This window comes from Cynocephalus volans, chromosome 3 (assembly GCF_027409185.1).
Source record: "Cynocephalus volans isolate mCynVol1 chromosome 3, mCynVol1.pri, whole genome shotgun sequence".
Classification (NCBI taxonomy): domain Eukaryota; kingdom Metazoa; phylum Chordata; class Mammalia; order Dermoptera; family Cynocephalidae; genus Cynocephalus; species Cynocephalus volans.
Genome location: NC_084462.1, coordinates 92984760 through 93111881, shown reverse-complemented (window position 1 = coordinate 93111881; position 127122 = coordinate 92984760). Strand labels below are relative to the sequence as shown.

The 127122-nt window shown below is 39.7% G+C and overlaps 3 protein-coding genes across 7 annotated transcripts in view; 1 reads left to right on the top strand and 2 right to left on the bottom strand.

The window, feature by feature from the left end:
• Positions 1-10300: 10300 nt before the first annotated feature.
• On the top strand, positions 10301-32024 carry EIF3J (eukaryotic translation initiation factor 3 subunit J). Its single transcript, XM_063090228.1, has 8 exons — positions 10301-10440; positions 10527-10630; positions 19098-19152; positions 19686-19777; positions 24542-24656; positions 26693-26857; positions 28368-28441; positions 28796-32024. The coding sequence occupies exons 1-8, from the start codon at positions 10398-10400 to the stop codon at positions 28925-28927; spliced, it is 780 nt and encodes a 259-aa protein (XP_062946298.1). The 5' UTR covers positions 10301-10397; the 3' UTR covers positions 28928-32024.
• SPG11 (SPG11 vesicle trafficking associated, spatacsin) lies at positions 30479-99143 on the bottom strand. Of its 5 annotated transcripts, none has more exons than XM_063090223.1 (40): positions 98890-99143; positions 95753-95934; positions 94653-94877; positions 92778-92979; positions 88887-89024; positions 88013-88461; positions 86898-87043; positions 80108-80240; positions 78246-78401; positions 77388-77563; positions 75167-75343; positions 72068-72139; positions 71624-71751; positions 71166-71341; positions 70228-70441; positions 67237-67440; positions 65708-65814; positions 63591-63736; positions 61623-61784; positions 59343-59409; positions 55432-55597; positions 54257-54462; positions 53886-53994; positions 52749-52908; positions 52103-52375; positions 51276-51476; positions 50477-50584; positions 47459-47621; positions 45205-45419; positions 43890-44634; positions 39768-39907; positions 38535-38733; positions 37994-38131; positions 35977-36110; positions 35150-35257; positions 33459-33627; positions 32869-32957; positions 32496-32651; positions 31572-31723; positions 30479-31093 (listed from the first exon to the last, which is right to left on the bottom strand). In XM_063090223.1, the coding sequence occupies exons 1-40, from the start codon at positions 99141-99143 to the stop codon at positions 30913-30915; spliced, it is 7326 nt and encodes a 2441-aa protein (XP_062946293.1). In that variant the 3' UTR covers positions 30479-30912. The 5 variants fall into 5 exon arrangements, with proteins under 5 accessions (XP_062946293.1, XP_062946294.1, XP_062946296.1 ...); XM_063090224.1 differs by having other exon boundaries at positions 94653-94725; positions 99039-99127; XM_063090226.1 differs by having other exon boundaries at positions 99039-99121.
• Positions 99144-117745: 18602 nt separating this feature from the next.
• The window catches only part of PATL2 (PAT1 homolog 2), an 11210-nt gene continuing 1833 nt past the window's right edge, over positions 117746-127122 (bottom strand). Inside the window, exons 4-15 of the mRNA XM_063091842.1 lie at positions 126505-126647; positions 125929-126009; positions 125553-125694; positions 121799-121919; positions 121614-121711; positions 121339-121392; positions 121101-121234; positions 120808-120967; positions 120170-120310; positions 119243-119340; positions 118367-118516; positions 117746-117960 (exon numbers count right to left, since the gene is read on the bottom strand). Coding sequence (XP_062947912.1) covers positions 117945-117960; positions 118367-118516; positions 119243-119340; positions 120170-120310; positions 120808-120967; positions 121101-121234; positions 121339-121392; positions 121614-121711; positions 121799-121919; positions 125553-125694; positions 125929-126009; positions 126505-126647 — 1338 coding nt within the window. The 3' untranslated portion in view covers positions 117746-117944. The remainder of the gene's footprint in view (positions 117961-118366; positions 118517-119242; positions 119341-120169; positions 120311-120807; positions 120968-121100; positions 121235-121338; positions 121393-121613; positions 121712-121798; positions 121920-125552; positions 125695-125928; positions 126010-126504; positions 126648-127122) is intronic.

The window sequence follows — 127122 nt, the reverse complement described above, 5'->3', positions numbered from 1 at the left end:
TCAGTCAACTTGCCTGAAAAAGAGACTTCATCTCATCAGTGAAGAAAGCATTTCATTACTTCTACAGATCTTTCCAGCGAGCACAGAATTCTTCAGAAGGACCAGATTTCTTCCACGTCTGTGTCTATCACATAAAGCTGAAATGTAAAGGACACTGAAGCCTTCATTTAATTGTACTAATATGATGGTGTTATATACTACATCATTAGCTAGTTAAGGTTTTCTGACCTGACTTCTCTTTGTCTTCCTAGGTATTTATTTGTTATCTCTTTTAATCTTGTGTATCTAAATTTAGTTGATAGTTACACACCAAATAACTATGCCAAGCAACTAGGAAAGAATGTTTATTTTATTTCCCCTTATAGGGGAAGAGTGGACTGGGAACAAAAATGTATGGGCCAAAAGGCCTTAGGTTGTCATTCATTCACTTTCTTATTCCTCTCATGAGCTGTATTTGAGTATAGTATTTTTTCAGTGCTGATGTGCTTGATATGTCATTACTTTTCATGTCTTCCCCTGAGTTGAAAGCCTGCTAGGAACCTGTATAAAATACATTTAAAATTTTCAGAATAGGAACCACAAAACTTAGTATCTTATATTTAAATGCTACTTAAATTATTATTGGAATCCAAGTCTCACTAACTAGGATACATTTTTATAAAATGTTTCTCTGTATCTTGAACTGAAATTTCTTGCCCAGAGGCAAGAGTTCTGGGGATATAACACATTTTGAGGTCTTTTTAAAAAGGGGATAAGAACAACAAGTTTATACTCATTAATTTATGGTTTTGATATTAGTATTTTTAAGATACATCAGTGGTTCCCAAAACTGACTATTCATTAGAATTACTCTGAGGAGCTTTCAAATACAGATTCCTCAGGCCTACCCCTTGAAAATTATCTCATGGGACATAGAACAGGGCCTGAGAGTTCTGTATTTTTTTAAAGCTCTCCTGGTAATTCTAATAGCCAGGTGTGGGAAATCGCTGTCTTAAATCATGTGACAGCGGTTTGAGAATAGGCAACAAAATAAAAGTTTACCAGACATCTCTTTGATAGTTTTCTTTTTCTTTTTCTAAACTGGGACCAGATTTCACAGAACTTATTCAAGATACATGGAGGAATAATAATGAAGATTGAGGCTACTGCTCATTATCACTCTTGTCTTTGATACTTTTTTTTAAGAGTTTGCCTTTCTAGGACTTGGAATAGTTGATCATATACACAGCTGAAGGACATGTCCCTGAATGAGACCGTTGTGTGTATATATATATATATATATATATAAACTGTAAAATATTTCACTATTTTTTTATTTTATAAATCTTTGTAGAAATAAGCAATGAAATACTACTTTCATCTTTTGAAATGGGATTTTTCAAGGCAGTGTCCTTTTGGCATTAAGGTAGGCGGAAGTTAATATTCTCTCTACCAGTTTCCACATGAATCAATACAAAGTCATGGACATTTAAAAATCTCAATTTAATTTCTACTTACTTACTATGCAGTATAGCCGTGAACAAGTAATGTAGATTTAGTTTTCTCATCTTCAAATGCCCTGATCACCCTACCTCACAGGGTTGTTGTGGGGATAAATAAAACTTTTATGGAAGCATTTTTCTTTGAAGATACTTTATCAGCTATCAGAGACAATATAGTTTCTAACAACTTATGTTTGTATAGTGCTTTTTTTTGTTTGTTTACATATGCACTATTTTTTCACATTACTTTTCCTTTTGATGTTAATCTTCAAGACAAACCTGTGAGGATCAGAGAGGGTTACAGATAAGGAAACAGGCTCAGAGAGGGCCACACAGCTATTCTGGGAGACTTGAATTCAGTCATCACTGTAACATGCTGTTTCCCTTGGCATTCTTGTATGATTACATTTGTACACAAATACAAAGCTTTCTCCAGTTTATAAATCAGTTTAGACAACAAAATGTTCTTACAAGGGCTGGCCCGTGGCTCACTCGGGAGAGAGTGGTGCTGATAACACCAAGGCCATGGGTTTATATCGATGGCTGGTTAGCTCGCTGGTTGAGTGTCATGCTTACACCACCAAGCCAAGGGTTAAGATCCCCTTACTGGTCATCTTAAAAAAAAAGTTCTTAGAAAATATAAGGAATAGAGAATGGTACAAACTAGGCCTACAGATGATAATCCAGTTTTTAAACTGGAAGGAAAATTCCAACTTCTAAGTATGCCTTTTTATTTTGCAGATAAGGAAATGCATCTAGAAAAGTGACTTCCCAAAATCAGAGCTGGGACTAGAATCTACGTCTGATAACCATTACTTGAAGTAATGATTTTAGAAGGGAAAGCATTAATTTCTGGAACTACTGTAACCTGGGGTGAAATAAAACACTTGAGTATACCAAGCTTATTAAGAAGGGGTTGCTTTTGAAAAATAGAGGTGAGATGGCAAGGAAGAACCAGATTATAATGAACTAAGATGAGGGATTCATATTTATATGGGCTAAACAACTTGAGCCAATATAACTAAAATAGCACTCTAGTCCCACCCTAATCTGTGATGAGATTTGATAAGTATTTTCCCTAAACTCCAAAGGAGTTTGCATAGACAGGTTTGAGAGTCACTGCAGTAATCCTTAAATGATTACACTTCAGGTGAATAGTTGATTTAGGAGCATGGTTAATGACAGCATGATGTTCAGAGTCAAAAGACCTGAATTAAAGTCCCTAAGAACTCTAGACGAGGCAGTTATCTGAGCCAAAATTTGTTCAGTAAAGTGGGTGCACTAGGACCTGCCTTTCAGAATTATAAAGATCAAATGAAACATCAAAGCATGTTATAAACTGTAAAGCAATATCCAAGAAATGTAACAGAATGGAGGTGTTAAAGCAGCTAGTTCTTTGAAGGAGAGCATGCAAGAGAGATGAGAAGAACTATACAGAGGGGTTTGGGAGTTGTCTGAAGCCAGAAGGCAGGATTGAGCAGTAGGATCAGGGTATTGTAGTAGGATAGTGGAGACATCACCCATACCCGTTGAGAACGTGTTTGATGAGAATATGTTGAAGACTAAGTATTGATTTAAGAAGTCTGGTAAATACGGTAGGAGGCTCACATAAAGGACTTGTGAAGTTAGAAGTGCATTAGTAATGGATGAACCAAATGAATTAGAGCTTTTGGTGGCTACCACATAGTAAGCTTTAATATTGTATTTGATGTATGACTATTTGTTGAAGGTAGCTATGAGCAGCTCTCCCAATGACAGTAAAAAGTCATTTAAAAAATAACACTACTATGTGTTAGGCACTATGCCAGGTTCAATGGCAGAAGAAAGCAAAACTGACACTGCCCTTAAGCTAACAATCTAGCAGTGGAGATTGACATTTATTGTTGAGAAAGTGGTCATAAAGGAGAAGAATGATTTCGAGAGTGCTAACAACAGTCATTTAAATTGAGATCCTTAGAATATTGAAGGACTAAAGCCAGGCTTGACTGTGGGGAGGGGAGGTTCAAGCAGGGGTATAAATGATCAGATCTGTCTGTCTTAAAAAGATTATGTTGGCTGCTATATAGGGAATAGAATAGGTGTGTGGGAGACTAGTTAGAAGTTACATAATTCCATGCAAAGCACTGTATTCTCCAAGACAACAGTGGTTAATGCATGGATGCTAGCGTTATAGTGGACAATCTGAGGTCAGGAGATTGGTAAGGTTCTGGGGAGAGTATGGCTTGTCTGGTTTACTGAGAGCTTACTAACCGTGTAGATTTGGGGCATTCCCTGAAGAAAGGCATGTTTTTTTTCCACTGGCCAGACAGGAATGGGAAGGTACTCTAGGATTTTATGGCACCCTACAAAATATAGAAAAATGTATGGGCGTTGAATAGAGATAGTGTCATTTTATGTCTTACCAGATTCTTGGGTAGGTTTTTTCTTGTTTTTAGGTTTTGGTTTAAAATGAAAAAGTCAATTTGCTGTTTCTGTATCAAATCACATAAGTCAAAATCTTTTATAAAAATATAATGACTCAGTAATTTTGAAATTTTCCTGCTCTTCAGCCTTAACCTATTTCATCTCTGAGATTTTGAGTGGCGCTTAAAGCACTTCCCTTAAGAAGCCATGAGCAGCTCTGCTTCATTTCTGCTGTCATTTACTCTCCTATAGCTTTAATGATTAAACTTCTTGAGGACAGAGGGTTTAATGTTAATTTGTTCAACAAACATTTACTGATTACCTACTGTGCTCATCTGCAAAACAGGAATACTGTTATTTGTGATTAAAGGGCTTCCTTAGAGACTAGCTTGTGAATCACTGGTTGGTTTTAATGACTAAATGAAGTCCCTAGCATTCATTTCTAGACACTTATTTTCCTGCTTCCTCATCTGAAAAAGCAGCATGCATAATTTTCAATTTCTGCTTCTAAAACTTATCAATGATGCATACACATAGTCCATGTATTTTTCCACCTTCAACCTCCCCACCCCCTGACCTCACTTTCAATTGCATGTGGTTAAACACTTTGGAGTTAATATCCCCAGAACCTAGAATAGTATTTGGTACAGCGTAGGCACTCAATGATTATTTGATAAATTAAGGAACAAATGAGCCCATATTTCAAAGTTTGGACCTCAAAGTCCAGAAAATAGATTCATTCAGTACACGCAGAATTGATGAGACTCAAGGGATCTGGTTCACACTAATCAAACTCACAAGACACTAATTTTTAAGCCAGATTTCAATTTTATTTACTGTCAGCAAGTTTCTTCCTTAAGATACTAAAATCATAATCAGATGACTGCTTGGTAAAAGAACCAGAGTGAGTCTGTTGAAAAAGAACTGGGCAGGCCAGTTAGCTCAGTTGGTTAGAGCATAGTGTTGATAAGATCAAGGGCCAGGGTTTGATCACTGTACTGGCCAGTGGCAAAAAAATAGAGTGCGTGTGACCCTTAATGGCTAATATCAAGTCAACAGGATGTCCTCATTGCTACTGAATATATATCCTACAAAAGTCTGCAGATTAGCTTGCCCTTTTCTCTGGAGACTGTCAAAATCATGTTCTCTGGCTTTACCTTCCCAACATTTCACATTATTTTTGTTAACATTTTTGGAAAAGATACATTGTCTTAAAACATATTCAGCCAAGTTAATACACATAACTCAATTACCACTTCAGAAACATAGCTTTGCTTTCCTGAGACTCCACCTTGGGATAATTGCTTGGATCTGGCATCTTAGCCACTAATTTACTATTCCTAGTTCAGACTAGTGCTACAATGCTGTGGGCTTTCTAGTAACGAGACATATAAAACATATATAGCTTGCTTCCTTGGGACCCAGCTGTATTAATTTTTCTTTGAGACTACCTTTCATGAAGAGAAACAATGATCAGAGGGGCAGTTTTTTCTTGGAAAGAACACAGTTCTGCATAGAAATTTATTCATGCAGTCATTCAATGGTTATTAAGTGCCTACTAATACCAAACACAGACTTAAGTATAACACAGCATTGGCCTCTGTTAAGATTTCTTACTGCAATTAGACTGTACTAGGGTGTATATGTTTTTTAGCTGAGGCCAAGAGTGGAATTTACTGGAGAGAGATGGGTGTACCTCATGGCATTTAAGGAAGAGCTGGATAACTGGACATCAGGGAAGGCAGAAAGAAGTAACGTGGCTTTGGAAAATCATCAGTTCAGCAGGAGTTTGTGGCCCTCCCTTCAGAAAGCTGTCATCAGCCACCAGTAACTCCCAGGTTCTAGGAGTCTTGAGTTCCAAATTCTAAAATCCTAGAGAGAGAATCTTTCGGTTATCTATTACTTCATAACAAATTCATCCCAAAACTCAGATGCTTAAAATAAGTTCTCTCTCACAGATTGGTGGGTTGACTGGGCTCAGTTGGGCAACTCTCATGTGGGGTCTTCTGTGGTTGCATTCAAATGGTATTTGGGATGGAATCATCTGAAGACTCAACTAGGATGGATGTCCAAGATGCTTCTTCACTTCCATGTGTGGCACCTCTGCTGGGATAGCTGGAACAGCCACAGGCTGGCTAAGTATTTCTCTCTCCCTATGCAGCCTCGCCATGTGATTACTTTGAACTTCTTCACAGCATGGTAGTCTTCAGGTAGTAAGACTTCTTAATTGGTGGCTGGCTTCCACTAGAGTGAGCATTACAAAAGGTATACCTGGAAGCTGCAAGGCTTGTTAAGTGCTAGTAGTTAGATGTCACTTCTGCCCTACCTATTGGTCAAAAATGAATCACAGGGGTAACCCAGATTCAAGGGAAGGAGACCACTTAAGGGCTTGAATACTGGTTACTGAGGGGCTATTGCTGGAGACTAGTTACCACATAATTTGATGGTTCCACTGAGTTACTTCTATCTCACCTAGGGGCAGATCAAGATTTTATATGGCTTGAAGAACATACAATTTAGAGGGCTTTCTTGAAAAATGGGAGGGGTCCATGCAGCGAGGGGACCCGAAGCTAAAGCTTCATTAGCTTCACAATTAATCACAATCAGCTATGGTAAGGCAGCATACAAGGCTTTTGGGAGCCCATAAACTCTTCTGTACTAGGTCAATTTCCAGAAAAAGAGGAATCAGTGTGAATTCTCTCACCCTCATCAGAAGTGTCCAGTGTTCAATTCAATATAATCTGATCATTTCAATAACTAAAAACCAGGTCTCCTGACTTCCAAGCCATGGATTTTTTTTTTTTTTTTTTTTTAAAGATGACCGGTAAGGGGATCTTAACCCTTGACTTGGTGTTGTCAGCACCACGCTCTCCTAAGTGAGCTAACCAGCCATCCTTAAATAGGGATCCAAACCCGTGGCTTTGGTGTTATCAGCACCACACTCTCCCAAGTGAGCCATGGGCTGGCCCTATAAGCCATGGATTTTTGAATATGCCATATTTCATAGTACTTTAAAATTAAAGACACACACACACACACACACACACAGTAGAACTGGAAAGATAACGAAAATTTTTTAAAAACTTACTATCCTCCCTGTACCTTTTTCCTCTGACTGCTCCTTAAATGTTGATGTCTTTCAAGGATTTTTCTCATTCTATGCCACCTTCAGATGGCCTCTAGTTTCACGTGATTTCATCCACCACCATAATCAGACAACTCTTAATTCTCCATTTGTAGTCCAGACCTCTCTAGTTCCAAAGTCTATTACACATTTCCATTTGGATGTCCCACAGAGATCAAAATTTGGTGGTGAAACTTAATTTACCCTGTATTCCTTATTATGATGAGAGGCACCATTCAGTTTTCTTTTTTAAACATTCAGTTATTTTCAAAAACATTTATCAAGCATTTACTATGTGCCAGGCACTGGAATACAGTAGTAAGTAACGCAGACATAGTTTCTGTGCTTCAAACATGTTTAAAAAAGTAAACAAGATCACTACAAATGCTATGACAAAAACAGAATGATGAGAGTAACTGGGGAGGTTCCTTGCAGGAGGGAGATCAGGGAAGGGCTCTCTGCAAAGGGAGCATTTGAGCTTTAATGTGAAGGAGAAAGAGAAGTCAATCATGCAAAGTGTGGAAAGAGCACTGTAGGCAGAAAGAACAGTAAGTACAAAGTCCCCAAACAGAAAAAAGCTTAATATTAATAGTCTCAGAGAGCCAGTAACAATGAAGTTAATGGGGGGAGGGAGGGAGGCGGAGAGAGAGAGAGAATGGCATGGAGGGGTTAGTGGCAGGTAGGAGTCAGTTTCATACAGGGCCTTTTATAAGGAGTTGGACTTTATTCTAAAAACAAGAAGCTATTAAAGGGCTTTCAACTGGGGGGAAGCAATGTCACCATCTGATTTACATTTTTAAACAAGCAAATGGTCCGGTGTGTAATGAATGGATTGTAGAGGGAAAAGAGTAGAAGAAGGAAGACCAATTGGGAGGTTATTGTAGTAGTCAAGTCTAGAGATAGCTTGGAATAAGGTGGTAGCAAGAGACATGGGGTAATTCAATGGCTTAAAGATAATATTGGAAGTAGATCCACAGAACTTGGTGATGGACTGAATTTAGCAGTTGAGAGAAGGAAAGAAATCAAGGATGGCTCTCATGTTTTTCACTTGAGCACCTAGTGGGTATTACCACCACTCATCTCCAAAAGCATCATCTTCTGCTGCTCCCGTCCCCTCCTCCTCCATATCCACTCAGTCATAATATTTAGTCAGAGTTCTCCGGTAAAGCAGAAACAATAGGATGTGTATATATAGGAAGAGATTTATTTTAAGGAATTTCGGGAGCTCCCAAGTCTGAAATCTGCAAGGTAGGGAAGTAGCTAGAGACCAAAGTTAGATTTAATGCTGCAATGTGGAGGCAGAATTCCTTCTTCCTGAGGGTCTAGTCTTAATTTGGACAGACTGGATGAGGCCCATCTACATTATGGAGGGTAATCTGCTTTACTCAAAGTCTATTGAATTAATGTTAATCACATCTAACAAATACATTCACAGCAACAACTAGATGAGCTTTTAACCAAAAACTGGGTAACATGGGAACCATGGCCTAACCAAATCAATACATAAAATTAACTATTACAGTCACTAAATTCTATTGACCCTGACCTTTAAATATTTCTCAGATTGGTTCCTTCCTCCCCATTGCTGTTGTGTTCTTCTCATTTAATTAATTCATAAAATACTTATGTATTAGGTACTTTGCCAAATGTTGGGGATACAATCGTGAATATGGTGAAGATAGGCTGTGCTTTCAGGGACTTACATTCCAGACTTTGTCTTGCCTCCTTTGAAACCACCGTCATAAATGGATGCCTGTTGATCACTGCCTCTTACACTAACTTGGCTGCAGTTATCTCTTAAAAGACTATATTTAGGGCTGAGCCCGTGGCGCACTCGGTAGCGTGCTGCGCTAGCAGCGCGGCGACACTCCCGCCGCTGCGGGTTCAGATCCTATATAAGGATGAGCGGTGCACTCCCTGGCTGAGCGCCGGTCACGGAAAAAAAAAAAAAAAAAAAAAAAAAAGACTATATTTATAAAATGTTTATTTGCAGACTAACTGAAAAAATACACAAGAAAAGGGACACAATTGTTGCCACTATAAAGAACAGAGCGGCTGATCATTATATCAACCCTTTTATAACTTGAATGTTGTGCCAAGTACGTGTACTACATATTTGAAAATAAGAAAACAAAAAATTAAAACATCCGAAACGACTCGCCCCTGAAAACCCTGCAGCGGAGCCCAGTGGCCCAAGGGGCAGAGAGTTTAGCCCATCTTAAGCCATTTATGCCAGTTCACCTGTTCAGTTTCTCTCCGATTGCGCCACTCAGTCAGGTGAGGGACCACACGCGTTCTTTCTACCGGAAATGCACTTGAACAAATTTCATTTGGTCTCTCAAACTCCAGTTTCGGCAGCGCCTACCTCAGGAAGTCTTTCCGGCATTCTGCTGCAGCCCATCCCACTCCAACCCACTCCACCCCCGACCCCAACGCCGTTAGTTACCTTGTTACATATAACCTCATAACGCTTCTTTTTGTTGCAGTCATCACACTGTGTCGAGATCCGTTTACACGTCTATCTTTGCTACTTGATTGAGGACAACGCTAGAGCTTATGCCTAGCACAGACCAAGGAGCTGCGAAATTGTTCTGCGAAAAAATCAACGTGTCGGCCTCAAGGGGCGCACAGGAAGCGATAAAGCCTCGAGGACTGGGACTCTCTTCGATCCCTTCGTGACTAACTTTGGGCAAACGTGCCCGGAGCTGGCTCCGCGCACTCTGATAGAGAAGGCTGCCAGGAACGCGGCCCTTTCCACTTGCTCCTTCTTTGGCGCCTGGCCCACGCCGGCTTCCAGAGGGTCCCCTGTCCCCTAGCCTAGCGCCACGGCACCCTCCAGGGGCCGGGGAGGCCCATCCACCAACTCCTACAGGCAGGCGTGGGGTTTAGACCCCTCCTGTGAGCGAGGATGGGGGTTCCTTGGTATCCTCCAGCGGCCACTGGCGGAGATCATAGTGACCAGAGGGAGGGTTCACCCTCTGGTCAGGGCGGGGCTGCGGGTGGCAGGGAAGGGACAGCGAGGACTGACGAGGACCAAGCGCCAGGCAAGGGACCGCCCTACTAACTTCCCCGCACTTACGTTTCTTCCCCGAGCCCAGGCTGGGAGTGGCAGTCTCCCCGCCCCACGAGCTCCAGGGCTGTCCATTGCTGTGAGGAACTGGACGCTCGGCCTAGCCCTCCGCCCCGAACCCCGCTCCGCCCACGTTCCCTCCCCGCCCGCGTGCGTCGCTGCCACCGCCAGAGGGGGCGGGGCTTTGGACCAGGCGCTCAGTCAGCCACGGTCCCAGCCTGCCCCGCGCCGGCCAACGAGAGCAAACCCAGTGACTCACCTCCGCCGCGCTAACTCCTTGCTAGCTCTCCCCTTCACACACGCTCACACCCGGCTCGAGATGGCGGCGGCTGCGGCGGCGGCGGGGGACTCGGACTCCTGGGGTGAGGAGAAGTTCCGGGGGCAGGGTCCGGGCCGCCGCCGGCCCCACGCCGAGTCAGGCACTAACGCGACTCGCTCTCTTCCGTAGACGCGGACACGTTCTCAGTGGAAGACCCGGTGCGGAAGGTGGGGGGTGGCGGTACCGCCGGCGGGGACCGCTGGGAAGGCGAGGACGAGGACGAGGACGTCAAGGTGGGTGCGGGTCGGGGCGCGGGGCAGCGCGGGAGCGGGCTGGCGCTATCGCGGGCGGGGTTGCCCGCTGGCGGGAGGGCGGACGCACTCCTGGCCCAGGGGCGCCGCCCGGGCCTGCGGGCTGTGGGTCTAGGCGCGAGCGTGGGGCCCGGCGGTGGCCTCTTCCCCTCTGCTCGCCGGCCATGTGGGCCCGAGACGAGGAGCGTGGCCTCCCGGACTCCCTCGTCAAGGGCGGCGGCGGCCCGGACCCCAGCATTGCTTTGAGGGTCCGCGCTCTGGCCTCGATCCCACCCGCCAACTGACGACGAGAGGTGACAGCAGTAGCTGGACTGGCCCACGTGCAAGCCTTGCTGTCCGGAGCCTCTCACTGGAATGTGGCTAGGAAGTTGGGAGTTGAGCTCCATAGCTTATCCCATATGGAAAGCTTTTAAACCCTCCTGCCTTTTCGAGCTTAGGTTTGCTCAGGACCAGTAACTCATTTGGGACCCCGAAGGCCCATTTATGGTTTGTTCGAACGGTTAGATGAGTGAAATATTTCAACCCTTTTTTCCACAAGAGACAATCCGTAGAGTGAAGTTGCTTTTAGCTCTCCCTTCCCCATCCTGTGGTAAAAAGGATGAACTGAGCACTGAGACAGCCAGCAGTTAGTGGACAGAAACCTGGGTAGTCCACATAGCGACCTGAAAAATGGAGAGTTGACAGAGTTATTCATTTACACACGAACAACGCCTAAAGAAATATTGAAGATTTCGTGGTTGTAGTAGACAGGGGACTAATGTCTTTTTTTCCCCCTTTGCCATGTGGACCATGTTTACTTTCATGTTTGTTTTTGAAAACCCCCAGGGGCTCATCATATGGCTTTAGATGACATTGACTTCTGCGTGTTTTTAAAAAAGTAACTACAAAAGTATCAAGTCCAGAATGTTAAGACTTATTAACAATGTTGTCATAATCTTGTTATATTTGTGCAGATGAAGTGTTGTATGAAATGGAAAATGGTTTTTCGTGGTTGTAATTTAATGAATGTTTTACTTTCCTCACTTACACCCTTCAAAACAAACTGAGAACTCTTTTGCTTGGGTTGAAAATTTTAAGCTAGATAATCACTTATGAACTTAACAGTGCTGTTTGAATTTTCCCCTTTTCTCCTGAGTCTGATGAATTGGATATCCAATTTATCGAACAGCCTGAGGTGCAGGGATGATTTGATTGCACACATTGGAGTTGATAAATGGGTAATACTATTATTGACTGAAGATACTTAGATGCTTCATTTACATGTTGTGCAGACATGCGAATGGGTTGTATTATTAGCATCATTACAAGACTTTAGTTACTACCTACATTGTAGCAGATTTTCAGTTTTGAGCCATGAGTTCAGATTTGCCCTTTCACTTTTTCTGTGCATACTGGAAGTGGCAGTTAAGACATCTGTTATGAAAATTGGGAATAAGTTAACAAATGTAAAGAAAACGTTAGAGAAATCAGGAAAGAAGTCTCAGAAAATGAAGTTTAAATGGAGTGGTCTGGACTGATGACATGAAGTAGCCTGTTTGGGACTATGGAATCTAAATGGTGTCAATCCTGGTGAATATAACTATGATCACTCAACTAATTTTGAATATTTATAAGTTGTAAGGGACCATAAAGATCATCGTGTCCATTCACTCAGTGCAGAATTTCTTTTATATAAATAACCTATTTCTCATATGTAAACTTAGAAGTTGAACTTGGAGCTGGGAAGCTGAACTTGTACATTATATTTCTGTGTTGAAATGTTGATTTAATTCTGTTGGGTTTCTCCAAGATTCCCAAGATACGGTATCCATGGAGTAGTTTGATTCCTTGGTTTTGGAATGAGAAAGACCTGGGTTTATATTGTTGCCTTGACATTCCTAGGTTTGTGGTCATAAACAAGTTATAGTTTCCAGCCTGTAAAATGATCGTCATAGGACCTACCTCATATGGTTATTTTGTGTTTTAAATAAGATAATATATCAAATACTAAGCAAGGTTGCCTAGCACTTGGTAGGTACTCAATAAATGTTAATTCTCTCTCACTTCATGTTGTAGTCTTAATTTGGGGGGGCTAATGGAAAATATGTTTAAGCTATTTAGATCTAGTATCTGGAGTTTATTTTGTGCCAATTTTATGACTTCCTAAGGCCAGAAGGAAATGTAAGTGTTCTTCACAGTATCTGTATACTGTGGATTTTGTTTTGAATGGAGTGACCATAGTTATCAAGCAAGTTTTTGCGTGCTCAAATGTTACCAATCTATAGTGAATCGTGTAACTAAATTTCTGAATTCTAATGTTTTACTACTTAATCTTTTTGTGAGGAGATGCAAACAAGGCTTAGTTTCCATGAGGTCAAATAATCATAGTCCTTAAATAGCATAATATGTGAATTAGAAAAAAAAAGAAAGTCCTCAAAAGCAAAGTATGTAGAAACAGCATGAGTTCTTCAGTTTGCGTCAGCATCTAGTGCTTAACCTTTAAGAATATGAGCTTAATGTTATGCATGATGTTCTGGGAAATGAAAGGAAAACTGAAGTCTTTGTTATAGTAATTTTGCTCCAGTAGTTTACTGTCTTTCAGTAGACCTAGTATTTTGCTGTCCTTGACTTTTCAAATAGCTGCATGGCAGTGTAAGAAGTGGACTTAAGTGAAACTGTAGAGTTGTTAATATTCATGAGGAAAAAAGCCTATGCCTTTTTCTAGTTAAAAAGATGATAACTAGGGAGCATGCTTTCCTATCACTCTGGCTTTATTTTACCTGATGTTCTGTCCTGATGTTGTACAAAGGCAGTGGGGAGAATTTTTCACTTGGTGTATGTGACTGGAATGATGTGTGTAGGATGTGTTGACTGAGAAAGCAGTGTGTACTTATTGGAAACAGGGACAACACAACGTTCACTCCATTTTACTAGTTTCCCAGCATTTCAGTAGAACAAGTTAGAAGTTAAATTAATTCAAAGGGCGTAGAGTTTGAGGAAACTCCTAGCTTTGTTCAACCATCTCAGGCATTTGCTTCTTTGGCAGTATTATGGGATTTCTTAAAAAGAGATCCTAAAGAACTGACTTAGTTATAAACTGCCTGTCTCATCCTACTCTTTCACCTTCTTTTAGGATCCTATTTCAATTAATAGTTTAAATCCACCAGAGTAAGGACATTTTTTAAGCATTGGAAATAGCACTTCTGAAGAACAGGATCTGTATTTTAGAGAAATATAAGATTATTGGTAAATAATACTCAGAAGATGGGTGTTTTGCTAGAAAATGGGTATCTTGCAGAGAGAGAGTGTATGTGTATATGTAACTTTTTATGAAAAATTCTAAACAAACAGAAGTAGAAAGAAAAGTTAATAAACTCATGTGCAATCTTATTTCCTCTATGTCCCCACTTACTCTTTTCTTTCCTCAACCAGATTATTTTTTAATTTTTATTTATTTTATTTTTTTTCTTAAAGATGACTGGTAAGGGGATCTTAGCCCTGACTTGGTGTTGTCAGCACCACACTCCCCCAAGTGAGCTAACCAGCCATCTCTATATAGGGATTCGAACCTGTGGCCTTGGTGTTATCAGCACCACACTCTCTCCCAAGTGAGCCACCGGCCGGCCCTCAACCAGATTATTTTGAAGAAAATCCCAATCACACTGTTTCTTCACCCTAACAATTTTTATAAAGTGGCAGGTTTTGAATTAGGACATATGTTTTTTAATGAAAAATACCTACTGTATTTGTCGTGTTGGACCATTAAGAATAAATAAGCCACTTGTTGAGTGTTCAGTGTCTTGATCCTGCTTAGCCAGGAGTTTAAAGTAGAATTGATTGATAACCTTTCCAAGTCTGAGACAGGTAGGCATTGAGATGGAACTCAGTTGCGTGCTGAGCCATTGCAGGATGTTAAAAACTTAGTAAATTGAATTTAATGAAGTAGAATTTACTAAGGCAGGTACCTTGGCTTTCAGAGACCAGCATAGTTCTGAGATGGTGGAAGGGCATTTGGGCTTCTTTTAAACACTGAACTTTGCTGGGAAGTCTAGCCTTGCCTGAGATCTCATTGCCTCTCAGAGGAGAACTTCACAGCTTACAGAACACCAGTAAAAGACTTTTTTTTTCCAGCAAGAGATTATATTTTATTTGAACCAAATTATGTAAAGAAAAAAGGGAAGCTAGTATATGTTAATTCCTGGGCTATTGCTGTGGGCCAGAAGAATTTTACTGCTCTTTTGAAGTGATCTATAAATATATCTTGCTTAAGTTGGAAAGCATTTTCAGTCCTAAATGTGTTCTCTCAGTGCATGTGACATTCTGTAGTTGTATATTATAAAAGTGACAGACCAGCCAACTAGTGGACACATTGTTAGAAGTTTAAAAAGAAAGCTGGGCTTTAAAATTTTTCTGTTTTGTTTTTAATGCATAGTCACATTCAATTGGAAAGCAGATTTTAAACTTGAAAAGAAGCCATCTCTTTCAGAGAAATGGATCAAATGATGTTGGGTGTGTATCTGCAGGGCAAGAATATAGATAAAGTATTTTATAAAACAACCTCTATTCTAAGGAAGCTAACCATTTAAGGAGATTCTTTTGGAGATAAATTGGATATTATAGTTGGAAGATTTATTCGCTACCAAAAATAATTGGGTAAGGGATTTAATTGGATATTGATAGGTAGTCTCTTGAACCAAATAACCATTTAGGGCTCTTTGAAGTGAGTTATAGACTTACTCCCTATTTAAAGTGTTAATTTTATGTTTCCCTAGGAACCCTTTTTGCATTTTATCTGAATTTGTTGCCAGCATTTACAAAACCCTAGTGTTTACAGAAAATTGAGCAGAGTTTTCTTAAGCAGTGTGGCCAACATTCTACCTTACATTTACTTTTTGGGCACCTGTTATTTTATAACCAAGGAAACAAAAACTCTTTTAAGTTCCTGGGAAAAGCTACCTGGCCTTCTGTGGGATCATATCTGTTTGGAGGTGTAACCAGTCTCTTTTTGACTTTACCATAAAGTTCCCTTCTTTAGGATCTTGTTGTTGGTTTGGTATTAACTTCAGGGGAGACTTGTTGTGAGCACTTTGTTAGGAGGGTGACAGGCAACGCTTGCCTTTCATGGTCCTTTTATGAACTGAGGAGCAGGTGTCATAGCTCTTTCTAGGACTTGTTGATAGGAACCATTCTTTTTGCTACTAACATCATTCTGTGATGGAATGGAGAACTTCTAGGTAGCCATATTATATCTGCATTGATGGGTGTCTGGGATAAGGTTTATGTTTTGATGGAGAAACCAGAACAGGGATAGAGTTGGGGCATACAGTTTACGTGAATGAGATACTGAGAGAGCAGTGATATGAGTGTGGTGGGGGTGATGTTTTGCAGGGAAGGAAACTGAGGAGCATCAACATTGAACAAAATGCCCTTCTGATGCGTCTGTTTCTCTTTGTTGGGAGTATTGGGATGGAGCCACTTATTTTCAGCCATACTTCTCCCTTCTTAGCCTCTTAGTACCTGAGGCTTCTAGACCAGTTTCTTAAAGTTAGTAGAAAACCACCACAAGCAATTTGAGGTTTGAAGGTGGGTAACCAATATAGCTGTAGCTCAGCATATCTTCTTAGTATGTGCCATAACCCTTCTCTTTGATGAGATTTCCTGTGATCACAAGAGAGCGACCAGAACTAATGAAAATATGAATTTTGGTGAGGAGGGGACTTAGTTCCCAGACAGTTGTTTTATACTTCAGGACTCAGGGAAGAAGTCATGTTTACTATGACACTTAAAGGAACTTTGTCCGTTCAGAACAGGTTCCGTCATTGCTTTTCACTGAGATTGTGGGACGGTTGTGTCTGGGCCTTGATTTATCTGTAAAATGGAGATAATACCATCTTACTTACAGGACTAGTGAGGATTAACCACGCTGTTGCACAGTACCTGCTGCAAAGTAAGCACTCAGCAAATGCTATGTATTGTTATTACTATTATTAAAGGGTTGTAAATATGTACCCGCTGGAAGTAAGCAAATGATCCTCCTATCTGAAGCACTGCCTAAGCAGCATATTGCTCACAGACCCAGCTATCCTATGTTCTGTGAAGATTAAAACAATAATAACAAATGCCTGGTAGTTAACTTTTATTTTTAGCTCTCTGGTTCCTTTTGTACTATGATGTATATATAAACACTTAGGCAAACCAGTGAGGTAACATAAACATTTGATGTTTAATTTCTAACTCTAATATCTTAGATATCCAAATAATGACTAGCTGGTTTGCTTTTAATCTGTTAAAACTGGCTTAAGTTGCCAAGGTAGTATGATTATAAAAATACATTTACTTTTGTACAAAGTTCCTCCCCGGCTCTGCTTGCAGACCTCATGGAAGCCTTAATAGGATGGTGGATTTTTAATTTCTTTGGTGGACTTACAAATTTTTATTAGGAATCAAGGCTTGGTGAGTTTATATACCAAGACTGATTTAGATTTATGATCTGTCTTGTTATAAAACCAGACGCTTGGTTATGTAGTTGTGGCACATTAGTCAGCCTTTGCCTCCTTCCAGTAGCGTCAGGGCCTCCTGCTTTGCACCTGCTATCCTGTGGCTCATCTTCAAATGACATATCATAGTGTGCCTGTGGTTGTGGAGACGATGGCTACCTATGGATTAAATCCCTATTTAAGTGTAGGGATGTGTCTGTTCCTATAAACTTCAACCTTCTAAATTCAGTGGAGCCTTTAGTAAATTGTGTGTGATAATTGGTTTATTTTTAGCTCAGTGATTGAGTTAGGCATAGAAAAGACAGAGTATAATAAATCTATCTCAAAGTGCCCCACTCAAGTTAGGGAATGGGATTGATGAAGATGTTATCTCCCGACTCCTCTTTAATACTGGACTTAAGTGTTATATAGATTTAATTCATTAACCAGGGTTGTGTCGTATGGAATATTGCTTGAAATAAATGGGCCATTGGCTAGAGTCTGGGATGCTTTTTACATTTGGGAAAGTAAGAAATATAAAGTTTTCTCAATTTTTTATTTAAAACATCTGTGAATCACTTTGAGAGGCTACTAGTTTTGGCTTGGCTATCTTTTATTTTAATTGCTAATGAATAAGCTTTTTTATGGAGTTACATAAGTTGATATAAAGGTTCATATGGAAAAATAAACAGGTAAGAATGGCCAGGAAAACACTAAAAAACCTGAAAACCTACAAAGGGGTTTTCTGGTAAGCATCCTTCCATTCTAACTAGCCCTAGCAGACATTAAAACATACCAGAAAGCCTCTGTAATTAAAACAGTATGGTTCTGGTGCACGAAGAGACAGTAGACCAGTGGGATAAGATAGAAAGCCCAGAAATAGGCCTGTCCAGTTAGCTCAGTTTGTTAGAGCATGGTGCTGATAATACCAAAGTCCAGATGGAGTTCAATCTCTGTACTGGCCAGCTGCAAAAAAAAAAAAAAAAATCCCAGAAATAGATCAAGTACCTATGAAAATTTAGTATATGGTAAGTCCCAGGGCAAAGATCAAAGATGGACTTTTTAATAAATGATGCTGTGACAACCAGCTAGCCATTTGGAAAAAATAAAATTAGATCCATGTTTCATACCTTACACAAGAAAAAAAAAAAAAAAAAAAAACTCCAAATAGATCAGGAAACTAAATGAAATGATGAAACCCTACACATTCTAGAAGAAAATGTGGGTGAATTTTTTGGTGTAAGAAAAGACTTTCTAACTGACTTGAAATCCAGAAGCAACAAAAGAAAAGATTGATAAATTTTACTGCATAAATTTGGTGGAGTGCATAGCACTTCTTGGGGAAACACTAGAAGCATTTCCATTAAAAGAGGAGGAACAAGGCAAGGAGGCCCACTATCTCTGCTGCTGTTCACCACTGAACTAGAGGCTTAGCCAGTGCAATTAGGTAAGAGAAATCAATTATGAATGTTAAGAATTGGTAAAGAAGAAAAGCTATCATTTGTTTGCAGATGATATGGTAATATACCTGGAAAACCCTAGAGAATCAGTGATAAATCTAGCTTATGTGATAAATGAATTCAGTAAGGTAGCAGGATATAAAATTAACATACAAAAACCAAAAGCTTTTCTATACACAAATAGTAACCATTTAGAGGACATAATAATTCTTAATTCCATTCACAGTAGCAATATAGATTAAATACTTAGGAATAAACCTAAAGAGAACCATGCAGAACTCTAAGAGGGAAACTAAAACACCTCTCTGAAAGGTATAAAAGCAGACTTGAACAAATGGAAAGATAGCTCTTGTTCTTGGCTAGGGTGGCTCAGCGTAATAAAGATATCAAGTTCTCCCTACATTAATGTATAAATTAAATGCGGTATCCAAAAATTACCAACAGACTTGTTTGTATGAAGTTAGATAGTTGACAATAAAGTTCACATGGAAAAGCAAACTTGTAAGAATTATTAATGGAGGTCCTTTTCTTTAGGATAACTGGGATGACGATGATGACGAAAAAAAAGAGGAAGCAGAAGTAAAACCAGGTGAGCCACTGGGGCTCCTCCATTTTTGGTTTTATGTCTTGGTGAGCATTTGGTGCTATGTTAAGAAAAATAACAAAATGCTCACAAAATTGAAATTTTTGGTATTTAGAAACTAAGCATCCTTCCATTCCCACTTAATTCTCTTCTCCCTACATCTCTTCTCTATCCCCTCAAAACATAATCAGATTAGATACCTGCTGTTTTTCTGTTTGAGTGCTGGGTATTATTAGGAGGAGAAAGTAGCAGGTGCGGCATTATTGTTGAATGATCTCAGATCCGCCTAAAGGATGGTAGGGAAATATAAAACATGTTTGAATAATAAGGGTCAGATTAGAGAGGAGAAGAAGAGTCCCAGAACTTTCCCATTCTTATTTGCCAGGAAATCACTATATGTAAATAGAAGCTGGGAAAGGTTTGGTCTCTTAAAGTACATAAGTGTGGTCTCTTAAAGTATGTAAGTGTCATGTCCGTCTCATCCGTAAACTGGAGAATATTCACTGTAACTATGAATAAAATATTTTTTTACTTTTCAGAAGTAAAAATTTCAGAAAAGAAAAAAATAGTAGAGAAGATAAAAGAGAAAGAACGGCAACAGAAGAAAAGGCAAGAAGAAATTAAAAAGAGGGTAAGTACTATTCATTTTCTAAAATATAGAATTCTTACATCAATAATGGTACAGTGTCTAACAGGCTGCAGATATTACATAGCAATTTGTGGGGCTCTGTAAAGACTATAAATGCATACCATAAGATAGGTGAATCCCGAACACATTGATTTGTGGTTTTTGCAAAAACAGAACCCAGAAGCTTTATGTATTATAATGCATTTTAAGTTTTAACAAACATTCAGGAACAGTCATGATTGCACAGTGACCAGTCATTGATTTCTGCCAGTGCCTCCAGTTTTTTCTAGTCATGATTAGTCTTTATCTGCAGTGTACATATTGAGTGAAATACAAAAAGTGTCCATACCTGTGCCATGTACTATAAAAATGTTTTTGTTCTTGATTATTTGGAAGAGGATCAGGAATATTACATTAATTTATTTGCTTTTTGAATAGAAAATATGTTTACATTGTTCAAAAATCAAAATAATATTAAAAAGTATTTCCAACCCACTACTCATTTATCCTGCCTCTCTCCCTCCATCCTGCAAGTAAATATTGGTTTCTTATGTTCTCAAGGTGTCCTTTATGTATTTGGATATAACTATATATATCTTATTCCTCCTCTTCCTTGCACACAGTTTCCACCTTGCTTTTTATTTAACATATCATAGAGATCTTTCCATATCAGGTCATAGAAAGCTTTCTTATTTCTTGACTTTTATTTTTTGTCATTTTTGTGACCGGCCGCACCGCGCTCAGCCAGTGAGCGCACCAGCCATCCTTATATAGGATCCAAACCGCGGCGGGAGCGCTGCTGTGCTCCCAGCGCCGCACTCTCTCGAGTGTGCCACGGGGTCGGCCCTTTCTTGACTTTTTAATTAAGAAAATTTTCAAGCATAAAAGTGAGAAAATAGCATAATGAATAATACATATCACGTAAATGAGCTGTTAATGTTTTGTCATATTTGCTTCATCTATTCTTATTTTGCTAAAATATAATCAAGTAAATAACATTATGCATTTTACCTTTAAATACTTCATTATGCATCTCTGAAAAAGTAAGGATGTTTCTCACATGATTACAATAGTATTATCACACCCAATAAATGAACAATAATTTTTTTAACATAATCTAATATTCTGTTTATATGCATTTTTCTAGTTGTCCCAAAATCTCTTTTACGTGTAGTTTGTTCAAACAAGGACCATGCATTGCATTTGGTTGTTAATGTATCCTAAGTCTCCTAGAGTGAGTCTCCCCTCCCCTCATCCTTATTATCTAAACATCTTATTTTATATTTTCTCCCCTCCCCTCCCCTCCCCCTGACATTGACTTGTTGAATAGACCAGGCTACTTGTATTGTAGAACATCCCACCTTCTAGATTTTTCTGATTGCTTCCTCATAGTTGCAATTTCCCGTAATTTGACATTAAAGTCTAAAAGTTTGATTAGATTCAGGTTAAGCATTTTGGCTTGACTACTTTAGAAGTAATGCTGTGTGTTTCATATTGTATCACATCACATCAGGAATCATGTAATGTCAGTCCTATTGTTAATCATGCTGAAATTAATCACTGGGTTAAGGTGGTGACAGCCTGATCCTTCTGTTATAAAATTAACGTTTTTCCTCTTGCAGGTAATACAGTTGCACATCAACTTCTTACCCAATAGTTTTAGTATCGTTGATGATCATTGCCTAATTATTTTATTAGGAATTGCAGAATGGTGATGTTTCTTATTCTCTGACTTCTATTTATTGGCTAGCTCTTTTTTCTTATTTTTGCTGTTTGGTTACTTTGAATATGGTTTGTTCTGGAAAGGCAGAGTAAAAGCTTAATTCTTAAGCTTAATTCTCGAATTACCGATTTTCAGAGTAAGAAGAGGTTATAATAACTTCAGGTGGTGAAAAATTAAGGTTTTTCTTTTTTGAGCAAATTTATGGACTTACAGGTTTTTATAAATTTATGTGTTTTACTCAGATACAGTGATTGTTTTTTTGGTCAAATTGTCCCAACTTTGGCCAGTAGGAGTCCCTTTAAACAGATTCCTATATTCATCTGTTTGACAGAACCCAATTAGTTTTTGAAAGCTTCCTTGTTCTGGCACAGTAAGTGCTACCTTGCAAACTCTTTTCCTCAGGCCTGCAATCAGCCACTATGTTAAGGTTTTGTTTTGTTTTGTTTTTAGTATTTCTGGGGTGGCCTTGCCTTCAAGACCCCTTTTCATGGACAAAGCTAGGAAGTAAACAAGTGTGTGTGTGTGTGTGTGTGTGTGTGTGTGTGTGTGTGTGTGTGTGTGTGTGTGTGTGTGTGTGTGTGTGTGTGTAATTGTTAGGTCATATAATATTTTCTCTTATACTGAAAATCCTGGTTTCTAATAATGTTAACATAATTAATTGTTTACTTTTTTTCACAGTACCAATATTACTACTAAAAATGTAAAACTACTGAATGAAGTTTAGGATTTCCTTGCAGTTCTTTTTGGACTTAGAATATATCCTACTAAGGATGTATAATCAAGTCCTAGGTTTTAAAATCATTTGAATATTTTATTTTCCCTGTCATTTTATGTCTAGTTTGATATACATTTTAGTCATTTATTTCAGTTTGTTTTCAGTTTGAATTTCTTTTGTATTTAAATATTTTTAAACATGAAAAATGTTCAGAAATCAAAACTATATAAAAATAGTATACTCAGAAAAGTATCAATTGCTGAGAGAAAGATCTTAAATGTTCTCAACGCACAAAAAAATGAGATGATGGATATGTTAATTACTTGATTTAATCATTTCACACTGTATACATGTATCAAACATTACATTATATACTGTAAATATATAGTTTCTATTTTTCCTTAATAAAGTTGTGGGGGACAAAAGGTCTCAAATAGCCATTCCTATCCTCTACCCTGTTCCCTAGCACCACCTGTAAGAAACCATTTTCATTAGTTTCTGATTTATTCCTCCTCATTCTTTTCTTTGGCGGGGGGGGCAGGGGGGGAGTTAGCTATATAATAATATTCCATACCTAGATGTATCAAGATTTATTTCACTAGTTCCCCATTGATGGACAGTTGGATTTTCTTCTCAGTCCTTTTCTTGATAAACAGTACTTCAGTGAATAACCATACCTGTATGTTATTCCTAAGGTGTGTATCCATATTTGTAAGATAAATACCCAAACATGGGATTGCTGGGTAAAGGGTAAATCACATTTGTAGTCTTGATAAATGTTTTCAAATTGCCCTGCATGTAGGGCTGTCCAGATTTGCATTTACCAACAATGCATAAGAGTGCTTGTTTCCCCCAAGTCAGGAACATTTTGAATGCTTTTTAATAATTTATGTATTTGTATATCTAAAAATACATATGTGTGATTCTACGGTTAGAAAAAGCAGTAGAATTTTATAAATTAGTCTAAGGAGTTGTATTGATTGGACCTTTCTTGGTCATTGCGTTTGGATTATACATATGTTTTTATATTTTGATATTAGTCTCCAACATGAAGAAATCCAATTTTGTGTGTATTCAGTTCATCTTAGGCCAAGCATTGAGTAAAGATATTCTCAGTTTTGATGCAGGAAACACATAATGATGTCTAGGACTACTAAGACAGTTAAGTCAAAAAATTTCCCTTTTTCTTTCTAGAAAGTATTCTGAGATTTCTTACTTTGTCATAGTAGCCTTTCTTTCTCATTTCATCTTCTCTATAAGAAATAAAATGTAATTTATTTCAGAAGCAGATTTCTGAATCAAAATCTTCAAACTGCACAGGCATGTATAACCAGTAAAGAACATAAATTCTCTTCACTTCTTGCCCCCAGTAAACATTATCAGGATTTTCTTTCATAGTAAGCTTAATACATATTTGTTGTAGAAAATTCTATCACAGTATCTAAAAAAGATACACTAAACTGGTAACTACCATCTCAGAGGAGTGGGATTGGGAAACAAGTGAACCTTCTACTATTGTGTTTTAAATTCTTTTAAATAATTACTTTTATAATTGTGCAATGTAATATAAAAAGATAAGGGAAAATGTTTTTCTAGTTTTTTAAAAACCTGTTTCTTAATGTCTACATAGTATTGTCATATGGATGTGTCATACTTCATTTAACCATTCTGCTGTTGGACATTTAGGTTGTTAATGGGATATCCTTGTGCTTAAATATTTGTGTCCATGTTAGGTTTCTTAAGATAAATACCTAAAAGTGGAATTACTTGATTAAAGCATATAAAAATATTTTAGGACTTGATACATATTACCAAGTTGCCCTGAAAAGGTTGTTCCAATATGGTCTTTGTAGCAGTATATGAGAGTGCCATTTTCATCTTGTCCACAGTCTTAATTCCTTATTTGTAAAGAGCTTTAGAAATAACTGCAGTTTTCCTGCGTTCAAGTCTCAGCTCTGTCACATTACCAACTACACCTGTTATTGTGGGCAGGTTGTTTAACCTCTCTGGGTCTACATTTTTTATTTGTAAAATTGGGATAAGAGTATCTACAGTGTTTAGAGTGCCTGAAATACCGTAATCACTTTTATAAGTATTTGCTATTATTTATAAGTATATGTGCTTTTTAAAAAAAATTCATACAATACAGGCTGGTCAGTTAGGTCAGTTGGTTAGAGAGTGGTGTTATAACGACACCAAGGTCAAGGGTTTAGATCCCCATATTGGCCAGCTGCCTAAAAAAAAAAAAAATTCATACATACAATACAGAAATTTAATGGTTCCATCGTAATCCAAGCTCTTTTAAAACTTCTTTTCTGTCTCATTTTAGTTAGAAGAACCTGAAGAACCTAAAGTGCTAACACCAGAAGAACAATTAGCAGATAAACTGCGGCTAAAGAAATTACAGGAAGAGTCAGACCTTGAATTAGCAAAAGAAACTTTTGGTAAGATGGGGGGTGCGACTGCATTGCAATATTGAACTATTCCAGGTGAAAGCTCCAGAAAGCTTATTAGTTAGGGAAGTCCAGAAAACATCTATCTCCCTTTTAAAAAAGAAACACGATACTGGCTTATTTAGATGTTAGAAAGCAGTTTTTAATCTCTGCATATTTGAGATTTCATTACTTGAGAAGGTAGAGTAAGATACATGTTCAGATTTTTGAATAATTGTTTTGAGTATCAAATAAAAGATTATTAAGATAAAAAGTCACTGGACCCAAATAAACTATACTGCTGCCTAGAATATATTTATCAGCTGGATGAAATGTGAGGTCTGTAGCTTTGAAATTTAAATTTTGAACTGACTATAGGGCTGTCCTGTTGTCTTCAGTCCAGATAAGACTTAGATAGTAGGATGCTGGTCCAGGTGGGGCATTCAGCTTTGACTATGCCTTCTTGTGCTCAGGGTTGTTTCTTTCTGAGATCCTTCTTTGCCCTCACCAAGCCCTATCTTTAGAGATCCTCTATTTCTGGGTGCTGTACCTGCAGCTCTGGTTAGTGCATGAAATAAATGTGCAGGATCCTGTAAACAGATAAATTCATAGTGTTCTCGGGGGAGAGTTACATGGCATAGAGGGTAGAGTAAAAGACACAGCCAAATAAATGGTTAACACCCTTACTTCATTTAACCAAGTTTGTTGTTACCAATTGAGTACTTTTTAGAGTAGATCATGTTGAAACGTTGAATTACTTTGAAATTGAAATGTATAGCCTAGAAAGAATCTAGTTATTCTGATTCCCGCCCCCCTTCCTCTTCTCTAAAATGGATCAAGCAGGCTGACTAGTGATTGTTCCTTAGCAAAGTATGACCTTATCTTGCAGTGGGACTCTAGCAGTCTCAGGAGTTGCTGTGGATGTCTCTGTGCACCAGAGTATGTTTGGCAGATCTAAATAGCACTCATCTAATTATAGAGAGCACTTGGCTATTATTACGTGTCTTTATGGGATGGTTAAAAACTACCCATTTGTTTATTAAAGAGGTGTGTTTTTACCATGAAGTGGTTTTTAAAAAAAGGGTGGGTTTATGCCATGTGCATAAAGCCTAGGATGGGACATCAGTTACAGATTAAAAGGTGAAAACATTATGCATTTATACAGTCATTGTTTGGTTAATAGGATTTTACTGTTGTGTTTCTCATACTAAAATACTGAATACATGATACTGTTAACAAATAATTTACTTGACACTGAGGATACAGAAGCATACTTGTCTCTTAGCCTAGAAGAACTCTTTTAGGCCAAATTAATTTTTCTGCTGGGGTTTAACACATGGTTTACCCCTGCTTTTAGTTCCTGGAGTTAGCTGGATACTTTCACAGGATCCATCTTTGTTTCCTGTGGTTTTTTCCCTCTCTCCCCACTTTACTGTGGGCTGCTCTTGGACAAACCCTTTAAGAGCATCCCTTTTGTGCCATGGACTCCTTTGGCAGATGATGAAGCCTATGGGCCTTAATATATTGTTTTTAAATGAATAAAATACATAGATTTTATTTACAAAGGAAATCTATTATATTCAAATAGGTATCAAAATACTAAAATAACATTTGTGGTACAGAATTATGTGCTTCTTTATTAATGCATTAAATTAAATAAGATCTATTGGCAGGTCTAATAAGTAATGTAACTTGAAAGTAATGATGACTGAACAATAGCAAGATATCTGCAACAACTGTAATGTTATATGAAAGTATTTGTGGTCCTATCGGCAAGTCAGATTTTGCTAATATGTGATTTGTTGCCTTTAATAAAAACGGAAGGAAATGCTAAATTAGAGGTTAGTAAAAATAAACATGTAATTTTTTTTTCTCGTTCAAATTCACAGACCCCCTGAATTCTGTCCAAGGACTCCAGTGGATCCAGGTTAAGAACCTTTGCTTTAGAGTGAAATAACAGGGTTTTTCAGATAGCTACTTGGTTTATAAAATTAAAAAAAAAAAAAAATTAACTTCCTGATATTTTCAGTGCTGCTTTCCTCCAACAGGTGTTAATAATAATTCAGTTTTTGGAATAGATGCCATGAACCCATCTTCAAGAGATGACTTCACAGAGTTTGGAAGGTTACTAAAAGATAAAATTACGCAGTATGAAAAGTCACTATATTATGCCAGTTTTTTGGAAGCCTTAGTTCGAGATGTGTGTATTTCATGTAAGTAATTCTAATCTCTAGTCCCTTGGGTAGATTTCAATAAGGACACCATACTCAGGAGGATGGAGGTTGGTTGTTTTTTGCTTTTTAGCAATTACCTTGGGAATGTTGTTCTGCAAATATAGAAGTTTGAGTTTTGGGTTTTTTTGCAGGGGGAGGCTGCCTTCTTTCTTGTTTTGCAGTGGCTTCCCAAAGAAACATCTGGACTTGTCAGCAAGGTAGCCAGTAAAACACTGGCTAATATTTTTTTTATCTAATTATCCTTTGAAAGGGGCTAGAAAGTGTATTTTGGGGTAAGTGATCTCTGGGCTTATAGGATTTTAGAGTGGGGTGAGATTTCAGTGACTTTATTTTAAAATTAGAAAGCTTGAGACAAGGTATAAGCTGTTCAGCACAGCTGGCACCTATTCTCTGGGTCCATGGCTGTGGTGTCACACCCTGAGAGGAGTCATACATTTCAGGGGAGTGACAACCAGGGGTGGTGCAGCACTAATACGGAAGGGACTGGTTTTGCTGGTATTTGCTGTTTTTAAGATTGAGAAAAAGGAATCCTACACAGTGAATTTTAAATTGGGTTTTCTCTGAGAAATTATTACTAAGCTGGAGGATTCTAAATTTGATCAGTCATATACCCAGAGTTGGTATTTTATTCTGCATGTACTATTTTCCTGTATTTGGAGGTGCTTTCTAACCAAAACTGAACACTTTTTTTTAAAAAAGATGACCGGTAAGGGGATCTTAACCCTTGACTTGGTGTTATCAGCACCACACTCACCCAGTGACCTAACCGGCTATCCCCATATGGGATCCGAACCCATGGCCTTGGTGTTATCAGCACCACACTCTCCCGAGTGAGCCACAGGCCGGCCCAAAAAACTGAACACTTTCTGATAACTAAAAACTGGTGTCTCTTTCCAGCTCCATATTTTTATAAGAATGGGAGGATATATTGTCCACTAAACAGATCTTTCTCTTGGCAGGACAAGTGAGATAGTCACTGTTTTTATTCTAGTTCCTGTGCTAGAAAATGGAGACATCATGGGGTAGGGGCTTATCATCTGCAGGTTTAAGAACTGTCATTCCATTTTTGTTCACCTGTTCCACACTGAGCATCAAGGATGTGTTATTGAAAGGCATGGGTATCCTCCTCTGTGTGCTTAGACTTTGTAATAAGGAAAGATCTTTATATGAGCTCTAAAGATACTTAGTTTCTCTTTGGTGTAGCAATGGTGTGTTGGTGATTACAGGTCATTATAAAGCTAAATTTTTGTTGCTGAGTTTACCATTTTTTTTAGTGAGTTCTTATTTGTGAGCTTAGTCATAGACTGAATGATGCTTTACCACCTATGTTTTAAAAAGGAGAATTCATAGTCATTTCAAAGTTACTGAAGTTTAATGATGGACAAATTAGATTTCTCATAAAATACTTTTGGAAAGATGTATATTTTGCTTTTACTTATTTTTCAAAATGTTTAAAAATTAAAGTTTAGTGGTATGACTTTTTTTTTAGTGGAAATTGATGACTTGAAAAAGATTACCAATTCATTGACTGTGCTTTGCAGTGAAAAACAGAAGCAAGAAAAGGTAAGAGCAAGCTGTGCAGGGAAATATGTATTACATCAGGATGGGGTTGTAGGCAAAATATTCTCAACAAATGTACTAGGAGCCTATCCTAAGGAACTTAAAAGTCAAGCAGTTCACCAATACCATTTAAGTTGGAATAGAGTGTGGGTGCTATTACTGTCCTTTTGTTTACAGACACGTTCACGTTCCTCTTTTCTGAGTTAATAGAAATTGCTGTAGGTTAGGCTTGGGATCTCCCTTAGAGAACTACATTTTTTCTGGGATCAGGGGCTTTGGTGTCTATGAGGGTTGCTGGACCAGATAAGATGCCCACAGCAGATAAAGTCTCATGAATTAACTCTCTTTCATCTATAGCAAAGCAAAGCCAAAAAGAAGAAGAAAGGTGTGGTTCCTGGAGGGGGATTAAAGGCCACCATGAAAGACGATCTGGCAGATTATGGTGGTTATGATGGAGGATATGTACAAGACTATGAAGACTTCATGTGACATTTTATCTTCTCCTGGTGTCTTCTTTCTGTTGCCCACAATCCCTTCAACATGTAGCACAACTTCCTTTCCTTTCAGTTCTGCCAAATGCTACAATCAGAAGTGCAGTATCTTTTGTGCTGGTTATTTAACCCCTTGACACTTAGGTGCTAACGTGCAAATGAGGGAACTTGGATCTTGCTGCCAAGGGGTTAAAATCGGGAACCTCAGTTGCTACTAAATCATAGTTTAAAAAAAAAAAATGAAAAAGCCTAATAATGTTGTCATTGTTGCTATCTGATTCCATAGCAGCAGTCATTAAATTGGAAACAAAGGTTGCAACATGACAAAAAATTGTGTAGTATTTACCAGCACCATTCAGTAATACAGCCTTAACCATACCTCCTTGAACTACTTCATAACTTGTCGAGAAAAGCAGTTTGCAGCAGGGGCATGTGGTGTGCACCTAGTATTAAAATTGCTTTGTCTTAAAATTGAGTGTGAGGATATTAAAAAATACATTGTGAAGAAGACTGCTTATCTCAGAGTGAAGATACTGCAGCTGAAAAGCACTAGGTTTGATACTCAAAAATTAAATGACCAAAACTCTCCAACTGCGAAGCTGAAGAAGTTAAATCACTCCATTACTGCATTACAAGTTGTGGAATCTCTGGAGTGCATAGACTGTCTAGTTTTTATTTATCAGACTATTTCTACTAATGGAGTGCTTCAGATGGGGGAGGGAAACTCTTTACCTGTTTTTATTTGCCTGATTTGAATGTGTGAGAAACAAATCTCCTCTGTTCTCCTAGGCTGCAATGGAACAACTTTAACAGGGTTTTGGCATTTCCTTTCCTTTATAAAACATGCTCAGCAAACTGCACCAGTTAATTACAGTTTGGTAAATTGTTATGTTAACAATTATGACATCTGCAATGTTTTATAAAGTAACTAATTTAATAAAATCACTATTGTGAGGACTTAAATTTTGTGTTACCGCCCAAGAGATATTTTTGGAGAGTATAGAACACAGCTCTCTTGGGATAGAGATTTCTATATACTTATTAAAGCTTAATAAATGCTTGACGTAGTTACAGCATTAAAAATGAATGATTTGCCAGGTCCTTGATAGAGTCACCATAGAGCAACAAAAATGTATGGCTGCCTTCCTTCTCTTATTTATTTGGGGAAATTATTTTGTTGTTTAGATACTAAGGCCTTAAGTGAGTACCTAGAAGAACTATTTATTTGGAGTAACTGAGCCTATAACTTAGGGATCTTTGTTATTATATAGCTTCTCCTAAGTGATTTAACCAAATTTGTGGTTAGTCTTTTTTTTCTTAATTGTCACAACCAGAAGTAGGGGCAGAACAAAAAAATATTATTTTAAATTTCTCTTATATAGGAAATAAGAACATCAATGCTCTGTAGACTATTAAGTGGAAAACCATCTAAACAATTTTTGAGGGATTAACAGAAAGCAGTGACTACATAGCAATAACCACAGTAAATAAAGATTGTTTTAAGGCAGACAAGGGCTAAGATTTCCTTAGCAGTAATAATGACATACACTGAATTTAAAATCTATTTTATTATCAAAAGACCAGTTTCTAACAAGTTAAAATGTATCACCTGTTTCTTAATTGTGCAAATAATATTAAATTTCTTTGAAACTGGAATCTGCAGACACAGGTATTCTTTAATTGTTATTGTATCACCTCCTAATGTAGAAGCCATCCAGAGGAAGAGGAAGCTTTTGCTCTTAATACGAGTATCCACATAAAATGGTATAGAAGAACAATCACTTTTAAATAGGAATTTTCTTATGAAAAATCTCTCATTCTTTACCCACCACCCACAAAGGACTGATACAGTACAGTCTTGGGCTTTTTTTTTTTTTTTTTAACTTGGACAACATATATTCCCAATGCGTTGTTCTACTCTGACTGGGGACATCAGTCAGAATCTCATATTAGTACAAGAAAAGAGGCATCTATGAAAATCATCTAACCTGACAGCATGTCCTTTAGACAGCAACCTGTCTGAGGGTCCTTCAGAAGCACATTTACAATTTCATAAAATTTGTGTTCATATGCCAACTTGTAATATAGGTAGACATCTTCACAATATGTGAGTAACTTCTTCAGGTTTTCCGTGACCACGTCAGTAGGCTGATGTTGTTTATATCTAGGCAAAGAAACAAAAAATTATAGGTTAAGATATCTAGTGTGAGGGCTGTTAGGTCTGACAGCACTACCTACAGGGGAGATGGTGCTGGAGTCTGGGAAATTATCTCAGACTAGTATAGGGGGTGCTTGATAAATTATTTCATTAGAAACGAGTATGTTAATACTCACCTTAATTAGAATAAGTTTAGCATTCCAAAGGGAACCTCTTGATATTTAGGGTTTTGGGCACCTCACTCAAGCTGAGTAGCTATTTTCCCATTTTAAGTACAAAGCACCATAAGCAAACAGTTCTCGTTCATCTGTTTGCATAAATCTATTAAAAGCCCTCTTCCTTCTGGGGATTCCTGACATCTCTTTGCCATTTTAAACAGAGGGGTAGCTAAAAGTTTGTTGTACTTAGCCATAAAATTCTTGTTTCTGTCTCACCTCAAAGCAGAGGCAAGGAGAAATGCTTACAGTCAAATTTTAATACTTACTTTTTTGAAATCTCTTCAAATATGCTTGATCTTAATAACCTTTGCTGCTTAAATTCTTCTAAGTAATTAAAGTCACCTTTAAGAATCACTTGTTGGTATAGGATTTCAGCCCAATCTGGAACAAAGTCATAGGCCTCAGCGACAATAGAAGCCTTAAAAGGATGAAGTGTCCATACCGGCCAGCCGCCAAAACCAAAAAGGATGGAAGTGAAGGATACCATCAGAACCCATTTGATGTTAAACTGAAGGCAAAATCTTCTAGAAAACAATACTATATACACTCATATAATGAATATGATCATTACCAATTATGTTAAAAGGTTCTAGCTATCTGAATTGATGAAAAGCCTGGTGTTAAGTTTGGCATTTCCCGTCCCATAACCCCCAAATACCGTCCTTCAGTGTTTTTAATCTTCCTCACAGTGGATTAATAAAACTGCTGACCATGAATAACTGTATTCCCACTAACTCATCTGTATGAGAAGAGTGAAAGGGCTGATTCCCTGATAACAATCTCTGTTCATAAAAGGGGTAGAACCAATCTCCTAGCAACCCTAACTCCCCAAGATAACTTGGGTGCATCATTCTATAAATGCAGGGGCTAAGAGATTTGTGCAGGGGTATTACTCTGAACAGTCTAAGGGGCCAAAGGTGGCTGCCTCTCTGCTGACCTAATAGTATGGAGAAAATGAGACCATACTGTCTCACTATACTGTAACCTCTGCCCAAATATGCTAGTGAGAATTACACCAAATTGCCTCTCAGCATGGTAGTACCACACAGCTAACTCAGATGAACTGGACTGTCCTGATTCTTTCACAAGCTCTAAGACCTTAGGCAAATCACTGAACCTCTGGTTCCCATGAGTGAGACAGCAAGAGAGGATGCTGGTGACCATGCTGACTAGTTTCCTTTCTTGCTCACCTGGTAGAACCGAGATAAGGCCATGATGCAGTCCATCAGCCTGTGGCGGCCCAAGTTGATGAGCATTGTGTTCTGGCCAGTGTTTAGAAAGTGAATCTGTAGCGTTATCAACTTGGTGAGCCGGTGACAGTGCAGGGCCTGTCGCACACAGGAGTCCTAAAGGACAAGGTTAGAAGGAGACAGCACAGGCAGAGACTCTGCTGCCACCATCTCCTGTGTGAGCCCTCCAACAACCGTATTTACCCCTTCTGGCCCTGGCTGGCCGGCCCATGACGCCCTCCTCCTTCACTTGGAAGAGCCCAGGGGAAGAGATAAGTCCTACTGCAGACACCAAGTCCCAAGGCCAGTCTGGAGTACGACTCTCCATGGTTACCTTGGCATAACTCTCTGCTGCATCCAGCATTAGAGTCAGGGCCTTCAGCAGCAGCTGCTTCAGCTGGTGCCCATCCTTGAGGTTGTCCTCTGCAGGGGAATAAAGGAGACTTGCTGAGTTTCCTGACTCCCAAGGCAGGCTGTTCTCACCCCACTCATAGTGATTGGTGGGCTGGAATAGAAACATCCCAGCCATGTTCACAGTGAGACAGGTATCTCTCACTCAGGTGAAGGATTTGGGACCAGAAATGCACGCTTATTTTAACTTCACTCTGAAGTAGGATTCAGTGCACCCTCTAGTTCCTCATTTCCCTCTGAAACATCAAAGGCAGTTTACATGGCATAATCATGAACATTCATCCTGATGGATAATACGGTAGATGCTGGATGCACAGAATACAGGTCCCAAGAGTGCAATCCCAAGGTGCAAATGTCTTCCAAGTTCCCCTATCTCCTATCTGTTCAGCTGGGTCCCCCACTAAGTGACTAATAACTACCTAAGCTTTTAACAGCCAATCTCATGGGCTCTTGTCCTTAGCCCTAAGAACTTTCTCCAGCTAGCAGTACTGCTCTGGGGGTGACCTCACTCACCCCAAGGCTGAGACTCAATCAATTTCAACTGGATGCAGGCAGCTGCCTCATGGTTCTCTCCTATCTCCCGGCACATGCTGAAGCACAGGGCAATCATGTTGTGCTTCTCACTGTCTCCAGGATGGCAGCGTTTGATGTAGTCCAGCAGGGCTGTCTTCAGGGTACCACTCTGCTCAGGAAAAACGGGAATAATATCAGGGTCTCAACCAGGGACTGAAAGGAAGGACTGGCTGAGTCCCTTTGTTCTGGAAGTTCCTTAAAAACTCCCAAGAAAATGGTAAAGATTAGCAAAAACAAAAATGAATACAAAAGTTTATGCTATCCCAAGTATAAGGAAAGAGGCATGTCCTTTTTGCTGTTGGAAGTGTGAATGGTAAACCTTTCAGAAGGGAGAAGGCTTAAAAATATGCACATACACATTGATCTAACAATTTGATTTTTAAGAATCTGTCCACAAAGGCATAAACAGAAAAGTGCTAAGATGAATGTAACAAGGATAGTTAATAGCAAACAATACAGATGTCCAAAATAAGGGCTAAGAGAATACCATGTAGCCATTAAAACTGATGTAGATGACTATCTGTTGATTTGGAAAATAGTCATGACACACTTATTAAGTGAGAAAACTTGCTATTTCATATCTTCACAGCATAATATAAGTTTTGTTAAAATATAAAAGTATGTATATATGTTTTTGGGTACATGTGCAAAGAAAGGGCCTATACCAAATTGTTAGCAGTGGCTGTCACCAGATGGTGGATAAACACTGAAGGCTTTCTTCTGTGTTGTTCTGTTTTCCAAGTGTCTATCATGGAATGTGCATTAGTTTTGTAATCAGAAAAAAAAATTATTAAAAGACTATTTAAATGCAGAAGTAAAACTGCCTCAAAAACAATTTAAAAAACCCTCTGGGGGATCTTGAAAACACACCTATGTCTAGAACTTGCTCCTCTCCTGATGACTGGACTGGTCTGTCCTGAAACTGGCACAACATTAAAGAGACACTTTTTCTGCTTTGTCTCTTAACCCTGCTTGGCTGGGCCCAGGTTCCCAGAAGCCAAAAGTGCACTTCAGTTTTTAACTCTTCAGAGGTGAAATGAGCAGAAGCAATGAATCAGCCAAACAAATGATTTGGAAGCAGAGGCTCTGTGAGTGACATGCCAGGTGTCACAAAGCATGTTGAGGACAAAAAGGCTCCCAGAGCCCACAGACCTCAGCAGGTCAAGCCTTTGCTTCCAAGCCTCCATCCTGGTCATCACCATCAATGGCTCCACAGCTTTTCTGGCCCAGTCCCTTGCATTTACTCCCTAACTTGGCTCTTAGCAACCTACTTTTTATGGTTCTCTGAAAACTCTCCACTCTAAAAATCCTCAGACACAGCCTCAGCTGGACCACCCATTTCAGCATGGCTCTCAGGAAGGGCTTTTGTCCCTGCTGGAACAGGCATTTAAGAGAGGAGAAGCAGATGATGGAGGCTGAGGTGGGGAGGACAAACTCATTTTCTTAAATATTTAGTATCTGTATAATCACCACCTGGTCTGAACTCTATCATCTTAAGCCTCTGGTTATATATAGTATGTTTCCCAGAGAGGCCCCTAATTCCCTCCCTCCACATCCAGGGATCCACCCTGACTAAGATTCCTGAGTGTCAGTGGTACAGGTCATTCTGAAGCTCATTACTTTACACCTACCGGATCCAACTTCTTCCTCATCAGCACTTCAAAGTAGTGCTTTTTATACAGCAAATCAAATATGTATGTCATCTCGTTGTACCTTCCAATGCCAGTGAGGAGACGTACCTAAGGAGGGGAAGGGCAGCCTGCATCAGCATCACCTGGTGTTCTTTGGGCCAGACCACTACCCTCCAGCAATAGGGTTGCTTTCAGATGCTAAACTCCAGGGGGAGAAGGGCTAATGGCTAGGCTGCCATGCTTAGCGCCATCCTATGTACCCAAAAGTAGACCTCCTCTGGAGGATTCAGAAATGCCAGTCATTGGGACACCACTGACTGTTCCCCTCCTCTGTTGTCTGTAAATATGACTATCAAATGCTAAAGTGCCATTCTCTTGGGCAGGCCCACTTCTTCCCACCACTGCTATTACAGTGACCAATGGCTTGCTCAGCCACTCAGGTCAGCTTCAAGCTCAGAGAATTTGGGGAGGCACATGAGGCTTGAGCTATCAACTCATTTCAATTCAGAGGTAACAGGAAGGTCTGAACCTTGTTTTGGGGAGAAATGCAGCCGTTTTACCCCTCTAGAAAAGCTAACTGCCCTGGCAAGGGGATGTGATAGCCCTGGAACATGGCAGGGATTCTCTTCCTTCCTACTCCTTAGGAGCAGTCTCTGATTCTGACAGAAATTATAACCTGGAGCAGAGGGTTGGGTTGCCCAGCCAGCTATCAAGTAGGTAGTGGTATCTAGATGGGCAGCATTCCCTTAGCCCACATCAGCACTAAGCTGGCCCCCAGCATATTTGCTCCTTTCAGGATCAAGGGTGGGGATGAAGGGGCTACTTACCACCAATCCATACTCCTCACTGGGAGCCAAGTGGTTATCTGTGAGTATCCGGGCAGCCTGCAGGACTTGGATGATGCCCTCCATGTGGCATGTCAGGGTGAAGCAGTGATGGGCCAGGATCAAGAGCTCTGTGGCTGGGTGGGTAAGGCACTGGTTAAGACAGGGTTGTAAACCCTGGCTACCTACTGTCCACCTCTACCTGGCAGGAGGGTGAAGGGGCCTGGTAGAGAAGGTGACTATCTGGAGAGGGCTTTCCCACCAGTCATCTGAGGCCCCTGACCTCACCAGCTCTAGCTCTGGGAAAGCCCCCTGATGATATCTGAATACTCTCAGTGATAGCACAGGGATTAACTCTATCCTCAAATACAGTCATGTAGGAACCACCTTCTCCAAAAGGCCCAACAAATGAGAACAAGGGACATTTGCCTTCTAGAAATGGAAAAACTTTCTGCAGACAAACTGATGGAGTTCCTGCCAACATGAGTCCAAGGGCATTCTCTGCTTTTATCTCAGTGGAAGGTCTTAGGGCCTAATAAAGTGCCATTTGGTGTTCTGGCTTTCTAGATTGGTGAAAGAGCTGACTATATACAGATTTAAAACTACTACACAAATCACTGTAAGCACAATTAAAAGGCAAAGTGGGAAAAATATTTGCAATGTAGAGGATTGAAAAAGGTTTCCCCCAACCTTAATACATGCTGTGCCCTCTGGGCTTTTGCATCTGCAGGGTCCTCCCCAAATCTACTGACTACTGAGCACCCCTGACAATTAATCCTTCAGTCCTTAGCATGGGCATTTGCTTTAGAAATCCTTCTTGACCCCATCAATCTGTCTCTTAATGTGTACAAAGACTTTAGTCTGTGAGCTCCAGGGACTGCTATTAACTTGTTCCCCATATCCCAGGTGCTTAGAGTGCCCAGCCCACAGATAGTACTCAGTAAATATTATTGAACTGGACTAGAAAAAGATACAGAAGGCCATCTTAAAAATGAAACTTTTCCCTGTACCAGCCAGCTGCTGGGAAAAAAAATAGAAAAATAAAAAAGAAACTCTTCAACTTTTTAAAAATCTCCATTAATTTGTTCACTAACCATCAGTAAAATGCCTTTTGGGGGCCCATCAAATTTGCAAAGTGGAATGGGTTCCAGGAAATGATATTCACACAATTCTTAAATAGAAATAGGAAGTGATTTTTTTTTTTTCTAGAGTGAAACTTGGAGTTACATATCTTTAAGGCTTCTGACTTACTCAGAAGCCTTAAAAATGGGCCTATCCTTGAATCAGGAAATTAACTTGGGGAAATAATCATGGATGCCCCAGAGATTTGCCTATAAGGATGTTCATGAGAGTGTTTAAAACAGCAAAGATTGGAAGTAATCTAAAGGTCTCGCAAGAGCATAAAATTCTTAATTACATATAAGAGAAATACTGTGTAACCATTAAAAATTATATTGAAGAATATTCAATGTCATGAAAAATGTTGGCAGCATATTCATAAAATAAAAAATTATAAACAATATACACAGTATAATGCCATTTTTGAAAAAAGAAAACCATAGTCATGTATAGAAAAAGATCAGACACACTTACTACTGAATGCCTGTAACAAGCTAGACATGGAAAAAGAGCAGGCTTTGAAAGCACACAGACTAGGTTCAAATACCAACTGCCACTTAACAGCAATAAATCAATCAACTTCTCTAAGCTTCAGTTTCCTCCCTTCTAAAATGGGGACAATAATATCCACCTTGCAGGGTAATAAAAGAGTAAAATAAGATAAAGTATGTCAAGTGATTAAAGATTACCTCCTTTCTGTGTGATTTTAAATTTGGGGGTACTTTTCCATACTTTCCAAGCTTTCTTCAGTGAACTTAAGGCTTTCTACCAAGAATGTATAACCCATGCTGAGAGCTAGGTATCCAGAACAGGAACAAGGACCCAAATCAAGTTTTGGAGAGACTGACTGAAAGAGACTTGTTTAGGCCCAACACATGTAAGAAAAAGGCCAAGGACTTACTGCAAGACAATTCCCCATGGGGAACGGAGGAAATCTTATCCAACAACTTCATGCCTACCAACGTGCGGTCTTGACAGAGAGTGGTCAGCTGAAGAAATGTCTGGCTTTCTTCTGTTGGGCTGAACGTCTGCTTATGTCCTGTACAGAAAAATGTGGAGAGGGGCACTGGTTTTGCCATGAGGGAGAGGGGAGAAGGACAAAAACACTGTGCCAGGAGGTCCATTCTGCCCTGGTTTGGGCATCAGGAAGTAATGCTGATGAAGCCGCCTCTGCATCTCTCCCCTTGCTGAGCTTAGAAACTGACCTAGTAGTCATCTTACAGGACATAAGGAGTTCTTTAGCTCAGATAAAGGCACAGCTACACTAAGCATAATAATAAAATAAAGAGCAACAACAACAAAATAAATGCAATAAGTGTAATCTGGAAATGAGAGGGCAATATACAGGTGGTATATGAGCATAACATCCAAATCCTTAGCACTGGGAACCTGAGAATGCTGTCTGAGTGGCTGGAGATGCCTCGAGGGCAGGGGCAGGGCACCTGTTCCCTCTGATGGAGTCAGCAGCTCCCGTGTCACCTCTTCGGCCACGAGTTCGGCCACGGTGTCTGGCTTGAGGCCCTGTGTGCTGATGAAGGCCTGTGCTCGTTTGCATCGGTCAGGCTGCTGAGAGGCCAAGATTGCCCGGAGCATGGCCTCACCATCCTGGGCAGCAACATCTGTGTAGGAACAGCCTAACTCCTGAAAGGAAAGCAAAGCCAGTTAAAGCTATTTTTAGAAGCCAGGAAAAAGCAAAAGACAGCCCTTTCTGAAATCTGATGTGGACAGGCTCCATTGTCTTCTGAGCTTAAAGATTCCTCACCCTGAGCAGAAACCTTAGAAGAAGCAAGTACTATTTTTTAACCCTTTCTATCATTTCACCAAAGCCAAATCCAAGCAAAAGAAAGCCTTGTCTTCAGAAAGCATCAGGTGACTATCTCTTGTTGAACACTGATCTTTTCAAACATTATGAAATGTGAAGAAAGCTGAATAAAATGCAAGAGCCCCTTCTTTATTTTTCCCACAACAGCAACAAAACCCTCAGTTTCTAAAGAAGTTGCTCGGGCTGGCCCGTGGCTCACTTGGGAGAGTGTGGTGCTGATAACACCAAGGCCACGGGTTCGGATCCCATATAGGGATGGCTGGTTGCTCACTGGGTGGGTGTGGTGCTGACACACCAAGTCAAGAGTTAAGATCCCCTTACCAGTCATCTTCTAAAAAAAAAAAAGTTGCTGAATCTTCTCCAAGGCAAAGAGCTTTAACACTCAGCTTTATTTCTCTCATGCTCTTCCACTTCTAGTCTGTTTTTCTCTTTCAACCAGCACAAGGTCTGGCTGCTCTGACTCCTGTCTTTCTAGTCCTTTGCATTCCATATGGAATGCTCCAAACAATTAAGAAAATGAATCTAACATATTAGGTCTAGAAGGGACCCTCATAGTCAAATCATTAATAGATGAAGAACCAGGGGCCCAGAGAAGTGAAATGTCTGGCCCTAGCTTTCTGGTTGTCTGAGCTGCACCCAGGGATCAAGACATCCTGACACTTGGCCTGGTGTCCTCCCCCCTATTCCCCAAAGATGGACTTACAGGGGCCTACACCTGACAAGAGCTCTACTCCCAAGTCATGATTATTATCTGAAGGGCTGACTCTGCAATGTCCAAAATCTATCTCCAACTTCCCACTTCCCTCCCTCTTGAAGGAAGCTTCCTGTGGAGGCCCCACCCTTTGGCACATACCTTGGCAAGTTCATACAGACAGAGGACCTGCCGGCAATAGTTCTTTCCATGGAGGCATTTGCTTGTCAAAGTTTCCAGATTAGTCACCACATCATCACTGGGGGGCACCATCACAAACGACTGACTATCCAAACTTGAAGCTGGAAGCAAATACACGTCTGAGGGGGACTCTAAGCTAGCAGGTTAAGGCCTTTCCCTACCTCCCTATGACTCACTGCACTCTCATGACTACCCTTCTAACAGGTCTGGGCCCACTTCTAACAGGGCCTCACTTAAACTTCTTTCATTGCCTTCTTCCAGGAAATCCCAGCCCGGGATACTTCAAAGATCTTATATGCTACAAAAGACTCAAGCCATCTAATGAGTGCTCTAGAGATAGCGCCAAAGAGCCTGCCAGACTTATCTCCATACATACTCCCTCCTCCCAATTTCTTCACATATCAAATAAGTCACCAAAACACCTCTCCAGTCACTGCCTTAGTTCCAACCTTCCTCACCCTACATCTGAGAGGCTCTTATCTGTCTCCTGCTACCAGTCTCTCCTCTCCTCAATGTCAATCTTCCATATACTCATTTCTAAAATGCAAGTATTCTTTAAAGGTATAGTAAAATTAAAATCCATTCCTGATTTTTCTTTAAAAAAAGCTCTGAGCCTGAAATAGAAAACTTTCTTAATTTGATAAAGGGTTTCTATTAGGAAAAAAAGTAGAAAAGAATACTTACACATTTTGTAAAGGCAAAAGCAAAACAGAAAAATTTAAATGTATATCATTGAAGCACTGCTAAACTAATCATGGTACATTTTCATACATAGAATACTCTGCAGCCACATTGAAAAGGGTCAATCTGTATGTACTGACAGAAAACAATGTAGATCAATATGATATAATATCACTTTTGTAAAAAATAAATATCGTGTGTACAACTACACCTACATGTAGAAAATAATGCATGCCAACCAAGTAAAAGATAGTTATTCTGGGGAATTTGGTGGGGGTAATGTTGAATTCACTTTTTATTTTTGCATTCTGTATTATGTGGTTTGTTATACTAACATGTAATACTTTTGCATTTGAAATATTAAACCATTAAAAAATATGCTTTAAAGACAAAAAAATAAACTGCAACTCAGACCATGTTATTTGAGACCATGCTCAAAATCCTTCACTGCGGATTCCAGTTTTAGGTAAGATAGAATAAGCCCACTGCAGTCTGTCTCTCCCACTGAATTCTACATAAAACCCAGACACAATCATGTAGCAGCTATATGAGGACTCTGAAAAGTAAAAAGTAGCAGGCAAATTGAAGATGACAGGATTACCATTTCTCCCCTCTAGAAACCTCCAGCATAAATGTAGTGCTGCCTGAAACCTGGAACTGAGAACTGAGGCAAACAGCACAAGAGAGAATGCACTCATGAGTGCACTCCAGGAGAAGCCCTCTAGTACCAGTTCAAGGAGCAGGAGAGGGAACTCCTAATTCCCATTCTCCCTCTCCTGGGCTCCTAAGGAACCCCTTGGCAGAAGCTGTAGTGCAGCTGTCAAGAGCCAAAACTCTAAGGGAGGAAAACTCTACTCTTTTCTGAGTAGAGGTACACTTGTCTCAAAAGGGTGGAGAAACCTTTTGCTTTTTGTATCATCCTCCTGTCATTTGGCCCTGGATGTGCACAGTCAGGGAAGTGCGTGACAGCGTGGGGTAACTAAACCTTCAGCTTTGGGCCAGAGGACTGAAAAGGGAAGACTCAGAGAACCAGAAACTATCAGGGAAAGATTCAGGAAAGCAACCCAATGAAATTTTTATGAACTCCTAATGGATCTGATCCTAACTAGCATACAAAAAGCCTTCGAGAACTAAATTAACAGATTGCTACTCAGGTCACTGACTGACCAGCAGGTGATGTGTACACACAGGCTAGATCTGAATAGCACTACAAAGGAAACTGAACTGATGTTGGTATTACAGTTGAGAGAAAGTGGTTTGGAACTTTAACCTGAACCTAACCAGGTCAAATGTCTGCTAAAAAAAAACAAACCCCAAAACCTCCCAACATTCTTCATAGGATTTAGACAAAACCCAGAGTCTCAAATAGTATATTTAAATAATAAACTATTCAAAATGTCCACGATGCAACCCAAAATTACTCAGCATACAAAACAGCAGGAAAATCTAAATCTCAACTCACATGAGAAAAGACAATCAAGAAATGCCAGCCAGCATTAAAACAATACAAATACTAAAATTATTTTACAAAGACTTTAAAGCAGCTATTATACAAATGTTCCAACAAGCAATCATGTTTGCTCTTGAGATGAAAAGAAAAACAGAAAGTCTCAGCAAAGAAACAGAAGATATGAAGAAAAAAATGGAAATTTTAGAACTGAAAAATAACGGAAATTTAAAAATCATAGAAATAAAGAAAATTCAATAGCAGAATGAAAATGACAGAGGAAAGAGTCAGTAGTTGAAGACAGAACCATAAAAATTATCCAATTTGAAAAACAGAGAAAAAAGGTTGAAAAAAAACTGAAAAAAGCCTCAGGGACTTGTGAAATAGTAACAAAAGTCCTAAATTCATGTCACTGAAGTTCTAGAAGGAGAGGAAAAGAGTATGGTGCTGAAAAAACATTTGAAAAAATTATGGCTAAAAACTACTTAAGTTTGGTGAAACACATAAATGTATAGGGAGGAAAGTAAAACAACCTATGTATATGGTGGTAAGGTTCCTATATTGCAGTTGAGGTAGTGAAATATTGATTTGAAGTAGACTATGAGAAGTTAAGAATGTATATTGTAATCTTTAAAGCACCCAATTAAGCTATACAAAGATATATAGTCAAAAATCACAATATATTAAAAATGGAAGACTAAAAAAATGTTCAAATAACCCAAAAGAGGAAAAAGGTTTCCTTGAAAACTACAAGCAACCAAAGCTCACCCAGGATGAAAAAGATACCTCTAATAGTCCTATGAAAGAAATGGAATTCTTAGTTAAAAATCTTCCAAGAAACACTTCTCCAGGTTCAGATGGTTTTACTAGTCAATTCTACTAAACATTTAAATTAGAAATAACAGCAATTCTACATAGTGTTTTCCAGAAAATAAAAGAGGAAGGAATACTTTCCAACTCATGGAACCAGCATTTCCCTGATACAAAAAGATAAAACAGTACCAAAAAAAAAAATTATAGCTCAATAATCCTCATAAACATAAATGCAATAATCCTCATAAACATAAATGCAAAAATCCTCAACAAAATAGCAAATCAATTCCAGCAATATATCAAAAAGAATAATGCACCAGGACAAAGTGGGGTTTATCCTGGGAATGCAAAGCTGGTTCAACATTCAAAACTCAATCAATGTAATTTACCATAATAGTCTAAAGAAGATGAAAAAAAAAAAAACCCATATGATTAGATCAACACATGCAGAAAAAAACATATGACAAAATTCAACACTGATTCATGATTAAAAACTCTAAGCAAACTAGGAATAGAAGGGAACTTCCTCAACATGATGAAGCATATCTTCAAAAAACCTACAGCTAATATCAGACTTGATGAAAGACTGAATACTTTCCCCCTAAGATCAGTAACAAAGCAAGTATATCCACTCTCACCATTCCTATCCAACATATAGCACTGAAAGGCCTAGCCAGTGTAATAAAGCAAGAACAAGAAATATAAGGTATACGGATTGGAAAAGAAGAAACAAAATTGTCTCTATTTGCAGATGACATGATTGTCTATGCAGAAAATCCCAGGGAACCTACAAGAAAACTCCTAGAATAAGCAAGCTTAACAGGGTCATAGGATACAAGGTTAACATAAAAATCAACCATATTTCTATATACTATCAATGTCAAATTGGAAACATAATTATTTATATAGAATAAATTTCAGTGAACTAGCTACAAGTCAGAGTCCCTCTAATTTGGATAAACAGCTAGTTAAAAGACATAGGTGTTTCTACTTCATTGACTACCTAGTTTACAGATTACCTGGAAAAAGAGTGCTGTCCCCTTAACTTAGTGTAACTAGTATGTCACAAGGACCCCTCCTTCTTGGAGAGAGTGCTAACAGTGCCATTTAGGGCTCAGGGCAGTTGGAGCTCCTTCACTTACTGCTTTGGACTTTCCTTAGAGGAATGCCAGTCTCTTCTTCTGCTGGCATCTCAGCACTTTGTAGAAGAGCACGGATCTCCGGATGCAGGTCATCGACACTAGCTTCTCCTGAGGCCAGTGCTCTGCAGTGCAACACCAACGCAACATCTCGGTTATAGAAATGAAAATATCGACATACTCTACTTGCTTCATGCACACAGCCATCATCCAATAGGCGCCCAATCAAAAAGTTCAGTGTCTCTTGCTCCTTCCAATCCAGTCTATTCTCACATGTCTCTTGGGATGGAAGTCCATTAAGTTCTAAGTATTTTGATGTGTTCAGAGCAGCCAACTTCGAGAAGGAAAACTCACTGGCTAAGCTATCAAAGGAGAGTTCGCCACTAGCTGAGACCTGTCGAGAAAATATGGGCTCTGTTTCCTTCTGGTTTCCTCCAGTGGTGTGCTGGGTGATGCGGCAGAGCCATATCTCCTTCTCCAGCTCTTCCAGCTTATCCAAGGACACCAGATCCTCCTGGGAAAGCCAGTGCCCTGCCAGGGTGAGCAGAAGATGGCGCTCCTCAATGCTGCTCAGTCCAGTTGGGTGCTCACATCCCACAGAGGCTTGGGCTGAGAAAAAGGAAGAAGCTGCTTTGCTTGAAATGGAATTTTTCTTAAAATTCTCATGGCATTTTTTCCAGAAGTCAGCTCTTGCTTGTTTCAGGGACCACTGTTTAATGTGTTTTAGGGTCTGCATTTCCTGTGTTATCTGTGAAATTTAACAAAGCAAATTTTAGCCATTCCTGGACAAAGAAATATCATAAATGTTAATGCTCCCTAAGTATACCATACCATTTGGTTTTGTTAAAACCAAATCTAATCAGAGAACATGGAACTCGGCTACAGATGAGCCCAGATATTTTATGTGGAAATTTAAGGTAAGAAGAACAAGTCTCAATTTATCCAATTGAATGGGGTTCAAGAGGAAGCCACCTTATATTTAAAGTTTTTCTTTGTTTTTGATGGCTGGCCAGTACGAGGACTGAATCCTGACCTTGGTGTTATCAGTACCACGCTCTAACCAACTCAGCTAACCAGCCAGCCCCTTATATTTAATTTTATTCAAAGGAAAATAGTTGTAGCATATCCTGTGGGATAATCTTACATTTAAAGCATACATTCTTTAATAATGGGTATCCTAGACTCATCCATTTCTGAAAGTAATGTGTGTGTCAAAAGTAAAAAAGCCTCATCTATAAGTTATATATCTTATTTGATTCTCTGTTTAATACTGGTTTAAAAAGTTAAGATTTTAAATAACTTAAAAGACTGATGATACCTCTTCAATAACCAAGTTGTCCACAGGTAACTCAGCTAATTCTGCTACCCTCCTGGCCAAAGTAAACTGTCCATCTGTCTGCAGTCTTTCCAAAATTGATATACATTCATGCTGAAAATTCTCAATGCTGTAGCTGGTAATAATTACATGATTAATGGCTATGGATGTATCCTTCAAAATTTGGCTAAGGACACACAGCTTCTTCATATCTGGACCTGTGCCAAAAAGAGGATATATAAACATTTAATCAATAAAATGCTGCAATGGCATTTGAAGAGTAAGTAAATATCGGGGCGGGGGGATATATTTAACATGGTAATGTTAAAACAAAAACCCATTTTCCTACTCTGGTTGACTAGAGAAGAAATCCTAAGGTAGCTCTATATACCAAAGATGCCAAAAATGGCCCTGTTAAATCCTTAGTAGTAAAATCTGGTTGAACTTGCTTACCCTATAGTTAAGAACTATTAAGAGATTAGCACGTGAACTCAATCTACATATCTGGCTTTATATACAGGGCAAAGGTTGGTGGCCTTCTATGTAGTAGCAACTTAGTAATCTTGGGAAGATTTTAGCCATTCACTCGGGCTAGTGCCATTTCTTTCTGGATTTTTCTACTTCGATCAAATTTGTTTGATTGGTCATTTGTTCATTCAATGCAGGCACCATGAGGATCAAGACAGAACTTGTAGGACAGCTGAAACCGCAGCTGGCCAATAGCCAAGACTCATGTGACATATCCCATTCATGACAGAGCATCACTTACTCCTCCTGATATCTGTCTACTTAACCCAGGGAGACCCAGCTGAGCTCTTCCTGATGTCTCTGGGAAATTATTATCCTTAGTGACATTAAGAATTCTCCGCCAACAATTTATGTGGCTGGGTTTGTTCCTACTCCCAAATAGTCTATGTAGAGCCTATGTATGTCCCATCATAAGGAAGAGCTTAAGAAACATCCCATAGGAGGCTATTTCAGTGCCACGTGGGATAGGGGTCTGATTTAGGAAGTTCCAGGGACAGAGAGACACCATGCACAATGACCACCAATATGGGCATGCTGGGTTTCCTTGCTGGTATCATAAAAAACCCAGGTTTTTAAAGAATATATTTCTGTTTTCTAAGCACATACATGTTATACCCACATACATACACATCAAAAACATTCTATAAAAATAGAAAAGTATTTATTTTTTATTTTTTGTACCACATGCTCTGATGTCTTTTATTTTATTTTTTAAATTTAGATGATTTTTTTATTTCCTTTTTTTATTGGTTACGAATATTCATGAGATGCTATAAAAATAGAAAAAATTTAATTATGTGAACAGAAGTCTTATAGCAATGTTTAACAATGTAGTCAATCTTTGTAATTATTCTAACATAGATTAACTATGGCAAACGAAAGAAAATTCATTTCCAAAAAAAATTAAAATTGCTACAGATCAATGAAAATACCCATAAGTCAAAAGGACCTATCATTTGGACTGCACAGTAATTGACAAGTACCATCTTGTATGTACGGCATTTTGAAAACACCCTTCTTTCCTTCCAGCCATCAGACCCACAGTCTACAATATTTGACACTGAGCCAACATTATGTCAGTGTTCTGCGCAAACCTGAGCTCTTCAGTTGAACGTCTGTGAATTTAAATGTGATAAAATAACCCTACATCTGTGAATTTAGATGTGATAAAATAACCCTAGTAGTGAAATTGTCAGAATCTAGTGTAAAGGAATAACATAAAACAAAAACTTGAAATTATCAAACAAGTAGAAAAGAGTAAGGTAATACTGGTTTGATGCAATCAGCAACAAGCTTAGAGACTGCCAACTGTCTGGAGGAATCTGCAAAAACCAAGCACAATTTGTCTCTGAAAGTTCCAAAATGACTTATGCATTCCTAAAACAGGGTTTGTGACCTTGAGCAATGAAGACATTTAAGGTTATTTGCCAGAGAGAAAAGTGAAAGTGACAGGGTAATGTAGAGGCTAGCCAGGGAGAAAATGTGGCTATTTGACAAATTCTTAAGATGAGAAGATTGGTTGTATTATTTCTGTTATATGCTTTTGTAATATGTTTTGAATGTTTAACCACAATTTGAAGTTACCTGTAACCTCTTCACACCCAGTTATAGACTAAATGTAATTTTATATATCATATGTATTTTAATTTCTTGACTGTCCTTCTAAAATATTTTTAAGATTAAGAAAGCTAACTTCTTAACAGCAACTTAACTGTAAAAATTGTCTTACCATCAGAGAAGAAATGCTCTATTCCAACTAACAGCTGTAAAATCTTCCCCAGCTCATACTGGGTCTTACACTGCTGTAGCATAACCTTCAAAAGGAAACACACCTGATCCTTCAGCCATGTGGCAGGGATGACAGGGGGGATCCTTGTGGCTGCCATGTCAAACTGTGAAAAAAAAAAGAGAGGCTCATGGAAAGTGGTTTAACAGGAACAGCAAATCAAAATCTCCAAATTTGGGAATGACTAAGAAAGCCAAGATATCCCCAAAACTCATTTCCTGTCACAAATGGGGATGCTTATTTAGGGTCCTTTCAAAATGGCAGGAATTGTTTGTTCAATTGTTTGTTCAAGCTGATAGAAATGTGGAGGACTGGCAAAAAAAAAGCCTTCTTGGCAGCTTCGCACTTTGTCTCTTTGTGAGAAGTCCTGATGCAGAGAGCTGTGTGTGTGAAAGTCAAAGATGTGCAAGAATCTTAAAAGACTGAATGCTTACTATGGAATTAACTAATGTAAATACCCCCAGTTAGTGACTGTCAAATGAACAGCACTGGGGGTTACCGTAAAATTAACCAGACATGTTTCACTTGGCAGCTTCTAAAAAAGAAGGGGATGTAGGCCTGCGGTGGAGTCCAGAGGCTTTAAATTTATATTATGAAGACTTAGAAAGACTAGCTTACCATTGCTGAGCTGGTTTCACTACTTTGCTTGTAGTTTACATTTTTATTAGAGAAGGGTCTTGGTTAAGAGGCCTGAGTTTCTGTCATTTCAATCAAATGCTAAAAACATTAATAGGAAATGATTCCAAGTAGCAGGCCGCATTTTTACAAATAGGTGTGGCAAAGATATCTAAGATCCTGCAGGAAAAGGCCAATTTTAGAGACTAAGACGGGTGGTGCTTTCCCACATGGTGCTTCTTTTGTGACTTCATTACCGATTTTTACTTGGCCCCTTGCTTTGTACTATTTTTGGAAAACCAGTGTTTGGTTCTTAGTCATTATAGTTTCATAGTGAAACTTAACACCACATAATCACAAAAAATACTGGGCCTTTGGTGGAATAGAAACTTCTTGCTTTCAAAATATATACATAATATGTTGATAGACACCAAAAACTTTTAATTCATTAAGTCTATACCTAGCGCTGGGTTAGGTTCTAGTCTTGGCTGGATACTTCCTGTGTACTTCTGATGACACTATAAAAGTTACTCTAAGGGCTAGTCAGTTAGCTCAGTTGGGTAGAGCATGGTACTGGTAACACCAAGGATCAGGGTTGAATCCTTGTACTGGCCAGCCACCAAAAAAAAAAAAAAAAAAGTTACTCTGAAGGTGAGTCTAATATGCAGAGACGTTTTGGCTATAATGTGCAACAGTCCCTTCAATGCAATGCCTAAGACTGCCAAGATCTCAAATTAAGAAATGGCTTATTATATCCTATGTCCCATTACTGTTATCTCCTTACCTCTACTTGGAATTTCCTTCTCTACTCTCTTTTTTTATGTCCGATGTGGTCCTCCCTATATATTTCTCATCTTTCTCTCTTAAATTTCAATAGGGCTTACCTGCTATCTTAAAGGAAGATCATTTTGCTTTTGGAGCCTCTCCCTTATTATAAACTATTTGAGGGGATTACTATGAGAAAGACAGAACATTGGAAGCCAGCTCATTATTAGCTACTATTCCTATATAGACACTGTCACTGAATGTTTTCTACAACCATTCTGACCTGACTTTATTTTTTAGAAGAGCTAAAAGCTATATAATATTTCCATTCTTGATTCTTTATCCTCCTGAGGGTCTTTATTAAAATGAGCTATGTTTAGGGCATTAGTTCTTAGTCTTTATTTAATTATGGTTTTCCTAACTCTGTTGGTCTAAGAAGAGGGAAGATGATGGAAGTGGTTGAAAGAAAAAATATATGGACATAAAGGGCTAAGGCAAGGATGGGAGCAGGTGCACTGCTCCTCCACAGGAGGCTGGAGCAGGGGCAGTCAGGCAAGAATTAGAAGATACCTGGGAGGACCCCAGCCATAGAAAGTAATAGGCTGAGGAAATCAACGAGCCTATTTTCTGTGATTTTGGAACCCCAGGCATATTCAAATAACTGATTCAGTATTTTCAAATATGTAACTTTTATTTTTTTATTTTTTTATTTTTTTAAATTTTATTTTGTCGATATACATTGTGGCTGATTATTGTTCCCCATCACCAAAACCTCCCTCCCTCCCCTCTCCCCCCTCCCCCCCAACAATGTCCTTTCTGTTAGCTTGTCGTATCAACTTCAAGTAATTGTGGTAAATATGTAACTTTTAAATCTTCATCAGTTAAGAGAAATTTGATCGAGAGAAAAAGCCTGTACTGAGGTTCCACTATGACATATTTATTGGGTAGAACTGATATATACTTTTGTCTCATTTATCACAGAGCTCTTTTGGAGTAAAGAAGGTAAAAGTTCTGAAAACCTCAAGCAGGATTAAGGCATATTCCCTCTCTTATAACTTCCTCTTTTTATTCATAGGGTTAATAAGCTCGACATGATAAACAGGATCTAGACAAGCATCTTAATAGGTAAAGCTCAATATCATTTGGATGAAAAAACCATTATTTTCTAGGAGCACTGATAAGAAAACCATTATTTTCTTTCGCAGTATATAATGCAGTATTAAATACCCTTCCTATTCAACACTGCTGGAGCTATTCTGGATTGGTAAAATGCAGCCCAAATTCCACTACTCTCCTCTCTAGCAGATACCATTAATCCCTTTCCCACTGAGCCTGGCTGTAACATCAGGGTACGGATCCCACAGATCCCACATATTAGCACATTACATGAAACCTCTCTGTTCATGGCAACTGCCAACTCCTGCCCTGGCTTCCTCATCTCTGGAATGATACCAATGATTTAGTCTGAATTATGCCACATAACCACTATTCTCGTGCTGTCCCGTCTTGACTACTAGTGTACAACAGACTATCCCAACTAATTTCAGATCAGTGAAAAAGAGTGCTATAGTTCCAACTTACAGTTTCAAGGCTTTTCTGGAACTCCAGAAGTTTAGCTTCGGCTTCCTTATAATTCTTGAAAAACATACATAGTTCATACATCTCCATCATCAAGAGTAATGGGGAATCCTTTGAGGAACAATTTGAATGAAATGACAAAATCCTGAACTTAGTATTTTCTCAATGAATAACGCCAAATAAGAGAACATTAACTGCTATTAACAGTCTCATAGAATTAAATCATATATGTTAAAAAGAAAGGAAGGTAAATTTATATTTCCTTTCCTTTTGGAAAAAGATACTCAGGCCAGGTACACCTACTCAACAATCCATCTTCTGTCTGTTCTATACTTTGTCCACCCTACATGCGCAGAACACATTCCACTAAGTGGCACTATGACATCTCTAACATATACTCCTGAATAATGGGTTCCACTGACCCACCCCTATGGTTGCCTGTGGCGTTAATCCACACATTTCATGGCTTTCACTGGGAATTGTTCAGTCAGAGAACAGGCATTTTGGATTAGAAAGTATGAATCTGAACTATAATGGTGTACTTATAAAAGTACTTTGAGATCCTGGGCAGATTACAGAAGTCCAAGTTAGTCTATAAAATGAGGAAAATACTATTTCATAATACCCTCACATAATATTATCTCTGTCTAGGATTACTGTGAGAAATGACTAAAATAATGTAAATAAATACTAAATAAATGGTAGTTCTATTACCATTACCACCATCTGCTGTTGGCTAAAAAGAAATTTAGGGACAGGAATAAGAAAAAGCCAAGAGGGGAAATAAAGTGACTATTACTACCTTAAAGAATAGCTGGAAACCTCTGATGAGAGTTTTGCTCTTCTGCCTTGTTAATAATGTTCTCCAGATGACTGAAAGGTCCTCAAGGTCCCAGGTGTGGCCCTCTATCAAGCCCTGAATGTGTCCTATTGCTTCAGCTGCAACACTTTCCTCCACAGAAGTGATGATCCAAACACAAAGACAAGGAATAACACTGTCATCCTGCCATTGGATAAAAAAATTTCAAAATAAAATAACAAATGGGCCTGGATTACCTGACAAATGTACAAATGCTACAGATGAGTATTTCCTGTTTAGAACAAGTCACCTCACTTAATTAGTTAAAATGGCTTGAGAAGCCTCCAAACCTGAAACAAACTCTAATGAACAACCAAGGGACTATTATAAACTGTCCTGCAGACTGTGGTGGGTCAAAAAGCCAAGGAGAAGACAGAGGAGGACAAATGTGGAAGTTAGGGAAGTACTAAGTGTAAAAGAGCAGGACTGCTCTCCACTGATCTGCTGATTAAGGGATCATCCCCTTCCCTGCTAAGGAAGGTGCTAAAGAAGCAGTGGTGGTCAGTCCACCAAACATCATTCTCTGTGACCGCCAGCTAGGAACCAAGGCTCTGACCACTTGAATTCACTGAAGGTCAAGGCACAAGCAAGTGTATGAAATGGCCCAGAATCTAAGCTGGAGAAGCACAAAAGATTGCAGTGACCTTGGAAATACATGCTGAAGGCTCACTGTCACCATCACCCCACTTCTGATTATCAGCCTTCACTGTCCCTTATCACTTTTCCTATTGCTCTCTGGGTCCCTAATTTAGGTTTCTCATGATCCTCACCTGGAGACATGAGGCCAGGACACTGAGGATAGGGGCCTGTTGTTTCACTGCCTCAGCCAGGAGCCAGCGCCAGGAATGTGGCTCCTCTGAGCACTGAAGCAGAATTTCAAAGAAACCAGTCATCTCTTCTTTGTTTTTCTGGAGTTCCTGGGGTGACTTGTTGCAGACTTGATCACTGTCCACTCTGGAGTTGGACACTGAGGGCAAGTTCTCAAAAGCCAGCCTTAAGTGGTCTTGAAGGACTGGGCTGAAGCACTGGAGAAGGGATTTCACCTAGAAAACATGCTAGATGATTAAAATTAGACAGCCAACTTTCAGTTGCAGCTGGAGCTGAAAATGTTAGGGAAAAGCATAGGTAAAATTATTCTTTCTCACCCTGAACTGTGTCAGGTGATCATATAATTTTACAGAATTGTTTCTTAGTTTTGAGTGAATTTCCATATTCAATCTGGAGTCACAGAAACTTTTCAGCTCTTTCTTCAGTACTGATGGTTAGTCTTTTGTCTGATGCCAACCCACTGAAATCTTAGTAAAAATAATAGTATCATATCAAACAAAAGCCTATATCTACATAACAGAAAGAACACTATGTTCTGAGAAGTGTTCCAATTTCCTCTGGAATAACTACCAACGATCAGTGGCTTACCTCCTCTAGGTGGTAGTTATGAAGTTGGCTGTGAATAATAAACTGTAGCCAATCATTTGCTTTGGCACATTCTCTAAGGTAAGACGTACTCAGTTTCATATCGTGGAGCCTGCAGAACTGGACCACTAATGCCCATTGGCTGCTAGCTTCACTGGATAACCTATAATTAGAATTAGGGGAGGAGCAATGGAGGAAAAAACTTATTAAAATGTAGCTTTAATTTGAAACTGGAAAATTAGAAAATTTTAAATAAATTTAACCACAGTATATTCTCTAGAAAGCCTTACAACAAATGCCAAGTATTTATTAAACTATTTTGAAAAATATAGACTCTTACCCATAAGGAAGAATAGCTTTCTTAGCATACTGGCACAATTCACTCCTCCCCCAAATCATCAACCAAGTATCTATTCATATACTAGCTATGTACTGTCCTTAGAAGAAGTGAGAAAATGGTCACTCAAGAAATATACTGAGCACTTAATTCTTTTGCATGATTTACTTTAGAGTACTCAAAGTCCTAACAGGTGCCTGGGCCTCTTCACTGTGGAAGGGTACATGTTCCCACTGCAAGCAGGATACTGTTCAGAACAGAGTTGGTGATAGGAAGTACAGAAGAATGCTGTGTTACCAGAGGCTAGGATGACTGGGCTAGTCCCAGTGGGATAACACAGAGAAAAGATGGCTTGATTGTGTAAGAAGAGGTACATTTGTGGATAGATGGTCACCTTGGCTTCCATTATCAGCTGACATATAATAGGAAGAAAAAATTAAGGACATTACTTAAAGTCAAATTTTGTCAGACCCATCCCACATCTTCTGAAATTACTTCAACATGTAACACTTAAAAGACTTCTCTGGGCAGCAGAGCAATGGAAAAGATAAAGCTCTTCTCATCACCTGGTAAGTCCATCTCTAATGAGGGAATCACTATCTTTACCGTCCTCTCACTGATGGCAAGATGCAATTCAAATCATCATTCATTTACTGAGTATCTGCTATATGCTAGATGAATAAGAAGATAGGGTCTAGGGGGATTTTGGTAAAAACACCAGAGGTGCTGGCAGACAGACAAGGCAAACACAAGCTGGCACAATAAGCTTGCTAGAAAAGAGGTTGGGATTGTAGTTTACAAACCTCTTTATTTTCTGTTGCTGAATGCTGTTCCATGTACCTTCTTCTAAGAGAACAAGCAATTCTTTTATAGTTGCCTTTTCACCACTGGCTAGTTTAGATAGTTTTTCAGCTATAAGAAATAAAAAAACAAAATATGGTCAAGAACAAAAGGCAGAACCCGGGCACTTCTGTTTGAATAGTGTGGCCCAGGACTATCTCAGAACCTAGTTAAAGTGCCTGAGAAAGTGAGACAAAGAACACACTCTCTGCAGGAAAAGGATGAAACAGGAAGATAACTGTTTCCTTCCCAACTCCTCACAATTCAGTGCCTTAGACCTATTCACCCCTTTGCCTCTAAACAAAACAAGCCACATAAAGAAAAGGTGCTGTACCTAGTGATTCTCTGATAAAGCTGTATTGAGCATCTTCATTTCTACACTTGTAGCTCAAAATTATATTGGCTACTTTCATATCAACTCTGAGCTTGAGGCTGTCAAGGCCAAGCAATTCTAAGAAACAAACACAGGAGGCTCCTATTGAAGGTATGTGGAAGGAGGAAAGCCCTAAAATATAGGTTTCATTGCCTACTTGCTGGATCCTAAAAAAAAAAAGAAAAATCACATCAGCACATGAAAATTATTTCTCACCAGGAAAAGCAAATGCAATTATCAGCGATACATGGAGTACAAGACATGTGATTTCTGGCTTCCTCCCCCTTCCCTTTTGTACCCCTTGTGTATATCCACTTAGGTTTCTGATAGCTTTTTAGTTGTCTTCTGGCTCCATAGTTCTGCCATTCCCTTGGATTTACCTTCTCTTAAAACACCTATTCATAGTTCAAATTTTTCTTGCTTCCAACTTCAGCCAGAAGACATGGAGGAGAACTTCCAAAAGATTACCAACTTGTGATCTTAACAATTATTAGTATGTATACAAACTACCAAGAAAATTAATGCCACTTAAAATTTCACATCATAAAGTACATTTTAAAGGACTCATATACCTTTTATATGTGTAGAAAGATTTCTGGGAAGATGCACAAGAAATTAATCATGTTTACTATGTGGAATGGGAATGGGAGACTGAGGGACTTTTATCTTTCATTTCTGAACTTCTTGAATATTTTACCATAAATATGCATTACTTTGTTAATTATAAAACCAACCAATAAATAAAGTAAATCTATTTTTAGCTATTGATTGTATCAAATACTCCTCCCAGTTCTGTGCTTTATAAAAGTGAATAAAACATCTTAAATAAAGAATTCACATTGCATTGTAGAATTCCTTCTTTAGAGTCATTGCTAATACCTGACAAGCTCCCATATAACTTTAAAATAGATGTATTATCTTTTAAAATATATTTTTTTATCTTTTTTCCTATTAACAAAAAGCACACACACTAAATGCTAAAACTGGGGACACAAAGAAAAGCACAAACGAAAAAACTCCCCATCCAACTATAATCACTGTTAAGTGTGGTATATGTTTCCAGTGTGTTTTTATTTGTATGCATAAAATACTGATATGCCTTTTCTTAAGGCACAAATTATATATTAAATACTCACAGCTGCTTAGGAGTCTTGCTCTTGGTTAACTCCTGGACCAGAAAAGTACCAAATGCAAAGGATGGCCGTCCATGATGTAAATAATAAGCAAAATTCAGATGTTCCACAATAGCATATTTATTAACCAGGTCAGGGCTAGAGAAATGTGGGAGATGACTCGATGCATCTGGAGGGGAAAGTGAAGCAACACTAATCCTCTGCACCTCCACTGTGATAAATTTCAGATTTGCATGCGGAAAACAACTCTCCAATAGGAAAAGAAAACTGATTGCTATAGTCATTTTATACCACTGTGTGTCATTTTGAACCCACTAAAATGTAACTGTTATTTTACTTCAATACATAGAAGTAGCCCTCATTTTATACAAAGATGTGCACCTGAGAAGCTGCACAAAAACTCTTGAAATAAATGATGCTTTTCCCCTCATTGAACTTATTGTTCATTTTAGTTGCTTTCGTTTTTTTTTTTCTTCTTAGAAACTCTCTTAGGATTCACAATTAGCACTGTGGAGCTGTCATTGTCTCTAACCTGCCGAGTGCTTTGGACAAGTCTCCTCTCCTCTCTGGGCTTCTGTGTCCTTGTAAGTAAAATAAGCACATTGGGCTAGATGACTTCTGAGGGCCGTACCAGCTGGGATACTCCGTGATTTTTTGTTGAAGTAATCTTCCTCCCATGAGAGCTGTGGTCATTTAACTACAGCTTTGGCAGAGGCCTGCGAGTGTCTGGCTGCCAGCGGAACAGGCTCGGTGACTACTGGTGTATAGAGAGATTTCTTTTCAGTTTGAGTTTTCCTGGCTGCACACTATCACATCTGTTGTTACAGATGCTAATGTACAACTGTGGGGAGAATTCCCAGTGTCTGGGGCATCCCTAAACCAACTGAGGAGCGCTTACTGGGGATAGAAGAAAGCAACCCAGTAGTAATTCCTTACAGAGCAATGTGCATGCTCATTTGGGAGCAACTGTGAGAGATCTGGAGCCTTTCTGGTTGAGTGTGTAAAACTGATTAAAAATAACTTTGGAAGCTGTCCCAACTGATGAGTTTGTGACAGCTTCCATGGTGGGATGAAGCTCTAGTTGGGCAGGTCCAATATCTGAGAGAGAGTAATGCTTTGGGGTCATAAAAGAGTGTGATTGACTCCTGGTCTTTGGCACAACTAATTGTGTGACCTTGAGCAACTTATTTATTTTCACTGTATATAGTTAAGGTGTACAACGTGATTTTTTTCTGGGGGGCAGCTGGCCAACACAGGGATTGAACCCTGGACCTTGGTGTTATCAGCACCACTCTCTAAGCAACTGAGCTAACTGGCCAGCCCTAACATGATGTTTTGATGTACTTATCTTGATATACATACACACAGTGAAGTGATTACTATACTCAAGCAAATTCACACACACAACATCTTGTACAGTTACCTTTTATGTGTGTGTGTAGTAACAGTACCTAATATCTATTCTTTTGGCAAATTACCAGTGTACAATATTATAAACTATGGTCTTCGTGTTGTACATTAGCTCTCTAGACTTACTCATCCTACATAACTGCAACTTTGTACTCTTTCACCTACATTTTCCTATCTCCCACTCCAATCCCTGGTAATCACCATTCTCCTCTGTTTCTATGCATTTGTTTTATTTTGTTTTTTTTTTAAAGATGACCGATAAGGGGACCTTAACCCTTAACGTGGTGTTGTCAGCACCATGCTCTCCCAAGTGAGCTAACCGGCCATCCCTATATAGGGATCAAAACCTTGGTGGCCTTGGTGTTATCAGCACCACACTCTCCCAAGTGAGCCATGGGCCGGCCCTGATTTTTTTTTTTCCTTAACCCCTCACTACCTACAAAAAAGAAAAATAGGGCCGGCCCGTGGCTCACTTGAAAGAGTGTGGTGCTGATAACAACAAGGCCACGGGCTCGGATCCCTATATAGGGATGACCAGTTCACTCACTGGCTGAGCGTAGTGCTGACAACGCCAAGCCAAGGGTTAAGATCTCCTTACCGGTCATCTTTTAAAATAAAATAAAAAAGATAAAATAACATTTTGAACTGGTTCCAGGAATCAGTTCTGGAAAACAGTGTATCAGCTCTTGTTTTCAAAATTCAAAGTTTATTTCTGATACAAAGTTTTATCTTCCTATAGATTTCCAAGGACTTTTCATATTGTAACTTTGCTTCTAAAAAAACAAACAAACAAACAAAAAAAAAAAACTTGAACACCTTAAAGGTGTCTGTTATCTTACAAAGCTATTACCTAAAAGTACACCCCTTTCAGATTGAAAATCTGTCACACGTCCTATCTGTATTCTTTATGAGATCAGAGTGACTTTGGTAAGTTATTATTACATATAAAGCTATCATTCATTCATTAAAATTTGCTGAGTATGTGTAAAGTACATGCACTGACAGTTGCTGAGTGAGCAAACTTTAGTTTTTAATTCAAATAAGACCCTGATTTTTTTTAACAGGTTGGGGCCTAGTGTAGAGACTTTGTGGAAAAAATTCCACCTGAGGGGAAATTTCACTCTGCCCTGCCCCAGAAACCAAGTCACCACAGTCATCTTATGTTCCTGTTCAGTGGTAAAACCATATGAAAAAAGAAGTAAACATTCTATTTAAATTCAACTCTCCAATTTTACAAATATGTATTATGTTTTCATTAAAATTGTTTCATTTACTTTGCTCTTTATTTCCTCCATTACGTTTTAAACTTCTAAAAACCAGGCAGAAAACATGCCTTCAACTTGTCTGTTCCCCTACTGTACCTAGGAGAGTGCTCAGTCTTCAAGAGGGGCTCTAGATGCCAGCTAAGTGATGGAGGTGGAGCCACTACAAGAGGACACTACAAAAGGATTCTGTCTACTCTCCAGTAATTTCACTAAGATTAGAAAGCACATTCTCATTTGATAATGCAATAAGTGTTACTTTTTTCTAGCACTCAGCAAATATTTATTAAACATCTACTGTAGGCCTAACCCTGCACTAAACTCCAAGCACTAGGTAAATTCAATATATCAAAATTTGAACTTACAAAATGTATATATTAGAAAATTCAGCTGGCCCAATAGCTTGGCTGGTTAGAGTGAGGTGTTATACCACCAAGGTCAAGGGTTCAGATCCTTGTACCAACCAAAAACAGAATTTTCTTTCTTTCTTTCCTTTTTTTTTTTTTTTTTTTTTTGGTGGCTGGCTGGTACAGTGATAGAACCCTGGGAGAAAATTCATTTTTATGTCTGTCAACAAATATTTATGGAGAACATACTAGGTGCAAAGTACTAATCTGAAGCCTCATTTAGAGTAGTATAGGCAGAGGCATCACATGTAACATATTAAACGCTAAACTTAAATGCAAAGGTAAAAGAAATAGAAAAAGCAGAGTTTAAGAATGACAAAAAAAATCAGAGAAATTCTTATGGTCTATACAGGAAGGCAATGCATGTGCATCCGGTACTTACTATGTGAGAGCTTTTTAAATGCCTTTTCTCCTTTCATTCCCACAGTAACGTGTGAGGTGGGTACTGTTATTAACCTTATTTTAAAGGCAATTGAAGAGAGGTTAAATCATCTGCCCAAGGTCATGCAACTATTACATGGTAGAGGCAGGATTTGTTTAATGCCAACACCTGTGCTCTTAACCTTTATGATATTCTATTGCAAAAAAAGATGGATTTTTGGAAAGGGAGAAATATAAGCAGATAGGTACACATTACATTTTTCAGCAAGTACAGCACTAGTTACCTACTACCTTGACTTTTAACTCAAAATATGTTTTCATTTCAGCCTCCTGGAAAGTATTTTCCATTGGATGTGCTTTTATTTTTAAAATAGAAAGCAGTGAAAAAACTGGATTGGCTTTGGTCAACACTGCTAAAATACTTCTAAAGCAAGAAGTATCCATAATGACTTACCTCCTATAGCTAGTGTGTTGGCAGACTGCCAGCCAAACAATCTGCTAGGATCAAAGGGCGATAATGACTGAAAAGGGGGAAAAGTCAAACAGAGTTAAAAAAAAAAAAAAATTCATTAATTCTAAAACAAGCAAACAAAATTATGTGAAAGGACTTCAGAAGTGGTCTGCTTCACTTTTCCAAGGCATCTTAAAACCTTATCTCTCTGGACAGAAATTCTTTGAACACAGCTAAAAAAAAAAAAAGAGAGAGAGAGAGACATGTTTCTATTTTAATCAAAACAGAACTGGCTATTTAAAAGACTCTCCTTACGTAAACTATGTCTGCAAAGCCTTCTTTGATGGTAGCTGTGCCATCAATTATAATGTAAAATGGGCTTTAGAGATGCTTTTGGAATCAAAAGGCGAGACGACTAAAAGGCTAGAAAATGTTACTCTGTAAACATGACAACATGAGCTAAGGGCAAGGAAGGAAAAGAAAGAGTAAGACAAGTAGATCAGTGGTTGAAGGAATGTGATGAGCAACAACATCAACAACAAATTAAAAATAGTGGACTAAGGTTAAATCAGTAAGAAAAGGTTTGGCAGCAAGGAGCAGTGGTTGTTTGGAATTTGTCTAGGCCAAAGGTTTAGGAAAATCTATAAGCAGGTGGTGGGGGCTGGACACTTAGCTCAGTGAGTTAAAGCACAGTCTTGTAACACCAAAGTCAAGGGTTCTACTGGCCAACCACCAAACAAACAAACAAAAATAACAGATGGTGGAAGAATATAGGAAAAAACAGAATTCCTGACAGAAAGTCAGAATTTGGATGGCTAAGGAAAAGAGTAGCTTTAATTTTAAATTAAGGGAAAATTTATTGTCTATTTGTGAATAATTTTTCTAAAATAAGAATACTAAAAAATTACATCAGTCAACTTGAAAACAGAACAAACAACAACCTGAAATAACTTATGTTTCAAGCTGATTCAAACCACTTTAGGTAGCGAAACTATGTTTTTATATAATCCACAGATAGTTTATACCAGTACTACGCAAATTACTGGTCTGCAATGAGATAAGATGTTTGTGCCAGAATATAAATCCAGCATACTGCTTTCTTCTTCAAGAAACTCTTGCTACTAAAAAAAAAGCCTGCTGATCATTGGGCATTGTTAAGAGTGAAAAAGAATAAAGAAAAAATAAAGAAAAAAAAGCCTGGTGAACTAAACAATGTACTAGATTTACATTTTGGTGCAAGATCTTAATCTCACTGCATTCCAGCAACAAGCAGTTCTCAATGGACTGGCCCCCATCTCTGGACCACACTTTTTGAGTAGGACCAGTGTATACCTTAAGAATTCTTCACATTAGAGTGAGGGAGATTTTGTACCTTTATAGAATTATAAAATAATTCTACATAATTCTGTATTAATTCTTTATAGAATTATAGAGCTTATCTTGAATTGAAGACACTATGAAAATATGTATACCCAGAGAAAAAAAGGAAAAGCCTTTTGAAATGAGGAAAAGAAGGTGTTGCTAACTGAGGATCCCTGAATAGGCTTTAGGGAGTCTGTGAATCCCTTAAAAATATAAGCAAAACTATATGCATATGTGTAATTTCTCTGGGTAGTGGGTTCATAGTTCTCTAACATTCTTGTAGAGGTCTCTGTCCTGAAAAAGGTTAAGAAGCACTGATTTAAACAAACAGCCCTGATTCACTGAGAAGAGATAGTTAAAAGTTATCAGTAGTAGCATGAAGCAGCTTTTGATGAAAGCAGCAGACAGATATGTCTGTCATCCATTTGCTCTCTGATCCATTTCTACCCTTCCCCTGATCTGCTCTGCACTGCACTGCAGGGAACTGCATTTCTCAAGCTCCCTTGCCTTTTGGTTATCAGATAAATACAGCCACAAGAGACACTGCGGGAGATTAAAGGTGGGAAGGGGGAGAAGCCGAGATATTTTCTCTCTCCTTTGTTTTCTGGGGCATCTCCTCCAAGCTTCTAGGTCCACCCTCTATATTCTCAATTCCCATTAGGTAGCCTGGTTGTGAGTTTAGCTTCCAACTTCTGGATTCAGATAACAACAATTTCTTGCATGGTTCTTGCAGCCTTAAGGGTGTTGATGGCTTCTTGTTTTGCTGATTTGGGGGTTGTCTTACCATCACATGTTTGGTTTCTCTATACTGCTGTCACACTGTGTCAGTAATTCCCTGTGTTAAATGCCCTCCACTTAAAAGACCTAGAGTGGTTTCTGTTTTCTTGGCTGAACTATGACTGATACACCTAAATACTGTACCTGAATAAGGTGGTAGAGTGTAATATCAGGTGGCAGGACACTAGGAGCAGTGCACTGCGGGAAGAGAGCAGTTTTTAGCTTGGGGTAAGGAGTTAATGCCATCCTCAGTAGCTGGGGATCCACTTTCTTCAAACAGTTCTCATTTTCTTCATTCTGAACCACCTGAGGGAAAACAGAACAGGATATAATGTTTTTCCCTTCTCAAAACTTAAGTCCTTTTTTCATAAGAACCTTATGAAACAAGATTAGCTTGAGAGAATATATGGCAGTGAAAATAGCATTGGACAAGTAGTCATAAGTTAATAGTTTTAGTTCTGGTTCTAAGAATGTGTGACCTTGGGCTAGATATTTAATATCAGGCCTCACTCAGTTTCCTCTTCTGCAGAATTAGGAAGTTAAGCTAAATTAGTGGTTTTCAAACTGTATGTGAAAAAGTTTGAAAAAAGGCTCTACTACTACAATATTTAAAATATCTGAATATTACATAGTAAACAAGATTTAAAAACTACTAGACTAGATGATTCCTAGGTCCTTCCCTTCAACTCTAGTTATTCTATGACTCTAATTTCTGATAGGTAACTAAAAATGAAGGAATAAATAAACTTAACCATTGCTATGGTTCGAATGTGTCCCCCAAAAGTTCATGTATTGGAAAGTTAATCTCCATTGTAACAGTATGAAGAGGGTGAGAAATCCAATTATGGTATCCAAAAGGTGGGGCCTTTAAGAGGTGATTAGATTGTGAGGACAGTGCCCTTGTGAATGGATTAATCCATTCATGGAGTAATGGGCAAGGTTCTGATGTTTTGTTTTTTTTTTCTTAAAAGATGACTGGTAAGGGGATCTTAACCCCTGACCTGGTGTTGTCAGCAAGAGTGAGCCAACCAGCCATCCCTATATAGGGATCCGAACCCGTGGCCTTGGTGTTATCAACACCACACTCTTCCAAGTGAGCCACAGGCTGGCCCTAAGGTTCTGATGGTTTTAAAGGAGAGTGAGTGAGCAGGTTAGCTCTCTTGCTCAGCCCATTCTCACCATGTGATACCCTGGTCACCATGGGACCCTGTACAGAGTTCCCAATAAGAAGACCCTCACCAGATGTGCCCTCTGGACTATGGATTTCCCAGCCTTTGAACTGTAAGAAATAAATTTTGTTCCTTTATAAATTACCCAGTTTCAGGTATTCACTTATAAGAGATAGAAAGTACTAACACAACTATATAAGATATGAGGGTAGTCCAAAAAGTCTGTGGAAAAATAGAAGTAAAAGATAATATAAATCTTCCCATGAACTTTCTGAAGTACCCTTGTATACTGCAACAGTCTAAAAGAGGTGGTATTAATGAAGCTGTCATCAGTAAGAAACCTTTTCTTTTTTTGGCAGCTGGCCAGTACAAGGATCAAACCCCGGACCTTGGTGTTATGAGCACCATGCTTTAACCACCTGAACTAACTGGCCAGCTGCCTGTAAGAACTTTTGAAGACTGAATGTTTAACAGCATTCTTAAGTTCCCTCTAAACAGGCACATGATACTTTCAAAAAGTAAAAATGGGCAAATTTCCACTAGATCCCTCAAAAGTGTTTATATGGGTAGCTAAAGATTATGGTTTCCTTTTTACCTCTCTAAGAAGGCAAATAGCAAAGAATAATTCACAAACCACAGATCTAAAGTATGTTTATTTCTAGAAGCAATTAGACCCTGATTCTATCCTGAAAACAGACCTGGAGTATTAGAAAACAAACTAAAGGGAATAAAAAATCTCTGTACAACACCTTAGTTCCCGTTCAACTTAAGATGTGATATAAAATCTTTAAATTTACCCTTGCTTTATGCTTTTTAATCTAATAAAATATTTGCAAATGTTTACATTTTAATATCAACTGAGAGCTAGACAATACATAGATATTTCTGCTAAACTTAAATATTAGTCCTATTTTGCTGTAATAGGTAAAAGTGCTGTCCATACCTGGCTGACACCCCCAGGAGCATACATTGTAGTAGCAAGGGCCAGGAGAGTATGTCCTTCCAATAACATACTGCTTACACCGGCCTGATTGGTGGGAATCAAAATCTGTGCATTTGCAAGACTAGCCTGGAAGATCAGTTTGGGATCTGGAAAATAAGAGTATATTTTTCTCCATAAGAGGGATAAATACTAAATTAAGAATTACATAATTCTGAGAAAGAAAAGTAATTTTTAATCTATCCACAGTAAGAAGGACTTTGTAAGTTTAAAAGCAATGGGAAAACATTGTGAAGGAGAAAAAAATGAAAAATTTGTCTACATAAAAATAAAAACTTCTATTCAAACAAAGAAAATTGCCAAATAACAATGGACTAGGGGAAAAATTACAACAAATGACAACCTAAGGATTAATGTCCTTGACAAAGAACTCATACAAATCAATGCCAAAAATACTGACTCTAACAGATAAATGAACAAAAGAAATAACCACTTTGCAAAGGAAGAAATATAAATGTCTGACACATAAAAATATATAATTCACTAACAATAAATGCAAGAGCTGGCCAGTTAGCTCAGTTGGTTTGGATCCCCATACCTGCCAACCACCAAAAAAATAAAAATAAAGAAATGTAAATTAAAAAATCAGATGCCAAATAGCACCTAAAAAATCAATGATTTAAAAAAATAATCATTATCAAGCATTAGAGCTGGTCAAGGTGAATAGAGATGGAACTTACGGATAAAATGGTACAACCCCCTTGGAAAGCAATCTGGCCTAACAGCAAGAAGCTTCAAAAGGGGTATAACCTTTGATCTAGTAATTTTATACCCAAAAACCTCTCTGTACTAAGGAAATAATCCGAAGCAAGGACAAAAATTTTATATTCAAGACAAGACTATTATTAGTAATAGACAAAACCTGAAAATAGCCTCATCGGTATAAATGAGAGAACAGTAAATTAAATAAGAGCATATACATACAATGAAATATTATGTAGATATTCAAAACTGTCATTGTCTCTAAGGATGCAGAAAAATTCTTATATTATAATACTACACAAAAAAAGAAGTATACAAAAACATAGATTTTGGAGCTGGCCAGTGGCCACTTGGGAGAGCATGATGCTGATAACACCAAGGTAAAGGGTTCAGATCCCCATAGGCCAACTGCCAAAAAACAAAATAAAACACATAGATATTTCTTGTTGTATCCCTAGCACTTACAACAGTCTGTCACAAAGGAGCTCAGTAAATATTTGTTGGATAAATGAAATACAACACAGACTAGGTAAAAAGAAAGTGCACAGAATATAACTGGAACAATATACATTAAAATATTATTGATGGTCACCTATAGGTGGTTATCTTCTTAGGTACTTAAGGCTATCTACCTATGGATAGTTGTCTCTGGCTTCTGATTTTTTTTTTTTTTTTTTTTACAGTGAACATATATTACTTTATAATCAGCATCCAAAACCAAAAGCCCACATTATGAAAAAATTCCTCATTTGGAGAGACACTAGGCATTATATGAAAGATCAACAATTGATACTTCTTGCCTGTGTAGTCACTCAGCCTGCCCCCTTCCCCATATCTCTGGGATAACAACAATGAAGTCCTCAGGGTAACGGCTTTTTGGTCTAATCATAACAAGAGACAGGCTCTACATCAGTAGTTCCACTACAGAGGACACAACAATCCCAAACATACTGTGGATTTTTCACTGTAGTTGGAGCTCCTCAGTAAAAGATTCAGAGCAGGCACCTGGAAGACAGACCACTTTTCACGGAAAAGGGGTGTCAATCTACCACAAAGCAGAAATTCAGCCTGTGATAAACTGGCAGGATGAGAGAAATCCAAAGCGAACAGAGTACAAGGCTGAGGTAGGGGAAGGGGACATAGCAGCACAAGCTCTCTGCTCCAAGTCTGGCTTTTCTTTGCTGGCAAGAGGCTAACATCTTTGGTCTTTTGCTTCTTAAGAAAAGCATGAACTTAGATTACAGTCAGATATTTGACTACAGCCAGATGATTTATTTGAAGAGTCCATAAGTTAAATATCATTCAACAGACCAGTTAATCCAAAGAAAGTTCTTGTATTTAATACAGTACACCCATACCTGTTAAATTACTGGAAACTTGTCGACACTGAACTAAAAATCCAAACCAAGGATGTGCTTCATGTAACTCTTTTTTTCCCAAAAAGAGACAATTTTCAGGACTAAGTCTGTATATAAAACAAACAAAAAAACCTCCTCTGCAATAGACAGTTATAACCATGTTTGCTCAACGTTATAAATAACTAGCATGAAAAAGAAAAGAATCTTGGAATTAAAAAGTAAATATAACACAAAATACTCCCAATTCTTGTGTTTTACATATTCCCTATAATCTGTAAAGGAGCAAATTTTAGAGAGAGATTTTAGACACATCATGTATTTATCATGTACTTACCATGATGAAATTTTACCAACTCTGTATAAGATTAACAGATATCTTGCACTTTAAGATACTTTACTTTTTATTGTTTTTTAAGACAAAAACTTTTTAGCATTTTCAAACTTAATTAGAGATTTAAAAAAACCTTTACAGGCTAGGGCTGAGGAGTTAAGGCTCAGAATAGGTACTTTGAAAATATGGCTCTTAAATTTGTTTTCTTGCAAGTAGCTCTGGAGAAAACATTTCTGTGTCTAGGTAAGCCTGAATGACAGAAAGCAAAATCTTACCCTCTGTTCGAATTATTAGTCTTTACTACACAAAATAAAACAAAACGTTCTCTATTAGTGCACAATCGTGGACTCTGAAATCAAACACTAAGAAGAATTAAACCTGGCTTTGCCAATTACTAGCTGTGTGCCTTAAGTTATGTGGCAGAGCCACTTAGTCTCTCTTAAAGCCTCAGTTTCCTTATCTGTGACACAGAGATGGGAGTAACCACCCACAGAGTTTTTGTGAAGACTAAATGAAATAATGCTTATCCTAGTGCCAAGAACTTAGCCTAGTGCCAAGTACTTACTAGGCTAAAGTAATCAGCCTAGTGCCAAGAACACTGTTAAGTATTCATATTTTGAGATTATTTCTATTGTTCTTGTTATTACTCACCCAATAGCAATTAAAACTGGCCATGGATAGGATTCTGCAGGTTGATCTTAGGTAGATATATATTGATACATGCCTGCCTGCTTATCTATCTAAATATGAGCATAAATTTTAGAGCATATCTAATACACCTTTCTACCTAAATACAAATAAAAATTTTACAGCATATTTAATACACCTTGAAGTGGCTATGAAATAAAAGTTGTTTGGCATTCTCCTGGTAGTAAAAGTACCAAAGAACTCCAAGTGAACCTTTAGAATCTTCCTCTCAAACTTCTTAAAGCATTTCTTTCATTTTATTCTAATCTTGAACTATTTAAAAGATTAACAGAGATGTTACAGAATTAATATCACCAAAAAAAATATGCATTTAGTTGAATGTAGCACTGAAATTAAAGATGTACCACACTGGGGTGGGGAAACTATTTCAAAAAGATAGGTATTCCTCATGTGAATGTTTAATATTTTCCTAAAAAGTCACATTCAGAAATAGTATGGAAAGAAGAAACGTGAAGACTAGCTTAAGGACAATTCAATTCTCAGTACTCACTTGTAACAGTCGAGATAGACATAAAGAAGATACTGCAGACTGTGCTCCAAACAATAGAGAATGAAGTGAGAATGGAAATCCCAACCTTCTTTGGTCTTATAGTTTTGAACAGGGATGGTATCTTGTATCACACCCCCAATACGACTCAGTCTTAGGAGGTAGAGTTCAAAGTCTTCTAGTTCAGATGCAAGAAAAATCCCATTCCTATCAGGCAGGTTTAAGGAACAGAAAGTTAAAAAGTTGATAGGTTCAGAGCAGACTAAATCACTCCCATTGCTTAAGTCTCAACTACTTAAAAATAAGTATTTACAAATTAAGGCTGCTAACTCTTTCTCTATAAATATGTTGTACGACACATATTTTGCTGGTTTCCAATAAAGGTTTCTGTACCACTGTAGTATTTAAAGGTAGTAATGCCAGTCTCAAGTGACCTTCAATATTTCAAAAACCTAAACTAAGCTATCTCCATTTTTTTGTTTTTGATTGGAAGTGTACAACCTGGTGTGGCAACAGAGGTTAGCTCTTAAAGCTAGATATTCTGAGCATTGAGAAATTCACCAAAATATCCAAACAAAATCATTAAGAAGCTGGAGCAGAATAATTTAAACAGATCAACTACTAAACAAGAATAGAAATTTGCATTTAAATATTACTTTTTACAAATTTACTGTTCAATACATCATATGTACCATACAAAAGAGTATAGAAAATATATATACTGTTTAAAGAAAGACCATGTAACCACCACATATTATAGAACAGTATACTATGGAAGCCCTTGGTGTATTCATTCCCTATTGCATGCCTTTTGAACTTATTTATATAAAGGAAACATTCTGGATATATTGTTCTCTGCCTTGTTTCTTCTACTTAGTATTGCGTAATTTATCCATGTTGAAACCTGTGGCTATAGTTAGTTTTCATTGTTATATAGTATTCCATTGTATGATTACACTATATTTTATTTATTCACTCTACCTTTAAGGGTCATTTCAGTTGTTTATAGATTTTGGGTAAAACAGTTTGCATTTCCATGACTACAAATGAGGAAGAGCATATTTTTATGTTTATTGGCCATTTGTACTTGCTCTTTTGTGAAATATCTGTGTGCTGGTATCTTTCCCCTCATCCAAGCTCTACTCTTCCCCACTCTGCTGTGTTCCTCCTATAGGCTCACCTGTATGGGCTGTACAGAACTCTTATGCCCTCAAGCTTGTTTTGGTTCACCTTATGGGAGGAATCCATCAGGAAATAAGAGTCAGAAAGAGGGGAAGATGGGGATACCCTGGCTCTCTGTGCTGAGTGACTGCAGGTTGGCTGACTGACACCATCCACTAAGGGCCATCTCTCCTGCCAGGCAGCTTTCTTGGTCTCAGTAACTGTTCTTCTTTTGCCTCTTCAGGATTTTCAGAAAGCATACCATACTTCCAAGGTCATGAAGATATTTTCCTATATCATCTTCCAAAACTTTACAGTTTCACATTTGACATTTAGATTTTAAAATCTTCTTGGGATTGATTTAATGTACAGTATAAGTTAGGGGTACAATTCCATTTTTCCCCCGTTTAGCTATTCAGTTGTCTCAGCCTCACTGATTCAAAAGACTGTTCTTTCCTCACTGTTGTGCTGTACCACCTGTCATATACAAAATGATCACACATGTATAGGTCTATTTCTATGGTGACTCTTCTGTTCTACGGGTCTATTTGTCTATCCCTGCACCAATACTCCCATTGTCTTAGTTGCTCTAACTTTAAAATGAGTTTTGATACCTGAGAGGGCAAGTTCCTTTTCAGGGCTCTTCTTGACCCTCTGCATTTCCATATAAATATTTACAATCAGCGTGTCATAATCCACAAAAAAAAAAAAAAAAACCTGTTGAGATTTTTAATGAGTTTTCACTATATCTAAAGATCAATTTGGGAATAATTGTTAGCAGCTTGTCTTGTTCCAAATCTAAAGAGAATGTTTGTGATGTTTCACCAATAAGTATGTCAGTTAGAAAGATTTTTTTAGACACCCCTTTTAAATTAAGTAAGTTTGCAACTATGTTTAGTTTGCTAATAGTTTTTATCACAAACAGATGTTAAATTTTATCAAATGCTTTCTGTATCTCACAGGGTAGTATTTTTTCCCCCTTTAATCTGTTAATATAGCAGATTTCATTAATTCATTAATTTCATAATTCGTGTTAAGCCATACATATGTCAGTTTTTTAAACAACTGAATGCTAAGCAAAACATGTGGTAAGCATACAAGTCCTAGAATAGCTTATTTTTAGTAAACAAGAACATTTAGTGCAATGGAAAGAACAGTGAACTGGGGTTAAAGAATTCAAGTCTGTAACTAACTGGCTTGGGCAAAGCTCTTAACTTCTCTGGACCTGACTCTCAACATCTTTAAGTAGGACGATACAGATATAAGTATATCCCAATAAGTATAAACAGAAAATAATAAATACAAAATAAGTTTAACAAACTTAAAAATTAACATACATATTAACATACATGTTGTTAACATACATGTTATTAACTTTCCTTATTTAAAATCTTCACTTATCACTTCAAGTGCTACCTCCCCTCACTATTTCTTAATTCAGCAGTCCTCTTTACTTCAAGGCCATACATGGGTACAAGTGATAATATGGAGAAGAGTGGGACATAATTACAGGACACTAAGGAATCCTCACCTCAGCTCTTGCCACTTGTTCCCTATAGCCCTACTGACAGCTTAACATTTCTACACCAAAGAGCATAAAATGTTTGGGGAAGAACCTACATCTAGAATTTGAGAGACTATTCACTGCTACATGATGTTAAATGCATATGATTTAAAAACCTCAGTATAAGAGAATGCCCTTTAGATTTTATAAAAATATGAAACAACAGTACACTGGATTTGCGGCACTTTCAAAGGAAAATTTACACCATTATTTATTATTGCTCTTCCTTTTATTCTTCCCACTGGGGATTTGTTCAACAGTCACAATACCTTGCCAGCATATCTAAAATTTTATTCTTCATGTAGCTGTTGCAGCAAGTATTCTGATCAATAACATCAACAGTCAGAGGGGGCCATTTGCTCTGCTGAAGTGAAACATAACTATTCTGGGTCTGAAATTCTCCAGTCCACAAGATAATGCTTAACCAATCATGGTGAGCCGTGAGGTATCTCCAGAGGGCGTCAGGGGAATATGATTTGTATTCTACATGAAGAACAAAGCACATTTTAAAATAGCAATGAATTATGATTATTGATATATAACTGAACATTGAATTAACTACTGAGTAAATACAACAATCTGGATATAAACATTTATATATGAATTATTCAGGTCCTCTGCCTTTTTTCTATTTTCCTCTTTTGTGTTGTTCACTTTATAATCAATACTACATCCAGAGGAAAGCTAAATGTTGCTTCTCATTGCTATAGTAGTTAAAATGAAACTTGGGTATTAGCTGTGTATTCACTTACCTGTTCAATCCTCCTCTCTTTTCTTTCCCTTAACATAAATAAAAACTTCAGCTGAAATAATAAACATGAATTTGACTCTGTGAATTGCCACTGTTTACCACTGTTAATTATTCCCCAGAGCCCTGAGGTGATACAGATCCACAATTTACATAAGAAGAAACTGAATACTATTTGGAAAAACAAAGAATGTCGCTATGAAGCTGGGATGAAAACTCTTAGCCTTGAAATCTGAATTCACTGAACCATATGACTTATTTCTTTCATTACATTATAAATCCCTTACAAAAACCTTAAGATAAGAAAGAGATCTAATACAATGATTTGCATTGTAAAGAAACTGAGTATTTTTCCCCCAGAAGGAATTCTAAAATGAAGGCACACCAAAATATTCTAATACCAATACCAAATTTAATCCTCATTCAATAGGCTTATATTTCAGGCTCTCTTACACTTACCTTCTGGACTTATCCTGGGGAGAAGGATGGATTCTTCTGTTATTTGATCCCACCACTGAGCCCAATTTAACACAATTCTATGGTTCTGTTTGTTGAATTCATCTTTATGATCACATTTCAGGAATGAGTCCAAAACAGATTTGTGCTTCAGAAAATCTTGCTCCTTTATCCAATACCTAAAAATAGTGATATTAATTTTTTGTAATTTTGGAAGAAAAGGCATCATTCCTTTTTATGTGCTCAAGAACTTTTACCCTTTTGGGGAACACATAATTCTGATGATGCAAATACTGAAATGACAGGGAGTTCCCGAGTCCCTTTTATATAACACAAGTTTTATCTTCATGGGGAACGTAGCCTCTGATCCACATAAGAAACCTGTGCTCACTAACAATTACAAATTAAACATTATCTACAATATTCTCACAATATTATCAAAAGGGGACTAATGAGACTACCTGGGAAAGGACTGGATCTGCATATTTTCTTGGAAATGTCCTGAATAAAGTTTCTCAACTTGATGCACAAAGTCTATAGTTCTTTTTTCTTTTTCGGAAAAATAATTTTTTTCTTTTAAAATTTCAACCTTGAATAAAAAATAGTTAAATTAAAGCAACGACCTCACAAAAGTCAAGCACATTTTCAAAAAAAAATATGAGATTAAATGCCATTTAAGAATCGTATTTTCAATTTCTGAGTTAATGTATATTCACACAAATTTTCCTTTGCCACAAATGTAAAATAATTATTTAAAAAGATAAAGGGGTTGTCACACTTTTACTTATTAGATATTAGTTTAATGTTAAAGTTATTTATTTAGGAGTTTTTCTTCCAAGGTTTTCTTCCAGTTTTTCACCATGGCTTTCCAAAGAATGTAAACTACATATCTCACTTTTACCTACCAAAAAGTCCCGTATATTTTTATCAGTTGTATAGAAGCATATCTTGAGCAACTGATCTTTTACATCAAAGCCCTATAAGAAACACAGAAAACCAAAAAAACTTATATTTTGTAATGGAACTATTTTGAACATAAATATGTGTTAGATACAGAAGTACTCTATTATGGACATGATTCTGTTAGAATTCCACAGCTTTTCTGCTCTTGCAAACATTCATTTTCTTACATTTATTACATGTATTTACTATCCATTCCTTAAGTCCTTAAGCATTTTGCCAGAGCAAAGGCAGCACCTAGAACAGTTTAAGGCAAAGGACCAAAACTATAGCAATCTGCTATAATGTTTCAATTGAAAACAAAGGTCAACATAAACAATCACCCCTTATATAGTTCCACTCATCTGTACTTCCAGAAAGTTATCATGGGCTAGACCCCAACTATGCAGATTAGGGCCAGATCTCAGCTAAGTCCAGGATCCCTACTTCTAAAACTTCTCTTTCTCAAATGAAGTAAAACCATGGAGCATGAAGCTCTGGCAAAGGCATAATCCAATGGAGATGTAAGGGGTCACATGAACAAAGAGGACTGAATGTCCTCTAATAATGAGTTCCTGTGCATGCTTTGACATGTGTGAAGTCTTCTGTGAGAAACATCATTTGCTCCTAACCAAAGTGCCAGGTCTAACACGGAGCAGATGATGGAAACACATTTAAAAATCTCTTCAAGAGATATGGAAACAACCTAAGTGTCCATCAACAGATGAATGGATAAAGAAAATGTGATGTATATATACTGTAGAATATTATTTGGCCTTAAAAAAGAAGGAAATCCTGCCATTTGTGACAACATGGATTAATCTAGAGGACATTATGCTAAGTGAAATAAGCCAGTCATAGAAAGACAAATACTGCATGATCTCACTTAAACGTGGAATATAAGAAAAAAAAATGTTGGACTCATGGTAACAAAGAGTAGAATGGTAGTTACCAGGGGCTAGAGGGTAGGGGAAAGGAGGAGATACTTGTTAAAGGGTAGAAACTTTTAGTTATAAGATGTGTAAGTTCTGGAAACCTATGTACAGCATGACAAATACAGTTAATAAAATATTGCATAAAGTACTTGAAATGTACTGAGAGTAGATATTAAGTATTCTTGCCCCCCCCCACACACACTGGTACTATGACAGGTGATAGGTATGTTAATTAGATTAGAATTCTTAAAAGATTGTGGTGATCTTTTCACAAGTATACATATATTAAAACATCACTTTGTACACCTTAAATATATATAATTTTGCCTATCATACCTCAGTAAAGCTGGGGAGAAAAAAATCTCTTCAAGAAAGTCCTCAGTATCAAGGAACATTTCTCAGTATTACTATTATCATTTTTAAAAAATTTATTTATTTATTAATATTATTACTTTTTTATATTCTAAGATGTTGTGGAGCAGTTGGGGGGGTGGGAGAGAGTCAAAGGGGGAGGGAAATAGGGTTGGAGGACCAGAAAGAGGAAGCATGGTCGAGGCCTGTGGCACCCCCTTCATTCCGTCAGGGGAGACCAGGGGGCTTCCAGTGGCAGCTCGGTCATTGCTGGGCTGGATGCAGATGTCAGGGGTGTGTGGCTGAAGCTCTCGGCCCCCCACTGCCCCAGCTCAGGAGCCCAGGCTGTTTCTGGTAGCAGCTCAGTGGTTGCCACTAGGCTGGTTATGGATGTTGGGGGTGTGCACCCGAGGCCCTTAGACCTCATTGCCACAGCTCTGGAGCCCAGGGTGCTTCCAATGGCGATCTGCTGGTCACTGCTGGGCTGGGTGTGGTCAGTGGGGGGCATGGCTGAAGCCCACGGCCCTCCCCCTACCCTGGCTTGGGAACCCAGGGGGCTTCTGGTCCTTCTAGGTTTTATATGTGTTCTTTGGTGGTGTTAGACCTTTACTAGTTAATATCAAACTTTGCCTCTGATCTGTGGGTATTTTGTCTTTTCTTTCAGTTCTGTGTTGGATTATTCGCTGTTCCCACCACTTAAACTCTGCACTGGAACTAATTTGTTGTCCTTTGCTTACTTCTAAAATGGAAGAACTTCCTGTGGGGACCAGCACTTGAGCCCTGTAGTTGAGCTAAATTGCTGCTTTGCTGCTGATTCCCTGGGAAGGATTTTTGTGCAGCTTTGGTTTGTTGAACTTGTATATATTTCCAGGTCTTGTGAAGTCCAGTATCCCTGGGTTGTGTGGAAACTCTGGTTTGGGCCTGAGTCTTTTCAGCAAACTGCACCCCCTGAGGTTCCATCTTCGGGACCAGTCTCCATTGAGTGGTCCTGTGCTGATTGGAGGGCAGATCAGCTGTCCATGCTGTGCCCTAATGTTCCCCTGGTGGGCCCTTCTCCCCCACCACCTGTGCTTCAAACACTAGGACGGGCCATGTGCCAGTCCCTTGCGATGCTCACCAGCCTCTCAGTGGCTCCTTTTTTCAGTAGTCTTTGGCTCCTCATTCCTATGTGGGTACACAGGAACCCTGTTAGTGGTCCTACTGCCCTGCGGGCCACCAAGGCCCTCTTCTCCCCTGCCACCTCCAAGCAACTTCACACAAAGGGCACAGCTGCAGCTTTTGCTAGCTGTTGATCTGTGTGCTCACCAGCGCCAGCCTTGAAGCAGCTGGGGCTCAAAGTGGCAGGAGCAATCTTTTCTTTCTCTCTTTGTGGCTTCTCCTGCCTTCATGAACTTCATAGGTTCCTCCTCCTCTTCCCCTGAGCTCTAGCGGCCCCAGCTTGGCTGTCGTTGCTTTTTAATAGTTGTAAATTGGTTGATTTGTGGGAGAGAGTGATGCTGAGGACTGCCTATTCCGCCCTCTTGACCAGAATTTATTACTATTATCATTATTTCACAGTAAAGACTACACAAATTTCTTAGTTTGTGACAGAACTATGAATACAAATCAATTTATAGGGCTGGCCGGTTAGCTCACTTGGTTAGAGCATGGTGCAGACAACACCAAGGTCCAGGGTTTGATCCCTGTACTTGCCAGTGCCCCCCTCAAATAAATACATACATACATTCCTTCTCTTACATTAGGGACTTTAAGATCAGACGAACAGATCACACCACTCACCATATTCTTCAAAAGTTCAGAGGCTTCCTTTATATTGTTCTTTTTCAAACTGTCAAAGACCAAATCTAGGCCTATTCTAATCAGCTCCTCGAGTCTTTGAGCAGAATGCCTCTTAATCCTGAAGAAGGTTTGTGCCTCTGGTATTTTGTTGTTTAAAATGGCATTGGAAATAACCTCCTAGGAAAAGGAAGAAAAATATTTGCCTTTTAAGTTCATTTTTATTTCCTTATTATAATTATCAACGTGGACATATATTTCCTTAGCACCTATTAAGGGACTTTTATCAAAAATCGACTAGATATGGGGCCAGGCACAGGGTATATCAAGTTGACTAAAACACTGACCCTACTCTCCAGAAGCCTGTAGTCTAGTGGAAGACACACAAATAAAGCAGATTATAGTATTGTGTGACGGGGCTATAATAATGGTATCCCAGGGTGCTAGAGATAAGGGTCCAGAAGAGGAGCACCTAAATAAGACGGGTGACCAAAAATAAAACAACAAAAAAGCAGCTTCCAAATAAAGGTAACTGATGAGGGAGAAATATAAAGACCAGTAACCATTCCACACACATATTTTGAGAAAAAAAGGACAGGTGTTCCAAAAAGAGAATATCATGTGCACAGGCACAAAGGAAAGAAACCACATCAAGCCTTCAGAGAACTCCAAATTACTCAATATAATTGAAGAAAAGCTGGAGAGAGTAGCAGATGAGAAAAAGGAAAAGCAGAAGTTCCATCATTAAATACATTCCATGTGTGAGGTGGATTTTATCCTGAAGCTTAGTGGGGACACTGAAAGAACTTAAAAGCAATAGGTGATATAATCAGACACTTATTTTAGGAAAAATATTCAGGCAGCAATGTGGAGAATGGACTGAAAGTGATTCAAGCTCAAGATAGTGAGGCAAGAGAAGTTACTGCAATAATCCAAGTGAGAAGAAATAAAGACCTAGACTTGATAATCTAAACCTAGAGAACAGAAAGGAGGCATCTTTTTTTTTTTTTTTTTTTTTTTTAAAGATGACCGGTAAGGGGATCTTAACCCTCGACTTGGTGTTGTCAGCACCACGCTCAGCCAGTGAGCGAACCGGCCATCCGTATATGGGATCCGAACCCGGGGCCTTGGTGTTATCAGCACCGCACTCTACCGAGTGAGCCACGGGCCGGCCCGAAAGGAGGCATCTTAATCTTGGGCTTTAAAGTGGTCTGTAAACCACATTAAGCCATGTGCAAAATTGTGTGTATGTGTATATGCACACATTCACATGTATGTTTTTGGAGACAAAGTCCATGGCTTTCATCAAACTGAACTATAACTCCCACCCCCCAAAAAGTTATAAATCAGTGATTTTGAGTAAAAAGAGCAAAGAACCATGGATAGAATGTTGGAGAACATTAAAGGAGGGAAAATAGGATGAAACACCTGTGAAGGAGATAGGAAAAAGCAGCCAAAAAAGCAGAAGGAAAAGTAAGTAGTTCCTGGCTAGAAAATGAAGAGATACAGAAAATGCAGTCATACCAGCTACTTCTCTATTCCTCCATCCCAAAAACAGCAGTCCTGAGAAACTGCAGTGCCTCAATCTTATTACTTTCAATCCCTATTGATTCTGATCATCTCTGTTATTTTGGCTTTTGTCTTTACAATACCAACACACTCCATGTTGTAGAAAGATTCTTCTAGTCCCTAAGTCATACACAGGGCAACACATTTTAGTTGTAATAACATCTACTGTAAAAATAAAGGCAAATAGATGGACACAGAAAATTCAGCTGGCAAAATTTCTGAACTAGAATTTCAGTTAGGACTCAAATAGAGTATACTTCCAAGTAATAATGTCATAAAATAGAAACTTCCTAAGATCTAAGCACAAGTAGCAATTCAATTTATTCAGAGGTCAGGCAGAATGCATGAGTACAAAGTGCCGGACCCTAGCCAGTGAGGGAGTACTGCTAAGGGAGTGCCACTTCACATAAGTTTGGGGGTTGCATGTTTGTCACTGGATCCGAGTGGGTAGATGTGGCATTAAGAGGGAGCCTATCTGTGTTCTGAAATAAATAAACAGAGCTTACAGACATAAATTTGCAGCCATGCCCAGAGATACAAAAGCCTATAAATCCTAAAACCCTTGCCAAGCATTCTGAATCACAAGTATATAAATTCTTCTAAATTCTGTTTCTGAACCTGGCAAATAAAAGAAGTAATAATTACTCATATTTACCTCACAGCTGAGTTTCTCCCATATTTCATTCTCCTTGACTTTGGGGACATTTTCATTTACATCATATTCATCTACAGCATCTGTTAGTTTCCAGGGAAACTTTATCATGAAAGTTCGAAGTTCATTAATGTATCTGGTCAAAATGTCCACTCCTTTCTGCATATGTTCATCTAGCTCTGTGGAGATACCAATGTGCCAGTTCATCTATGTGTATGTGTGTGTGTGTGTATGTATAAACACACATATACATATATATGACAGAGAAAAAGAATATACCATGAGCTGTTATAAAGAATTCTAGCTGTTTTTTCCCTTTTGTAGTTTGTTATTTACCCAAACTTGTTGTTCTCACTCCAGTTCAACTGACTTGCCTGATGATTATTTGAATTTATCTTATTTATTTATTTATTATTATTATTATTTTTACATTTGAAGGTGTTGTGGAGCAGATGGGGTGGAGGGGGAGAGAGGAAAGGGGAGGCGGATAACATATGAGGATGAAGAAGCAGGGAGGGGGCATGGTCAAGGCACATGGCACCCCCCTCATTTCAGCAGAGGAGCCTGGGGGCTTCTGGCGGTGGCTTGGTAGTGGCTGGGCTGGATGCAGACCTCAGGGGGATGTGGCAGCTCTGTGTTTTAATACAACCCTTTTCACACTCTTCACAATGATTAATCCTGGGTCTTTCATCCAACTCTCCCAGTACCAAAACCCATTTCATTCAATTACCCACTGACTTTACCCAACTTTAGCAAATGGCATTCCACTGGCTGATGTTCTCTCATGCAATAGCAGCACTTGTATCTCTGTCCTGACACAGGAATGGTACACTTGCCCCCCTCCCTTGTTGCTATTCTTACCTTCAGTGTAAATAAAAAGCTCCTTTATTTGTTTGTTAAGGAAAGACAGTGTAACATTAAGCAATTGTTCTGAAAAATGTTTGCTCTGAGTTTCAGAATCACTTTCTCTAATTGCTGAGCAAAGTAAATCCAATGCTGGTGTCAGCTCTTCCACATCTGAGAAAGAAACAAAGAAATTAACATGAGGAGCACAAGGATACGCCCAATAAATTAACATATCCAAAAATACCATGTTGCAATATTTTAAAACATAAAACAAGAACCAACGTATTATTTTCAAAAAGCTCTCTACGCTTTTATGAAGACTTGCTACCTACAAATTTTAACAATTCTAATTAATAATAGTTATTGCTTTTCTTCTAGTATTAACTACCATTTTGCTGGCCAATTATATCTTAATTATTGTACATAGTGTTTTATAAATATTATCTTATTTATTCCTTTGAACAACCTAAGAGGTAGGTGTTATAATGGAATTTGAACTTAAGCCTGTCTGATTCCAAAGCCACCATGCTGGTGAGAGCAAAAAGTGTGGGCCCCTGAATCCTCTATTTGCAGCTAAAGGCCCATACGAAGTGATTCCTGTTTATCTCAGCATTGGCCCCACCTTTAGGATTACATCTATGTGAGTGAGAATTATGGGAAACATGGGTTTTCCCCTTAGGTGAGTAGGTAAAGATATCCCTATGCTTCTTATTCCAAACCCATGACCACACAATCTCTGAGGGAGCCCAGCTCAATACCACAAATCAGACCTATAAATGCCAGCAGATCAAAACAAACAAACTGGAGTATTAAAAAAGCTGGCAATTCAAGAGGTAGGTGACCAAACTACACTCAAAACAAAAGATAACATTTTTTAAAAAGAAAACGTCTAATTCATACTCTCAGTGAGAACTAACACTACATCAGTGGAAAAAGAGCAGGCTATCATTTTCTCCATGTAACTAGAGTACATATTGATAAAGCTTTTTGGGGGCATTTAAGAACGTTAATTGTATATACTCTTAGACTTAGAAATTCCACATCTAGAATTTATCTAAAGTAAACAATCATACACATGTGAAATTATACACACACATACAGCATTTAGAGCATGTTGTCAATACTTAAAAACTGGAATCAATCTAAACATCTAGTAGGAGTGTGGCTGGGCAAATTATGGTACAGCCCATACAGTGAAATTCTTTGTTACCATAGTTAATAAATATACCTATTATTAACAAGAAAGATGTATATCTTATCAAGTAAAAAAAGCAGATCATAAAACTGTATGTACACATTACTGAGCAATGGGCTTGCTACCTGATGCACACAGAAAGCCAAAGACTGTGACACATGCTTTTGTGAAAAGAAAAAGCCTTATTATTGCATGAGAAGGCAAGCAAGGAGACATACAGGGAGTTAGGCTTTCTATTTGTTAAAAAGGAAAGCCAAAATTTTGAAAAGAAGTGTTGGTAATGTAGCAAAAAAGCAGAAGAGTAAGGATGAAAATTTTTATAACAAGTCCCAGCCCACGACTCAGAAAAACCATACTATCAACACCCATTTCAGGCAGTTGCAAGGAGAGGCGATTTTCCTAAAGAATTTTATTCTCACTTTTATAAAATTCTCTTGAATTTGAGATTGTCTCTTCCTTGCACACTAAAAATACAAAGCCCAGTACAGGATATGAACAGTAAATACTCCACTTAGAAAGAGAATATTTATAGATTCTAACAACTCCCTCAAGTTTCCACCAAGTACATTAAATCCCATGACTGAGTTTTAGCAAGTAAACAAGTCATCAGAAAACAATAATTTGAAAGTGATTAAAAAGATAAAATGATAAATACAAATGCAGAAGTCTTTATTCTACTTACTTCTTAAATATAAATGGGATGGAAAGTGCTCAAACTGATCAGGTACAGAAGATTTTGAGGATGGATTAAAAAGATTTTCCTTGCTCTTCAAAAAGAAATCTACTGTGTCCAGCTGACGATTTTCTATCCCAGCCTAAAATGGTGGTGGTGGTGGGATAATCGGAAAAAAATTACAATACGAAAAAAACCAAGATACAGACTTTTTTTTTTTTACACTTTAGAACTTAAGGTGCTAAGACTAAAGGAGACACAAGGCTGTCTTTATTCAGCATGAGTACCTGGGTTCTAGCAAGGATTCTGACAATGACGAATTATGCCATCTGGGACAAGACTCCATAACCTTTCTGAATATCAGTTTCTGCTTCAGTAGAAACAGGAGGTTATTAGACTAGAAAACCCTTCCATTTTAAAATTTGGGGGGTGGGGTGGCTGGCCAATATAGGGATTGAACCCTGGACCTTAGTGTCATCAGCACCATGCTCTAACCAACTGACAAACTGGCCAGCTCAAAAATCTGACTACTTCTGATGGAAATACCTGTGTGACAACTGAAAAATACATTTTCAATTTTAAGTAAATGGAACATCTATAAAAACTGAGTACTTACAAGGCTGTATAAACTGAGTCTCAACAAATTTTAAAGAATTAGTATCACACAGACCAATATTTTTCAACTGAGGGCCTTTAGTGAGACATAAATCATAGTGAAACTGCAGAACATTAAAAACAAAGACTGCAAAAGAAGCGTGAGAGTGGAGATAAATATTTGACTTCTCAATAACAATGGCATCTAGAAGATAGTAGAAAGTGAACATGAATACGCTGCAAGAAAACAACTGCCTATGTAGAATTCCAAACCCAATAAAAATATCTTTTTAGAGTTATGGAAAAATACACATCATTAGTTTAAAAACTGAGTTCAGCAGCAGTCAGACCCTCACTAAAGGAAAATCTAAATGATATACTTCAGGCAGAGGGAAGGTCTAAAATGTGAGGAAAAAAAAATGAAGGGCAAAGAAAATGCACAGGCATACTTCAAAAAGTTTGTGGAAAAATAGAATTAAAAGATAATACAGGGCTGGCTGGTTAGCTTGGTTGGTTAGAGCATGGTGTTATACATCAAGGTCAAGGGTTCAGATCCCCAATACCAACTAGCTGAAAAAAAAAAAGGTTACAAATTTTTCCATGAACTTTTCTTTTTAAAAAAATTTTTTAAAAGATGACCAGTAGGGGGATCTTAACCCTTGACTTGATGTTGTCAGCACCACGCTCTCCCAAGTGAGCTAACTGACCATCCCTATATAGGGATCCAAACCTGTGGCCTTGGTGTTATCAGCACCACATTCTCCCGAGTGAGCCACAGGCCAGCCCACCATGAACTTTTTAAATTACCCTCATTTAGTATCTGGGTAAATGGAAATGAACCTAAATACATAATAATAATAATGATGTCTAATATGGTTAAAAAAATAAAACACAACAATAACATAATTAGGGAAAAGATAAATGAAGTTAAAGCATTCAAGGTACTTATATTATCCAGAAGGATAGAGCTATTAACTTTATGTTTGGCAATTTAAATATGTATATTTCCTAGAATATCCTCTAAAAGAACAGAAACTGAATATTTAATTTCCAGACTAGTATAGGGCACAAAGGAACTCCTAGAATGCTTGTAATGTTTTATTTCTTTTTTTTTTTTTTTTTTTTTTTGTCTTTTTCGTGACCGGCGCTCAGCCAGTGAGTGCACCGGCCATTCCTATATAGGATCCGAACCCGCGGCAGGAGCGTCGCTGCGCTCCCAGCACCGCACTCTCCCGAGTGCGCCCCTGGCTCGGCCCATGTTTTATTTCTTGACCTGGGTGGTGGTTACAAGAGTTTTTGCTTTAAAATTACTTGTTAAACTGTATTCTGCATACTTCTTTATACATGTTATATCTCACAATAAAAATTTTAAAATCAATTAACATGGTTCATCACAGTAACAGATTAAAAATGATTCATATGATTATCTCTGCAGATACAGAATACGCATTCAATAAAATTCATTACCCATTCATGATAAAACCTCCTATCTAGAAAAAGGAAACTTACTTAAACCTTATAAAAGGTATCTTAAAACACACACACACATACACAGAGCAACCATACTTAATAGTGAGACATTACAGGTATTCTTTTTTAAAATCAGGAATAAGATAAAGATGTCCACTATTACTTCTGGGTGATATTATACCAGAGTTCCTAGTAGAACAATAGGTAAAAGAAGTAAAAAGGACAAGGATTTGAAGAGAAGAAACAAAATTGTATTATTTTGATGTTATATGTAGATTAGAAACTTCAATAAAATCTAACAGACAAATTATTAGGATTTATTTAACAAATTTGCTGGATACAAAAATCAATATATTAAAGTTAATTGTATTTTTTTATATTGGCAACAAACAAAATGTATTTAAAAATAAACCACTTATAATAAATACATAAAGTATTTAAATAAATGTACACACACACACACACCAAGAATAAAGCTAACATAAGATCTCAACCTTTTAATGGAAAATTGTAAAAACTGTAATACTTTATTAAAAGACATTAGTGAAGACCTAAAAACATGGAAAGAGAGACTATGTTTACAGATAGATGAAATATCCTAAAGATCTCACTTCTTCCCAATTTGATATATAGGTTTAATGTAATTCTAATCAAAATTCTAAGTTTTTTATGAAACTTAACAAGCTGCTCCTAAAATATCAGGATTAAGGGACAGAGAAAAAGCACTCCTGAAGAAGAACAAAGTGAGAGAATTTGCCCTTATTTAAATTCGATATAGTTAAGACAGGTGGAATTGGCCCAGGGATAGACAAAGACCTATGGAACAAAATAGAGAGCCCCAAAACAAACTTGTGCATATATGGAAACTTGATATATGACACACAGACATTTCAGATCAGTGGTAAAAAGAAGCACTTCTCAAAAAGTGGTGCTGAGACAAATGATTATCAATATGAGAAGAAATAGCCACACAATGAATATAAGTTCCAAATGCATAAAGAACTTAAATGTGAAAATAACAATTTAAGAACTTTTAGGAGGGGCGAGCTGGTTAGCTCATGGTTAGAACGCAGTGTTATCACACTAAGGTCAAGGTTTTGGATCCCTGCACTGGCCAGCTGAAGAAAAAAAAAAAAAAATACCTTCTAGGAGAAAATTTTAAAATATCTTTATGGCCTCAAGATAGGAGAAGTCACAAATAGCACTAATCATAAAGGAAAAAATTAATTTTAATGTAGCTTAACTAATCAAGAACTACATTAAAATTAAAGACTGCACAAAGAAAGTAAAAAGAGAAGCCACTGATTAGAATAACATTCACTACACATATAACAAAGGATTGGTATCTAGAATATATCAAACACTACAATCCAATAAGAAAAAGACAAACACCCCAAGAAAAAAACAGGCAAAAAACTTGAACACTTTACAACAGAAATCAAAATATTATATATATGTATGTGTGTGTGTATATATATATAAAGATAAATAAAGATGTTCAACCTTAATCAGAGAAATGCAAATTAAAACCCATCACACCATCAGACTGGAAAAAAGATTTTTAAATCTGGATATACCAGTGATGGCAAGGACATGCAACAATGAAAACTCAAATACATTGCTGGTGAGAGCATAAACTGATAAAACAATTTTGGAAAACTAGAGCATTACCTAGTAAAAGTAAAGACGTGCATATCCTATGACCCAACAATTCTATTACCACCTAGAGAAAATCATGCATTTCTGCTGCAGCAGATGTGTATGAAACTTTACAGCAACATTGCTTGTACCAGCAAAAAACTGGAAACAAGCTAAAGTGGGATAAATAAAGATACATTCATACACTGGGATACTACACAGGGTGAAACTGAATTAACTGTAGTTATACACATTAACTTGAATGAATCACACAAAAATCATGTAGAGTGAAAAAAAAAACTAGTCTCAAAAATATACAGTAATTCCATTTTATACAAAATTAAACAGCATTATTTGAGGATATATTTATATGGAATAAAATAAAGAATATCAAAGGAATGGTTAAAAATTTCAGAACGATAGTTAATTCTGAGGCTGGTCAAGGTAAGAGAATAGGATTGGTGAAGGAACACACTCAAAAATATCTGTGATCCTTGCCTGAATGGTGGGTACAAGAATATTAGTTTTATTATTATAGTTGTTATCACTTAAAATGTACATTATTCACTCATTTTTATGTGGGGGAGACTAAGGCCAAAACAACACTGTATGTAGTATGCAATACTAATTAAACTCACACACATACACATGCCACACACTGTGCAAGGAGAGAGTCACACCGCCTGACTTCAAATCCTGGTGCCTACCACTTACTGCCCATTTATAGCTGAATTAGACTTCCTAACCTCTCTGTGCCTCAGTTCCTGCATCTACAAAATGAGGATAACAGTATTTACCTACAGGATTAATAAGATTAATGAGATAACTTGCTTATTACTAACACTAATACACACAAAAAACAACTATAAGGAAATAAACCTCAAATAGTAAACACGATTACTTCTGAATGGTAGTCTTACGGGCAACTTAAATATTTTTTCTACAATGTTATTTTGGATATAAAAATAAGGTTTTCAACAAATGGTGCTGGGACAACTGAATATCCACAAGCAAAAGAATGAAGTTAAAGCCCCCTACCTCATGCCATATAAAAAAATTAACTCAAAATCCATCATAACCCTAAATGTAAGAGCTAAAACTATAAAATTCTTATAAGAGTAAATATTCGGCTGGCCAGGTAGCTCAGTTGTTTAGAGTACAGTGTTATAACACTAAGATGTCAAGGGTTCAGATCGCTATACTGACCTGTTGCCAAAAAAAGAGAAAAAGAGTGAATCTTCATGACCTCAGATTAGGCAATGGTTTCTCAGATATGACACCAAAACCATAAGTGACTCCCCAAAATAGAGAAATTGAGTTCACTGAAATTAAAAACTTTTGTGATTCAAAGGACACCATCAAGAAGGTGAAGATACCCAAAGAATGGGAGAAAATATCTGTAAATCATATATCTCATAAGTGTCTAACATCCAAATACGTATAAAAAATTCTTAGAACTCAAAAATAAAAAGACAACCCAATTTAAAAAGGGCCAAAGTAATTGAATAAACACTTCTCCAAAGAAGATATACAAATAGCCAATAAGCACATAAAAACATGTTCAACATCATAAGTCATTATGAAAATGCAAATCAAAAGCTCAGTAAGATACCACTTCATTTTGACTTCATACCCATTAGGAAGACTATAATCAAAAAGGTGGACAATAACAAGTGTTGACAAAGATGTGAAGCTAGTGGAACCCTCATAATTGCTGGTGGGGATGTAAAATGTTGCAGCCACTGTGGAAAAGAATTTAGTGGTTCCTCAAAAAAGTTAAAAAAGCCAGTAACTGCACAGCTAGGTTTACACCCAAGAGAAATGAAAACACATGTCAATACAAAAACCTGTAAACAAATATACATAGCAAGATTATTCATAAAAACCAAAAAGTAAAACAACCCAATGTCCATCAACTGATGAATGGCTAAACAAAATGTAGTACATCCATACAATGGAATATTCAGCCATAAAATGAAACAGAATAGTAATACATGACACAACATGGATGAACCTTGAAAACATGCTAAGTGAAAGAAGCCAGTCACAAAAAGCCACATATTTTATAATCACATTTGTTTGAAATGTCCAGAATAGGAAAATCCACAGAATAGGAAAGTAGATTAGTGTTTGGAACTTAGAGGAAGCAAGAAATAGGGAGTGACCGCTATTGGGTACAGGGGTTTCTTTTTGGGGTGATGAAAATGTTCTGTAATTAGGTAATGATGATGGTTGCACAGCTCTGAGTATACTGAAAAACACTGAATTGTACACTTTAAGAGGGTGAATTTTATGGTATGTGAATTATATCTCAATAAAGCTGTCATTTAAAACAAAAACAAAAACTGGCACATAATATTATTAACTTTCAGGGACTGTGTGATACAGCAGAAAGTGCCCTGCCTGACTTTTGATTCCAGCTCCTGTCTTTGTATCTGTGACTCTGGGCCACTCATTCAACCACTCTAAGCCTAAATTTCTTCATCTGTAAAATAAAAAGAATAAAAACTACCCAATCGATCTCACGTGGTTGTTTTAGGACAAAATTAGATAACACATATAAAAATATTTGTGAACTGTAAAATGCTAAATAAATTCAGGATGTCTCTTGTAAAGCTAAATTATAGAAGAGTCAGGGAGTACTGTATAAGGTGGGAATAAAATATCATTCTTGGTCAGGATTCCCACAGCTTGCTTCTACTTTCATTAGTCTCATTAGGTTACTGTTGCTTCCATTTCCTGTAACTTTTTTTCTTAAATAATATTTATTATAACCTCCTATCTTTTAAAGACAAAAAGAGTAAACTTCGGAGCGCAGTTAGGGTAATGAAATAATCAGAACTGAGCAAATGGATGGGTAAAGACTATAGTTCTTGGGGCTGGCTGGTTAGCTAGATCAGTTAGTTAGAGCGAGATGCTAGTAACACCAAGGTCCAAGGTTTGATCTGTTTACTGGCCAGCAACAAAAAAAAGAAGAAAAAAAGATTATAGTTCTTTTTGCTGCTAGGTTAAATGAATTCTACCAAATCCCCAGTCAAATAAAAGTATGTGACAGAAAATAATCAAGTAAAGTTCTACAGATACTTAATTCTGTTACCTCTAGAGCATGTATGGGAATTGAGCACCTCCCCCAACCATTGAGATGACAAAGAGAGTCCACAGTGCTGGCACTTCCATGAATCATTAGTCTGTTTAAAAACTCCTCTTGAGTCAAACCAAACAAAATCAGAGAGAGTCCATTTTCTACAAGAAAAATAAAATTAGCTTTAATAAATTATTAGGTCTTAGGTCTTAGGATTATGACACAGGAGTTAATTTCTAATTATCCAGTACTCCAGTACTATAATTAAAACACATTTACTGGACACCATTGTACTACTAAGATCTTAATTAACTTATCATGGTTTTCCAGGGTTTTTAAAAAAGAGTTTTATTTTTAAAACATTGACCACAAAGCAAATTCTCATAAGAACAATGCATCCTATGAAGCAGCACTAAATCCCACATTTCTACTTCATATTATCTTACACAATCAATACCTGGAAACTTTAATTATTTACAGAGATGTCAGACTTCTGGTTTACTAAAACCAAACAATTAATAGCATACTCCTGACACAAAGAAATATATGATTACCAAAATGTGGGTACTGAAGAAGAAACACATGGTTAGTTCAATCACAACATTCAATGTACTTGTAGGAGGTTACTACGTAGGAGGTTAATACTATGCAGGAAGGCAGGCCTAGTTCTGCCAGATCTATTTTTCAATAACAGCTAGAGATCCAGATTTTGTGAAATCCTCTAATTTTGCATGTTTATAATAAATAAAATCTTTTAAAAAGCCTAGATGGTGAAAGTCAAACAAAGTAAATCTTCAGCTCATATATGGCCCATAAGCAGCTGCCTTGTAACTTCTGCTTATATAGATTGAAGTCAAATGAAGACTCTGGCTTAAAAAAATAAACCTTCATTACTCTTAAACTGCCTCTGACTTAGTATCTTAGCATTTAGCTGAGCAGAAATGACCTTAATTAAAAATCAAACATACAAGACACCATGAGCAAGAAGAGTAACACCAAATTTCTTCCATAAACAACTACCCCTTAGAGGTGAGAACAGGCACATGTAGGCACCATGGCAAGCAGAAGTAAAATACATTAAGAAAGCACACCTCTCAACAATGGATTTCAATGTGACAAGACATTCTCACCTGTCAAAACAAGGCACAGTTGCTGGTCTCCACTACTGTCTACAGGAATACACTTTTTGCCAAAGGAAAAACACTGTATGCCCTGGGTCTCCAAATCCCAGAGGACAATGGTACAGCCCATCCTTTCCAAAGCCCAAGTAAACAGTGCAGTGAATCCTGTCACAGATACACATTTAAGCTCTATGGGTTCCTCTTCTTCACTGATGTGCATTATCTTCCATGATCTTCCCAGATCACTGGTTATGGCATGATCTTTCTGTGGAAAATTATACTGGCCATGCATTATATCCTGTGAACTGAAAGCACAGTGTAACACACTGGTTCTGTGGTTACCAGATTCAGGGGACTCCAAATGCAAAAGATCCTGAAACCATGGAGCACAACAGGAAACTTCCAGTTTGGAGCTCTTTATTGTTTCATTCAGTGATGACAGCTGAGCTTTCCAAGACCTGAAAGACAGGGTAGAACTTACACCTGCTACAGTGAAAGGCACTAAGTAAACACTAAACCAGGGCAAAGATGCTCTAACAACAACAAAAAAAGGACAGGTTGAGTATCCCTTATCCTAAACACTTGGAACCAGAAGTGTTTCAGATTTCAGATTTTGGAATATTTGCAGATATTTAACTTCGAGGTTAAGCATCCCTAACCTCAACCTTAGGATTGAGCATCCCTAATCTGAAAATCCAAAGTCTTTAAGTGTCATGTCAGCATTCAAGAAGTTTCAGATTTTGGAGCATTTTGGATTTCGAATTTTCAGATTAGGGATGCTCAGCCTGTATCTACCAAGTAAAGACCTTTAGTAAAAAGATACAGTGTCAGCATGATGAAAAAATGAAAATAATAAACAAAATGCAAAAGCGAGTTTCTGTACCTATCAACCTGGAAGGAAGAGTTGGTCAGTTTCATGTTGTATTCAGAGTTAACAGGATCATCTTCATCTACTCCCTTAGGTCCTTGAATAGGAATGTCTTCTAGTATTCTTTCACATAGTAGGTGTCCTGGGTGTTGCCTACATTTAAAAATAATGATAGCCATAGTAAAAAATGATGATCAAACCCAAATTTGTGTTACTATTGCTCCTGTTAAAAATGAAGGGTCATAGAGAGGGAAAGGTACAGACAATGAATTCCTCTGAATGGAACTCATCTCCCTTGCTCATAGTATGGTGATAAAGTCAACCTAAAGAATTTGACTCTACAAGGGCAGTTTGCTTTATGAAGCAGTAAGAGCCTTTTTTGCCTACTATATTGCAGATGCTGTGCTAAACACTTTACATAAGCTCTTCTTTAAACTTCTTAACAACCCTAGGAGTATAGCCCCATTTTATACATGGAAACTAAGAGTCACAGAAACTTTGAACCAGATTAATGTGATCATAAAGCCCAAATTTTTAATCACTCATTATACTGCCACCATAAAGTTAAGATTTAGGCTGAGACCAGGGGAATAGGAACTAGAAGTATATGTGTGGGTATAGGTGGAAGAGTATATGTAGAAAGAGAGCTGTCACTTTTGAGAAAAAAAGGCTAGGGTGGCTAAAGCATAGTGAATGGGAAGCAAGGCAGAGTGAGATGAGGCTGGAAAAGTTGGCAAGCAACAGACTGTTCAAGGCTTTATGGGCTATTAAGGATTTTTAACTTTTATCTTGGTAGGGGTTGGGGGGAGGCGGAAGGAAGCCAAAGAACAGTTTTAAGCAGAAAAACAACATGAACAGATGCAGGAGAGTAGCTAGGGGGAGAAGGGAAAGCATTTAATCCCCTTGAGCACTTAAATTATTAAATAAGTATTAACATTTCAACAATTTGAGGGGAGTATGTTGACACAACATTTGTCAAAGCAATGATGAAAATAAGTTAGAGAAAGCAGGGTGAAAATGAGAAGAGGATGCATGAGAAGGTAGTTCCTCCACCAACAAAAAGTATATACCCTGACCCCAGATGTTAATAACTGGCTATATCTCTGATAAGATATGCATTTTAACAATATCACTCTGGCTTCTCTATGGAGGATGGATTTGAGGGAGTAAGAAAGACATGTGGAGACTAATTAGGAGGCTGTTAGGTAGTGCAGGTAAGAGATAATAGTGGCATGGATAAGAGTGATGACAGAAGATTTGAGAAAAGTGGACAGATTAAAAAACTTTGAGGAGGTAGAATGGCTAGGACCTGGTGATTAACTAGATGTGGATCTAATACCAAAAAGAGGTAGGAGATACTATAGAAAAGAGAGGAAATGGAGAAAGTCCTTAAGGAGGAAAGGGATGGAATATAGTGCACATGCAAAGGAATGGGCCTTCATAAGGACAGGATAACTGAGAAAGTGAGGGAGCTCTCACTAGATGGGTTCTACCTCCTATATAAAACAGGAGGCAAGGTCAGCCAAGAATAGTTGGGAGTAAGGAGATGAACAGAGGTTAGAGGAAAAAAGAAAAGGTTTTAAAGGACTGTTATAAAGAATAAGCTCATGAAAAATCACCATAAAATTTCCACGCAATACTAAGCAATCAATTGAAGATGGGGAATGTGAACTTAGAGTGGTATTAATTTTCCTTTGTAGTTTTCTTACAAGTGCTCAGTTGCTTGGGTGTAGGCACTGAGAAGGCAGAATAAAGGTTTCATTCAGGGTTGAGATTTTGCCAGACCAAGTGCTACCAAGGGTTTAGAGTGCATGCAAGAAAGTAACTGAAATGATGGATCACAGAATCTATGCTGGAAAGAGAAGGAAGTGAAGACAGAGAGGATGGAGTGGAAGGTCAATGGATTGGAAATTCCAATGAAGTCAGATGACAGGTGAAGTGGGGTTACTTGAGTAAGCAAGCAGAAAAGTTTGGGAAGTTGTGGTCAGAGTGAGATGTGTAGAGTAGCGATTTGGAAGAGAAACAATTTCAAATACTGAAAGAGCCCAGAGTATGACTGTGAGAGTGGATAGCTAAAATAAATTGGAAGATAGCTAAGGTTTAGTCAGTAAAAATGGCCTACTGATAAACAACAGTAAACTGGAAGAAAAAGTCACTGACAGTGAATTGTAAGAATAAACCGTGAATTTGAGTTCTCAAGGAGCTTATAAACTCTATGGGAAACATGAAAAAATAGGGAAATAATATAAGACTATACAATTAAGTGCCAAACTGTGATGCAAAGCCCAAGTGCTACAATAATTCAAAGAGGAGAAAATTATGAAATGAGTATAAAATTACAGGTGGAAGGGGTTTTAGAAAGGAAAAGCCTTCATGAAAGGGGCTGATTTCAGCTGGGTTTCAAAAAACGAATGGGACTTGATAAAATGAAAAAGAGGGACTGACATTCTGTATCAGGTGAAGGAAGAGAAAGGGCCAGGAGACAGGAATGACAAAAACAACACTTTTAGGTTTCAGGAAACTCTTAGAAAATTATGTAGTCAACTCGAGAGAAATTATGCTGGTTAAAGGACATTCATGTAAGTAATTAATAAATACAGACCACTCATTTTGTTGGGTAAAACAGATCCCTAAATTTGGTGCAGGGAACAGAACAGTAGCTCTCCTTTGGCTAATGTTACAGTAGCCGAGTTCAATGAAATTTGTTCAAAGGAATGTGCCTGGTGACCTCTTCAGAGTTCTCCTGGAGTGTTGCCAAAACATCTAGAGGTGTATAACCCTACACTCAAGGATCAAAGTAGCCGAGTAGGCTTTCCTCTTTCCTTACCAGTCAAATTGTTACCAACTGGATGATCAGGAGGTAACTCTACACATAGAGGGTATGTTTAGTCAGTAAAAATGGCCTATTAATAAACAAGAACACAATCTGAGAATATGCTAATCATCCCTGCTGAAAGATTTTTTAAAAACTAAAAGGCCATTTAAAACAAATGAAAACATCACAGTTGTAAATAGTTCAAGTAGATATGTGAAGTTACCCTTTCTGGTGATCCAAACGGTAAGAAATAAAACTCATCAAAAAGCATTCCCAATGATTCAAAAGGATTTGTTTATCAAATTCATATTAAGGTAGAACCAAAAATCCTAATGGTTTTGGATGACCCTAAATATTGGAAGTCATAAATGCGAATGGCCCTAGATAGTAAGTCACAATGAATAGGCTGTTGTGTGTGTGTGCAATACATACACACACACACACCTCTTAAACATTATAAAATCAGAAGCAACTAGAATGCATAAATTGAAAAGCAACACAAATAAGCACTCATTACTAATATATTTAGACAGCCACAAGTTCAGGCTCTCCAAGGGAAACACCTTGGAAATCCTGGGCTGGAGAAAGCTGGCTGAATACATCTTATCAAAGTCCTTTAAGAGGAAAGTGATCTCCAAGGCAACCAGGACCCCAAGCCACAAAAGTGACAATTCTAACACAGGGTAAATCCCATTTCTCTTCTACTCTAATATGGGCCAAGAGATGAGTGGATGATGTTTAATGGCCAAGGGCTTTTAAAACTGCAATCTTTATTGCTTTCTGAAAATTTATATTACATAACAAATATATAATAAACTATGTCAAAATCAAAACTTTGATGCACATGCAGAAATACAAAGTTGGTCAGTGGACATTTGTACACATCATTATGTAATGACAACCTCACCATGTAGATCACACTAGAACATGATCTAACTGAATAGAAAAGGAACACTGGTTTAAAAAAAAAAAAAGCTAACAAGTACAGTTTTAACATCTTATGGCCGTAATTATTTACCTCAAATTAAAAATCACAGTATTCTCCACTGGTCTTGCTTAACTGAAAGAAAAAAAAGCAGTAATTTACATACCTGAAATACAAATTTAAGTTAAGAGCAACTGCAGAGTTGGAGGAGCCGATAATCACTACAACATCTAGGTCTTGAGATACTTTCAGTGAAGTAAAGGAAGAAATCTTGGCTGGCTCCTGTTGCTGCTCATTACACATATCTTCTTGGTGAAGTGATAAATCCACATGAGCTATATGTGTACCATCCATAATGTCAAAAATGTCTTCGAGTTAGAGTTAAAGAAAATGTCAGTTGCATAAGCATGCCTAACCATTTAAAACACAAGATGGAGGCTCGCTGGATAGCTCAGTTGTTAGAGCATGACAACAACAAGGTCCAGAGTTCAATGCCTGTACTAGCCAACTGCCAAACACACACACACACACACACACACACACACACACACACACACACACACACACACACAGAAGATGGGACAGAACTATACAGACTTCATCGCTCCAACCTTGTAGGTATAATAACAAGGAAGACTAGACAGCCCCCATAATAACCAGATGCCTATGAAGTTTGTGGCACAATAAACAACCTGATACAGAGTTCATTCAGCAGTACCTGCTGAACTTCCACTCTGTGCCAGGCCCTGAGTCACTGCTAATTCTTTCCACTAATGCTCTACAACAGTGCTATCCAAGAGATTAGGTAAACTTAATTTTAATATATTTATTTAACCCAATATATCCAAGATATTATCATTTCAACATGTAATAAATATAAAAAATTGAGGTACTTTTTTTTTTTGGCAGCAAGCCAGTCCGGGGATCTGAACCCTTGACCTTAGTGTTATAACACCATGCTCTAACCCATCTTTTTCTCATATAGGTATTCAAAATCTGGTACTTTACACTACAGCACATCTCAATTTGGATACTAAATTTTCATTGGAAATACTTTATCTGTATTAAGACTTCATAAAATTTACAGTTTAGGGTATTTTTTTGTTTTTTGGTGGCTGGCCAGTATGGGGATCCAAACCCTTGACCTTGGGTTGTAACTCTGTGCTCTCTATTGAACTAACTGGCCAGCCCAACTGTTGAAAAAGTTAAAAGTTCTCCAATAACTGAATACTTAAAAGTTCTCCAACAACTGAACGAAGTACCAGCTTTTAAATCTAAAGTAATTAAATAAAATTAAGAATTAAGTTCCCAAGTCATGCTAGCCAATTATCAAGAGCTCAAAAACCACATATACCTAGTACCTACTGTGTTGTACAGTGCAGTTCTGTAAATTGGCAACAAAAATTAAGTTAACCTGGTATTTTACAACATTTTACAAAAATGATACACCCCAAATAGAAAAATCACTCCTTTAATTCAGAAATGAAAGTCCCAAAAATCATATAGGAGCTCTTTTTTCAAATCTTCAAAATAATTTTGCTAACGGCCTATAGAACTACTGGAGACAAAGAACTCATATTTTCCAAAAACAAACAATGGTTAAGCAAACTATTCATCAATATGATGGACTCATCATCAGACATGATAAAAGGTAGATTATATCCACACATGAAAAGTTATGTATCACATCATAAGCAGTCATCTAAATCCTTCCTGGAACAAGCACATGGTAGTTGTTCAAGAAGTGTATTCTCAATAACTAGGTAATGCAAAATATATACAATTTTAAAAGAACACAAACAAGTATGAATAAGATGATTATGACTATGAAAAAAATATGTATGCAATGGAAAATATTAAAATAGAACATAAAGTGATACAATTGAGTGTTTTGCATTTATGAAAACCTTTTCTCCAAAAAAGTTTTACTGAAAAACTATCTATTCTCCCTATACCCCAGTCCCCAAAACTAAAAGCCGAAAAGGACTCATCTTTCTAGGTATTCTCCCCTACATATCAATATCTTTACTGCTAAGGATACTGATCCAGCCTAAACTACTCAAAACAAAAAAAGTTCCCCTGCAGAGCTCCGCGTCAATAATCATGTCCACTTCCTGTGCAGGCAAGGATAGTGTGAAACAGTTGAGTACTCTAATCTCAGCATCTCTTTCCGGAAATATAACGTGTAGGACAATACATTTGTTGATAAACAATAATGATGTGTTATTGTGAAATGACAGAATTCTCAAAGACAATATGGAAATACCTAGGAAATAAAAGGATATTATTTCAAACTCTTTGGTCACAATTTTAACAAATGGTAAATTTGATTTTATAAGCCATACCACAAACAGTTAAAACAAAAAAGAAACTGTACTTGTCCAACTCCAGGCAGTTACTGGTCATACCCACCTAAGCAAGTGGTCATTGGGAGGTGGGTAAGAGGATGAATAAAGATGGCCTACAATGTCCCTAGTTCCTTCTGTTTATGGCCAAAGTCTGATAGCACACCAGAACAAAAATTCAGAAAAGCCAACTTACCCCATGGGACCCCACAAGAACAGTCAGACAATTTTTTAGGGAAAAAGAAGAAACCTTACAGTCAAGAGAGGAGAGTAAGTTACTGCCTTAAAAACAGATGCCTGAGTGCACTGATTTCTACTCCCTACATCCATCAGGACAGAATATAGTCAACCAGTAACCAGTCTAGATCAGCACTGTCCAAAAGAAATATAATGTGAGCCACATATGCAAGCCGCATACGTAATTTTAAATTTTCTAGTAACCAAACCGAAAAGAAACAGGTGAAATTAATTTTAATAATACATATTTAGCTCATTATATCCAAAATATAATTTCAACACGTAATTAATACAAAAAATTATTAATAAGATATTTTACTTTCTTAGTAAAAAATACTCTTCAAAATCTGGTATGCATTTGACACTCAAAGTACATTTTAATTCATCTTAACTACATTTTAAGTGCTCGATAACCCCATGTAGCTAGTGGCAACTGTACTGGACAATGTAGACCTCTCTCTCTGATATCACCTCTTTGAGAACTTTTCCTGAAATATATAAAATTACATGGTAATGTCACAAATTTAAACATGCCAAAAGACCATCTATCTATACTTACTGATATCTTGATCTTCAATGAGCTTTTGCAATATCTCCCCAGTACAGCTATACAAAATAGTTGCATCAAATTTTCCATCTTTCAAATTAAATTCATAGATGAGCAGTTCATAATTTTCACTGAGAGCGAGCAGTTTGGGCTTGTCTGTTGATGTGCTATTATGAGAGTCCTCCCATACAAAGCTAAGGAAAAAGTTAAGATTTATTATACGACTGTATCCACAATAATATTTACCCATAATGATGTGGGTGGAAGGACAGAATGAGTAGAGAACAGTTTAGTTCACCTGGTAGCATTAATTTTATACTCCAACTTAAGAAAATATAAGCTGGTCTTGTACTTCTCTCCTGTTTTCTCTTCCCCTTCCTCACTTCTTCCCCCTCTGCCCCTTCACACCAACACAAGAATACAGGAGTGAGTGGTAAAAAGGAGACAGAGAGCAAGAAATGATGGCTCCTTTTAATCCTTCATCTTAAATCCTGATTGATATGTTTAAAGGAACTGTCATGAACAAGGATAAGTATCAACAACCAAATATGTATATTATACACCAAGGTCAAAAGTTCAGATCCCCACACCAGCCAGCTGCCGAAAAAAAACTATGAAACAAAACAAAAAACAAATGTGTATTATTTATGTGAGGTGGTGCTCACAATTAACAAAATAGGAATTTACCGACTTAGATGTTTTCAAAGATTTTTAAGAAGAAAGTTATTATTTGTATTTATAGACTTTGCAGACTAAAATGGTATATTACAGAACTCTGTCCAATAAAACTTTGTCATGATTAAAATGTTCTATATCAGCGCTGCCCAATACAATAGTTAACAGCCACATGTGACTACTGAACACTTGAAATGTGGGTAGTGTAACTGAAGAACAGAATTTTATTTAATTTTAACAGCCATGTGCAGCTAATGACTACCACACTGAACAGCAATCACAGAACTTTTAAACTATAAATGTCGGCCCCTGGGTCCTCAGGTGTGTGTGTGGGGGGCAACGTGCCCATGAGAAGCCGAACCCAGCCACAACCAGGTAAAGACCACACCAAAAACACCATTTCCATGGGGGTAGCCCACCACAGCCACCACGATTGCCACAGCTGCCACAAAAGCAGATAGTCACTATAGCAGTAGTCACAGCCACCGTGAAGATGGTACGCCTGACACTTGACTGCATTGATGCAAGGAGAGTCACCAGCAGAGACCAAAAAAAAAAGAGGTCCTCTCTCTTCACAAAGCACACTCCAAAGTAATAGAAGAAGCATTTGCTATGCGATAATGGCGGGAGACCTGAACACAGCTCTCAGTACTGGACAGATCATACAGGCAACAAACCAAGAGAGAAACAGTTGATCTATCAGAAGGAGAGAACAAATCTAGATGGGGAGAGATTAGATAAGGGGCATAAAGAATACGTGTGATTTGTAATAATGAATATGCTAATAAAAAATAAAACAATAAGGTCAAAATACTACCATTGGTTAACAAGTATAGAAAGAGACAAATTAAATATTTAAAAAATTAAATATTAAAATTAAATTACATCTTAAAGATAAAAGGGCCCCAAATCCAAAAACAATGCAATGGAGAGGGGTGAGGTTACCATGCTGATAAACTTTTGCAGTCTTTTACAAAGCTTCCTTTTTCTACAGAAGTAGTAAGTTTTATATCCAAAGAAACCAGACTTGGTGCTATTTTGTCCTTATTAGAGAAAAAGAGTGACACATTTTACATTTCTATCTTTATACCTGAACTGATGATTTCTCATGAACACCCAATTCCTGATTGTTCATACTGAAAATGTGGAAAACAACCTAAATGTCAACTACGGAAAAGTTAAACAAATTATGATATATTTAAAAGGCAGAATACTGTTCACACCATTAAAATCATTAGCATATGGACTACATTGTCACATGGAAAGACAGGAAATTTTCAATAAGAACAAAATATAAAATGTGCAGTAATTTCAACAGTATAAAAAAGACCTACATGCTTTAAAGAATGAGGTGAACTCTAAATACTATAAACTTGTATTCATTTTCATCCTATGATGTGGTCTAATTGAATTAAAATTCAATTCAAATAAAAAAATAAAATAAAAAGAAGCCCTCCTTGGCTCTCCTCCCCTCTAATTTCATGAACCAGCATATGAATGCCCCCATTATTTTGTGTGTGCCATATCTTCTCTGTTAGGTTCTTACAAAGAGTTCCTCTGCTTCTTTTCTCTCTTCCCCATTTCTGACTTTACAAGGCTATTTTCATACTAACTTCCTCTAAAGAGAGATTACTCTTCCTAGCAACCAGAGATCAAGAATAAGGAAGACAAACACAGAACAGGTTAAAGCATTCCCTAATTTAGCAAACGAATCTCTACTAAGTGTCAGGAGTTGTTACAGGACCTGGAGTTTCCAACGTAAGACACCTTTGGCTATTCAAAATCTGAAAGAGTACATCTTTTTTAGAATATTTTCTAATATTGAGAAGAGCCCAGTCAAAGATACTTTCAAACTTTATGATGCAAGTTGTAAATCCTGGACCAAGAGTTACAGAAGCGGAAAGCATGCATAATTTTAATTATGTTTCTTTCTGTCTTCCCAAATCATGCAAGCCTCACATATAAGAACTGGTCTTATTCAATTTTTTAGGCACTGCTCCTAGGTAATAGTAGGCTCATGATAAATATTTGCTGAATGAATAAATAACCGAAAGGACAAACTGGACTCTGTCCTTGAAGAAGAAATTCCCATATGTGAAGGAAAACTATATGTTTCAGGGACAAGAAAAAAATTCAAATTAGAGATAATCTCCAGCTGGCATCTTTAACTGATTTAACAGAAAAAAAAGGTGGCACAGCACTCGGCACTGTGACAATTAATCGACCTGTGTTAAATAAATAAAAGAATCAGCGTCCAAGCTGGGACCCATTCCGGCTTCCCCGCAGATAGCAGAGGACCGGGTACCGTCTCCGACCAGACGGAACCGAGAAGCAGGGGTGCGGGATTCAACAAGGCGAGCGCTTCGCCTCGGCCGGGGAAAAGGGTCCGAGAGGGAACCGGGCTCGCCTCTGAGGCGTTACCACGGCTGTCACCCCTCTCCCGCTACACTGCCCAGCTCTCCCGCAGCACTTACTGACGGAAGGGGCCCTGGAGGCAGCAGCCGCCCCCGCCCCGGCCGCCCGGCGCCAAGGAAAGCACTTGGAGGTTGCCTGCAGCCGTCAGGCTCCCCAGAGCCTCCTGCTCTCTGTGCAGCTGCGCCCGAGATCCCAGGCTCCCCGTCACCTCGGCGGGGACCGGGACCAAAAGCACGGGTAAAACCCGCTCCATGGCGTCCGCACCGCTGCTACCGGCGGAAGTAGCTCTTCCAGCCCCCTCCTCTTCAGCCATCTTGGTCCAGCTGTTCCTTCCGGTCACCGCCGGGCCCTCTGGGAATCTGACTGCGTCTTGGGCATGCGCGGTGTACAGAGCGCCCTCGTGCTCCCTTGTGACTCCCGCTCAGCCCTCTGGGCTGTCTCTACCCATTGCGTTCCTTGTCTGTGGAGGACGGTGCCAACGTCTCCAGCGAAGCTTCCTCTAACCTTGCGCAGGGCCCACTGTGGCTAAGTGTCTTGAAATGAGGTCAGCCCTCTGTACACAGAGTTCTGCATCTACGAATTCAACCATCGAAAGATGGAAAATGTTTTTTAAAAAAATACAAATTTAAAGAAAAAAGTATAACAGCTATTTACACAGCATTGTGAAATGAAAAAAGATGACTCTTGTAGTGGATTGAACTATGTCCCCCCCAAACTCATTGAAGCTTGAATTGTGTCCCCCAAGTTTTATGTATTAGAAACTTAGCTCCTACTGCGACCATTAAGAGGGTGGGGAATCCTATTATGGTAATTAGAAGGTGGAGCCTTGGAGAGGTGATTGGATGGTAGGACCATGCGATAATGAATGGATTAGAAATGGTGGTAAGGGGCGTGGTTCTGGGGGCTTTAAAAGAAGAGGGTCTGTCTATTGCTCTCTGTTCTCTCTGCTTCCACCATCTGGTGATGTGAGACCCCTGAGTCACTGTCACCACCACCAGATGGACTTTGGACTTCTCAGCCTCAGTAACTGTAAGTAGTTAATGTCGTTTTTCTTTATAAATCACCCAGTTTTAGGTATTTTGTTATAAGCAACATAAACGGACTAATATAACTCTGTAAACAAAATGTTTTATTTGGGAAAACAGGATTGCAGTCCAGGGTATATACATAGGCCAGGTGGTCTCCAGTATGTCTGACGAACAAAGGGTTGGGAGTTTTATTAGAAAAATAAATGTTAAGTATTGTTTTCAAAGAATGCTCATTGGTACTAGTGAAGTTTTGGGGAGATGTCAATCTCTGATTGAGGACAATAGGTTAAATGAGTCTTAGATTCATGTTAGATGATTTCAGCAGCTACTAGATAAAACTGGTTTTAGGATTACAGCGGGCCTTTCAGCAGTTGGGCTTGCAGTATATTCCTAGTGCAGGTGCTGTGTGCCGCATGTGCTTTTCCTTCCTGGTCCCTCAACTCTAATTTAGTTTGGGTATGACAAAAATGACCCAAGCCCCACTGATACCAAGGGAAGATTTAATTAAAGGCATAATTTAGCGGCCTGGGTCATTCCAGCTGTTCTCACTCTGTGGCATTCCCCTTTGTCTTCTTAGTGTAGCTGCCTCCTGCTACATCAGACCTGGTTCCTGCCTCTCTTCACATTTCTTATTGTGCCATTTTTGTTTACAGGCTCTGGGGTGATGCAATTTCCTTGTTAGTGTGGACCAAGTCTTACAGTCCGCATCCATCATGAGGGTGTCAACCTGAATGTGGAAGTCAGAAATAATACCCATTGTAACAGGGAGAGAGTGGGGGTAGGTAAGGGGTGGAGATGGTAGAGCCCCTGTTTCATTCTGTTTTCTCAGGGAAGTATGATCCAAGATCATCAGCAAAGAAGAAGAGGAGCAAAAGGGGTTGAGGAGAGAAGAGGTATTGAGTAGACATTGTGGAAAGGTCTCCTAGTATTCAACAGTACTGAGATAGGGAGGTGCTCTGTTTCCATGGGCTCAGGTTACAGGACACACCTCTGAGTTTCAAGCCATTCCCTAAGGTCTCAGGCCCCTCCTTTAGGCCCTCCCCTAGAGGAAAGTTGCTGTTACTAGTTGGAACTATTTTCAGCACCAGCAGGAGACCTCAGGGGATGACTGAGGAAATCCAGTGACTGGGCATGCTCAATAAAAAGGGATTATATCACTATGATAGCCGAGCATGCTCAGTAACGTGGAATTCATATTCATTAGGTAGGGGGACTATAAAAATTGAATCCCAGCAGAAGGCAGGGTTATTGCTCACTTTCCTGGGGCCAGCCTGCACTTTGCTGGCTAAGGTGTGTATGCTTTCTTTTTTTACCAAACTTACTTTCAATAGGCGGCTACTCACTCTTCAGCCAGCCTGCACTCTGTACTGAACTTTGTGTATTTCTTACTTTCCTGTTAAATCTGCAGTGGGCCCTGCTCAGTCTCTGGAGCTATGCTGCACTTTTTCTGTGAATCCTGTATCTCTTATTTGTTACATTAAACCTGTTCTCACTTTCTACTGTGACTATGCTCTTGAATTTTTTCCTGTGGCGGAGTCAAGAACCTCATAAGAGGAAGGGGTGGATTGAGGCTGGCTACTAGGCCTCCCAGACCCTTCCTCTAGCATCATAAGTCACAAGCCAGCCAGGAGGGTGCCTCCTGAAGGCGGGGTCTTTGTTAATACAGCCATGTGCTCAGTGCTCTGCCTTGAGCCACTAGGGGTCCTCCTTTTCTGCCTGATCCCGGATCATCAAACACAGTATGTGGCTTTTTTTTTTTTTTTTTTTTTACCTGTTTAGAGTCCTGGTCTCGGCGGGACACCGTCACTCTTATGCTGCCACTGATTGCCAAGTTTTTGACTTGTAGGTAATAAGTCCCCGTTGTGGGTCCCAGGTGAGGCAGGTAACCATTCTTAGTGAAGAAAACCACAAGGGCCATGATGGAACTGGCCATTCTATCGATGGATCTCAAACCACGTAGCTTCCAGTTGCATCAGGTCAGGCTACCGGAACAGATTAAGCTGAATGCTCTGGAGAAACTGTAGGGACCCAAATGCCCCAAGGGATCACACCCGGATCACATAAGCACCTTCTCGGCCACACCCCATCATGGTGCTGGTTGCCCTTCTCTTCCGTATTCTCCTTCCCGCCGGCGCGAATTACACACCAATCAGCTCCTCCCAAACCCCATGCAGTATGCTAAGTAGGGATTGTATTTTAAGCCAATCAGCTTTCCCCTTAAAGCCCTATATATGTGTGTGTGTGCTGCCTAGTAAACGGCGGTGGATCGTCAACTGGTGTCGACTCTTCCTTTCATTTGGTGCCGAAACCCGGGACGGAGCTGCTCGGAGCTTCTCTCGAGCAGCGACACTTTTCGGATCGCAGCAGCAACATCTTCCAAGTCACCCCTCAGAGCTCCCTCGAGCTGTAACACTTTTCGAATCGCAGCGGCAGCACTTTCCAAGTCGCCCCTCGGGAACTCCGTCCCGCCAGGACCGGCCTCCCTTCCACCGCTCACCATTGACGGTCCACCCTCGTCCATTGTTTTCGGCACTGGCTTCTTCCACTCACCACCAGCTCATCATTAGGTAAGCCCCCTTTTCTAAAGGGCACCGGCCCTTTTCAGGCTACCACAGGGAGTCTAGATCGTCTGGTAGCCCCTAACACCCATACCCACCCCACCACGGTCTTCACGACCACCATAAATTCCCAAACTATAACAGGTTCCAAAGCCCTGGTAAACTTTTACTTTCATTTTTGGAGGTTAAAAGCCCCATTCTGTTCTCTCCTTCTCTCTTTCACCCTCCTGTCCACCACTCTCTTCTCTCCACTTCCCGGGTCCGGGACCCGACCAGAAATTCCTAGCGCTAGATTCCTTCAGGCACCGGGCTTTTGCCCTAGAGAAGTGAAGGTCTGGGTGACGACCCACACCTCCCTTCTCTCCTCCTGGTTCGTACCTGAACCTGCCGGGACTAACGTGACCTACTGGGGATGCCCTCTAGGATCCCGCCTTTCCCAACTGGCTGAAGGATCTGTCTTATCACTAATCTCTGTCCAATTTCTGTCTAAAATTCCCATTAAGAGACCAGAATGGGCGCTTCCTCCTCCTCCCTAGAGGACTCTCCACTTCAATGCCTTCTGAAAAACCTCACCAACCTTTCCCTCAGGCCGGATATTGAGCCCAAACTCCTTACCAAATTCTGCACACAAGATTGGCCTTATTATCCTTTAGATAATCAAAACACATGGCCCCCTGAGGGCACATTAGATCCTAACATTCTATGCGACCTCTTTAACTACTGCCAGCGCCTAAAAAAATGGAAGGAGAGCCTCTACATTGAGGCTTTTCACCTCTTGGCTCAGAACCCCGCCCTCTGCTCCTCCTGTGCTCCCTCTCAAGTCCTTTTAGCCTGTAAACCCTCTTCACAGTCACCCCTCGATCCTTCCACCTTCGACCCTGCTGATGAACCCCCACCCTACCGACTTCCTCCTCCCCCAGTGCCTCCAGCGTCCGCTTCTCTTCCCCTGTCATCTGCGTCACCTTCTGCACCTACTGCGCCATCCACTCCCCCGTCTTTACCCTCACCTACCCCTGACCCACTAAGCCCCCCTTTCACCCGATCCCGAGGTACTTCCCCCGCCCCTTCAACAATCGCCCCACTACGTGAGGTAGCTGGGGCTGAAGGAGTAGTTAGGGTCCATGTTCCCTTTTCCCTAGCTGACCTTACAGAATTAGAAAAAAGACTAGGCTTTTTCTCTACCGACCCTACCACCTACATTAAAGAATTCCAATGGATCCTGCAGGCCTACAGCCTGCTTTAAATGTGGAAAGGAAGGGCATTGGGCAAAGGCTTGCCCCACCCCCAGGCCCTGCACCACTCCTTGTTCAAAATGCGAAAAGAAGGGACATTGGGGATCTGATTGCCCCCTCGCCCGAAGGGGTGAGGGACCAACTGCCCCACAGTCCCCCGTACCGTGGACTCCACCTATGGTGGGCCTCGCTGAGGAGGACTGACGGAGCCTTGGGCCCTTACAAAGCAGGAGCCCAGGGTATCCATGGTTGTGGACGACCACCCAATATCTTTCCTCCTGGACACTGGCGCCACCTTTTCGGTCTTAAGGGAATATAAAGGCCCCACCACCTCCAGCAGCTCTCCTATAGTCGGGGTAGGAGGTAAACAAATCTTTCCCCAAAAAACCCCTCTTTTAACCTGCTGCCTTCAAAGCACTCAATCCGTTTTCTCCCATTCCTTTCTAGTCATGCCACAATGCCCCGTCCCCTTGTTGGGACGGGACATTCTATCACGGCTTCAAGTCTCCATTACCTTGCCCCTGTCCTCTTCCTCTTCCCCTGTTTCCTTCCTCCTAGCGCTAGTTCAAGCCCAAGATCCTACTAATTCCACCCCTCCAAAAAAGTCCTTACCCATCCTGACGCACCCTGTTAACCCCACAGTTTGGGACACTGCCAGCCCTGCTCTGGCCCAGTGTTCCCCCGTACACATAAAACTAAAAGACCCCTCCAAATATATTTGCCAGGCTCAGTATCCATTAACCACAGCAGCCCTCCTCAGGTTAAGTCCCATCATTCAGGACCTATTAAAAAAGGGGTATCTCCGTCCCACTCGCTCCCCTTTCAATACTCCCATACTCGCTGCAAAAAAAAACCTAATGGCGCCTTTCGTCTCGTCCAAGATCTCAGTCTTGTTAATGCCGCTGTCATTCCCATTCATCCCCTTGTATCAAATCCATACACTCTTCTTTCCAAGGTCCCAGCAACCTCTACTCATTTCTCGGTTTTGAACTTAAAGGATGCCTTCTTTTCCATACCTCTGGAAACCGGCACTCAGGCCGTCTGTAACCTACCTTGGTTTTCTCCTCTCCCCGGGAAAGAAGGAAATCACCCTGGATAGGAAACAGCTTCTTACTGACCTGCCCATCCCCAAAACCAAAACAGAAATCCTATCTTTCCTGGGTCTAGCCGGATATTTCAGAGCATGGACCCCCAATTTCTCTTTGCTAGCCCGACCTCTCTACAATATGAGTAATGGTCCTCCTGAAGAACCTTTACTCTCCTCACCTCAGCGCCCTTTTCTCAAGCTTCGGCAGGCCCTTCTAACGGCCCCTGCACTTCATCTCCCTGATCTAACTAAACCCTTTTTCCTCTATGTTCATGAAAATGTGGGACAAGCTCTAGGCATCCTAGGACAGAATTATGGCCCCTCCTTTGCCCCTGTAGCATACCTATCAAAACAGTTAGACCCCACTGTACAAGGCTGGGAACCCTGTCTAAGAGCCCTAGCAGCGGGGCAGTTGCTGCATAAGGAGGCATCCAAATTAACATTTGGGGCACCTCTTACCATTCTCTCATCACATCACCTTAAAGACCTCCTTACCTATAAGGCTCTCCAATCCCTCCCACCTTCCAGAATTCTAACCCTCCTATCCTCGTTTCTGGAAAATCCTGCCCTATCCTTCAATACCTGCCCACCCCTAAACCCGGCTACTCTACTGCCTATACCAGATTCCCCCAACACGCCTTTGCACAGCTGCGTAGAAATCCTTCAGAATTTCATACCTTACCGCTATTCCATCACTGAGGGGCCCCTGTCTCACGCTGATCTCGCATGGTTCACGGATGGATCCTCATTCAAGGAAGGAAACACTCATTACGCAGGTTATGCCATAGTCTCCCTTGATTCGGTTATAGAAGCCCAACCTTTACCCAGGGGTACTACCAACCAGAAGGCTGAACTTATCCCTGCCACGCGAGCCTGCGTTCTAGCTGAAGGAAAAACTCTTAACTTATACACGGACTCCAAATATGTCTTTCATATACTTCTCTCTCATGCCACCATATGGAAAGAACGCGGTCTGCTTAACACCAAGGGTAACACAATTACCAACTCAGCTTTAACCTCCACGTTAATCGAGGCATCCCATTTACCTTGTAAATTAGGAGTCATTCATTGCAGATCCCACCAGAGGGACGATTCCCCAATCACTCGCGGGAATTGTAAGGCTGACCTCGCCGCACGCACGGCGGCACGGCACCCACAGACACAAAACCAACTTCCCATTCTTCCTTACGGCTCCCGGGGTTCACAGACACCCTCTCAGCCCCAACCGCCTAATGATGATAAGTCCTCTCTCTTTCGCTTGCTCCATGACCTGTTTCACTCTAGCCCCCAAGCTTTATCCCAGTTTTTACAAGCCTTCTTCTCAGTCACCCCATCTGACAAAGCCCTCTTGCAAAAAATCTCCTCCTCATGCACAATCTGCCAGCGTACCAATCCTAACACCCCTCTCAAACCTGGGCCATACCCCTCCCACCAGGCCAGAGATCTCACACCCGCAGCCGACTGGCAAGTCAATTTTACACACATGCCTTCTGTCCGGCGCCTCAAATACCTCTTGGTGTTTGTTGATACCTTTTCAGAATGGGTGGAGGCATTCCCAACATCCAGTAAAAAGGCCTCCACCGTAGCCCAGACTCTCCTTTCCCAAATCATCCCACGATTTGGGATGCCTACTTCCATTCAATCTGACAATGGACCTGAATTTACCGCCCAGATAGTACAAAAACTCTTCCAGTCACTCTCTCTCCCCTGGCACCTACATTGCCCTTACCGACCTCAGGCATCTGGAAAGGTAGAAAGAACCAACAGAACCTTAAAGGACATACTAACTAAATTGTCTCTGGAATTACACCTTGATTGGGTCCGTCTTCTACCTCTCGCTCTACTCAAGACCAGAGCTCTCCCAAAGAGGCCCTCCAATCTTTCCCCTTTTGAAGTCATGTATGGTAGACCCCTCCTACCCCTGGGGATAACAGCAACTGAAGGACCCATACCACCCGCCATGGCCTTACCCTTGCTCTCCCACCTTCGCACCGAATTATGGAAGTACCAAGACTGGCTACTTCCAGATCAAAAATAACCTTTCACTCAGCCCAGGCCAATTAGTATTCTATACTTCCCCAGAACCCAAAACCCTCCTAACCCCTACGTGGGAAGGCCCATGTCCTGTCATCCTTTGCACTCCAACTGCTGCTAAACTTGCCCTGCCAGGTAATCATGTTACTCAACCTTACCCCCAATTCCGGAGACATGAACCTTCTCCCTGGCCTTCTCCTGCTCCTTTCATTTCACCCAGGGAGCTTTCAGGCCCCTCTGCTAGCTCCCCAGGGTCACCCATTTACACCTGGCAACAAATCATTTCTGAAACACTCATCTTTCTCAACCACACCTCGCCGGCTCTCTCTCCCGAAAATTGTTTTCTTTGCGCCTCTCTCATGCGACCGCTCCTGGCGGCCGTCCCCTTAAATGCTTCCCTTCCTCTCAATGCTACCTCCTCCCCACCACCAGAACACCTTAACCTTCCGGGCGTCCCTCTCTGGGAGCCTGACGACAAAGACAACAATACTCTGTTGCCCCGTCACTGTGTCATCGGAAGCTCTTCCTCCCTAACTTCTCCCCCATCTTATTGTAATCTTAACACAACCATTCATAACCACACCTACGCCCCACCAGGCACTTTCTTCTGGTGCAATGGAACCCTCTCTACCTCCATCCTGCCTAATCTTACTGTCCCATGCCTTCTTGTCACCATTGTCCCTCAACTCACTCTGTACTCCAATTCAGAACTGTTCTATCTTCTTCACCCACCCTCAAGACAAAAAAGGGCCGCCTTCCTCCCAATCATGGTAGGTATTTCCTTAACAACATCAGCAGTCGGAGCCAGCCTGTCGGGAGGAGCCTTAGGGCACAGTTTATGGGCAAAGACATCAATGCTAAACTTGAAGGGGCTCTGACTTCCACTGCCGAATCTCTTTCCTCTCTACAGAGACAGATCACCTCTTTAGCTCAGGTCACCCTCCAAAACCGTAGAACACTAGACCTCCTCACCGCAGAAAAAGGAGGTACTTGCATCTTCCTTGGGGAAGAATGCTGTTATTATATCAATGAATCTGGTCTAGTAGAAACACACTGACTTAGCTTCCAGCCTACGAACCACATCCAGTTCTAACCCCTTTTCTTCTTTTATCTTAAACCCTATCCTAACTTGGATTTGGCCCATTTTGGGACCTCTAATCATTATCCTCATAACCTGCCTTTTCTTGCCCTGCATCATTAGGTTTCTTCAAACCCAAGTGGGAAAAATCTCTAATCAGGCCTTTAACCAGCTTTTGCTTAGAAACTACCAGCTTCTAGGTACCGATGAACCCCCTGCCTCATCTCATGAGCACCTCAGCTGATGCTGAAGAGACACCACCTTACAGAGGAAACGCATTCCTACACGTCCTTGCCACCGACGCCTGGCTGCTCCCTCCAGTCTCCAGCTACGATGAATGGAACCGGTGCATATTCGACTTGTGGCTTCAAGGAACGTTTATGGACTTTTCCCCTTTTGAAATTACTTGTTTCTCCACCCTCCTTTGGGGTTTCATAATGGGTATTTATGTACCTTCCTCCCTTTGCCCCCCCCACAACGCCCCAGTTCAGCAGGAAGTAGCTCGATGACTTCAACGTCCCCTTTCCTAAAACCAGAAAAAGGGAGGAATGTAAGAACCCAAATGCCCCAAAGGATCATACCCTGATCACATAAGCCCTTCTCGGCCACACCCCATCATGGTGCTGGTTGCCCTTCTCTTCCGTATTCTCCTTCCCGTGGGAGCGAATTACACACCAATCAGCTCCCCCCAAACCCCATGCAGTATGCTAAGTAGGGATTGTATTTTAAGCCAATCAGCTTTCCCCTTAAAGCCCTATATATGTGTGTGTGTGCTGCCTAATAAACGGGCTCTCTCCGGTGGATCGTCAACTGGTGTCGACTCTTCCTTTCAGAAACCAGGATTTTATTTTAGTACTCCGTCTTTAGACTTTGTGCATCTTCTCCTCCACGTTGATTGTGGCTGACAGCTTTGGGAGAGTATGTGTATTTTCTTTCTCTCATGTTCTGTGTGCAAAACTTCTGTAAACCTAGCAGTTTTTCCTCTGGTAAAAGGCCTGCCTGTGGGTGGTAACCGCCTGTGGTAGGCCCAGCCTCATGGCTGGGACTTTGGGGACTTTACCTGATTTCCAGCAGGTGGTGTAGCCACCAATTCCTAACCAGCAGCCATCTTGTCTCCTTTTCATGCTCCTCCTTTCTAATCCTCCCTCCAGCCCCCCACCCTCCATCGCCATCTTGTCTCAAGGTTTTTCCTGCAGAAAATAGTTGGCCCATCACACAATCTTACAGGCAAGGGATAAAAAAAAAAAAGGTGAAAAGAGCTAGTCACTGGCAGGGTTTGTTTAGAATATTTCTAGCAGTGACTGAAACAATGTCAGCTTATAGCCTGCAATGAAACTCAGTAGCTAAGACATAGCCTAATGGTTTAAAAAGAGTAACTACAGCAGATAAACTGGTGGAGGCATTAGAGGTGACCCTCTCCCTTCTATGTTCCTTAGCTGTAGGCTTTGCTCCCTAGTTATGCTGAATGTAATGTGCTTTGCATCTTTTCTCACTTTTTCTGTTGTATCCATTTTCGAGCATCTTCTCTCATCTGTAACACTCTTTTTAAGCTATTTGTTTGTTTAAAAGTATTTGGGTGTGAGAAGTGACTCAAGGATGAAAAAGCCAGCATTTTGTATGCTGGAGAGAGATCTATACGCTTGGATTTGAGTAACTAAGTTTGTGCCTTTGGGTCATTAAAAACCGATGACCAAAAAGAAAAATTTTTTTCCTCCCTCTGAGTTTTTCTAGGCAAGCCTGAGAAACAGAACTGATCTGCAAAGTTACACTTGGCTATGTCTCTGGACCAAAATGTGTCTATCTGTGCACAGTTCTGCAAGTGTTAAAGCAGAAGGGGGTGTGTGTGTGTGTGTGTAAAAGGTTTTAAATCAGACTGCTATGAGAAATACTTTCAGAATTATCAGCATACGTCTCTGCCTGGGTTTACTAATCAGAATTACACTTCTCTCTGCTAGAGGCTTTTAAGGTTAAAGTTGTGAATCCAGCCAGAAATAGAAAGATCATTCTGTATGCAATTCTTAAGCAAATGAGCCCAATTTAGTAATGATAGAAAAGAAATGAGTATGTAGGAGAAGAGAAGTAAAGAAAGCTGTAGATATGAAGATGTAGTTGTGGTTAGGACAGTTAAAAAGAAAAGAGAATACTTTTGTGTGAGAAAGCATCTGGTGCAGTGAATTTTTGTCCTAGAGTAAAATGATTGGCTATTTAGGAAGTAGGAAGTATAGGACAAAAAAAGAAAGTATGAGTAAATTGCAATGACAGTTTGTAAATGGTAAATTTATGAAAGAAATTAGAAAAAGTGGCTAAAATTAAAAGCAAATTATGTATATGTTTTTCTAAAAATTGAGCATTAATATTAAAAGAACTCTGATGCAAGGCTAGAGTTTGCTTTTTTATGTTGGAGCAACTAAGTTTCCTGAAAGCACTTAACTGCTCTTAGTGGAAAATTGTGAAAGTTTTTTCTTTGTCTTTTAGGTAACTGGCCTAGGAAACTTATTTTGTGTTTTATCAAGACAATTTCTTGTGCTCTGTGCCCTTGAAATCTTTTGTCACTTTGGTTTTATTTTATAATAGTTTATGATCCTATTTAATTAGGTTTTTTTTTTTTTTTAAATATTACTACTGCCGTTTTATTTATTTTTTCATTTATTTATTTTTTTCGTGACCAGAACTCAGCCAGTGAGTGCACCGGTCAGTCTTATATAGGATCCGAACCCGTGGCGGGAGCGTCGCCGCGCTCCCAGCGCAGCACTCTACCAAGTGCGCCATGGGCTCGGCCCTAATTAGGTATTTTAAACCTTTGTTGTTTGACAAACTTCTCAAAACCAAGTTCGAAAAATTCAGTCTTTTGACTCGAACTAACTTTGAGATATTCTAAGGGCCCTAGAAATTATCAAAGGATATATATAATAGAGAGATATTAAAACCAATTGGGCTTATCTGTTAAACTATATAAGAAACATTGTCAAAAGAAAAATGATGTTTCACTTTCTTTGTGTTATACTGATGTGTTATTAATATGCATTCTAAAATTGTCTGAGGTTTCTAGAAAACTGGTGTGTCTAGGTAAAATGCTGTCAGTCATAATTTTCCTGATTTGAAATTGTTATATGTTAGGGCCAGCCTGTGGCTCACTTGGGAGAGTGCGGTGCTGATAACTCCAAGGCCATGGGTTAAAATCCTGTATATGGATGGCTGGTTCGCTCACTGACTGAGCATGGTGCTGACAACACCAAGCCAAGGGTTAAGATCCCCTTACTGGTCATCTTAAAAAAAAAAAAAAAAAAAATTGTTATATGTTACAGAAATAACCCAATTTTTTTTGTCATAGTCATTTTAAGTCTTATTGTCCACAGTCAGTGAAAATGAAAAGAACTCTTAAACACAGGTTTTAAATAACTTTATTATCAATGGACAGAATAAAGGGTTTTCCAAACTCTAGTAAGAAACTGATAGGTTTATCAAAATTGCTAATCAAGATCAACAAAAGCAAAAATTAATCCCATGAAGTTAAATAACTGATCATGTTTTGTAACTTTCATTTTCATCTATTTATGTAAATATCTTGTTTTCCAGATTTATGAATACTCTCTCAAGTTGTCTATAACTTGTAGCAATTTGGTAAAATATAACTTATGAATGGCGATGGAAATGTTTGGGGTTTTTTCCCCATTTGATTCCTCCAAAATTGAAAAACTTTTTGTATCTTTATGATTTTTATGGCAATATGGTTATTTGCATAAGATCAATAAGAATTTGCTCTTTATAACAGGATGCAATTAGAAACATTGGTTATAAAATAGCATGTCTCTTCTAAGTTCACTTCATGTTGCTCTAATTTGCCCTACCTGCTGTTTCATCTTTCCCCCCAGCATAGGACATAAGTTCTTGGGAATAAGCTTTCCCAGCTGCAAGGGACCAGTCTACCTGGGGATGAGCCTTCCCAGCACTGAGGGATCAGTACAAAGAAAAATAAGACCTTTTCATCAGAAAATTGATCTTCAATCCTTTCCTGAGGAATGTTTTGATCAAAAAGGGGGAAATGATGTCTTTTCTACACAAGCAGTTTTCAAAGTATTCACAGCCTTAAAGGGGGGACCCATGACTTGGATGAGACATCCTGTTCCTAAACAAAGAATTGGTGTAAGTTCTTAAGATTGTTGATGTACCAATTAATGTATAGCTTGTCTCTAAGTATTGACAGTAGGCAAATTGTTGGAAGGAGCAGGACTGAAGCCATGTTGGGGCCTAAAACCATGAGTTGTAGGCCTTAGCATGCATTTCTCTGAGTTCCTTCTTTCCTATGGCAAGGTGATGTTATTTACATGAATGTAAAGTTGTTTTCCAGCCAGCCTGAGGCTGCAGACTAGTAGACCCTCGGAAACCAAGAAAGACCCAATAAAGCTATGCTGATTCCACCCCTCCAGCAGGACCTTGAGGTGACAAGGATGGGAGCAGGGGCCAAATGGAGTCTTGGCTAGACTTTGCATCAGAGCCAAGAGGTTCAGGCTCAATCTCTGAGGGGGGCATTAGCGCTCCTGCTCTGAGTTCTCACAGGTAGCTTAGGGACATCATGCATTTTCTGATTCCTCAGGGCCAGTGTTGACAGGGGCTGTGGTAAAATTCCCTTCATCAAAGGTGCTGTTCTCAATGACAAGTGGTGCCTGGAACTGAGTGTTGTACACTGCTTCATACATACAGCTATCAACCCCACTGGTCACAATCACACACTCATGAACTCTGAGTTGTCTCAAAAGGCCATTTCAGCTCTGGCTTTTGAAACCCTACAAACCTAGAGGAGGGAGTCAGAAACTATGTCTTCCTCACTTTCACACTGCTCCCCATGGGGCACTTTTGGCACAGGAAGAGGTCTGCAGCCAGAGAATAAATGGTATTGGCAGATGAGGAAGGTTTGATTTTGGGGATGCATACACTTTGGTCCTGTTAATGGGCTGCTATTAAGTGTGTACTGGATGGTTAATTCTCTTCCTGTCCAAGGGTCACTAGAGCTTGGTACTTTAGGGATGGGCTGGGGCAGCCATGAGTCCCTAAGGTGATTAGAGGGGACAGGGGCAATTTGTCCCTGGACAATCACCTGGTGTACAAGGTAGGAGGCCTGAGGCCAGGTTTCTGCTCCAACAGAATATGGCTGGTCTGAAGAGGGTGGCAATAGAAGATCTTGGTGTGTGGGAGGTATTGGCAATGGTTTGTTCCTATGAAAGGAGCCAGAAGCAGTTCCATGGATAGGGACTCTTGAAGGAATAGATAGTCACTGTTGTGAGGATGGGGGAGAAGGCAGAGACCTCAGGCCATGTAATCAGCAGCAAGGTGATGTGTGATAGGTCTTTTCACAGTTGAGTTAGATATGTCCCACCAGGTGTGGTGGGAATCAGTTTGAGTATACTTTCTTGGCCCCCAAAGTTCAACTACATTGACACTGGTTACACTTGACAGGATGATTTGTTATAGCACAACTTACATTTCAAATAGGAAAAATTAGAATCATTTACAGTGTCTTAAAATAAATTGCCTTTGAATGGGAACCAAAAAGCAGGGTATGCAGGAATGAGTCCACCAGAGGTCACGAAGGCAAAGGCCCTCCTAGTTGGATCCACCTTTCTTGAGTAAAACCTGTCTTATGAGCCCTAGCAGGAACCCTAAGAGTCTGGTGTCAACTTTACCTACTCATGTAAACCTGTGGAAGATCTTAAATATCTATTCAGAAGAAAAAATATCCTAAGAGACTGACCCACAATCAGATAAGAGATGTGGTAGACAATTCTAGGCCTAGTAATTTTCCTGGTGATACTATTGTGCTGTCATTATGCTATTTTGCTCAACCTCCCCCTCTCAGTAAAGATTTGTTCTGTCTATGCTGGGTCTAGAAATCCTTGTTATAATGATAAAAATGAACATCTGTTCTCAAATTCTCTGTATCCCAAATCACACCAATAGGTGCCCTGTTAAAAACACCACTAGTAAGAGAACTCTAGGTACCAAAAATGTATGTAGTCAGTGGGAAGGATATGACCTACCTTAGATATCTGGAAAGTAAATTTTGACATTCCCAAAGCTGCATTTAACAACACTTCATGGAGTAAGAGCAATAGGAGCATGGTTCCCTGATCAAGAGGGTTGCTTTCACTGAACTGTAATACATGTAATTCCCCTGACTGAATATCACAAATAATCAAAGAATTTAAAACAACTACTCACAAAAGAGCATGTGCTCCATCAGGATGTCTTCTTGTGCACAGAACCCTCAAATTAGCCAGCAGTGAATTGGCCCCTGAGTTTCGTATACTGAAGCAGAAGGTGTCCCTACCACTTAAAGCCAGGGCCTACCCATGTGTAGACAACATAGTACTTGTAGGATGGTTGTACATTAGGAAACTTGGCTCCTAATGATATGCTCATTTATGATAGGAGTTCACACAGACAAAAATTGAGCCATAGGCCTGTTATTAGTCTGTTTGTGTTGCTTATAAAAAAATATCTGGAACTGGGTACTTTGTAAACAAATGAGATTTATTGCTTACAGTTTCAGAAGGTAGGAAGTCCAAAGTCCAGGGAACACATCTGCTGAGACCCTTAGTGGTGACTTCAGTGATAGCAGTGATTGCATTGTGAAAATTGTGGCGCCGAGAGAGAGAGAGACAGAGAAAGAGAGAGAGAATCTCCTCTCTCTTCTTTTAAAGCCCTCTGACCACCATTTTTAATCCATTCACTACCACACGGTCCTAAATCTAATCCCCTCTTCAAGGTTCTGCCTTTCAATTACCATAATAGGATTTCCCACACTCTTAACAGTCACAGTGCAGGCTGAGTTTCTAATACATAATACTTGGGGGACACAATTCAAGCTTCAATGAGTTTTGGGAGGACATAATTCAATCCACTGTATTCCACCCCAGCCCCCCCAAAACTCACATCCTTTTCACATACTGTGGAATATACTATAAAGCAAATGTACTTCATAGGGCTTGGTTTTCCAAAGCCTTGCAGTTTCAAATATTGACCTTGTGGAGGACTGGAAATTTTCCTCAGGCTATAAAGTCTCTGGTGTAAGATAAAGAATTCTAACATAGCAAGGTTGCTGGCTCAAGGACAGACTAGTTACTGATTGTTGTGTAAAGATACTGAAAAATTGCTGTAAGAAGGAAATGTTTGCTAGATCAAACTTTTGTTGGTGGATCACTTAGTTGTCTAATGGAATGTCATCTGACTTGTTTCACTGAAAGTTACCAGCCTATATTGTTAAACTATGACCCCACCTATGTTCTCTTCCTGTAACTTCCTGGTCTGGAAAATAAATGCAGGAAGAGAACCCCAATTCGGGGTTTATTTCCCAAGGAAGAGATGCCTCTCACTTGAGGTCTCTCACTGCTCAGAGAGGAGAGAGATGGGCTTTGAGTAATCCTTTGTGGGTCCGTCACCCAAGGGAAGTGGGGTGGCAAATCCGTGGGGGGCAAAGCAACAACATACAAATATGTTTTCATCCCCAACGTCTTAACCTGTTTCAGCTCAAAAGTCGAGAGTTCAAAATCCCATCTGTGAAATCAGTGCAAGTTATCTACTTCTAATATACAGTGATGGAACAAACACAGGGTACATATTTCCATGCCAAAAGGGAGAAATAGACCAAAAGGAAGGGGTAACAGGTCCCAAACAAGTCCAAAACCCAGCAGGGCAGGCATTAAATCTCATAGCTGGTGAATCATGTATGTTGACTCCACATGGCCCAATATTTGCAGAAATTGGGGCAGTTATCAGATTAGCTGCTCCCTGGGGAGGATCTGCATATCACAAAGCCCTTTACGGAACTTAACTAATACTGTGGCCGAATTAGCCCAGACAACTGGGGATGCCATACAGAAGTTACAAGCATCTGGATGCTTTAGCTGGGTTAGTCCTAGACAGCTGTCTGGCCCTAGATTATCTTCTAGCTGAGCAAAGGAGAATATGTGCTATTATAAATAAAATTTGTTGTACATTCATGAACACTTCAAGCCAAGTAGGAGATAATGTAAAAAGAATATGAGCAAGCCATCTGGTTACACAAGTTTTATAATCTTAACTCAAAGCATTTAGTAATCTGTAAGGAATTATATACCCTCAGCCACTTGGTTTTTACCCTTGTTAGGACAATTACCGGCTGTTCTATGGCTTTTGATTTTGGGTGCCTGTATTTTTTTTTTTTTTTTTTAAAGATGACTGGTAAGGGAATCTTCACCCTTGACTTGGTGTTGTCAGCACCATGCTCCCCCAAGTGAGCTAACCGGCCATCCCTATATGGGATCTGAGCCCGTGGCCTTGGTGTTATCAGCACCACACTCTCCCAAGTGAGCCAAAGGCCAACCTGGGTCCCTGTATCTTTAAACTTCTTGTTAAATTTGTCTCTTCTAGACTTCAACAGTTTCACATAAAGATGATGGCTCTACATATCTTCTACCTGGTACCGACTTGACCACCTGAAACTGAGCTTGGGCCCCTAAATCAGGAATTCAGAGACTTCTGTTTCCATCTAGGCAGGGCCTACAGTCTTGATCAGCCTGAAGCAGCTACAGAAGCCAGACCTTTACCCTTCATCTTCCTTTAACATTAAGGGAATGGAATCTGAGGGGAGAATGAGATAGGTGGTGTTCAGTTTCCCTGGGCTCAGATTACAGGACACACCTCTGGGTTTCAAGCCATTCCTCCAAGGTCTCAGGCCTCTCCTGGAATCCTCTCAGAGGAAAGTTACTGTTGCTAGTTGGACCTATTTTTGGCACTAACAGAGACATCAGGGGGCTGATTTATGCAAATCCAATGGTTGGGCATGCTTAGTAGAAAGGGATTATATAACCATGATAGCCAAGCATGCTCAGTAAAGTGGAGTTTATATTCATTAGATAGCATGAGTATGTATTAAATAGTGACACTATAAAAGTTGAATCCTGGCAGAAGGTGGGGTTGTTGCTCACGTTCCTGGGGCCAACCTGCATTTCATTGGCTGAGGTACACTTTCTCTTGTATCAAACTTACTTTCAGCAAGTGGCTGCTCACTCTATTGAGCCAACCTGCACTCTGTACTGAACTTTTAAGTGTGTGTTTCTTACTTTTGGGTTAAACTTGGATGGGCCCTGCTCAATCTCTGGAGCTATACCCCACTTTCTCTGAAGTCTGTATCTCTTGTTACATTAAAGCTGTTCTCACTTTCTACTGTGACTCTGCCCTTGAATTCTTTCTTGTAGTGGAGTCAAGAACCTAGAAAGAGGATGCGGTAGGGGCGGGGCGTTGAGGTGGACTACCAGGCCTCCCATCAGTACCTTTTAATTTTTTGGCAGGTGGCCCATTCAGAGATTGAACTCTGGACCTTGGTGTTAGCAGCACCATGCTCCAACTGAGCTAACCTGCTAGCCCAGCAGTAGTTCTTGTCAACACAACCTCCACATTTGGAACACTTTAGCTTAAATGTAGCCTCTATTGACAAGCCTTCTTGGACCTTCATTTTCACCATGGTATTTATCACTGCTTGATATTTTGTGGCAGTTTCTATCCAACCAGAGATGAAAGCTTCAAAAGATCAGGGACTTGGTGCTATTCACAGCTGTTACCCTCCTGCCTAAAACAGTGTCTGGTTCCTAAAAAGCACTGCAGTGTTTTTTGATGAACACATGACCTTATTTGTGAAAATGAAACCATTTTCTATCCCAAAGGAGATATTTATATCCAACCCTTATAGCTAAACTAGTGCTATTTTCTCTGTATAAAAGAGGCAACATTGAAGGAATTTCTGAGGTTATACTTTTGTTAGATAAAACAAGGCCTTGTCCCTTATAATAAGGACATTCTAGGAGCATTCACACATAAGATGGCCTTCATTATAGCTCCTAACTTACAAACGAGTATCAACACATCGTTCTATTCTCTTTAATTATACCATGCCTTATTTTTAGGTATCTCATTTAGATTTTTGAATAAAGAATAAGAAAATGTTTTAGGTAGGATCCTCCAATATATCAAGGCATAAGAAATGTCTTCAGACTCTCTGGATCAGACATAATTCATACAGCTGTCTGATGATTAAATTTCCCATATAGTCCCAAACAAACAGATCAGATCCAGGCAATCCTACAAAGAAAACTGGTGTTAACTGCAAATACAACTCCATTTTACAAGTATTTATACAATTTGGTTAGTATCTGGCTCTAACAGATGCTGTATTCTGAGGACAGAGATGAGCTCCATATTATTCATGCTTATATCCTAGAATAGTTGTCCCTCAAATATTTTGAATGAATAATCCTGTTTCTCAAATTCTTGACCTCAGAAGTTTAGTGCTCTAAATGATCAAGGCATCTGGGAATAAAGAGGTTTGGCTGACTGTTTACTCAGTAAATGCTAGAGTGTCTAGAACTACTTCCAAAAGCATGTTATCCTCCATGCTCATGGTTTACAAGAAAGAAGTAGGGTGGTGAGACAGAACCTAAACTGGGCTTGAATCAGGGGCTGTGACCTTGTTTCTGCCATCACTTACTCCATCCTGGCCTCCAGCTGCTGAACCAATTGTTTGTCCACGTGGTGACAGAACAGGGAAAGTAGGTTGCTGGGGAAGGCTAGAGGTTCTGCCAGAGAGGCTGTAGGCATTTGAGCTATCTCCCAGGCAATCAGAACCACCATGTTTGTCCTGGAGGACATAAATATATGTAAGTAAACATTTATATTATATTTATGCAGGAAACAGAGTCAGGGCCAGTGTTTCTTAGGGCCAGTGTTTCTTATCACTGCCACGTCACTATGCCCAGGTAGCAATTAAGAGGTAACATTTTCACGTTTGGTATGTGCCAAGCAATGCTTAGTACTTTATGTATTTTCCTTCCTGTTCAAGCTTAAGAACTCTAAGGGGTCAGTACCATGATATCTACTTTATAGATGAGGAAACAGACTATGAGGAGTGAAATAACTTGCCCCAAAGTTATATTGTTAGTAACTGACAGAACCAGAATTCAAACTTAGATCTGTCTGACTCTAAAGTTTGTTTCCTTGGGCCGACCCCGTGGCACACCCTGGAGAGTGCGGCGCTGGGAGCGCAGCCGTGCTCCCGCCGTGGGTTCGGATCCTATATAAGGATGGCCGGTGCGGCCGGTCACAAAGACAAAAATAAATAAATAAATAAAGTTTGTTTCCTTACTATGGTACATTGCCTTCCATGAGAAACCAATACTGTAGGGTACTACGGGGAGGGGGGGGGGAAGAATAGGGGGAAGAATAGCTACAACCCTCGTATTTTTCCTTTCTCTGCCCAAACTTTTCCCTAATACTTGAATATGCCACTCTGGAAATACTTCATCTGGCTCAGTCTACATACCCCAGGGGTATTGAAGTAGTATTTACAAGGCCTTTATGATCTTACCAAGCTGTATGGTCACTGTTGGGTCCCTCTGAGGAAGAATTCAGGGATACCAGCTGCTCTCCATGACTCAGCAGGGCATAGAGCAAAGATATTCCGAACTGCAAGTGAGATATATATAGCCCAGGGCAAAATGAGTTCACCCTAGGCATTCAGTGCTTCCCCAGCTCTGCTATCTTTGCAACTAATGGGTAGGTTCACATTTAGAAATGGAGTCCAAAACCCACAAGGGTAGGTTATACGTTGGCTAGCCCAAGAACTCTGACCCTTCTAAAAGAATCACTGCTCTGGACTTTCCAAAGACTGACTCTTAGAGAGCTGATTAAATGCACAATCCTAGGCTGTACCCCCAGGAATCAGTCTGAATATCAGGAATGGATCCAGGAATCTGAAGCAGGTAGTTGTGGACCCCACTTTAAGAAGCACTACTTTAAGCAAAGATCTTCAGAGTGGAGTACACAAGATATCCACTGGGATACTGGAAGACGATATCAGAACTTTCGTATCTAGAGTCATCTTTTGAAACTGTCTTATCTTTATTATGTACCTAATGTTACTACATTATTCCACGTATATGACTTATAAACATACATGGGTGGTATGGTTTGGAATTCTTTACTAAGGGGGTACACAAAAGTTTGGAGACCTTTACTCTAGAGGCTCACGCCAGCGGCAGCAGCAGAGAGCTTGGTAGAAAGCCGGTGCATAAGCCCCACCCCAGGCCTAGTGAATGACTCTTTATGGGTGGGACCAAGGAACTGGAGTTTAATAAGCTCTCCAGGTGATGCTCTGCCCACCAGAAGTTGAGAAGCACTGCAGAGGATAAGATTTGTGGAGAGATATGAACATTCCCCGTCACTTATTCCTTACCAGTGATACCACTTGGAAGCCATCTATGGAGAGAGAAAAGCCTCCTAGAAGAAGTATTACCTGATTCTGAAGCACAACAGTGACTGGCCGCTCTGAGGAGCCAGGTGGTAGCAGTGTTAGTCCCTGAAGTCCTTGGAGGAGCTCATGGAAGGTCAAGTGACTGATACATTTGCTCAGAGGTTTGAATAACATCTGTAGCACCTGTAAGAAGATCAGTAAGCACCTCTCCCAAAATCCACTACAACTTCACCTCCTCCTACCTTGCCTCCAACCCCTTCCCTTGATGATGTGCCTTTGGCACCTTCCTGATCATGTTACTGACCAGGCCTGACACCACTCATGACTCCATTGATATTGCTGAGTCCTTCGGTACACACTTGTGCTAGGATATCTTCCCCAAGAAAAGTAGACATAGAGCTCAATGCTTATCAAGGGATCCTTATCTTCTCTCAGACCTCCACAGCACACTCACACCTGTGCAACCATACACCTATTTTTCTTTCGTGCATCGTACTTGAAGATGATCCACTGCTGCTATAGTAGTTTGTTCTGTAACTTCCTCACCTGAGGGTGGTGGGGTTGGCACCACTCACTGCCCAGCACCTTCTCCGGCATCTCTGGGGGTGGGGAGTGGAGGGGAGGAAAGATCCCTAACCCATCCAGGAGACCATCTTCTTCTCCACCCAATGCCACAGTACCTGGTCAGCCATATCACTCCGGACCAGGAGGGGCAGATGGTGGGTGATAGCCAGAAGAAGGCTAACAGCCTGATCCTGGGGCAGGAAGGGGAGCAGCCGGGCCACCAAGGCTTTCCCCTTCCTCACAAAGAGCACCTGCAGGAAGCCATCTGCTGCCTGCCTACAAAGAAGAGAGTATTTTCAGAGCTCTGCACAGAGGAGAGAGCTGCATGCCAGAAAGGAGGGGCTGAAGCAAGTCCAGTGTCTCTGTTGATCCTTCCCTTCTCGGGCTGAGGCGGGCCCTCCCAACTCACTCCAGGTCGTTCTGTTCCTGGGTCTTTAAGGCCTGGAAAAGCTTCTCAGTCTGGTTGCGCTGCTGCTCAGAGTAGCAGGGCTGTGACGACCCATCCTTCTGACCCTCCTCTACCTCTAGTAACTGAAGGAACATCTGAGAATTTGAGGGTGTGAGAAGAGGAAGAAGAGGTAAGTTTGAGCGATATCCCATTCTCAAAGGTAAGTGAGGAACTCGTCCCCAAGGAACTGCCATCTCACCTTCTCAATCCGGTGTAATACCAGCAGCCTCTGACTACTTGCAGCTCCTGCATCCTAGGAGAAAAAGAGTCTCTAGCTGTCACTATCAGCCACACCACCACAGCAGCAGCCCAGGCCTCAGACTAACTAGAACTTGAGCTGGAAAGGCTCGACACAAAGTCTGATCACGGTTCTTCCTCACACTCAGGTCACAATCTGAACTCCAACATGAGAATGTCATAGACCTTTCTCCCAAACAGGAGAGAAAAAGGGTTCTGAAAAGATAATGCTCCTACCTGATCTTGAGTTCCATGGGATACAGCGTCAATAGCTCGGCGAGGGCTGAAACATGTCGATACAGCTACCTGGCCCAGAGAACCCTCAATTCGAACCACTATGTGAACAAAGGCAGGAGAGGCATGTTCCCCTCCCCTTTTCACCCTCTGCCCACTCAAAGCCAGCAGATCAGCCCTGGTCCTACCTGACTCATAAGCCTCTGCCTTCTGAATGTAAGGCGTTACCAGCTTGAGAGACTCAACCCTGTTCCTTCGTCCAAGTAGCTCTTCATCTGCCTCCTTCTTCTCTAATTTCTGATAATATTTCTGAGAGTCCATGGAAGAGGGGGGAAAAAACACACCCATACTCATCTTCTGAAATTAGAGTTAAGGTTCTCAAGTGCAACCTCTTAACACAACCCTTTTCTACAGCACTCATTCCAGAAATGATCCTGGCACCATAGGCCCTTCTAGCAGTTATTCCAAAGTATCTTATGCACCCTGGGCCCCATGCCACCTGTCTTGGAATTCCCATATGATGGAGTTTGGATGTGTTGTCCCCACCAAAACTCATGTTGGAATCTGATCCCCAATGTGGCAGTGCTGGAAGCTGTTTGAGCCGTGGGGTGGATCCATCATGAATGGATTAATGTTCTCCCTGGGTGGGGGGATTAATGAGTGAGTTCTCACTCTCTTTGTTCCCACGAGAGCTGGTTGTTTAAAAAGACCCTGGCATCTCCTCTTTTTCTCTCTCTGCTTCCACCATCTTGCAATGTGAGACCCCTAGGTCACTGTCACCACCACCAGATGGACTTTGGACTTCACAGCCCCAGAAACTGTAAGCAATAAACGTTATTTTTCTTTTTAAATCACCCAGTTCCAGGTATTTTGTTATAAGCAACACAAAATAGGCTAATACAGAAAATTGATACCAAGGAATAGGGTGTTGCTATACAGATACCTGAAAATGTGGATGCAGCTTTGGAACTGGGTAATGGGCAAAGGTTGGAGGAGTTTGGAGGACTTAGAAAAAGACAAAAAGATGAGAATGTTTGGAACATTTTAGAGATTCGTTAAATGGTTGTGACCAGAATGCTGACAGAAATGTGAACAGTAAAGACCATGCAGATGATGTCTCAGAGAGCAATGAGGAACTTATCAGGAATTGGACAAAAAATAACTCTTGCTACACCATAGCAAGGAATTTGGCCGCATTGTGTCCATGCCCTTGGACTTTGTGGAAGATGGGACTTAAGAGTTGTGAACCTGAATGTGTGGTGGAAGAAATTTCTAAGCAGCAAAGCATTAAGGAAGCTGCATGGTTACTTTTAACTGCCTACTCTTAGTTATGGTAGCAAAAGCATGATGTAAAGCCAGAATTTAAAAGGGAAGCAGAACGTAAAGATTTGGAAAATTTGCAGCCAGGCCATGAGGTAGAGAAGTGGAGAGCTGGAGAAAAATGCAAGGGTGAAGCAGATAAACTGGTTGCTAAGGACATTATCTTGGTGGTGAGGCAGCCAGATGCTAATAACCAGGACAATGAGAAGAAAGCCCTAAGGGCATTTGAGAAGTCTGGAAGGGTGCCCCACCCATTAGAGGCCTTGAGGCCTAGAATGACTGAGTTATCCCAGAGGACAGACCTGGGGCGCAGCTGCCCCTGAGAACCTGCTCCGTGCATCCCAGCTGCTCCAGCTGAAGCGGCCCCAAGTATGGTTCATGCAGCAGCCCTGGAGAATAGAGGCCTGAAACCTCGGTGGCATCCACATTGTGTTAAGTCTGTAGGCCAGCAGGACATGAGAGCAATGGAGGCAGGGCATCCTCCACCCAGATTCCAGAGGATGTATGGAAAAGCCTGGGGACCCAGGCAGAGACCTGCTACAGGGGTGGAGCCACCGCAGAGGCCATCTACTAGAGCAATGCTGAGCAGCAAAATGGGGTCGGAGCCCCCACAGAGAACCCCCACCAGGGAAATGTCTAGTAGAGCCAATGCAGTGCTGCTGTCACCAGGACCCCAGAACTGCAGGGCCACTGGTAACATGCAACACAGGCCTGGAAAAGCCACAGGCACCAGCGTGGCCCACTGGGCTGTGCCTGGCAGAGCTGTTGGAGTGAGGCTGCCTGATGCTTTGGGGGCCCAGATGGCCAGTTGTGCCCAGGATGCAGGACTTGGAGTTAAAAAAGATTATTTTGGAGTTTTAAGACATAATGTCTGCCCTGCTGGGTTTTGGACTTGTTTGGGTCCTGTTTTTCCTTTTTTCTGGCCTATTCCTCCCTTTTGGAATGGGAATGTGTACCCAATGTCTGTTCCACCATTGTATCTTGGCAGTAGATAAATTTGGTTTTGATTTTCAGGTTCACATCTGGAAGGAGTTTTGCCTTTGGTGTCCAATGAGACTTTGGACTTTAGACTTTGGACTTTTAAGTTGGTGCTGGAACAAGCTAAGACTTTTGGGACTGTTGGGATGGAATGATTATATTTTGTCTGTGAGAGTAACATAAGTTTTGGGGGGCCAGAGGTGGAATGATGGAGTTTGGATGTGTTGTCCCTGCCTAAACTCATGTTGAAATCTGATCTCCAATGTGGCAGTGCTGGAAGCTGTTTGAGCCATGGGGGCAGATCCCACATGAATGGATTAATGCTGTCCTTGGGTGGGGGATTAATGAGTGAGTTCTCGCTCTGTTTGTTCCCGTGAGAGTTGGTTGTTTAAAAAGACCCTGGCACCTCCTCTCTCTCTCACTCTCTTGCTTCCTCTCGCCATGTGATCTGCTTGTAGCTGCCCCTCCATGAGTAGAAGCAGCCTGAGGCCCATGCCAGATGCAGCTCTCCCAGAATCGTAAGCCAAATAAACCTCTTTTCCTTATAAATTACCCAGTCTGTCATAGCAACACAAAACGGACTAATACACCATACCAAGTACTTGAAAAACTAGGTACCACCACCAAATATGATGACAAGGCAGAGAGCAAAGAAGAGAGCCAGGAAGCAAGCCTGTTCCAGCATCTGCAATCTTCGTACATTCCTCATTCCCAAGTACAAACACATATGCACATCACCTATCCTCCTCCCTCCCCATTTTAATCTTGTGATCCCACCTGTGCTTTTCAAAATTAGTGTTGTCTGATGGTGTGAAGAGCATCAGCAGCTTTAAGTACACAATTAGCACTAAGTATTTGTCAATCGGCCTCAAGGCCAGTTTTATACTTGTGTGGCTTTGCTCAGCAGCCCTAACATCATCTTAAAGCATGTTGAGAAATCCTGTACTAAAATAAACCCGCTGGCTATGTACCAAACAAGGAATTGAATAAGTCCTTTGTTTAGGAGCAATGCCAAAAAGGTAAGAGTACAAAAATATTTCATTTTCAGTGATCCTGGCAGAAAGGAGGGCTTTTGAAGCTGAGTGGAAAGAAAGGAAGAAACTAACATAAATGAGAACGGGATAAAGATGTGAGACTCATGGATGTTGAGGAGAAAGTGAAAAACAGCCTAGACACCTCAAAAACGTGTGGACAAAGACTTGTCCCATGAGCAGAGAATGTAGGAAGCAGGGAAGACAAGTCACAAGGCTGCCAGCATTTTGTTCAATTCAACAAGTTGAATCCCACTATTTATAAGATCCCTATGTAAGTAGATGAATATAACAAGACATTTCTAAGATGCATGGAAGTGTGCAAAGGTGGGAAAGTATATTTCCAGGGCAGGTAAGGAAAATTCTCAAAGAATGGAGACAAACCTGAGTGTTTTTGGGCAATGTAAATAATCCCCTTTGGCTGAAATGGAGGATAGACAGGAATGAGCTTGGGATGTCAACTTCAGAAATATGACCCTGATCCTGCAGTGATTCTCGCCCACCAGAATGGACGTGGCCTCTATGAGCTGAAGAGAGGATCAGAGAGGGCCTGTGGAGTCCAGGCCTATCTAATCCTAAGGTCACACACTGGGATGAGCGCTCCGGGGCTCACCTGGTAGTAATAGTCATCCAGGCGAGGGTTCTCACTCTGCAGCTGAACCATCTGCACTTTTATCACCCAGTCCTTCTCTTTTTGGGTCATGAGGTTAGCATAAGGGTCTGGCTGCTGAGACCAAGGCTTCTTAGCTGAGGAACTTCAAGCCAGGAGGAACAACCTTTTAGACCTACACACCCCTGCCACAGTGAACTTCCCAAGGAGTGTTGAGCAGGGAGTGGAGCTCTCTGGGAAGGATGGGAGACAGTGCAGACGTGGGCAATGGTATGAGAGTCTTAACTGTGCAGGGGCTTTGGGGAAAATGCCTGGCCGTGAGGGAGTACCCTGCATGCAGAAGGACGCCCCTCAACTCTGTTCCTCATCTAGGCATTACCTTGGTGTTCGACTATGCTGCCGCTGCTTCTGCTGCAGCTGCAAGATCCGTTGGTGCTGAGGGTGCAGCTGGGTCAGATGACTGAGAAGATTTAAAAAGAAACTTGGGCTGGGTGGAAGGAAGCGCTCAGCTCCCCACCCCCTCCATTTGTTCAGCCCCAGATAAGCTCAGGCGAACATCTAGGGGAACCCTGTTTATGTGCCTCTCTGAAATCAGCCACAAGAAACATCACAGTCCTAGACCAGCAGGGCTCACGTTCCCCTTCAACATACATTTTCCTACAGTTTGACTGCAGGAAGTCTTGGCACAGTAGAAAATCTGTTAGCCTCGTGGTCAGGAGTTCTGACTCCTAGTCTCAGTTCGGTCATGCTGGCTGACCTCAAATTTTTAATCACCCTGGGGCTCCATCATTTCCTCATCCCTGAGGGAAAAGGAATTGAACTATAACTTAGACTTCTATTAGTAAGTTTCCGTTAAGTATTTTTCTGTGGCAACTGGTGGAGTGGCCCCTACCCCTCCTCAGCCAGCACCTCCTGAGCATCCTGACACTGAGTCCCCAGCACCCTGAACTGGTACCTGAACCCAGGGGGCCACGAGGTCGGCAGACTGCAGGAGAGAAATGGGTCTGGCGAGGACAGTTGAGATCCAAAGTGTCGTACTGGAGAGCTGGCGCTGGGAAGCGTAGACCAGAAAGGGATTGGCGACAGGTAGTCCAGGGTCTGAGAAAGGAATTAAGAGATCTGAGAGAAGGCCATCTCCACCAAGAGAATGCTGTGCTTGCTGCTAAGGCTCAGTTTCTTTCCTGCCTCTATATTCTCACCTGCCTTTTCCCTCATGAACTTCGCCCAACATTTTGCTATCTTGGGGGTCTCTCGAGCCAGCAATGAGGGCACCAGAGTAATTCCTGCCTTGTTTCAAAAGGGTTTGTCACCTCCTAGGAAGCAGCTTCCCTGACATTGTGGGGGCTGGTGCTTTTGCAATGCCTCTTGCTCTCTTCTCTGACAGTCTTCTCTCAGGCTTTTATGTCTTCAGCCACTGGAGAAGAACTCATCTGTCTCTTTTCTACTCACCCGAAGCCCTCCTCAGAGCTATAATTCCCTTCTAGTTCTCCCTGTAGAATTTTGTGCTCCTCAAACTGCTACTCCAGGCCACGTGCCCATTACACAGTTAATTGAAGGGCAAGAACTCTTTCCA

Excerpts from the sequence above, each read along its gene's own strand:
- EIF3J (XM_063090228.1), top strand. The coding sequence starts at position 10,398 with ATGGCGGCGGCTGCGGCGGCGGCGGGGGACTCGGACTCCTGGG. Across the intron at positions 19,778-24,541 it reads AAGAAGAAATTAAAAAGAGG|TTAGAAGAACCTGAAGAACC; the intron begins GTAAGTACTATT and ends GTCTCATTTTAG. Across the intron at positions 26,858-28,367 it reads TCGAGATGTGTGTATTTCAT|TGGAAATTGATGACTTGAAA; the intron begins GTAAGTAATTCT and ends CTTTTTTTTTAG.
- SPG11 (XM_063090223.1), bottom strand. The coding sequence starts at position 99,143 with ATGGCTGAAGAGGAGGGGGCTGGAAGAGCTACTTCCGCCGGTAGCAGC. Across the intron at positions 92,980-94,652 it reads GAGTAGTTTAGGCTGGATCA|ACATTTTTGACATTATGGAT; the intron begins GTATCCTTAGCA and ends TCTAACTCGAAG. Across the intron at positions 89,025-92,777 it reads AACTTAAATTTGTATTTCAG|GCAACACCCAGGACACCTAC; the intron begins GTATGTAAATTA and ends TTTTAAATGTAG.